The 130,936-nt window shown below is 39.8% G+C and overlaps 2 protein-coding genes across 2 annotated transcripts; one reads left to right on the top strand and one right to left on the bottom strand.

Annotated features, from left to right (window-relative positions):
- The first annotated feature begins 10,802 nt into the window (after positions 1-10,802).
- LOC148366395 (steroidogenic factor 1-like) lies at positions 10,803-42,540 on the top strand. Its single transcript, XM_088335219.1, has 7 exons — positions 10,803-10,975; positions 12,762-12,880; positions 13,383-13,524; positions 16,767-17,425; positions 30,382-30,501; positions 34,860-35,007; positions 41,556-42,540. The coding sequence occupies exons 1-7, from the start codon at positions 10,954-10,956 to the stop codon at positions 41,807-41,809; spliced, it is 1,464 nt and encodes a 487-aa protein (XP_088191345.1). The 5' UTR covers positions 10,803-10,953; the 3' UTR covers positions 41,810-42,540.
- Positions 42,541-52,226: 9,686 nt separating this feature from the next.
- On the bottom strand, positions 52,227-124,353 carry adgrd2 (adhesion G protein-coupled receptor D2). The gene is made up of 25 exons (XM_088336824.1): positions 124,018-124,353; positions 123,825-123,882; positions 123,501-123,740; positions 122,792-123,415; positions 119,732-119,854; positions 117,962-118,056; positions 116,329-116,616; positions 103,411-103,522; positions 99,901-100,035; positions 99,449-99,557; positions 94,823-94,928; positions 94,697-94,752; positions 92,277-92,403; positions 92,057-92,160; positions 91,290-91,392; positions 88,787-88,940; positions 85,232-85,365; positions 79,220-79,335; positions 76,007-76,127; positions 65,951-65,992; positions 65,789-65,842; positions 63,936-64,083; positions 61,370-61,428; positions 61,220-61,250; positions 52,227-57,585 (listed from the first exon to the last, which is right to left on the bottom strand). The coding sequence occupies exons 1-25, from the start codon at positions 124,060-124,062 to the stop codon at positions 57,578-57,580; spliced, it is 3,192 nt and encodes a 1,063-aa protein (XP_088192950.1). The 5' UTR covers positions 124,063-124,353; the 3' UTR covers positions 52,227-57,577.
- Between the last annotated feature and the right edge of the window lie 6,583 nt (positions 124,354-130,936).

Below are 130,936 nucleotides of genomic sequence, written 5' to 3'. Positions count from 1 at the left end.
TCAATAATAGCAAAATTTTTCAAAACATTATATTTTTAACTATAGATTTTATTTATTCCCTTTTCAACATTTTTTCGAGTATTTATTCTCTTGCTTTGAAACATACTTGTTAAAATCAAACGTTTTCTCTTAGAATAATTATAAAAATCTCGAGATATCAAACTCCAAAACCTTCAACATATGTTCATCGATATCAACAAGGAGGAACAATTTACCAGCAGGGGGCATATGTCCATCATGCATGCTTTGATTTATTGCCCCTGCAAAAGCGGCCAGTGCAGATCATTGTTTCAAAATGAAAAAGCAGAAAAAATATAAAACTGGGATTATTCTAAGTACTATTGCACGCTTTCTCTCGAAGCTAATGTGGGCTCTTCTACTTAACGTCCTTTTACCGAGTGAGTTATCGACGACGTTGAGGCCGCTCGGTCAAGGGCAAACTGTTTACCAAATCGAGAGCATTGAGTCATAACCGTCAACTGTTTGCGGGGTTCTGTGATTTGGATCAAGCCAAAAGGTAATTCTTGGGTCCTGATAATTTTTTTTTGTATGAATACATGGAAATATTTGACTTGTGTGCATCACTGTGCAAGATATTCCAGTTATAAATTGGGTCGTTGAAATGTGTAGCACTCTGGGTAAACTCATAGAATACTATTGACTAGAGGTAAGACAGGGCCTCAAAATTTCTAGCCCGACCCGACTCGTTCCCAGGGTATTATAGCCCGATCCAACCCGAGGAACCGAGCCCGAAATTTTATATTTTATCAGAAGGAGGGTGATTTGGGCCGACTCTGTCACCCCCTGAGAAGTCACAACTGATTTTTAGCCTGAAAATGTTTACTTGGGCTAAACGGTGTAGACGTTAACGAGTTGCTTTCATTGCGTTTAAATAGCAATTCAAAAAAGTAATATTCCGAATGCTACATCCATGGAAAACTGTGACGTGCTAACATAAGCTTATTATGCTGTTGTCGTTGTTGTCAATTATTTATTCCGAATATGCATCACAAGCAGTGCTGTTACAGCTCACTCATCATCCATTCCGAAGAAGAAATACGCTTCCTCTTCCTAGTTCGTCTATAAACATTCTATACTGTATCTCCAGTGCTCTAAGAACTTTGACATTTTTTTGTTTAATATCTTGTGCATCCCTTCAATATGGGTCGTGCAAAGTGTAAAGAAGAGGCGAGCCGTTTCTTTTGAAATGAAAGTGGAATAAGAAAGCTTGATGCGGTTGAGAAAATGGTCAAAACGCTTTTTTTCGGCCACTTTTTACCACAGAGAAGGACCTCTTAAAGCTTATTCTCCAAAAGTAAGTTAAACTCAACTTTATAGTCAAGGTATGTTTATTTGTATAGCCCTTAATCGCCATGAGTCTTTATGAAATGTTAATTTTTTAGTACAAAACAATACATGTTGCTTTTACAAGATGATTCGTAACACACTGTTCACGTTTGCCCCATTGATTTTATTTTTTTGTTGTGTAAATAAAGCTTTGGGTGCAAATACATACGGAAGGGAGAATATCGGCATATCAGTGAGGAGAAATTACGTGCTCTCGTACTTTGTGCTTGGAACGGCGCCAGTTGTATTTTGCAAGTAGTTATAAATTGACTGCAAACAGAGTTGTATGTTACTTTGTAAGCAGGATCAGTCACAGTATCAAAGACACAGTACGACGATACGTGCTAATAAAAAGGAGTGGAGTATTGCAGTTTAGTTACAAAATCTTATTCGTAACACTTTAATGTACTCATTACTGCCATCACTGCACATGATATACAAATCACAAAACGTTGCATCATATCTACTTTAAAGAGCGTGATTATTTTTTATCTAATTATCTTCAAATGGATAGAGAATCATTAGCAGGGTTAGGTAGGGTTACTTTAACTTGATTACTTTCAATTACTTTTGGATTACTCTAATAAAAGACAAAATAAACTGAATATGAATAAAATTACAAAATTTTGTGCAGGCTTGGGGAGTAACAGAATGCATGGAACGGCAAAAATGATGTTGGCGAGCTGTTTGGATTTATTTTCATTTTGTTTCTGTCGCATTTTATGTTAGTTTTCCCGGAGATCAAAGAGATCAAAGCCAGGAGAGACAGCTTACCACGTGTTGTGAGTCATCATTTTATTCATATTTAGTTTCTTTTGTCAAGTCAATTCAAGTCAAGTCATTTTTATTTGTATAGCCCTTAATCACAAAGAGTCTCTAAGGGCTTCACTGGTTATTACACAGACTATTTTTTTCAGACTATTATTACACCATCCCCTGATCTGAAACCAACATGAGGGCAAGGAAAAACACAAAAAACCTCAACATGAGGAAAATGAAAAAACCTTGAGAAGGGACCGCACATGTGGTATTCCCCTTCCAGGATTACCAGACAGCAAAAGATGTTCTTTTATTAGCATATTTGGTATTGGAGTAATCGACAAGTAATTGAAAGTAATCAAGTTAAAGTAACCCTATCCAACCCTGATCATTAGCATGTAGCTTTCACCTAGCGCGATAGCCGCCATTTGTCGTTTATGGGCAAGAGCTGAGCGCGGTTGGCGAGGGGGTGTCGCTCAAGAAAATACAAACCACAGAGTCAAAATAGGAGCCTCGCCTTATCCCTTCGCCTTTATTTTTTGTACAAATATATCTCGGAGACAGAGACAGAGCTTGTCTGATGCTGGGGCTCCGCCGACCTAGCCACAGCACACTCGCAAAACAAAATCACGCTCGGCACAAACAACAGATAGGCCATCATTCTCGGGCCCCGTGACAGAGGGCTCGACTTTGGCCCCTCTTCCCCTTTGAGAGACACCCTCCCACCACTTGTTTTTGGCCCTTGCTCCCGATCAGCCCTACTCTTGTGGTAGGTTTCAGGTAACACGCCCCCTGTCAACGGGTCGGAGGCCATCTGTCTCTTAAAACAACTTTAAAATACACTAAAAACGATAAAACGTAACATATTTTTTTTCCTCTTTTCTTGGTTTGCCTTGTTAGGTTTGCTTATCAATGAAAATATAGTTATTTTTTTTGTTTTTGAGGGTCTCTGGACCTACTTTCTGCCTGTATATCCGTCAATCAATAAACAAACAAACTGTAAAATACATTTTTACATGACTATTACTGAGTGGTATTACGATATCCGCTAAATCTTTTTTTATTATTTTATTATTACATATTTACTTCAGGAAAAAGGCAAAAAAAGGTTTCTTACAGCAGTAGTGTCAGAACCTGAACAGACGGAGGACCCAGACGCGTAACGTTTTTACACAAGCTTTATTTTACGGGAATGGGGCAGTCATGCGCGTGAACACAAACGCCAGTGATTCGGCGATTGTTGGGTGGAAGAAGTGAGAAAAAGATGTCAGGCGCGGAAAAACAGGAAGCCGGAGGCAGACGAGATAGAAACCGGACAGGACAGACGGGATCGATACCAAATACCAAACAGGATGGAACAGATGAGATCGATACCTGATACTGGATACACAAGCAAGATAACAGACAGGACGGGACGGACGGGATTGATACCGTATACAGGAGCAAGATACCAGACAGGACGGGACAGAGGGGATCGATACCGGATACTGGATACAACAGCAAGATACCGGACAAGACGGGACAGACAGGATGGATACCAGATACCGGACAGGACAGACAGAATCAATATCGGATACTGGATACATGAGCAAGATACCAGACAGGACGGGACAGACGGGATCGATGCCGGATACTGGAGCAAGATACCGTACAGGACGGGACAGACGGGATCGATACTGGATACTGGAACAAGATACCGGACAGGACGGTACAGACGGAATCGATACCAGATACTGGATAAAACAGCAAGATACCGGACAAAACGGGACGGACGGGATCTAAACCGTATACCGGACAGGACAGACAGAATCGATACCAGATACTGGATACTGGAGCAAGATACCGGACAGGGCAGGATAGACAGGATTGATACCGGATACTGGAGACTGGAGCAATGTACCGAACAGGACAAGACAGACGGTATCAATACCGGATACAGGAGCAAGATACCGGACAGGACGGGACGGACGCGATCAATACCGGATACTGGATACAACCGCAAGATACCGGACAGGACATGACAGACGGGATGGATACCGGATACTGGACAGTACAGACGGAGTCGATACCGGATACTGGATACTGGAGCAAGATACAGGACAGGGCAGGACAGACTTTCTCTGTTCTTCTCTCGCTCTCTTACTTTGTCTCTCTTTTTCTCTCTCTGTTGATCTCTTTTCCTCCCTCTCTCAATCTTTCTCTCTTTCTCTTAAACCTACTAGTCCGGCCCCGTGAGACTTTTTTCTTCTAGCAGGTGGCCTCCAGCTAAAACGAGTCTGACATCCCTGCACTAAAAATGTGATCTGGAGCTTTTTTTCACTGTGATTTTTTTTCTTTCATTTTTGCCTGCTAAAAATAAGAGATATGCACCTTACACTGTCTTGGAGATATAATTATATTGTTTTGTGCAGGTATACTGTCCCTGTGTTGACACATTTGGTTGCAGTTAGTTTTTAATAATCTTGTTTGAATAGCACGGTTAGGTCGGTGGTTCGCGCCCCGGCCGAGTCATTCCTAAGACTTAAAAAGTGGTCGGCGGCGCCCTCTGTTGGCTGCGGCTGCATCGGCTCGCTACAACGGGTCAGGTGCAATCGACATTTCGTTCTGTGTACATTGTTACACAGAATGACAATACAAGGAAATTATTATTATTATTATTATTATTAAAACCGACGATACAAATCTATAACAATTTCAGTCCGAGTATTTTATATCGTAGTGAAACTTTTTATCGGACTTTATTTTGTTGAACTCGGCATCAATGACAAAGTCAAGAAGTCTTGATGCAATTGACGAATGTATGTGGTTTTTGGATGCATTTCAAATCCATAACAGGTCAGTGACGACCCTAATAGGTTAAGCGGAGGTGCCAATCCAGACTAATCGAAGGCCTTGTTGTGACTCGGAGGGGGGGTTCAGGGGTCACCTGGATTGGAAAGATACAAATTCTCTCCCACCTCTGCTTTTGTGGAACTCCTGCTGGCCTTAATGTGTTTGTTTTTTTTGCGTATTGGCAAGGTGAGGGTGTTAGACATTTTTTTCTCTAAAGAATAATCTAATATATCATACCTTAAACACAAATTGACCAGCAATTTGAAAATGCAGTTTATAATCCAGTGCACCTTATATACAGAAAAAATACAATGGTTAAATGTATTTTCCATTACATGAGGCCAGTGTTCCCTCTAAGCTGCGCGCGTGCGCAATTGCGCACTGCTCGCACATTCTCAGCGCACAAGAAAATCTAGCCAGTGCACAAAAATCAGGGCTCAAAATTACTGATTAAAAAGCGACTTAAGTCAAAGTTACCGTGCATGAAGGTAAAAATACACGGGTTCCCCTGACGTGTCCTAAATGTGGTATTTTGAAGTCAATGTCGAACGAAGTTGAAAAGTAAAGTCAGCAGAGTTTGTCGAGAACCGGCTTCTTCGGCTCGGCTCACTAAAAGGAAACCGGCTCTTTCGGGTCCTAAACGGCTCTTCAGGTTGTTTTTGCTTCTTTAATCCCAACATGACCAAATATTATGGAAAAGTATGCACAAAATGACTTAAAGGAATGGGGGAATAGAACAAAAAAGAAAAAAAATACCAAAATGAAAAAGTAGTGAAAAGCTGAGAAAAAAGAAACAAAAGGAAGAGAGAAAAAGAAGGAAAAATTTAGAAAAAAAGCCAGAAAAAAAGAATAGAAAGAAATGTAGGAAAAAAGTAAATAGAGAACAAAAAGAAAAAAAGTAACAGCTTGGAAAAAATAAACACAATGAGATTTTTTTTTAAAGGAATTAAAAAAAAAAGAAAAAAACAGGGAAAAGAAGAAAAAGTTTGTGTTGCATTCAAATAATTTCCAATTATATCAAGTGAATCTTGTTGCCAACATTGTACTTCCACTCCAAAATGTGATTACGTACAGTTCTGTATCTTGCAACCGAAGAAATAAGCCCCCCAAAATATAAGTATTATGCGACAAAATATATCAGGAAAAAAAATAAATGGATTTCTTGTGAAAGAATTGTAAAAACAATAAAGAAAAATGTTGCATTTGTATCAAAGAAACTAAAGGATGCTGGTCTACTACTGATGCCAAGAGCTAAGAAGAAATTCACAGGTTCGAGAGCATTCTCCGTTTTTGAGTTTTTCCTTCCCCTTATGTAGGTTTTAGATCGGGGATGGTGTCATAATAGTCTGTAGTTTGCAATAATCTGTGGTCTGTGCAGCCCTTTGAGACTCCTTGTGATTAAGGACTGTACAAATAAACAGGACTTGATTTGACCTGCATTTTGGTCACTTTGAGTCTCTGTGGTTTGTATTCTTCTTTGTGCTTTAAAGCCCTTGTTTTCGGTTGGGCTACACCCTACAGTGACATCTAGTGGGCCAATAATGCGCACTGTACCTTGAATATTTGTAGCACAGCTTTACCAAACAAAAAAAGAAACAAAGAAAAAGAAACTTTGAAAACAAAACTAAAGCAAAAATAAATGTATGATAATAATAATAATAATGATAATAATACAATAATCCCTCGGTTATCGCAGTTAATGGGGACCAAAACCACCCGCGAAAAGTGAAAATCCGCGAAATAGCGACGCCCCTTCAAAAATGCTAAAAAAATTGTTTTTTTTGTTTTTAATTTAATTTATTTATTTTATTATTATTTTTTTAGACCCGCGAAGCTCTGAACTTGCGAACGTGGAACCGCGAAGTAGCGACGCCCCTTCAAAAATGCTTAAAAAAAAACAAAAAAAAAAAAACAAAACAAAAAAAAGTTTTTTTTAAATTATCTTATTTTATTTTATTTTTTTTTTAGACCCGCAAAGCTCTGAACCCGTGAACTTGGAACCGTGAAGTAGCGACGCCCCTTCAATTTTTTACTTTTTAAAAATTATTTTATTTTATTATTATTTTTTTTTAGACCCGCGAAGCTCTGAACCCGCGAATGTGGAACCGTGAAGTAGCGAGGTCCCACTGTAATAGCCCTGCGACTGGCTGGCAACCAGTTCAGGGTGTCCCCTGCCCGCTGCCCGAAGATAGCTGGGATGGGCTCCAGCACACCTGCGACCCTACTGAGGATAAGCGGTTCAGATAATGGATGGATGGATAATAATAATAATAATAATTGGGTTTTTTTGTTTCATTTTTGGGTATTTTTATTTTTTACATAAGATGAAGCTCATCTGGTAGCTGACATAATTATCCGCTATCTTGCTGCTACGAGTAACCCAAAAAAAATAAGTAAAATGGTTGATGATGGTCACTGAGTATTTGTAGACTGTATTCTTCCTTGTGCGCTATAGCACTCGTTTCCGATTGCACTACAGACAGTGACATCTACTGGGCCATTAATACACACTGTCCCTTTAATATTTGTTGCAACGTTTGAATTCTCCGCCGTGTTGTTGCTACCGGTACCCAAAAAGGGTGGCCCAAAAAAAAAATAAAAGGAAAATGGTGGATGTTGGTCACTTTGAGTATCTGTAGATTATATTCTTAATTATGATTTATAGCACTTGTTTTCTATTGCTCAACACCATACAACAAAGTCTAGTTTTCAAAACATGCACACTGTCCCTTTAAACTACAGAGACAAAATACATAAAATATAAGTGGCCCTTGTATCTTTCACTATTCTGGTTCAATTTTATAAGTAGCACTCGAGAAAACCACGTTACTGCTGCTATGACAACAGTACAACTTTTACATGGATTTATTGTCTAGGTCTTTAAAGAGAGTACCATATTTTCTCCAGTATAAAACCCACCAGATTATAGAGAACCCCCCCAAAATTGTGTTTTTGTATATAGTTTTCATATACAGTGAAGAAAATAAGTATTTGAACACCTTGCTATTTTGCTATTTCTCCCACATAGAAATCATGGAAGGGTCTGAAATTGTCATCATAGGTGCGTGTCCACTCTGAGAGAGATAAACTAAAAAGAAAAATTCTGAAATCAAAATGCATTTTTAACGTTTTTTGTGTGTGCTATAGCTGCAAATAAGCATCTGAACACCTGTGTATCACATTTAATTTTGACCCTGAAAGACTTGTTAGTCTGCCCATTAGAAGTCCACCTGCACTCCATGTATCATCTTGAATCAGATGCACCGTTTTTAGGTCGTTAGCTGCATAAAGACATCTGTCCATCCCCCACAATCAGTAATACTATAAATTGTAACTTGGCGAAGACCAAAGAGCTGTCCAAAGACACCAGAGACAAAACTGTACACCCCCACAAGGCTGGAAAGGGCTACGGAGCAATTGCCAAGCAGCTTGGTGAAAAAAGGTCCACTGTAGGAGCAATCATCAGAAAATGGAAGGAGCTAAACATGACGGTCAATCTCAATCGGAGTGGAGCCCCATGCAAAATATCACCTCGTGGGGTCTCAATGATTCTAAGAAAGGTGAGGAATCAGCCCGGACCTACACGACAGGAGTTGGTTAATGACCTGAAAAGAGCTGCGACCACTGTTTCCAGGGTTACTGTAGGTAATACACTAGGACGTCATGGTTTGAAATCATGCATGGCACAAAAATTTCCCTCGCTCAAACCAGCACATGTCAAGGCCCGTCTTAAGTTTGCATATGACCATTTGGGTGATACAGAGGAGTCATGGAAGAAAGTTTTGTGGTCAGACGAGACCAAAATAGAACATTTGGGTCATAATTTCATTTCAAGAGTACAATCTGAAGTACACTATTCCTACTGTAAAGCGTGGGGGTGAGAGCATCATGCTTTGTGTGTGTTTTTCTGCACATGGAACAGGACAAGTGCACTGCATTAAAGAGAGGATGACTGGGCCCGTGTATTGCGAGATTTTGGGGAACAGCACATTGAAGATGGGTCGTGGCTGAGTCTTCCAACACAACAATGACCCGAAGCATACGGCCAGGTAAAGCAAGAAGTAGCTCCATAAGAAGCATATCAAGGTTCTAGCATGGCCCAGCCAGTCTCCAGACCTAAACCCAATCGAAAATCGTTGGAGGGAGCTCAAACTCTGTGTTTCTCAGTGACAGCCCAGAAACCTGACTGATCTAGAGAAGATCTGTGTGGAGGAGTGGACCAATATCCCTTCTGCAGTGTGTGCAAACCTGGTGAAAAACTACAGGAAACGTTTTACCCCTGTAATAGCAAACAAAGGCTACTGTGCCCAACATTAACACTCATTTTTTCAGGCGTTCGAAAACGTATTTCCAGCTATAACACGCAATCAAATCATTTAATAAATCATGCATTGTGATTTCTGGATTTTTCTTTTTAGTTTATCTCTCTCACAATGGACACGTACCTACGATGAAAATTTCAGACCCCTTCATGATTTCTAATGGGGAGAAATATCAAAATAGCAGGGTGTTCAGGTACTTATTTTCTTCACTGTATAAGGTCCACTGAAAAAAAAACATGCGTGGAATTAAAACTACAGTAGGAGCTAGGGTTGTATAACAAAGAAATACATATATTTGAGATAAAATGATTAATTTCATGGAACATAAATCATTATTATGACATTTGCTTTACCTAAAAAATTAACAAGTTCATTCATAAATGGTTAGTGTGCTGTCTTCACTCCATAATTTTCCCCCTTTCGCTAGCTAGCTAGCTAGCTAGTTAGTGAAAGACGTGCAAAACCAAAAAAAGATTCCCAGTGAGCGGTCAAAGTTCTGTCATTTTCTTTTTCTCTCTCTGTGCAACAGGTTTTAAACAAGTTAACCAAAAGAGGGCGCTTCAGGGCCATTCTAAATGTTTCTCAAAGGCAGAACAGTGACCTCCCACCTGTACAAAAGATTATTTCTATCTATTCAATTAAAGATCATAATTATAAAAAAGTACCAAGATTTTGAAAAATTGACAAAACCCTAAAAAATTAATAGAGAATAAAGACAAACACTTTTGTTGTAATTTGGTTTATGATAAGAACCCTTTTTATCATTGGTTGAGATGTAAATAGGCTGTTTATACAATTAACTAACCACAAGAGGGCACTCAAAGACCACTCTAAATGTTTCTCAAAGGCAGAACAGTGACCTTCCCACCTGCACAAAAGATTATTTATATGTATTCGATTAAAATTCATAATTATAAAAAGAACAAAGCTTTCGAAAAATTCACCAAACCCTGAAAATTAAATAGAGACGATAGACAAATACTATTGTTGCAGTTTGGTTATTATAAGAACCCATTTTATCAGTGGTTGAGATGTAAACAGGCTGTTTGTACATTTAACTAACCACAAGAGGGCACTCAAAGACCACTCTAAAGGTTTCTCAAAGGCAGAACAGCTAGTAGGTGTGATAGCATTTAATTGCAACGATGCATTTCCAATTTGATCCACCATATTTCCCATGTATAAAGCTCTAACGAATTATAACACCAATTTTGTTTTTTTTTCAGTGCGCCTTACAGTTGAGAAAATACGGTAGACCCAATTTCTTCACTGGAAAGTGCGATGAATTTTCTGGGACTTATTTCCAGCGAAATAATAATAAAATCAAAAAGAGATAAGATAAATGTCATCACGCAATTTGTAGATTGAAGAAATCGCTTTGACGTGTGAGTATCTAAATCAATCCTGTCCAGGCATTTTCCAACTCAGCGACGGTCATGTGACTGCGTCCACCAATCAGAGCCTAGCAGCATAACTTTGCGATAAGGCAAAGACAGTAAAGGGCGAGGAGGCTGAGGGAGACACCCGAACCAATCCCGTTAAAGACCATTTTTTTCTTTATTTTTTTTTCTCCCTTTTTATAATCTTGGTCCCCTCCTGCTGTTGTCCTGCATATGCAAGGCTGCAGCAACGCCTCCGTTCGCATTTTCATAATCTGACAATCTTCAGCGACTGGCTGCAGCCTTCTCTTCAGATGCTGGGAGACAAGGCTCACGGTAAGGCTCTCTCTAATGACTTTCGTTTTTATTTCATTTATTTTATACTTCCAAATATCGATTTACGTCCACTTGTCCTATTGCGCACGAAAGAATGAAGGGGGCTTTTATTGCCGCAGCGCTTGCAGGAAATAAAACAGGATAGAAAAATAAAATACAGCAACAAAGTGCGTTATGATGTCACTATAATATACCGAACAATATATATCTTGCCAGTTTTATTAGAAAAGGGCACTACTTTTTGTGTACTTGTGTTACGATGCACTATTTTTCATTGCACTACTATTACGAAAGGAATCGCATGTCCATCTTAGGCCAGTCTCCAAGCAGTACCTCGTAATTATTTTTGCATATCTCATTTTTGCCCGTCAGTCTATATATTATGTGTTTATCCTGGAGTGCTATGTCTAATCTCGTTGCAAACAATCATAATTTCATAATTTCATGCCATAAGTGACACAATTTCATAATGGCAATAAATACGATATTATCCTCCTTTGGATTTCAGTCTATTCTATTCTATTCTATTCTATTCTATTCTATTCTATTCTATTCTATTCTATTCTCCTTTTCACCACCTGCTTTTAGCCTGCTGAAAATAATATCAAGACAAACCAAAATCACTAAAATGAATTGTATAGGTTGATGCATTTACATGCATTTGTATAGTTAATTAATGAAACATTAAATTAACTAAAACACGCTTGCTTTTTATTCAAAAACATTGATTTCTGGCGTCAAAACCGTCTCAAAATAGCATGCACGTATTCATGTTTGCAATACAAATGTAACGTTATGATTTTACCGTCATTTGCAAGAAGTCGGTGACATTCTATAAACCGGCTAATTATATGAAATGAATGTCAAATGTATGCAATTGTAAGTGTGACAAGAATTATCACCACAAACTAGAATTAACGTATTAATTTTGCAATAAAAAACAAAACGCTATGATATTTCCTTTATTCGTTAGAAGTCGGGTGAGATTGTAGTAACCAGCCAATTCTATGCAATAAATGTATATATTAATTCATATTGATGTAAGGACGTGGGTGACTTTTATTTATACAATCGTTTTTTGAATAACACACGTTTCCCACTATAATAAATACACAAATAGAATTCAATATAATATAATTTTCTTTATTAGCATTGATAACAACTAGGGTTAGGTAGGCTTACTTTAACTGGATTACTTTCAATTACTTTTGGATTACTCCAATACCAAATATGCCAATAAAAGACTAAAGAAACTAAATATGAATAAAATTATGACTCCCAACACGTGGTAAGCTTTCTCTCCTGGCTTTGATCTCTTTGATCTCCGGCAAAACTAATAAAATGCAACAGAAACAAAATGAAAATAAATCCAAACAGCTTGCCAACATCATTTTTGCCGTTCCATGTATTCCGTTACTCCCCAATCCTGCACAAAATTTAGTACTTGTATTCATATTTAGTTTCTTTTGTCTTTTATTAGCATATTTTTTATTGGAGTAATCCAAAAGTAATTGAAAGTAATCAAGTTAAAGTAACCCTACTACGTAACAACGTAGAGTAATTGTTCATTGCAACAAGATTAGACCTGACACTACAGGCAAAAACACACAATAAAGACTTAAAGATCGATATTGGATTTTTTTTACTATTTTAAATATACCCGACTTGATTATATGCATTAAAAAAATATAAAATAAATGAACTGGCCCCAGACATGCGCACAGAAAGGTTTGCTATCGTGCAGCCTTGATATTGCTCTCTAATACTGTGAATTGTGTGTGTGCAGCTGTGACTTTGAAGGTTATGGAATACACTTACGATGATGATCTGGAAGAATTGTGTCCTGTGTGTGGAGATAAAGTGTCCGGATATCACTACGGCTTGCTCACCTGTGAAAGCTGCAAGGTAAGCATGCGCACGAAATGTTGCACGTGAAATACAGCCGTCGTTTTTATACCGTTTCGATTGTCGTTAAAGGTTTCTTTTTAAACATGTTTTGTCGTTGGCTGTGTTCAATTTAATCCGAAAAGGGGAATGTTTGCAGTTTAGTCTTTAATAGAAGTCTATTTATTCACATTTTAGTCCATGCGTGTCATAATTGTATTTATTTTGGTATTTTATTCGTTATTATGTATTTTGTTTTCATTTTATTTTAATAAATGTGGGTTTCTGTGCATTTAGTGTTCCTGGTTATTGGGTGTGGGGAAAGAAGGAGATTTTATTTTCTTACTGTATACTGATTCTTTATACAGCACTTTGAGACATTTATATAAATTCCGGACTTCAAGCTGCTCCGTTTTTTGCTACATTATAAACACTGCGGCTTTAAATACGATGCGGCTTATCATTTTTACGGCGATGTTCTGAATTCATTGAAGCAAAACAAACTGGTGTTTTTTCCCCTCAGGGCTTCTTCAAAAGGACTGTGCAAAACAACAAGAGATACACGTGTGCCGAAAATCAGGAATGTAAAATTGACAAGACTCAGAGGAAGAGATGTCCTTTCTGTCGCTTTCAAAAATGTCTCAACGTCGGTATGCGGCTAGAAGGTAATCTTTTTTTCTTTATTTCATTGTAAAAATATAACGGATAAGTAGTTTATTATCTGAACAAAAAAATTGATTTAAATACGGTTTTATCCTCGTGTTGTTTTATTTTATTGTATTTTTATACACCTAATACGGAAATGTGAATAAAAACAGTATTTCGTTTTTTTTCTACTGTTGGGAATAATCTAAGAATAATCATACTATTTAAAGTTGAATAAAATATCATTTAAGGGATTTTTTTCTGGGTTTTAACAACATACAGGTTGGTAATTTGGGCCCACAGACAATAGAAGAAATATGGTTTTTAAGTAAAACGGATTATTGTATGATATTATCAAGCGTTATTTTTACTAAATTGCCTTTGTGTAATTAAATAAAAACCCTTAATTTAAAACATTTTGACTTATTGGCTTCTTCTCTGTCCTCACTTCCTATTCACATGCGTTCCAGACAGCCATGCAAGAAAGCACCTGCTTCCAAGATAGGAGTTAAAGAAAAAAAAGAGGAAAAAAAGGACACATTCTGGACTTACTGATAAAAGTATAGAGACTCCCGCGTGTTTTAAATCAAAAGCTCTATTTAGGCTACAAGGAGGAGGGAAAACTGAGGGGGAATCTTCTCAGCCCTAAAAGGGAAGAGAAAAATTCATGCGTTTGGAAATGGAGAATAGTAGCTGACACGTGATATTGTTTGTTTGAGGCTTTTTATTTATGCAGAGTGACAAAAAAACAACAACAATAACAGACAGTAGTTTACAAAAGAAAACAAAATACTGTTTGCACAAAAACAGCTGCACGTCATAATAATATAATACATAAACATGTGTCCAAAATTAGGAAGCTATAGTGCCTACCCCTATTCCATTTTGTCCTTGCAGGAAAAATATATCCGAAATCCAAATAAGATTATATAATTTTACCCTTAAATCAAGATTAGAAAACTAAGAAATGACATTTAAACGTATAATAGTATCACCGGTGACTCCTATAACCCCTAAAATTCGATGTATTCATATGCTTTATCTAAATACGTGTGGTTTATATTTGTTTAAATTGATATAAATGAGGGATATTTATATTTTATAATTGTCCATAAATTGATACCTTTTTAGCTTGGATCTCAAAATTATGCCTATAATGATGAAGGTTTTAGAAAAAACTGTTGAATATTTGTGGGTTGCTTACTCGCTTAGGGATTTAAGTTTCAAGACATCTTTAAATTGTAATATGTTGTATTTTATTAACAGTTATATGTTGTTTAAACTCAGTGTTATGCACATTCTTAATAGCTTTCTTCTTTAATTGAATAAGTTCTATATTGCTCATGTATGTCTTTCTCCAAATCTCTATGAAATTACGAATACTGCAGTTTTTTTGGTCAAATATGTGCTTAAATCTACTGATAATTGCTAATTAAGATTGTATGCGATTTAAAAGGGTTCTTCAGCTAATACCTTGGCTAAAAATCATTTTGAGAAACGTAAATGTGCTGTATGGAATTCAGAACCTTTCTATTCGTTGACGCCATCTTCTGGTTTAACTCATCATTGCAGGCTCTGTTGAGCTCCTTATGTTGCGCGTGGAAGTAGGTGCATTTCTCAGACGCACTCGAATAATCACTTCCTTGTTTTTTTATATTTTTGGGGGATTTTTTGGGGGGACTGTGTGTGAAACAGGCAATTTCTTAGTTTTACCATTTTATTGCTACACTAACAAAAAAAACTGCGATGACGAGTATGAAGTTACTCCCAGCTATTGACACGGGGTCCCCAGTTAATATCAGACCAATAATCACTGCGAGAATCTTAAACTCTAACTTTTTCTTTTTGAACCTTACCTATTTTTGTTTGTACTTCAATGTCTGTCATATGACATAACTGACATAATTGGTTTTCGAGAAAAAGGCTTCAAAATGTTGAATTTTAAAATTAATCTTATTTTTTAAATCACCAATTAATTTGTATGAATACAACATAATGAGTTCGTCAAAACAAACACTTATTACCGAATAAATAATTTAAACATTTTTCACAAACAATTGGGAAAATGTTTGGCATTCTATTCATTAACAGGTTTATTTTAACAGTTGGGAGGATGCAGTTTTATACCTGAACCAACTCACCACGCTATACAAATTTAAAGCTATGAAAAGGGAATATTTTGTTTGCATTTAATTAAAAGAAATAGTAACTTTTTATAGAAATGAGTATTTCAATGTCATCTTTTGACTTACTATATACTATACCAAATAACCTATTGAGAATATGGCATAACTCATATAACTGGTCTTCAAGAACAAGGCTACCAACTGGTACATTTTTAAAACAATAGTTGCATTTAATTAATCTTATTTGTTTATATCACCAATTACTTAGTATGGATAAACATGAATTAGTTTGTCGAAAGAATCGCTAGTCAATAAATAATTTAACATTTTTTTCACATTCATGCTAAACATTGGGAACATGTTTAGCATAATATTAAATAACAGGCTTATTTTAACAGTTGAGTGAAGGAAGTTTTATACCTGAACCAACTCACCATGCAATATACATTTAAATGATAGCTGTAAAAAGGGAATATTTGGTTTGCATTTATTTTTGAAACATCCTAACATTTTATAAAAATAAGTACTTCAATGTCCTTTTCAATTCTATAAATACCGTACCAAATAATCTCATGCGATTATGGCATTACTGACGAATTTAATTTTTTTTAGTTTTGAGAAAATGGCTACTAAATATACAATTTAAATGCAATAGTTGTATTTAATTAGCCATACTTTTTGAAATCACCAAATGTTTAGTATGGTTTTAACTTAACAAGTTTGTTAAAACGATCGTTAATTACCAAATAAATATTTTAAACATTTTTCATAAACAATTTGGAAAATGGTTGGCATTAAATCCATTACAGTTTTATTTTAACAGTTGAGTGAATGCAGTTTTATACCCGAACCAACTCACCTCGCTGCAAACATAAGTTCTAGCTATGAAAGGGGAATATTTGGTTTGTATTTATTTTTAAATAAATCCTAACATTTTATAGGATTGACCTAGAGACTGCTTCTCATTTTTACACATACAGAAATTGATGGCGGGCTCAGTTAAATCATCCAACAGGCTGTTTCCAGCCCACGGGCCGTGTGTTTAACATCCCGGTTTTAGATACTTTTAACGTTTGTTTGCATAAAAAAGTCTGTGTTTGATTATTTGGCTTATTCGTGCTTTGTTTTGGGGACAGCGGTGCGCGCAGATCGCATGCGCGGGGGGCGGAATAAATTCGGGCCCATGTACAAGAGGGACCGGGCCTTGAAGCAGCAGAAGAAGGCTTTGATACGATCCAACGGCTTCAAATTGGAAAGTGCCCCCCCACCATCCGCATCCCCTCTCCTCCACGCCGATTACGGCTTCGGCGGGGTTTTAAACGGCGTGCCGGCCCTGCCCAAAAACGTCCTCCCCTCCACCCCTACAGACTACGAACCCAACCTTTACGCCCCCCCGGCCTTGGGCGTGCAGCAGGCCCACGCGCCCCTCAGCGGCCAGTACCAGTACCCAGCGGGGGCTTTCTCCGGCCGGGTCATCAAAGCGGAGTGTCCCGATTACACCAGCACCAGCTCCCCGGAGTCCCTGGCCGGATACGCGTACCCCGAGATGTACCCGGCCTCCCCGCAACCCCCCAGCCTGCAGCCCCTGGTGATGGAGATGTTGCGCTGCGAACCAGACGAGCTCCTCGTGCGCAACAAGATTGTGGCGCATCTGCAGCAGGAGCAAAGCGGTGGAGGTGGACGAGGACGGCAGGACAAGGCCAGCGCCTTCGGGCTTATGTGTCGGATGGCGGATCAGACGCTCTTCTCCATCGTGGAATGGGCGAGAAGTTGCATCTACTTCAAGGAGCTCAGGGTGAGTCCGTTTGCTGCTTTTCTCTTATTTTCACGCGTGGAATTCCACGAATAAAAAACAGACACGAATCTGTTGGTCCAAAATAATCAATTAGCAATTCATATATCCCCATTGCGCAATTGGCTATTTACCAAAATCTATATTTTAAAATCCGATCTGCTGAAAAAAAAAACCCAAAACACCGCCAGAAAACAACTCCAATTAATAAAAATAAAAAATAGGCATAATAATAACAACATATAGCAGTAATAATGAGATACTACTAATGATGATACTCATACATTCTGTAACAGCGATGCTATTTATGCCTAACAAAACTATTTCTATACGATTGACTAATGACGATGATATCGAGGGTGGTGTGGTGATATTCATAATATAAATGATTATTTTACAATCCTATCTACTAAATAAAGCGCAATAAGAACGCCACTACACAATTAATATAAATATAATTATTAATAATATTAATAAATAATTTTAATGATAATAATAATAACGATAATGATAATAATGGCGCTAATAAAGTGTATTGATGACGCTAATGAAGTTAAAGATAACAATAATACTGCTTCAGCTTACGATGATGATGTCATGTTGCAGTTAATCATTATGACAATGTGAATGATAACGATGGAAATAATGATAATAGTAATGAGAACAACGTGGTCATGGATTAAAAAAAAATTGTGGATATATCAATGGTAATAACTCACTAAATTCATCACTGTAAAAAGAGCAAAGCATGACTCTTTTTGTATTCAAAAAAGAAAAAAAAAAATAGAATAATAATGTGAGCATTGCTGTGGTGTCCATTGTACCCAAAAGCAATAACAACAGCAATCGTAATAACACTACTACTACTATTAGTACTACGACTAGTATTTAAAATAATTATAACAATAATACTAATACTAATCCATCAACTACTACTACGAATAATGATGATAATAATAATACTAATAATAAAAAAGAAGAAAAAATAATAATACTATACTGATGAGCTGTGGATGATAATGCTGAAAGCGGCGTGATATCAACAATAGTTATGATACAGTGAAGTACAGTATAACGACAATGCTGCTGTTAATTTTTGAAACAATAATTGTAACAAAACAAAACGGACATGATCATTTGAAAAATCTTGAAGCTAAAAATGGTTATAACTCACTAAATTAAACACAGTAAAATGAGCATGGAACTGCAGTGGTACTCGTCTCTCTGTAATAAAAAAAACCCGAATGATTTTTAGCATTACTTTTATGTCCTTGGTAGCAAATGAAACAATAACAACAACAATAACAACATTACCAATAATAATAATAATAATAATACAAATAATAATAATAATAATAATAATATTTATTATCAGTAGGGTCGCGGGGTGCTGGAGCCCATCCAAGCTGTCTTCAGGCAGTGGGCACCCTGAACTGGTTGCCAGCCAGTGCACAAGGGACAGACTAATTCATTCACACCTAGGGACAATTTGGACTGGCCAATTAACCTGACATGCATGTTTTTGGAATGTGGGAGGAAACCGGAGTATCCATGGAAACCCACGCAAGCATGGGGAGAACATGCAAACTCCACACAGGAGGTTCGATCTCATGACCTCAGAACTGTGCCGCAAGCGCGCTAACCACTGCCCTGCCGTGCTGCCCCGTAACAACAATATTAAGAATAATTATTTAAGTAGTATATTTTTCTTTCTCTTTCTCTTTCTCTTTCTTTCTTTCTTTCTTTCTTTCTTTCTTTCTTTCTTTCTTTCTTTCTTTCTTTCTTTCTTTCTTTCTTTCTTTCTTTCTTTCTCTCTTTCTCTCTTTCTTTCTTTCTTTCTTTCTTTCTTTCTTTCTTTCGTTCTTTTTTCATTCATTTCTTTCTTGCATTAAATACAAATATAAAGAGTTACTTTGAAAAACGTTGTCAATGTCTTTGATACATTCATAAATACCTCATTAGCACGAACTTATCACTGTCAATTTTCCTTTGCGCTTGAAATTTCACACACCATGCTAAGTTACTAAATGCAAGCAGAAATAAAAAAAAAATAACATAACATTTTGGGACAGCACTCTAGAAAAATATGATTGTTTATATTTAATACCAATAAGGCCTCTTGTTGCTTCTGACTCCTTGACTTTTTATCATTTGTTGATTATTCTCATAGCCGAATTGCCATACATCACCCAAAAAGAAAATTAAATATAATTAAGATGTGCACAAAAATATTAACTACTTCAGCAAAAAGAGCAAACCCTACGTTGCCATTTCATCCTTCTGTGACAGTAATTCATGTTTTAATCTGTAAGGATTGGTCACTAACCATAAAACAGAATTGGCCGTATAAAAAAAAATATTTTCATTTGTCAAAATCGCAATAATCTAGCTTCTTTAATCCATATGGATGACAATAACGTATTGGATGGTAAATGCATATTGCTTTATAGCATGCATACAATGTACAACAGAAATGCAACAAGTCAAGTCATGTTTATTCGTATAGGCATTATTCACAAAGAGTCTCAAAGGGCTGCATAGACCACAGATTATTGCAAACCACAGACTATTATGACACAATCCCCTGATCTGAAACCTACATGAGAGCAAGGAAAAACTCAAAAACCTCAGCATGAGGAAAACGAAGAAGGTACTCATCCCCTTTCCAGGATGACCAGGCTGCAATGGATGTTGTAAAAACAAATAATACACAGATATTGTCAACATAAAATATAAGTTATTCATATGCTTTAGAATAGAAGTGTGAAGTCAACACAAAATGAATCAATCATTTTCCATCAAAACTAAAGTATTGCAGAACATAAACTGTGTTTTGTTTCTCTTCCGTGCCGATGTAACAATTTTCAGAGTGCCAGAATGCTCAAAAGGTCAGATGCCACTGATGTTTGTTCATTTCAGGAAGTCCTGAGGATGTTTTCTTGTGTTCAGAATAGGGCACAGTCAAGCCATTTCCACTCCAAATCCATTCAAGATGTTCAAAGAAAAGCAGTCCGAGAGTAGTTTAGTCCAATATTTTACTGGAAGATGAACCATTAAATGTTAGGGGGTTGCTACTGTTCGGCGCAGAGAGTTAGCATCAGCCAAGGCTTCTGTGTGGTGTTTGCAGGTTCTGGTATGTTAGCTTGCTAAGATTTTGTTTATAGAATAGAATAGAACTCAATATACCTTTATTGTCGTTGTTACAACATGGGATATATTGTGACAACGAAATTGGACGTGGCACTCCAGGTCCACATTTTACAGTGAGGATATAAGAAAAACAAAGAGATAAAGGAATAAAGAAGATGTTTGTACTGTCCTTGTTGTATAGGCTTTGTATTCCTCCGGGGGGTGTATGAGGGGGTGAGGGACAGACAGAGATGGGCGGATCCAACTTGATCGTTGATTGTTGATCTTACTGTACACAGTCCAGTCCAGTGTTTTTTTCCCTAATTGCTCAGTCCACGTATTGAATGGATTTGGGAAGTACAGTCCATAAACATGCCCGATCAAATTGCACTGGATCAGTGGTCTGCAACCTTTTGTGCACCACGGACCAGTAAAATGTCTGACAATTTTCTCGCGGCTCAACCTAATAGTAACATTAGCAATAATAACCAAAGTAATAATAATAATAATAAAACTAACCTTAAATCCAGTGTGTAATCACTAGACAACTAGGGTTCTAGACAGTATAGGTTGTTTCATCTGAACAATTTCCTATAACACTCTTTTACTACGTTGTACATTGTGGCACAATGAGTAAAAATAGTGTGATAATGATATAAAACCGAATGCCTTTTTCTTAGTGGTCTAGTGGTTAGGAATGGCGCTCCGATCGCTGCGATCTGGGTTCGATTCCCGTTGTATCCAATGCTGAGCGAATTTGGTCAGTGGTACTGGTCAATCATTGATCAAATATGATAGTCTGCTTTGATGCATCCTTGGTATGGTGCACAGACAAACTTTTGAGTTTTTTGGGAGTAATATAAAGCACGTAGTATACACAAAAAATACGGTATCAGCAAAAAATAAGGCAAGTACCGACCCAGGGCCGGTACAGGGCACTAGACTTCTCCCACATACACCCAATAAACTGATAAGGTTCAGGGGTGCACGGTCTTCTTGAGGAAATTAAACATGGAGGACAAAATATATATATATATATCTCCCTGTGCACAGAAAGACACAAGGAGGTGACAAAGCCCCTGCTTCTGTGCCTTCACCCAAACAATATTTTTTGAATATTTATTGAATAAGTGAATAGGATCAATCAGGCTTTCCAAGAAGTTAGAAAAAGAGGTCTGGAACTTCCCAGGCTTGTTTTATTAAAATGGGACTATTCTGTCCTTTATGAAGGATTGGGAGACACATTTGTTACAGACATGGACTCTCATTATAAATCACAATTGTGTCAGATGTTAGATGTAACCACTTGTCTCCAAAAATGTCTCGTCCTGATCAGGACAAGTCTCAGAATGAAGGTCTGGTTAAACCTTGACAGATCTTTGTGACTCTATTGTGTCTCCCCATTTGGTTCTGGAGAGTCTATATCACAAATGTTGGAATTATTTGTTTTGGATTTATATAAATGAGTTCTTCAGTGCCCTGCGATTGGCTGGCAACCAGTTCAGGGTGTCCCCTGCCCACTGCCCGATGATTGCTGGGATGGGCTGCAGCACCCCCGCGACCCTACTGAGGATAAGCGATGCAGCTAATGAGATGAGATGAGATTTCTTCAGTTGGGTTTTTTTCTAAGTGGATGCTACATTTTGAATGATCTCTCCTATGTGGGAAGCTGATTCTTGTGCCAAGTGATGGGCATGTCCTTATTTGTAGAGATGCCCAAAATGGACTCAAGCTTCCCCATTATCCAGTTTGCGTTGCTCAGTGCGAAATGTTGTTGCTTTGCTACTCTGCAGCTGTGACAACATACATAGTGGAAAACAGAAGCAATCCTCTTTGGGCTTCTGAGCCTCTGGATTGCAGATTTAGCAGTTTCCATTTCATAGGCTGCATGATTTCAACCTTTTTTATAACTTCTTACCCGTTGCATTGATCTTATATATTTGTGCTTCCTGTTTTTGGGGTTTTTATTTTTTCAACACAGAACCATCTTAAAAGGTTTCCATTTATACTGAAACCCAGATCTGTTTAACACTGGGGAACAATTCGGAACTGTCAGGACCAGAACGAAGACAGGAACCATTTGCGTGCGTTTCTCTTAGTTTTTTTGGGAAGAAGGGAAAGGATAGTACACATGATCCATAGATCGGGCGGGCACGGGGGAGCAAAAATCGTAATCAAATTCAGAAAATGGGTTGGAGATGGAATCAGAACAGGAGAGAGTCAGGGTCGAAACCCTTGCCTAGCGTAAGCTGAGGTTTGCAGACGGACTGACAAACGGTGACAAGAAGACGGGGGTTTCAAAAGTGACAAGCAGCCAATCAGCGTCCGAGGCAGTCGGCGTCAAAGGAGCAGACTTAGGTGCCTAGCATCAGTAATCATGACAGGAACCTCTATTTTCAGACAGCAATCAATATTCTTGGTACATCAAGTTCATTCCTATAAACTATCTTCTAGATAAACACATAAATGATTAAATGAGTTAATGCTGTAGTATAAGGATAACGGGAACTGTCTATATCTATAAGGTGCTTTATTTGTACTGTCACTATCAACAGTGGGCAGTTTGCAGCTCTCAAATGTCAAACCTAGACAATATCCGTTAGCAGATAGCTAGCATCGTTATAGATTCATCATGGGATTTTTGTCATACTTTAAAAGCTTTTAACTATTTTACATTTGTGTTTTTTATGTTCAAAACATTATTAAATATGTTTTTCCATGCTCAGTCGTTACACTCTCTCCCTTTTCTTTCTTATTTTTTTAAAGTGCTATGCCTCTTGTAAAAAAAAATGTCAGCATTTATAGGATTGCGTAAAAACAACTGACTTTATTTAGTGTATTAATACTTTTAAGAAAATACTTAGTAGTTTTAGTTTTTACCGTGTAGAAAACACAAAATAGTTATGATTAGTCACACAAAATCCATGTTAGTTTGTCAGGAAGGGGAAATAAGCATAATGCTACCAGTATATTAAAATGAAGAGTATAGTTTCTGTTTTATCTTAACTATACAGCTTGCAAATATATTTCATAATGTGCAAGTGAAGTGTGAAAAGGGCTTAACACCATAGAGGACGAAAAAAAGGTTAAATGGATGATAATAAATAAATAAATATATAAATAAATACATAAAACCGAGACCAAACATAATTTAAAAGTTATATTATTAAAAAAGAGTGTGTAATTGTAAATTAAATTGTAATCTGATAAAATGTATGATTTATAAATTTTTGCACTAATAAGTAGAGCTTTCAAAACGACATATAATTTTCAAACTAAAATCAAATGAATGGGATGAATGAAACACAATTTATTAATATGTGCAGTAAATAGATACATCATCTTGTTATTAGGCCAGTATGTTTTCAGGTTTATCTTTATTTTCTTTTTGCATTTATTTTCAGGTGTACATATATTTGTTTATGTTGCTAATTTTATGTCCTTTTTGTAGCATAACTGGGATTGTGAATTTGTTTTTATAACCATTCTTGACTGTTTATCCATCCATCCATCCATCCATCCATCTGTCCATCTGTCCATCTGTCCATCCATCCATCCATCCATCCATCCATCCATCCATCCATCATCCATCCATCCATCCATCCATCCATCCATCCATCCATCCATCCATCCATCCATCCATCCATCCATCCATCCATCCACCCACCCACCCACCTACCTACCTACCTACCTACCTACCTACCTACCTACCTACCTACCTACCTACCTACCTACCTACCTACCTACCTACCTACCTACCTACCTACCTACCTTCCTACCTACCTACCTACCTACCTACCTACCTACCTACCTACCTACCTACTTACCTACCTACCTACCTACCTACCTACCTACCTCTCTCTCTCTCTCTCTCTCTCTCTCTCTCTCTCTCTCTCTCTCTCTCTCTCTCTCTCTCTCTCTCTCTCTCTCTCTCTCTCTCTCTATTCATCAACCCATCCATCCATCTATCTATCTATCTATCTATCTATCTATCTATCTATCTATCTATCTATCTATCTATCTATCTATCTATCTATCTATCTATCTATCTATCTATCTATCTATCTATCCATATGCAACTGTAATGTTTATTTTTAATATTTAAAAAAACAACGGTAAATATTCCTTACTTGGAAACAATATAACTAAGGGTGTTCTTTCAATTAAATATTCACTACAAATAAAAAGAGGAAATATTTCTCTTACAATTAAAATCCAATGAAAAAAATCTCATGCCATGACCAGTTAAATTCTGAGGTCCTCAAAGATGTTTTATGTTTAAAAAAAAAAGCTTTTGATATCCCAACGTATATTAAAAACGCTGGGGATTCTGTTGAAACATGAAGCAAATCCTATTTATTTCGCCCTTCAACAGTAGTTTTTAATCTCGAAGTTCCCATTTGATATTAAGATTTGTGAATAATATTGATGATTCCACTTTAAACGTGTTACGTGGACACAAACAAGGCCTTTTGTCAATCCCGACAATTAATGGTGTGCGCAGGTGCAGAAGGAAGGCGAGTTTGTGATGTTTTCTATTGTGAAGGGCAAACTGTTATATGACCATTCGGCAGCCCGGCGTACACGCTCAGAACAAAGCTGCGAAGCAAGAGAGAACTGTTTCTCGCCGCTGGATAATTACATTCCGCGCCGACGATAACGGGGGAATGTCGGCCTTCCGCCGCGGCGATGCGCTCCACTCGGCTACATTGTTATGAAATTGCGAGCTATTGATTGCTGCCATGCCTCAAAGGTGGCCTTTGTCACGTCTCGGGTTTGACCTTCCATTCACCTGTTAAATGAAAGATGCTGCACCTCCAGCCAACACAATCAAAGTCGACCGGGGAGAGAAAATTTGCAACCAACACAGCCCAGACAATCTTCGGCAATTCGTCTACGGAAACAATTGGAACAGACATTGTTTCTGTTTATTTTCGCCTTATATAATTCTTTGTTACATAAGGTAACGTCTTATATATAAAACAGTAACACAATATCTCGGGTCGATTGCAATGTGGCAAATATTTCGAATATAGCAAAGGTAGGTTCGTGTAAATTTCAATCATTTTTCATTAGGAATTACTTGAAACACTTAAAACTGAAAAACTTAAAACACACTTCTACTCTATAGCATATGGATAACCTATACTTTTTGTGCACAATATCTCTGTATTATTTGTAATTGCAACATCCTTTGCCTGGTAATCCTGAAAGGGGGATACCACATGCGCGGTCCCTTCTCAAGGTTTCTTCATTTTCCTCATGTTGAGGTTTTTGAGTTTTTCCTTGCCCTCATGTTGTTTCCAGATCAGGGGATGGTGTCATAATAGTCTGAAATAATAGTCTGTGCAATAACCTGTGCAGCCCTTTGAGATTCTTTGTGATTAAGGGCTATACAAATAAAAATGACTTGACTTGATTTGAAACCCGTCTTTAAAGGGACAGTATATTGTCAAGACTAGAACAGAAACAGGACCCAATTGTGTTACGTTTCTCACAAGTTTTATCGAAGGAAAGAGGAAGGGTTGCGCCCAAGATCCGGTGTTCGCTGGGTGCCGGAAGCAAGTGGCTCTCATACTTGGATTGTGATCCGAACACGCAAGTGGATCTTCCGTAGCACGTGATGGTCAGGGTCGGAAATGAGTCGTAAGCCAGAACGGGAGAGTTGACGTAGTCGGGGACAAAAAGAGGTCGTAAGCCAGGACTGGAGAACAGACGTGGTCAGGATCAAAACGGGTCGTAGCCGGAGACAGACGGGAGCAAAAACTGGAAAGGTGGGAGTCAGGTTCGAAAAAGGCTTGCCCAGTATTCACTGAGGTTCGCAGACAGACTGACCACAGGGGATTGACAGGACTGGGTTCAAATAGTGACAGGGAGCCAATCAGAACCCGGAGCGGTTGGCGCCAAATGAGCGGCCACAGGTAATTCACATCGGTAATCATGACAGTATACAGTATACTGTTTGAGTACTAGATGTTGCTGTACTGTGTAGTGCAACCAAGAATAAATGCTACAAAGCACAAGGAAGACCACAAACTACACGGACTCAAAGTGACCAAACCACATACATCTCTTCGAATATTTTGGGCAGTCTTTCGTGAGGTTTTTGGGGATACCCTTAGCAGCAAGATGGATCATGTCAGTTGCCTCTGGGTCGGGGGTTTGCAATAAATGGCTATTTGGCGCTCCCTAGCGGCTCCTTTGCGCTTTTTCAAAAAGCTTTGATCATGGAAAATGATATGGTATCGAAAAGAGGACAAACATGACACAAACATTATTAATGTTTTCTAATAAATATATGTATACAGTATACAGTACCCAATATTAAAGTGGAATCATCAATATGTAATAACGTAATCGGGGACAAAAAGAGGTCGGAAGCCGGGACGTGAGAGCAGACGTGGTCAGGATCAAAAACGGGTCGAAGCCGGGGACAGACGGGAGCAAAACACGGGACAGCTGGGAGTCATGGTCAAATAAGGATTGCCTAGTGTTCACTGACTGACAAAAGGGGACAGACAGCACTGGGTTCAAATACTGATCGGCAGCCAATCAGAACCCGCGGCAGTTGGCGCCAAAAGAGCGGGCACAGCTGAGTCACATCAGTAATCATTACAACCAGTTTTCCTGTGCAGAGTTTGTATGTTCTCCCTGAGCTTCAATGAGTTTCTTCCGAGCACGCTAGTTTCCAAAAACATGCATGTCAGGTTAATTGGCCAGTTTGAATTGTTCCTACGTGTATATCAGCGACTGAGTTGTCTGTCTCTGTGTGCCCTGTCGTATATATATATATATAATATATATATATATATATATATATATATATATATATATATATATATATATATATATATATATATATATATATATATATATATATATATATATATATATATGTATAGGCAAAACAAGGGGACAGTTTGAGCTTTCAAGTGTTTACTTTTGGATTGAAAATATATTTAAAAAAATCTATATAATATAGACGAGTGTTAGACTCTTACTGGCCACACAAAATAATGTGGAGAGCCACATTTTGCCTGCGGGCCATGAGTTGGACACATGTCCTTTAAGGCAAAACAATTCATAATGAGACTTATTGCAATGCCGTGAAGTAAAAGCCACAATAAAGATGAATTGACCATAAAATGGTGAGAAAATGAATTAAATGGATGAGCTTGTCCAGTGCCATATTGAAAACCCACTAATAATCTATCTTTTCCCAGCATGCAAGGCGGCATGTGTGTTCAAGTGTGTTATTGTCTGCAAAGTGAAGGACACGCTGCAACCAGTAATTCCCCAGCCGCGGTTCTCAATAGACTCAGCCGCACATTCATCTGACACGAAGTTGACAGAATTACTGTCCGTTTAAATCAAACGGCAGATTAGTGGCGGAGAAGAGGGTCCAATCGGGTCCAATCTGGGCCATCGGGAATCGTAGCGCTGTGGGGGTGCTGACTTCAAGTGATAAAGGAAGGGGTTAAGGAAGTAAGAGGTCTCGGCGACCTCTTGCGCTTCCCCTGCGAGAGGAGTTTGACTCTCAACAACGGCCCAAAAACATGAGAAAAAATCCTGAAAACCCTTCTAACGTGCAGAATATAGAGCATTTCCTTAAATTGAGAGACGTTTATGTTAGAGTGTGTTTGTACATAGTCGAGTGTGTCCTTCTGCAGCAAGTATAGTTGATGTCAATATTTTAAAATCCAAGTGCAATGATCCCTCGTTTTTCGCTAGGGGTCGGTTCCCAAAAGTTCCCGCAATAGTCAAAATCTATTTACCCCTTCATACATTAAAACCATAGAACAAACCCTATTTACAGCTCAAGCATTAGTCTAACAAATACAAATACAGAACTTTATAAAGCTTTTTTTACAAATAACTTCTGTACTGTCAAATTATAATCAAAGATGTATAATTACTGACAAAATCAAAAAAAGTCAACAAATAATGTTTCAGCGCATTTTATTTCACCCTGTAACGTTTGATGATTTTAGCAAATTCAAAATCCTAATAATGCAAGAGCCTGTGTCTGATAGAAACAAATATCTCATTTAAAATGTGTCTCCATACCACAATAACACTGATGATGTCACAGTTGCCATGGCGCCCAATTGGCCCCGCCCATGTGGCGCCAGCTTAAGCTTGTTGACAGATTGGCTACCCCATTATTTAAACCCTGTCCTGTCCATTCCCGGTTGTCGGTCCGTCTGCGAATCTCTGTTTTTACACGGCAAGCCCTTTTTCGACCCTGACTCACGCCTAGACCGTTTTTTTGCTCCTGTTTGTCTCCCGCTACGACCTGTTTTGATCTCGACCCCGTCTGCTCTCCCGTCCCGAATAACGATCCCTTTTTTATCTCGACCACGTCTGCTCTCCCGTCCCGGCTTACGACTCGTTTCCGACCCCGACCACATCTTGCTCTACCAGTCCCGACCTGCTTCCCACGTCCAGCAATCCCCGGATAGTGGCTGCAACCCTTTCCCTTTCTTCTAATAAAACTTGTGAGAAACGTTACGCGAGTGGGTCCTGTTTCCGATCTGGTCCTGACAGCTGAGGTTTATTGTAACTGTTTTTTTTAAATGGTTTGTTAAACGGTTTTGGTTATCGGATATAGGTTCTTAAAGGTGGTGTCCGTATCGTCAAAATATTGTACTGGCTGATGCCATCTTCTGTCTGAAATCATCATTGCAGCTCCTTTTGTTGTGCGTGCAAGTATGTGAAATTCTTAGATTCTCGCAGATAAACTCTTTCTTTTGTTTTATGTTTTGGGGTTTGTCTTGGCATTTGGATTGTGTTTGAAACAGTCCACTTCTGACTTTCACCATTTTCATCGTAGAATAAAAGAAAACCGTCAGCACGCGCATAAAATCACTCTCCTCCTCCCCTTTTACCTCCTTTCCTTCAACGTAAAGCACTCTGTGGACGGGACACAGTGGGTAGAAAAGACGTGGTGGAAACAAAAATATAAAGACTCTTTGAACTCAGTTGGACATTGTCAACACATACTTAATAGAGAAAATATCTCATTTTAAATTTAGGGACACCTGAAACTACACTCAAACTCCCTTTTGCCTCCGTTTCTTCAGCATAATGCGCTCCGTGGACGGAACACAGAGGGTAGAAGAGATACAATAAGATAGACGCGGTGGAAACAAAATATAAAGGCTCTTTGAACTCAGTTGGACATTGTTAACACATACTTAATAGAGAAAATATCTCATTTTAAACTTAATAAGGACACCTGAAACTACTCTCAAACATTAGAATATTAAAGACTCAGTGTAAGATTATCAAACATATATTAAATAAGAGGGCAGCACGGCGGCGCAGTGGTTAGTGCTTGTGCGGCACAGTTCATGTCATGGGAACCTGTCGTGGGTTCAAATCCAGCTCCAGACTTCCTGTGCGGAGTTTGTATGTTCTCCCCGTGCTTGCGTGGGTTTCCTCCGGGCACTCCGGTTTCCTCCCACGTTCCAAAAACATGCATTTCAGGTGAATTGGCCGGTCCAAATTGTCCATAGGTGTGAATGAGCGAACGAGTTGTCTGTCCCTGTGTGCCCTGCGATTGGCTGGCAACCAGTTCAGGGTGTCCCCTGCCCACTGCCCGGAGATGGCTGGGATGGGCTCCAGCCCCCCCGCGACCCTAATGAGGATAAGCGGTACGGCTGATGAGATGAGATATTGAATAAGAAAGATGACAAGTATACATAATTTAAAAAAGGTTTTTGATCAGATTAAGTCAAATCTCATATGTCTGATTGTCTAATTTTTGGCACTGCATTGTTCTTTTGTGGTCTTTGTCTAACTGTGTGTTGGTCTGGTTTTTCCTGAAGGTGGGCGATCAAATGAAGCTGCTGCACAACTGCTGGTCTGAACTTTTGGTCCTGGATCACATTTTTAGACAAGTGCAACATGGAAAGGGAGACAGTATCCTGCTGGTGACTGGCCAGGAGGTAATGACTCCCCCACGCCGCTTCCTACCAGCGCATTATTTTAAAAAATGTGTCTGTGAACCTCTGCGCTTTCTTTCAAAAAGAACGCATGCTTGTGTACGTGACGATTCTCAACAATGTCTGAAATCAAAGGAATACCGTATAGTTTGAGGAAGAGGGGATCGGCGGGGCAGGTTGACCCACCACACATTCATGGGATGAACATTTTCAATTCTTTATGGAATAACAGTGTAATACAGTAGCCGCATGCTTAAACGAATTCACTTCTATCCCTTACATATTAGGGCTGGCACACACCTTGCTCAAACCGCATGGGAAAAATTTGGTGTTGATGCATTTAGCTGAAGAACGCCAAAACCACTGTTTTCAGCTGCGTCGTTTTCAGTGTTGCCCCGAGTTGTTTATGTCACGTGTTTTCGAAAATGGTGATTACAAAGAGCACATATTTAATACTCGGCTGACAGGAAACACAAATGACCAAAAATGTGAACCTAAAATTTACTACAGAGCCAGGGAAACCATACTCTGGAGAATGGTGCCAGATTGCAACACAGACATTGTGTTCTTGTCATTAGTGGTAGCTGCGGTACTGGACCAAATTGTATTCGATTGTTAAATTCAGAACTTGTGGGTGAAAAAAAATTAAATATCGTGAGTATGTAGTAAATATTGAATAAAGTACTAGCAAACCCCTGTTTTTCTTCTGTTATGTATTATATGGATAATTTGAGGAAAATAATTTCTCTCAAATCGCGTGGGACTGCACCTTTTAACACGATGCGCCCTGTATCGTGAAAATACTGTACCTGAAAACAGATGAATTCATTCCTGGCCTCCCAAAATCCTCCAAGTCTACCCTAAATAGATAAAAAAACACATAATCCTGATCACTAAAAACTCATTTAAATAAAATTGAATATAAAAATACAGTTATAAGCAATGTTCCCTCTAATTTTCCAGGAGTCTGAGCGTTCACACAAAGTCGGTGAGCAACGCTTGAAACAACAGTGAGCAACCATAATCCCAAGTGTGGCAAGATAATTCATTATCAAACATGTCCAAAACGTGACATCAAGTAACATTTTGCTGAGTTTCTGGCAATGCAAAATTATTTTTCTCTTTTGAATGAATTGACTCATGTACTATTGCAAAAGTTGTACGGCCTACAAACGTCGTTTGTTCTTACAATTCTTTCACAAGATATCCATTTCTTTTTATTTCCTGATATATTTTGTCACAAAATATTAACATTTTTGGGGGCTTATTTAGTCTGTTGTAAGATACAGAACTGTACTTAATCACATTTTTAGTGGAAGTACAATGTTGGCAACATGATTCACTTGATATAATTGAAAATTATTTGAATGCAACACAAACTTTTTCTTCTTTTTTCCGTGTTTTTTTCTACTTTTTTTTTCAAATTCCTTTAAAAAAAATCTCATTGTGTTTATTTTTTCCGAGCTGTTACTTTTTTCTTTTTGTTCTCTATTTACTTGTTTCCTACATTTCTTTCTTTTCTTTTTTTCTGGCTTTTTTCTAAATTTTTCCTTCTTTTTTTCCTCTTCCATTTGTTTCTTTTTTTCTCCGCTTTTTACTACTATTTCATTTCGGTATTTTTATTACTTTTTTGTTCTATTCCCCCCTTCCTTTAAGTCATTTTGTGCATAATTTTACTTAATATTTGGTCATGTTGGGATTAAAGAAGCAAAAACAACCTGAAGAGCAGTTTAGGACCCGAAAGAAGAAGCCGGTTCTCGACATACACTACTAACTTTACTCAACTTCGTTCGACTTCAAAATACCCCATTTAGGACACAACGTCAGGGGAACCCTTGTATTTTTACCTTCATGCACTGTAACGTTGACTTAAGTCGCTTCTTAATAAGTAATTTTGAGCCCTCATTTTTGTGCGCTGGCTAGATTTTCTTGTGCGCTGAGAATGTACGAGCAGTGCGCAATTGCGCACGCGCGCAGCTTAGAGGAAACGCTGGTTATAAGTTAAATAATTGGTTATTAACAGGATAAAATATAAGTTTGTTGTGAGCACTCAGCATGGAGAAAGTCGGTGCTTGCAAACGGAGGTGTATGCATGGAGGAGTGAGGGAGTACAAGAGACTGTGAAACACACAACACAAGTGCGCGGGATCAGGTCCGTATGGCTGAAAACCCACGTACTAACTGGGACCCTGGAGGAAACTGATGCTGGCATAGAGTGGTTTCGAGCTGTGAGCCCTCTTCGTGGTAGCATCTGAGAATTTTTTATTTTGCCTTGTATGTTGGGCAAGATTATTGCTCGAAAGACATCTCATATGTCCAATTTTTATGTAAAGGGGCCACCGGACTGTAACATGTAAAAGGAGTGACAGTTGAAATCATTCCCAACCTTTTGTAGTGTTCTTTAGTGATTTTATTCCATAAACTATGTTGTAGATCTTAGTTTACAATTAATAATGCGAATGTAGTCAAATATATTTTTTTTCTAAAACTTTAGGCACAACTCATCGTTGATTGATCAGATCAACAGCTTTCCTTTTTACTTACTCTTACACTTAGTTGAGTGCTCTGATTTAAACAAATCATCACTCTGATGCTATTCAATAATCCACTTCAGTCGCTGTTTATTTGCTCATGTTGGGGTTTTTCCTTGCCCTCACGTAGGTTTTAGATCAGGGGATGGTGTCATAATAGTTTGTGGTTTGCAATAATCTGTGGACTGTGCAGCCCTTTGAGACTCCTTGTGATTAAGGCTGTCACCAATGAATATGACTTGACTTGATTTCCTTAAATACTCTAAGTTTGCTCCCTTACTTCCTTGTGTCGCTGCAGAAATTTAGGCCCAATCCCATTCCTCTCACTTGGCCCTGAGAACCCTCCAGTGAGGTCCCTCCATAGGGAAGTCCCCTCAGTGAGTGGAGTGCAAAGTGAAGATTGTCCCCTAAGAAATTGGACGGGACTTGAAAGACTGAACCGTGATTTCCTGCACAGTTTCCCTACTCTACAGTTTGGAGTCTGAAGATTTATTTATTTTTTGCGGCTCCCTCGGTAGATTCGTGCACTTTGTAAAGTAGCGATTTTGCAATGTTCATGTTTTAACGCGAAAATGCGGTTTTCTATTGCATTTATGTCTAACCAAGATATCTCAATATATTTTGTTGCAAATACATGCGTAGTTGTGGAAAACTACTTAAATTTGTGCGGTTCCTTTCCAGCCATGTTTGTTGATATTGAGAATTCGCAAAGCCTTCTGGGTAGTCACTTCGCTCCAAGTGAGGTACCGACCTCCCTCAATCTGAAGTGGTTATGTCATGGATTGAGGGCACTTCTCCCTCGGTCTTGAGAGTATTGGGACACATCCCATTTTCACGTGACTAGGGCAAATAGCGAGTGAAAGTGAGAAGAATGGGACGCAGCCTTAATCTAAAGTTGGATGAATGGGCGGTTTAAAAAAACCTCCTGGATTAAGGTGATAATGAAATGAAAATCATCCATAACTATTATAATAACTGAAATGACTAAACATTATTTTAGGATACAATGTATTATAATAATATAACAAAACAGAAACAACAGTTTCGTTGATGCATAACACACTTAATGTCAATTTTCTACATCTGAATATTGAATTTTTTGTGTAACGACCCTCAATCACGCACGACACAAGGGTTCACAGTCACTCGGTTTATTGCCTTCAGCACGAGGCGACATAGCCGAAGGTACGGCAAGCGCAGAAGCCCATAAAGTGCCAAACGATTAAGACTGTCGCACTATGACTGACTGTGGCTTAACAAATGAATGCAGTACCAGAGTTCTAACAGTAATGCAACAAAAACACAGATTTTGTGAGGTTTAAAAATAACTCAAAACAGTTGAATTTCAACTCTGTTACACATGCCCTAGCTAAGAATGTCTCAACTGTGCAGGTACATGTTCCTGTTCATGGACCTGCTGAATTTTAGTACTCAATAATAATCATCTTAGAACATTGTGATAAAGTTCTTTATTTATGTATTGCACTTTAAAAAAAAATCATATATTATTGACTCATTGCAAATCAATCTTATATTGTTTTAACATTAATGATTATGCGGAAAACGCAATTATCCCATTTCGAAATATTAGAAAATTATGAAAAAGTATACTAATAGGCTCTGAGTGTAAGACATAATCGGCAAGATTTAAATAAAAAAGGCTCGTAATATTAGATTTGTGATGAATGCTAAATATATGACATTAAGTTTTTTAAATTGTGTTTTAGAAAATAAACACTTTTATCATAATATTCAAATTTTTTGAGACAGTTCGCTATATTTTTATCATTCAAACTGACGGTGGATTAATCAATACCCTTTGTTTTTCAGATTGAGTTGTCTTCTGTTCTGTCTCAAAGTGAGGCAAATTTGTCAAGTTTGATCCAAAGAGGACAGGACTTGGCTGTAAGGTTGAGGGTCCTGCAGGTGGACCGCAGAGAGATTGCCTGTCTGAAATTCCTGCTCCTTTTCAACCCCAGTGAGTCTATTTCTTTGTTATGCAAAACCATAGAAATCCTGTACGCATAAATCTCCAGTGAGTATGGTAGCCAGCCACTTATGTTAGCCCATGTTAGCCGATAAAGAGTCTCAATCCAATAACTTATGCTTAGGGAAAATATACATTTCTATGAATAAATATACATGCGGGCATTTAATGTACATATTATATTTCATCAAATATACGTTTATTATGGACCGTTTCATCAAGTAGGTTTTGAAACACTCAGAATGAAGGCAAAGTCACTCGTCTTTACACAACAGGTATTACGAGCGAGCGATGGCGGTGTCAAGGACGGAAAAACAGGTCGATAGCAGGGACAAGGGAGCAGACGTGGTTAGGATCAAAAACGGGTCGTAACCAGAGACAGACGGGAGCAAAACTGGGACAGGTGGGAGTCAGGGTTGAAAAATGCTTGCCTAGTATACACTGAGGTTCCCATACGGACTGACAAAAGGGGACAGTCAGGGGTGGGTTTGAATAGGGACAGGGAGCCAATCAGGTGAATCATATCAGTAATCATGACATTATTATGAATATTATTAATGAAAAATAGTAACCTATTACTGGGATGAGCCTCTGCAGATGTAGAGTGAGCCACGCAATTCTTTGCCTCACGGCAGAGGGCGATCATGAGGCCAGGGTTTCTGATTTGGTGCATAACTGAGCCCCAACCAATGGAATCAGGGATAGTATTAGTAAGTCAAGCCATTTAGTATTTATTTTTCATAACTGAAGATTACCTATCTAATTATTCTTTTATTTAAAAAGAGCAGTATGCTATGTAATACTGCACTGAGCATCTGCAGATGTAGAGTGAGGCAAGCGATGCTTTTACCTCACTGCAGAGGGCGATAGTGAGACTAAGGATTCGGCGAGCACCTCAGCCCTAAACCATAAAATTAGTTTTGGCAAGCTAAAAGCAAGTCAAGTCATCCAGTATTTTTTTCCTAACTGAATGGAATTTCTTTTTTCTTAATAAAGAATTATCGTTCTTGTCATGATTACCGATGTGATGCACCCGTGCCCGCTCCTTTGGCGCCAACTGCCTCGGACTCCGATTGGCTCCCTGTTACTATTTAAAGCCACGTCTATCTGTCACCTGTTGTCAGTCTGTCTGCGAACCTCAGTTTACTCTAAGCAAACTTTTTTAACCCTGACTCACTCCTGTTTTTGCTCCGGTCTGTTCCCTGGCTTCAACCCGTTTTTTGATCCTTACCACGTCTACTCTCCTCTCCTGGCTTTCGACTTGTTTCTGATCCCGACCACATTTTTTGCTCTCCTGTCCCGGCTACTGTCCCGTTTTTTCCGTTCCCGACACCGCCATCGCTCGCCACGGAAGTCCCACTTCCGTGTTCAGAGGGACCTGGTTCGCGCAACCAGCGATCACCGCATCGTGGGTGCAATCCTTTCCTTACTTCCCAATAAAACTGAGAGAAACGTAACGCAAGTGGGTCCTGTCTCCGTTCTGGTCCTGACAGTACATAGCACATAGAGACATACAGCTATTTTCAAGTAAAACAGTAGTTTATATAGTCTATATATTACTTTCTTGCTCTGCCAGTCAAATGATGAATAAGATGTAGATTCATTTATTTTTAAATCGGATTGTGACTCAACAGACACTTACCGCAACACACGTCACTATGACATCTTGACATTTTTTCTGTCAATTCTCCGATTATCTAACCGCACAATTGTTGGTTTGATTGGTTGCAGTAGTTCATACGTCTCCTGAAATATGTTTTCCTTTTTTTAATTTGTGTTTTTTTTACCGTAGGCAGCGCCACCAAATAACATTTTAAGCAACAATCTTCACGCCATACATAAAGCTCTATCGGAAAGCCTTTAAATTGTAACGTTTCTATTGTCTGAAATATTGCCACATCTGTTGACAAGGCGCAGTACATGAGGTTTTCACAACTGTCCATTTACCTGGAACAGATTCACTTAATTAAAAACCCGTTTTGTAGAAAAGCGATTGTTAACAAAGACAACCTCTTCCATTGTGCACTAATGGCATTCTAAAAAGCGAGTAATGGCTCTATCATGGGATGGAAGGGTCCACATTCATGTAGCGGCTTGCGCAGATGGAAAGAGCATAGATGGCGTGCCCGGATTCCCACAAGTGTTTGCTGTTTTGCGCTAGCAAGACGGTAACAAAGAGCGATTGAATGGGGAGAGCACTTGTCATAGGCAGAAAATATTTGCTCTTTACTGGCTGCCGGCTTCTTTGCGCACACTCTCCTCCTCCTCATCCTTAGAGTCAGGTTTGTCAGGGGTAATTTAATTGCCCCCAAGCAGTTTGAAAGGATGATTCATAACATTGATTCAAAACATTTAATTACTGCGTGAATGGGTTCTAGAAGATGGGCTCAGCTGATGCTGAATGGAGGGCTTCACTATTCTCTGTCCTGATCTCCCTCCCCCGCTCACATGCACGCACACAAACACTATCAACAGATATTTTTTTTTGCATGCAGTTGAAGAAAAAATAATTATAGAACGCTACACTCTGCGTCAGGTCACGAGACAGCTGATCGAAACTGGATGTCGTATGTGTTTTTATCTATACATAAGAAAGTCCTTCCATCCATCTATACATCAATCTGTTATCTTGTGTACATGAATGTACTGTAATTTTCAGACTACAAGGCACACAAGAAATTCTAAAGTGCGCCTTAAAATCCAATGTGTCTTGTAGACCTGAAAACATGGTGAATAAAACTGTAAATGCATAATTACAATGAAATGCTACTATATACAGCAACCATTTATGAATAGAGTGATACTGTCACAAGCCGGAAACGGAGACAGAACCCAATAGCGTTTGTTTTACTCAGTTTGATTGAGAAAGAGAGAAGTGCTTGTTTCCACAATCCGTCGGTCAGCGGGAAAACAGGTCGATGGCCGGGACGGAGGAGCAAGGGCAGTAATGAGTCCAGAAAAGAGGTCGGCAACAGGTCTCAGGCAGGAAACAGGGCGAAACGGGTCGATGACCGGGACGGAGGAGCAAGGCAGAAACGGGTCCAGAAACAGGTCTGCAACAGGTATCAGGCAGGAGAAAACAGGGGAGGAGAATGTCGGATAATACAGAGCTTGCCTAGCTGAAAGCATAGGTTCGCAGACAGTCCGACAGCTTCCTTTTGGAAGACGGGGGTTTAAAAAGAGTCAGGGAACCAATCAGCGATCAGGGCTGTTGGCGCCAACGGGGCAGTCGCAGGTTCCCCGAATCAGCAATCATGACAGATACCTCATTTATCGAGGGGTTTAGGTAACAGAATGAACACGTGCTTTGCGAAAACCGTTAAGTAGAAACCTTTATTTTTTACGATTAAATACTAGAATGCAATTAAATCAAAACAAAAAAACCTTTTTACAGGTCCACACATGCAAACATGTGTTTGTTGATGTCAAATAGCTACAATCTTGAGGACTGATTAGCCAATAAGAATGCAGAACACAATGCATAATCCAAATTTGTGAAATAAAGGATATTTCTCACCATGGCCACCACCTCTTTGAACTGCCCTCTGGTAGGGGCTCAGGGTCCCTAAGCCAAGGATAAAAGGGCGGCTTTGCTGCCTCAGGAAGCGGACAAGTTGTTGTGGTTGACGAAATAATGAATGCGGGTGTTTACCTGAAAATCCTGAAGGAGAACGTCCGGCCATTAGTTGGTGCCCTCAAGCACTCTTGGATCATGCAGCAGGACAACGATCCAAAACACACAAGCAGGTCCACCTGTCAATGGCCTCAAACACCCAAAATAAAGGTTCTGGAGTGGCCAGGTCAAAGTCTGCATTTAAATACAGTGGAACCTCGGTTCTCGACCAAAATCCGTTCCAGAACCCTGTTCGAAAAGCGATTTGTTCGAACACTGAAATCATTTTTCCCATTAAAAATAATGTAAATCGTTTTAATCCGTTCCAACACCCTGAATGTTTACCTTTGTTTACCTTTAAGAAGCAAATAACATAAACATAAATGTAACCCAGGCTAATCGCGTTATCGTAATCTTCCGTACGAAAGATTACGTTAAAATGAACGTGTAAAAATAATAAAAAGGATAAAGAAAATAATTATGAATAGGATTTTTTACCTTTGTGGTGGTCAGCAGAAGGCGCAGGTGGACGGTGGAGACGGATGCAGGAGGAAGGAAAATTATTGTTTGGAAGGAGAGTCCCCTTCCATAAAAACTTCGGGAGCTCTTCTGTCTGAGGGGTGCTCACACGTTCAAATCTCTTTGCTACAGATGACTCGGCTACAGGATGTTCTTTTCTCTTAAAATATCTATCCAATGACACTTGCTTCTGCCTTCTATTTAGCACTTTTCGGAAGTGGTTCATGACAGTGTCATTAAAGTCATTGATGACTCTGGTGGCTGCAGCTTCATCGGGGTGGTGGAGTTCGACGAAATTCTTTAACTCGGCCCATTTGCTACACATTTGTTTGATCTCGGTCCCTAGTGTATTGGAGGTGCAATTGCACCTGAGAAAATTAAAAGGAGTAAAAAAAATGTGATGTGAAACATCCACCCGTAGACGGTACCACATAGCTGTCGTACCAGCGTTCGAACTCCGATTTTTGTTCGAACTACGAATTAAAAATTTCTCAAATTTTTTGTTCGGACTCCGATTTGTTCAAACTGTGAGTCGTTCGAAAACCGAGGTTCCACTGTACAATTAAAATGCTGTGGTGTGACCTTAGATAGGAAGTTTATGCTAGAACATACTCCGATATGAAAAATTTGAAACCATTTTGCACAACAGAATTGTAAAAGACTCATTATCGATTATTGTAAACATTTGATTTCTGTTTTTGCTGTCAGGGTAGCCCAACTTGCGATTAGGTTCAGGAGGCAATTACTTTTTCATAGGACCAAATAGGTTTTGATTTTTTGGTGCCTTAATAAATCTATCTATCTACCCTGGTCATATCCCTCGAGAGGGGTGACCGACAGCAAGAAAACACATACAAAAATAAAGAAAATAAAGAAAATAAAAAAATAAAAAGGGAAAAAGTAGCCCAAAAAAACCACACACAAAAACTTTTGGACCATTGTCAACCCAAATGCCCAAACACCCAAACAAAGTTAAACACCTCGGCATCCAAGTTGGTCATGTTTTCGTCCCTCCAGATGAAACAGGACACAAGAAAGCGACCATGTCACTTGGGTCAGGGTGATACAACACACTCTTCTGTTCAACAGCAGGGCCTGACAGCTTTCACTGGTTTACCCCTGCCGTATCATACTGGTGCCCTGCCCATGCCTTAGAACGCATCCAAACATCCCACTATCCTTTTACAACACCTCTCCACTCATTCCTATCACTTTAATAAATTGAATCGATATTTTAAAATTGCATTTTTATTTCCTTAGGTGGTCCCTGTGTGATATCATATTGTTTTGATTACCGTATTTTCCGCACTATAAGGCGCACCGGGTTATAGGGCGCACCCCCAAAAAATAGCTTTTGGTCCTATATTTTCCATACATAAGGTGCACCGGATTATAAGGCGCTATAATGGGAACGTCGACAAATCAGTCAGATAGTTCAGTCAAACTTATTACCCCCTTAACATTCCCAAAGCTTGCAAAGAAGCAAATACGTGTCTCAGACATGTACGAAAACAGTGTCTGTACGATGTCACCAATCACTCAAACGCATCGTTCCAAATATCATTCGGAAGGTTAAAGTCTTGGGATTCAAGAAATGCTAAACATTTCTTAGTTTCCATTTTATTTTTTGCTGGCAACTGTGTGGACAGCAAAGTAAGAATTTTATTGTGCAGGGAAATAGGGTTCTTTACCGCGCATATGACAATAAACCCTTTGAATTGAAACATCAAGATCGTTCTAAAACAAGATACCGGGAAAATACAAAGCCGCATAGCTCACCTAAGTTCTCTTGCAGCCATCACGTTCAATAATGATACGTAACCATGGTCCTCTTACAACCGTGAGTGTAGTAAATCCAGGAGAGTAAAATATTTACAAATACAGAATAGTAAAAAATATTTTCTCTATGCCGTAGTGCAACCCAACGTGTGATTCACGTTCATCTTTTTCTGCCAATTGCAGGCTTTGATTCGCCCCTTTAGCCTATGCGAGCCTGTAAATGATGAAAAGGATCAGCCTCCTTTACCCCCGAATAACTTTAGCCAATAGTGACTGATTCACATGATGATTGACACGTTGGTTAGGAAATAAAACGCTGGTGTATATATATCCCAACATACACCGCGGACGACTTCGCCTTCGGGGGAAAATCTAGTCGGCGGCTGCTTGCCTTAGTTGCAAGACTTTGCGACTTAATATTGATCCATATATAAGGCGCACTGTATTATAAGGCGCACGGTCAGCTTTTGAAAAAAATAAAGGCTTTTAGGTGCACCTCATAGTGCGGAAAATACGGTATCTGAAAGCTTTGTGAGTGATAAATATGCAAAAAAGGGGGCAATGTATCTATAAAAACCTACCCTGTAAGGACTCCCCTTTTAACCTTACTTCATGTTTCCGTCTGCAGATGTGAAGCTATTGGAGAACCAGGCCTTTGTGGAGAGCGTCCAGGAGCAAGTAAACGGAGCCCTGCTGGAGTACACCCTGAGCACCTACCCTCAATTCCAGGAGAAGTTCAGCCAGTTGGTGATGCGTTTGCCGGAGTTACGTTCCCTCAGCACGCAGGCTGAGGACTATTTGTGCTACATGCATTTGAGCGGCGCCGTGCCCTGCAACAACCTGCTGATCGAGATGCTCCACGCCAAGCGAGCGTGCGTGTGAGGAAGAAGGACGACGGGTCGCTCTAAAGACGACGTGCCGGATCCCAAAAAGCCGGCGGCGAAAGTGGACTACTTGCCAGCTCGTCTTTGTGAGCATTTCTCTAGCCGGAGAGGTTCTTGTGAGTTTCGATCCAGCCCTGTGTTCTGCATTGTTTTTGCGCACCTGACCTACCGTATTTAGTCGTGTATAACATGCACTTTTTGTAACCAAAGCAGAACTCCGACATTTTCTGGCAAAAGATTACCGAATTTGAACAATGATTGACCAGTCGAATAATTTTATTGACCATATTTGCACAACATTTGATGCAACGGCATACAAACCCAGATCACAACAGTGAAAGCATCAGTCCTTTTCCACCAGACACGTGTTATAGATGACATAAGAAAAGGCTTGGACTTTTATCCCGTCATCACGCAAATGTTTACGGTACCATGTTGTCAGGGTTGGGTAGGGTTACTTTAACTGGATTACTTTCAATTACTTTTGGATTACTCCAATACCAAATATGCTAATAAAAGACAAAAGAAACTAAATATGAATAAAATTACTAAATTTTGTGCAGGCTTGGGGAGTAACCGAATACATGGAACGGCAAAAATGATGTTGGCAAGCTGTTTGGATTTATTTTCATTTTGTTTCTGTCGCATTTTATGTTCGTTTTTCCGGAGATCAAAGAGATCAAAGCCAGGAGAGAAAGCTTACCACGTGTTGTGAGTCATAATTGTTTTCATATTTAGGTTCTTTTGTCTTTTATTAGCATATTTGGTATTGGAGTAATCCAAAAGTAATTGAAAGTAATCCAGTTAAAAGTAACCCTACCCAACCCTGCATGTTGTTGAATACACGGAGCCATTATTAAAATCATTTATTGACAGCGTAAACTCTGAACACAATACCTACATCAAATGTACAATGTATTTATTTAATGCCTTTCAATGTACAATTAAGCAAAAATATATGCAATGTGGTTAAGTAAAAATAGTGTCGCGATGAGATAAAATCTACTGCCATTTCCTATGTCATCACCCTTTGTGTTTCAGTAGTAAAGATGCGGCGTCCTCTTCGCCGGGATCCCGGTTCGAATCTCTTTGCGATAGTTCTCGACATGTTTGTGACACGATTTTATCCAGATTTTTTATCCAAAATTAGGAGTGCACGTTATACACAAGTGAATATGGTAATTGTTTGTATATTTATGTGACCTCTTTAAGTTGGATCAGAACAAATTTGAAAGAAACTTAGCGGCTAGTCCGCTCTCGACGTATAAAAGTTTGCCGTGTTGGGGGTGCGACACATAGTCAGCCAAGAGCAGGGGTGGGCAAACTATGGCCTGCGGGCTAAACGTAGCATGTCAGGCTTTTTTATTCCGACCCGCCGAGTGAAAATCATAAAAATATCAAGGGAATATATATATATATATATATATATATATATATATATATATATATATATATATATATATATATATATATATATATATATATATATATATATATATAAAATAGTAAATAAGGTACCAGCTTTGTGCCTAGTGTGCCGGTGTGTGTCTACTCCAAAAAATCCACTACAGAAAACTACTTGAAAAATACTAAAAAAAAACTAACTATCAAATTTAGTGCTTAAAAACAGACCCACTTTTTTATTTAATTATTTAAATATTTGATTCTGGAAAAAAATACTGCAGAAATTTTACAAAAGTACTACGACAGTAATACGGTAATACAAAAATACCACTAGAGAAATACTACAACATTATCACAAAACTAACGGTTCAATATAGTACTTTAAAACAAAGACATAGTATATTATTTTGATTTAATTCTGAAAAGAAAGAAAAACACTACACCAATTAAAAAAACTACAACAGTAATATAAAAATGCAAAAATGCCCCTATAGAAATACTACAAAATAACTAAATACCAAATTAAGTGCTTCATAACAGCAACCAAATATATTGTTTTGCTTTAATTCTGAAAATAAAAAAGAAACACTAAGACAAATATACAACTAAAGTAATACTATAATGCAAAAATCCTACTACAGAAATTCTATGAAAACAAAATATAGAGTTTAAAAACCGGGGCATAGTATATGGTTTTGCTATAATTCTAAAAAGACCAACTACAGAAATTCTACAAGAATACTGCTACAGTAATGCTACAAAACTACTACAGCAAAAATACTAGCACAGAAGCACTACAGATATATTTCAGAAACGCTCGTACAGAAATTCTAAAAAAATACAAATGCAGTAACACTACAAAATACTACACGAATGCTACAAATATACCACAAAAAACTCTACTAAAGAAATCCTTCAAACATAAAGCTTCAGGTGTACTACAAGCTACTTCAAAAATATTACAAAATCTTATTTTGTAAATATAATAAGATACTACTGCAGATATACTACAAACATGCTACTACAGTAACACAGTTGTACCTCTACTTATACATTTAATTGGTTCCAGCAGTAACATTGTATAATGAAACTTTTGTAAATCGAAACACGTTATCTAATTGAAATGAATTGAAACGGGATTAATCCGTTCCAAGTGCAACGTTAAATCAACTGCAACTGCCCTGAAGGTATGCTAATGTTCAGTAAAGGGTCACACATATACACAAATAAATAAACCTGAATTAATATAATAGAATATAACTTCATAAATGTAAATGAGAAAAACTGGATGTGTCCCCAGGCCCGTGACGCCAAAAGTTTGCCCACCCCTGGCCTAGGACCATTTTTTTGGATGATGGACTGGTGATTAATTGCACTTTTTATGACAGATTTTTTAGGCTCTTTCTAAGAAGCAGAATGTTGGCAAAATTTTCAGCTGTTTTTAGGTGATGATGAAATAAGTCAATATATTCTCTATAGAGCGTGCCGTCTCGTTTGGTCTCATGTTCCAGTCAGCATAGTTCCATTCCACTCCATTTAGTTATTAATATATCGATACGACAAAATTGACCCGTAAAGATCAATTACAAATAAAAACTCAAAAAAATGAGATGCTATCTTCCAATCATTTTTTTAAAGATAGTGAATTGTGACTCCTTTATCACGCCACACGCCTTTGGTAGTAGCCTATGGAGAACCGATCGTGCTATAAGTAGAAATACATGTATAAATAATTTGATACTTACAAATTGTATTTTGCTGTACTTTGTCGTTGTATATCGTCATCATTGTATTTTGTCGTTGCTGGGTTTTGTAGTATTTTGTCGGTGTAGTATTTGATTGTATTTTCGTGTCATTTGCATTTTGTCATCATTGTAATTTTTGTCGTTGTCGTATTTAATCTTAGTATTTTGTCACAGCAAAAATGTTACATAAATGCTCAACTGCAAAGTCGTCCTTGGTTGCTTGAGGAAACCAATAGGTGAAAAGGATAGCCAGTTTGATTCGCTCACTCATTTCAAACAACATTTTGCCATGATATAATATGATGAAATTCAATGATTACAAAAAACAACGACGACAAAATAAAATAATGACAAAATACAGCGAGACATTTCTACAATGACGAAATACAAAAGCAAAATACAACAATGACAAAATACAATGATGGCAAAATGCCCCAAATACAAAATCCAATGACGAAAATTTTTTAGTAAGACAAAAAACGCAAATTACCACATCGGAAGAAATTAACAGCGAAAAAATACAGCAATGACAAAAAGCAACATCGACAAAATGCTACGATGACAAAATAGACTGACGACACGATACAACAACGACAAAATCAACAACATCAAAATGTTACATCCGATAAAATAGGGCAAATAACATCAACGAAAGAATTCGACACCGACAGAATACAATGATGACAAAATACAACAAGGACACGTTGCGACAATGAGAAAACACAAGGGCAAAATACAATGACGACACAATTCAACGACAAAATACAATGACACCATACAACAACGAGAAAATACAATGACGACAAAACGTAATTACGACAAAATTCGGCAAATTACAACAACGTAAGAGTTTAACAGCGAGAAAATACGCTGACAAAATACAACAACACAATACAACAACGACAAAACACAAAGGACAAAATGCCCCAACTCCAAAATACAACGACAAAAAAATGTTACTACGACAAAATATGGCCAATTACAACAACGGAACAATTTAACAGCGACAAAATACAACAATGACAAAAAATAATAACGACAAAATTCTACAATGACAAAACACAACGACAAAATAGAATGACGACGCTATACAACGACGACAAAATAAAACAACGACAAAATATTACGTCCAAAGAAATACGGCAAATTACAACAACAAAATAAATCAAAACACCAAAAGAATACAACAATGATAAAATACAACAATTACACATTGGTACAATGAAAAAACACAAGGACAAAATACCATGACTACAAAATACAATGACGAAAAATGCGAAAAAAAAAATACGGCAAATTGCAACAACGGAAACATTTAACAGCGAGAAAACACAACAATGATAAAAACAAACAACGACCAAATGCTACAATGACGAAATACAAGGACAAAATAGAATGGCGACAAAATACAATGACAAAAAAACGCGACAATACAAAATACAATGACAAAAAATTGTTAGTAAGACAAACTACGGCCAATTACAACAATGGAAGAATTTAACATCGACAAAATACAACAATGACAAAAAACAATAATGGCAAAATGCCACAATGACAAAATACAACGACAAAATACAATGGCGAAAAATGCGACAAAACAAAATACTACGAAACATTTTTACTACGACAAAATACGGCAAATTGCAACAACGGAAACATTTAACAGCGAGAAAACACAACAATGATAAAAAGAAACAACGACCAAATGCTACAATGACGAAATACAACGACAAAATAGAATGGCGACAAAATACAATGACAAAAAACGCGACAATACAAAATACATCGACAAGAAATTGTTAGTACGACAAAATACGGCCAATTACAACAGCGGAAGAATTAAACAGCTACACAATACAACAATGACAAAAAACAATAATGGAAAAATGCTACAATGACAAAATACAACGACAAAATAGAATGACGACGCAATACAACGACGACAAAATGCAACAAAGACAAAATATAATGACGGAAATGCGACAATACAAAATACAATGACAAAAAATTGTTAGTATGACAAAATACGTCCAATTACAACAACGGAAGAATTAAACAGCTACACAATACAACAATGACAAAAAACGATATTGGCAAAATGCTACAATGACAAAATACAACGACAAAATAGAATGACGACGCAATACAACGACGACAAAATGCAACAAAGACAAAATATAATGACGGAAATGCGACAATACAAAATACAATGACAAAAAATTGTTACTACGACAAAATACAGCAAATTGCAACGGAAACACTTAACAGCGAGAAAATACAACAATGACAAAAATCAACGTCAAAATGCTACGACAACAAAATAAAACGAATGAAATACAACAACTAAATAAAACGCCGTAAGACTATTTATTTCTATTCATGCAAAGATCAGTCCTCCAAATGGCCACACTTACCAGGATAGTGACAAGAAAACATCAAAAGCGAGCAAATTGACGTTAACTCTTTTCTGTGTCAGCTATCATCTTCTCAAGGCTGTTTCCTTTCGAAAGGAAAACAATTAGAAAATCAATATTTCGTTATTAGCTTTCGTTTTTCGTTCGAAATTGCTCGGAACTGTCTTACAAACCGTTTGCTCGATTTCATCACAAATGCAGAATTCGTCCATTCTCTCAGCTTTTCTGTGATCACGTAATTCGTATTTACACGGAACCCGACTATCGTACGGATGGAAAATGTTCCCTTTTTAAAAATGGTGCTGAAAACAGTAGCTCCCATGTTACTTGTTTTGTCTGTTGCAGACTATGAGCCGTCTTGCTGCTTACATACTTTTTGGCATCTTTGTAAGTATTTACATTCAACAACCGAACACGTAAAAACGAGTGTCCGGTGTTACCGTTTACTTACCAAATTCATTTGTTCTGAAATCAACTTTCTAAAATGGAAAATTTGAGAAGTACAAAAGTCAATTCCATTGAAGTTGGGAAAAAGTTTAAAATGTCAGTAAAATTAGAATAGAATGACTTGCAAACCTTTTCTAACCCATATTTAAATGAATACACCACAAAGACAAGATTATCCATGTTCAAACTCATAAACTTTATTTCCATAAGCAAATAATGATAAACTTAGAATTTTATAATTGCAACAAGTGCCAAAGTAGTTGGGAAAGGGGCTTCTTCACCATTGTGTTACATCACCTTTCCTTTTAATAACACTCAATAAACGTTTAGGAAGTGAGGAGACTAGTTGTTGAATCGTTGATAGTGGAATCCTTTCCCATTCTTGCTTTATGTACAGCTTCAGCTGTTCAACAGTCCGGGGTCTCCTTTGTCTTATTCTGCGCTTTATAATGCGCCACACATTTTCAATGGGAGACAGGTCAGGACTGCAGGCAGGCCAGTCAAGCACCCGCACCCTCTTACTACGAAGCCACGCTGTCGTGAGACGTGCAGTGTGTGGCTTGGCATTATCCTGCTGGAAGAAGCAAGGGCGCCCATGGTAAAGATTCTGTTTGGATGGCAACATACTTTGTTCCAAAACCTGAATGTACTTTTCTGCATTAATGGTGCCTTCACAGATGTGCAGGTTACCCATTCCTTGGCCACTCATGCACCCCCATACCATCACAGATGCTGGCTTTTGCACTTTGCGTGCATAACAGTCTGGGTGGTTCTGTTCTTCTTTGGACCGGAGGACACGACGTCCACAATTTCCAAACACAATTTGGAAAACTGACTCATCAGACCACAGAACACTTTTCCACTTTGTATCAGTCCATTTTAGATGGGCTCGGGCCCAGAGAACCCTGCGGCGTTTCTGGATGTTGTTGATGAATGGCTTACGCTTTGCAACATAAAGTTTTAACCCACACTTACGGATATAGCGTCGAACTGTATTGACTGACAGTGGTTTTCCAAAGTGTTCCTGAGCCCATGTGGTGATGTCCTTTACACATTGATGTCGGTTCTTAATGCAGTACCGCTTGAGGGCTCGGAGGTCACGGGCATTCAATAATGGTTTACGGCCATGCCGTTTACGCACAGTGATTTCTCCAGATTCCCTGAACCTTTTCACAATATTATGGACTGTAGATGATGATATCCCTAAATTCCTTGCAATTGTACTTTGAGGAATGTTGTTTTTAAACTGTTCAACAATTTGCCCACGCAGTTGTTCACAAAGAGGTGAACCTCGCCCCATCCTTGCATGTGAATGACTTAGCTTGTTCGGGTCTCCCTTTTTTATACCCAGTAACAACTCTCACCTGTTGCTAATTCATCTGTTCACCTGCAAATAGTTGGTTGATTTCCATTCATCCACTTTCTGAGTAGTTATTGACACCTGTCCCAACTATTTTGGCACGTGTTGCTGTCATCAAATTACAGAGTTGATGATTTTCTCCCAAAACAATAAAGTTTATGAGTGAAGACAATAAATATGTTGTCTTTGCTGTGCATTCATTTAAATATGGGTTGAAAAGAATTTGCAATTTACTTGGATCAATTTTTATTTGCAATTAACACACTTTCCCAACTTCATTGGAATTGAGTTTTGTATAAGTACATTATACCTTATGAAAGGTTTACTGGCTCCAAGGTATGGAAGCTCAAAAGTACCAAAATTATTTTAGACAACATTTTAAAAAAAAGTGAGAAAAGAGGAAATCGTGCAAATTGTCATTCGTAAAATATGGTGTCATAAGAAACATGGACTCAAAATCTTTTAAAGGGACAGTGTGTATAATTTGACCCCAAGATGTCTTTGTATTGTGTAGTGCAACCGAAAAAAAGCACAAAAAAGTACAATACAAATAAATACAAACTACAGAGAGTCAAAGTGCCCAAAAAGCACTATTGACTTCTAATTTTTGTATCATATCTGCTCCCTCTAGGTGACGCTCATGTTATGGAAAATAAATGCATATTTCTCAACCTACTCGAGTATTTTCAAAACTCCGCCTTTATATGATATTATCTTATTTTATATGATATTTCATGTATATTAATATTATATTATATTATATTATTATGTTCTCCCCGTGCTTGCGTGGGTTTCCTCCGGGCACTCCGGTTTCCTCCCACATTCCAAAAACATGCATTTCAGGTGAATTGGCCTGTCCAAATTGTCCCTAGGTGTGACTGAGCGAGTGGGTTGTCTGTCCCCGTGTGCCCTGCGATTGGCTGGCAACCAGTTCAGGGTGTCCCCTGCCCACTGCCCGATGAATGCTGGGATGGGCTCCAGCACCCCCGCGACCCTACTGAGGATAAGCGGTGTAGCTAATGAGATGAGATATTATATTATATTATATTATATTGCATCATATATAATACACACTGTCCGTTTAAACCTTTAATTCAAAATATTCTCATTAAACATTTTTTTGAATATAATTATAACAACCAAACTTCACACAACCATGTATTTTGATTTAATTTTCCTGGTTTATTTAAAAGAAAAAATATTATTTTTAAATATCTGCATTTATATCAAACACCCTTTTTCACAATGGCTTTTTTATTCCACAAATCTGTTTTGCAGAAGAATTACCTTATAGTAGGGATCGGGATCCTATGGCTCTTTAAATGAGAACAAATACTGTAGCTCAGAGATAAAACAGGACGTTTTTTTTTTGGTTTGAACAATTTTATTGACACTAGTAAATTGTGAACATGCTTAATTGCTGTTAAGATTGTCGAGAAAAATTGTTCAAACCTCACATAAAACAGGACATGTGCAAATTTTAGATTGCTAACTGCTTAGCTAATCAACATACGTGGAATAGTCGAGGAATTTGGTCCAGTATAAATTTGACACAATTTTAACTCCAGTTTACAGTCAGGGTGTCACACCAGCAGTCCCCGTTTTGGCTGTAAATTGCTAAAAATACTTTATAAGGAAGCTGATTAAACAGTTTCACTATCGAAACATTTTTTGATAGAAACCCACAGAAAAAACTTTAACCCAAAACAAACGTTTTACCCAGAAGCTGTAGCAAAGCACCTCAAACAATTTGATTGGGTAAGTGTTAAGAATAGGCGGAACTATAAACAGGACCAGACATGCGCACTTTTACACCATTGCCCAGCGCCTGTGCTAAAAGTAAATACGCAAGTATCTTCATTTTTAGTAATTTTTGACATTTTCCCAAAATAACTTTGCTTGCACCAGGTTTTAAATCAATAATTTAAGACAAAATGACAGACAAAATAAGCCTCAGCACTCATAAGTAACGGCGGGAGTTGAATTTTAAGTCCTATATCTCTATTGATATGGAACCCTCAAACGTCGCACAGTGAAATTAAATTCGCTGAAGAATTAGCTTTTGTCTGGGGAAAGGGTTTGGCAGTTTGGTTGAATTTTTCGGAAAATATATAACCTGGCACAAAAAAAAATATATAACCTGGCTTTTTCGGTTAAAAAGGTTTCCAACCCCTGCTTTATAGTAACGCCAATGTATTTCAAAAAAGAATACTATATCCAACCATCCATCCATTATTTGCGCCGCTTATCCTCATAAGGGTCACATGGGATCTGGAGCCCATCCCAGCAATCTCCGAGCAATGGACAGGGAACACCCTGAACTGGAACCTGTTCCCAGCCAGTCGCAGGGCACACACAGAAAACCACTCACTCGCTCGCTCATACCTAGGGCCAATTTGGAGTCACCAATTAACTTGCCATGTTTTTGGAATGTGGGGGAGAGCTCCCGGATGAAACGCACAAAGGCACAGGGAGAACATGCAAACTCCGCACATGAAGGCTAGTATCTGGGCCATATTATATAAATTTGTAAAGCATTTTTCCTTGTCCGGGTCGTTTTATTTATTGCATATTGGCATGCTTGGACTTCCATACCAGGGCGCCTAAAGTCAAACAGAAACAGGAAGTCACTCAGCTCACACACCGCTTTCAAAATAAGACAAAGGAGCCAACAAGTATGTTTCCGTTCCTGAGCTGCAAAAAGGCACCATATTTCGAAATTTGTTACCCTCTCACATGTAATGTTGCTCGCATATGGATAAAACCTTTTCTCGGATGAGGCCTTTCTTCGCAAGAGAAATTTTGTCTTATAGTTTTGTTGGTTTCTACAGAAATTCAACTCAAAAATGAGTCCAGGGTAATAGGATCTGCTCTTGTTTCTTCACCGATGTGACGATTTTAGGCACATTCAGAAAAAGACAAAAGTTAAACAAAATGGAGTTTAAAACTTTAAACATTTAAGACCTTTCCTTCGATGTCCGGAATGTTCAAATATTATCGACAATCGTTACGTCTGCCTTAATGTGAATGTCACCCACGATGTATATTTTTTATCCGTTGTGAAATGACAAAATGAAAATTCATTTCACTCGAGAAAAGTTCTCAGATTCTTTCTTCGGACCTACTTGCTGCTGTTGTGAAACAGATTCTCTCGATATTGCTTTTTTTCTGTTTTTGTCTCACATTTCTACAGTATTTTCCCTTTCTGTAGGTTGACAGTCCGTCCCCTGTTAAAGTGTTTTTCCCCTACCAAAAGAAATAATGACTGACCAAAGTATTTTGTTTTGTTTCAATTTTATTGTAATAGTATCACACCAATAAAAGGCAAAGAAATAAAGCTGCGCTTGTGAGTTTGCTTTTTGTCTGTTTTTCCGAAGCGCTGACCTTCCCTGTTATTTCCAGCTATTCCAGCAATTGTGGTGAGGCTGTTTTTACCCTTGTCTAATGATTTACAATATATAACAAATCATCATCTCTTCTTCTAAAACAGTAATGCTCAGCACAATACAAAACCAAAATACATAGACACGTTGTGATGATGACACCAATTTCATTCGACTCTGCTAACACATACGGGACTTTTATACACATATTTTACATCAGCGATGACAATCACTGTTAAGTCAAAGAAGACTTCCATCCAGTAAAAACGCAAATGCTAATTACTGTGTAACCGTGTGGCGAATTAGATAGGATGACATCATTGTCTCAAAAAGAGAAACTTCTATGACTGAAACCAAAAAGATTTCAGAAACATGTTTAAATGATAGCGCTTGGGAGGTATTAGCAAAAGCACACATCTTAAGTCTAAGGCTCAATCCCATTACTTCCTCTTTTCTCCTACCTACCTACATCCAGGGTTGGGTAGGGTTACTTTAACTGGATTACTTTCAATTACCTTTGGATTACTCCCATACCAAATATGCTAATAAAAGACAAAAGAAACTAAATATGAATAGAATTACTAAATTTTGTGGAGGCTTGGGGACTAACGGAATACATGGAACGGCAAAAATGATGTTGGCAAGCTGTTTGGGTTTATTTTCATTTCGTTTCTGTCACATTTTATGTTCGTTTTGCCGGAGATCAAAGAGATCAAAGCCAGGAGAGAAAGCTTACCACGTGTTGTGAGTCATCATTTTATTCATATTTAGTTTCTTTTGTCTTTTGTTAGCATAATGGTATTGGAGTAATCCAAAAGTAATTAAAAGTAATCCAGTTAAAGTACCCTGCCTACATCTTGTTTATCTTTCTCCTCACCCTTTCACTTCTCTCGTCAGGACTAGGTAGAAATTCCTGCAGGAATTAGCATTGCACTTCCTGCTTATTACTTTGAGCTTCTTTTCTAAGCCACATCTGTACATTTTTTAAAATGTGTTTATCTTTTGATTTCACTCACTTGAAATACTCAAACGAGAACAGATTATGACAATAAACTGTCGTGTTTAATTTGCAAAAGATACACATATGCCATCAGACGAGTACAGAGACCCCTCTCTAGTACGTGCTTCGGTTATCACTGGTTTACTTCTTTGCGTTTTTTTTATTAAATTGAATTGTCTTTATTGTCATTGATATCAATGTATCGTGAATTGTGTTTCTAATAGATAGCAGACAGCGAAGGAGAGATTAAGGAGGGCGCTCTGTGTGGGGTGGGTGTGACTGTCTGTGTGTACAACTGTGATAGGCTTCTGTATGCTGTCAGTCAAACAGCTTAGGCATACGCAGTCGACGTCTCCAAATCGAAACAAAATGGGAAGGTTAGCAGCCGCTAGCTTTTAGCGGCTTGTTACATCGAAAAGAAACTCATCAATTAAACCGGACTCTTACGAAAGTCAGGAGAATGCAAAGACATGCTGATCACCAGCGGGTGCTGCGTGGATTGCTTCCGGAAATTGACTGAGGCGGCATTGGAAGGCAAGTAATACCTTGGCTGCAGGTCCAGCCTACTGCTCGGCTACGCTAACACCCGATGCAAGCACGCCACTAACCAGTATCTCTCTCTATGTCGTTTTAATTTTGTATAATCACAATAAAACCATTCATTCAACTATAATTATTCGATGTGTGTTGTTATTTTTTGATCTGTCGTTGTTATTTTATTCAAGTCATATACAGTGGAACCTCGGTTTTTCGAACGCCTCTCAGTTCGAACAAATCGGTTCTCGACCAAAAACTTCGAGGAATTCTTGCTTCGCTTTTCGTTCAAAAAATCGGAGTTCGAACGCCGGTACGCTAGGGGCGATGCTGAGCGGCGTACGGGTGTAGATTTCCCCCACCCCTCGTGAAGAACTGTTGTCACGTGACCGCGCACTTCTTTTTGCTTTCGTTTTGAATATCGGTGAACGGAGTGTTTTAACCCCTAATTATGCCTCGGAAGAAGGGCGGTGCAACAACAAAGTTGCTACAGGTGAAAAAAGAAGAGTAGTGCGTACAACTATTGCATTTAAGAAAGAAATAATAGCAAAATATGAAGAAGATGTGCGAGTTTCCCATCTTTCGAGGGAATAGAGCATGGCTTCTGCAGACCACCACAAAGGTAAGAAATACTATTCATAAATCTTTTCTTTATCATTTAACCGCTCACCACTTGTTGTGGGGACCCTGGTGCTACATGACGTGTAAACGACCTGATTTTTTTATTTTTACACGTTCATGTTAGCGTAATCTTTCGTACGGAAGATTATGCTAACGCGAACCTACGATTAGCCTTGGTTAGCTTCATGTTTACGTTCATGGTAAGCCTTCAAGGATTTGGAACGGATTAAAATGATTTTACTTTACTTTTAATGGCAAAAACGATTATCGGTGATCGACCAAATCGGTTTTGGAACAGGGTCCTGGAACGGATTATGGTTGAGAACCGAGGTTCCACTGTACTCTCATTGAGGTAAGTTTGCCCATTAGAGGCTTTTATGAAGGTGCAAAGCTACTTCGCTGATTTTCACTTTTTGCAGGTGGATCTGGTCCCAATTAAAAAACCAAGGGATCTCTGTACTGCGCTAGACTCTTGTTTATTCTTCCTCGTTTTTGCCAAAATCACTTGTTTTGCGCATCTGTGCTTTTCCTTGTCTCGCAACACCCTCTGCAGAAATTTGTTTCATAATACAACACATAAACAAATGTTAAGGGTTCATTACATCCCGTGATTGGTCGGAACAGCAGAGGGGGTGTGGCTACAGAGAGGCTAGGTCCCTTCTGACCTGACTTTATAAAACAGGGCCTTTGAGACTCACTCTCTCAGCCTACTCTACAATTTCCGGAGCATTCTGACTGTGTTACCCTCATTGTGAACACTCTTTGTTTGAGTAAGGGATAAAATCTAGAGAAAGGGGGAGTAATGAGATTGAGCCTGAATCTTATGACTTGTATTTTTATGTTTTGTTCATTTTTTACTTTCACAGCAATGCTCAGCTAGATTTATATATCAGGTTTAACGCACAGAAGAATTGTATGCATTTGTATTTTTCCTTTTAGTAAAAACGAAATGTGTGACATCATTTTCCTTACATAACAAACCGAACACACTATACAGATGCTTTCCTCCCTTTCATATTCTCTGCCAGTGTGCAACACATACAAACGTGTCTCCAGCTTGCAATTCTTATGACCCTTGAAATCATAAATCATTTGTCGGGATTTACATCGAGGCAGAAAATAAACGTAATACAGTGGGACCTCGGTTATCACGGTTAATGGGGACCAAAACCACCCGCAAAAAGTGAAAATCTGCGAAGTAGCGACGCCCCTTCAAAAAAAAACAACCTTTACAGTACACCCCCCCTGTATACAGTACAATACAGTACACCATATGGAATACGGTTAGAGAGAGAGATTCTTCTTAAACAATCAAACAATAAAATAAAATTTAACTTAACTCTTAGAATAAATTATTTTAACCTCAGATTAGGTTTGCATCCAGGCTGATTTTCTTCGCCCTACAATCGTGGATCCAAATAACCAGTGCATTTTCCATTCGCACCATGGTCTTATTCTGGGTGTTTACAACCCTTTTGGCATCTTTCGTGAAATATATTGCAGCAGTTTTTCTGATGTTCTTCTCTTTCTTCTTTATGTACCATACAGTGGATTAATTCAGGCCATATTGTCGGGCTATAGCTATTTCCTCCTTTCAACTTGTCCAATAAACTCACTTTTTCGTTAATCGTTAATATTTTTCGCTTTTTCTTCGGTTCACTAGACGCACCAAGGGATAAAGAGCGTTTGGGAGGCATCACGAAGGGCTTCAAAAAACTTTTAGACTTAAGAATTCACCACGGGAAAAAAAGGTAACTAGCTGCGAGCTAAGGCGAGAAGCTTACAGTACTGTATACGAGGTAAGCGTGGTTTACTGTAGTGAATGGGCCAATGGGGAGTCGAGTGTTCAGCCAGTGCTGGCCAATGAGCTTGCGTTTATGGCCGTGACGCTTAGCGTATACGTGCAGTTCTTTGTGTTTTAAAATTTTGTAAAATGATGTAATTACTAATTTTAACCGGCAAAAAGCTTATCTCCAGAGGCGAGCCGTTTTGGCCTGGCTAAAATGAAATGCACGGTTGGTGGCCCACATAAAATGAACTGCACTGTTTTGGCTGTAATCCTTTATCCCCAGTCAACAACTGCTAAAATTAGGGTCTTCTAATGCGTGGCTGCCATTTTTTCTGACTAGAACGAACAGCACCCAACCGGCCGCAGTCCATTATCACTGGTTGACTGTAGTCAAAAATGGATGAAAGGGGGAGGCTACTAAGTGGATTTTGGGGTTTCCTGGACCCCATTTACAGCGAGAAATTAAGGATAACAGTTCACATGTTCCATTCGTTCTAATCTGGGCTCTTTGTGTGACATTCAAGGGCCTTTTCCAAGTTATCCTAAAGTGACTTTTATATTTAGACAGTGTGGTTGTTGTCTTGCTGTAAAATGATGTAATTACTAATTTTAATGTAATATTTTCCATTATTATTCATGTTTATTTTTTTTAAAATTGATATTATTTATGTATAATGATTTTTTTTTAACTATTACCCGCCACGAAGCTCTTAAGCCGCGAACGTCGAAGCGCCAAGTAGCGAGGTCCCACTGTACTTTATGTTGACATTTTACGACGGCAATTATTTATCACAGCCCACACATAATGTAACATTAATGAACTTCCACAAATAAAATATCGTTTAAGATTTCACATTATCGTATGCAATAACAAGTCAGGGCTTTGTGAATCAAAGAGAAGCGAAAGCGGAGCATTTTATCCAATAACTTGAATTTCATCCACAGCAGCAAAACCTGCGGACTTGTGTGTAGACGCCGCACACTCGAGTCGTGTGTCCAGTTGTGCCCTCTTTCAGCGTGGTCCAAGGTTACGATGTATTGAGTATCAGAGAGGGATTCCACTTTCATTTCAACAACCTGCGATGAAAAAGCAAGAAGGGCATTAGCCACGACTAAATCAGAATACCGTGTTTTGGTGTGTTTGCATACAAAAGGCCGATTGAAAAAGCCGGGTGAGAGAGAGAGCAGGTGTTGGAGTGGTTAATGGCCAATACCGTGAATAGCCCAACATGGCCGCCGCTGATTAGTGCAATGAACTTCTTCTTTGTCTCATGAGTACACAATGAACATCCAGGAGCACTCCAGCATCCAGCAGGCGTTTTTCACAGGCGCAAAAACATTTAATGAATCTATTTCCAACTTGGCCCTTCTCGCTGATGGGCAGATCGGTGTTATTGAAGATGACTTAACCCGATGCACCATCTGTTAACTGTGTCTTGTACAATGGAACACAAACCTACACGCTTAGTTTCACACAATCTTAATGATGTGCACTACAAAGGTAAAAGAGATACAGAAGTATATTTGTATCGAATTTCAAATGTGGTCTTTGATATTTCAGCCTTGGGCTACTAATTATATATATATATATATATATATATATATATATATATATATATATATATATATATTATATATATATATATATATATATATATATATATATATATAATATCTCATCTCATTAGCTGCACCGCTTATCCTCAGTAGGGTCGCGGGGGTGCTGGAGCCCATCCCAGCAATCATCGGGCAGTGGACACCCTGAACTGGTTGCTAACCAATCACAGGGCACACAAGGACAGACAACTCGCTCATTCACACCTAGGGACAATTTGGACCAGCCAATCCACCTGGAATGCATGTCTTTGGAATGTAGGAGGAAACCGGAGTGCCCGGAGGAAACCCACGCAAGCACGGGGAGAACATACAAACTCCGCACAGGAAGTCCGGTAGCTGGTTTTGACCCCACACAGGAGGTTCCCAAGACCTTAGAACTGTGCCGCACACGGACTAACCACTGCGCCGCCGTGCTGCCCATATATATATACCGATTGGAATCACCTGTGCCCGCTTATTTCGCGTCAGCCGCTGCGGGCTTTCTGATTGGCTGCCTGTCACTATTTGAATCCGGCCCTGTCAGTCCCCTGTTGTCAGTCCGTCTGCAAATATCTGTTTTTACAAAGCAAGCCCTTTTTCGACCCTGACTCATGCCTGTCCCGTTTTTTGTTCCTGTGTCCCGCTACGACCTGTTTCCATCTGGACCACGTCTGCTCTCCCGTCCTGAATTACGATTCGCTTTTGATTCCGACCACGTCTGCTCTCCCGTCTCGGCTTACTACCCGTTTCCAACCCCGACCACGTCTTGCTCTTTCAGTTCCGGCTACTGACCAGTTTTCTGCCCCTGACACCGCCATCGCTCACTACGGAAGATCCACTTCCATGTTAGGATCACTAGCCAAGTACGAGAGCGAACACTGGATCGTGGGCGCAATCCTTCCTCGTTCCTTCAATAAAACCTGTGGTAAACATTACGCGAGTGGGTCCTGTTTCCGTTCTGGTCCTGACAATATATATATATATATATATATATATATATATATATATATATATCCCTGATCATAAATTGCTGCAACCGGGGACCGGCAGTATACCCTTTTGTCAGGCAGCTCTTTTCTGCCGTTACTGTTTTTCTGCCTGAACTGAACCCGTGCGGCTGCAATTCCATTAATCACAATCCCATAAATCTGAGAGCAAGAACCGGCAAAACGCTTATCTCCAGAGGCGAGCCGTTTAGGCCTGGCTAAAATGAAATGCACGGTTGGTGGCCCACATAAAATGAACTGCACTGTTTTGGCTGTAATCTTTTATCCCCAGTCAACAACTGCTAAAATTAGGGGCTGAGGGAGCCCATTTTTGTAATGCGTGGCTGCCATTTTTTCTGACTAGAATGAACAGCAACCAACCGGCCGCAATCCATTATCACTGGTTGACTATAGTCAAAAATGGATGAAAGGGGGAGGCTACTAAGTGGCTTTTGGGGCTTCGCATGGAGTTCTGGACCCCATTAACAGCGAGAAATTAAGGATAACAGTTCACATGTTTCATTCGTTCTAATCTGGGCTCTTTGCGTGCCATTCAAGGGCATTTTCCAAGTGTTCCTAAAGTGACTTTTATATTTAGACAGTGTGGTTGTTGTCTTGCTGTAAAATGAATTGGGTCAAAACTGCTCTTGAAGTTTCATTCCAGCAAATTTCTGACCTATTTTGTCTTAAATGCAAAAGAGTGTTCTGGCGCAAGCACATTGGATGCATTTTGCTATCTCTCCATCCTTGAATATCATCTAGTAAGTAACTACCGTAAATTCCGGACTATAAGCCGCTACTTTTTTCCCGAACTTTCAACCCTGCGGCTTATTCAGTGATGCGGCCAATTCATGTAATTTTTCTAACGGCCGCTAGCGGCGCTTGAGTGTTGCTACCATTAACTGCCCTGTCAAAGCTATATTATTATTATCAAAGCTTTGAAAACTCTCTCGGTGTACCGTCTTTCTTTGTAAATATGTGTAACCCATGTATAATATGTTTTTGCAACTGTATATTTTTGTAATGTATTTATTTGTATTTATTTTAGACACTTATTCTGATACGTTTTGCACATGTGAACAAAAAATGAGGGGCGGAACAAACGCGGGGTGCCGAGTTTAAGTGGGGACTGCTAAAGGTGAGGGACAGACAAGGAAAGAAGAGGGGGTAAAAAGTTGGTTAAAGAAAAAGGAGTTGCGTGAGTAAATGTGTTCATCTGATATATTTTTCCCACCCTTATCTTTGGAAATATACACTTTTTTCCCTTGGATTACTTTCAACGGGACCCGGACTCTGCAGGTCTGCATCAAACCTTATGTACCGGTATCATTTTCCGTTCATTTTGCCAGCTGTGATTTTTGGACTGTGGACTTTGATGAAGGACATTTAGTTTCAATCGCGGGACTTGAAGTCGGGTTTGGGTAATTTTTGTGTTTGTGTTACATGTTTAAATGTGGGCGCATGCGGCTTATATTCAGGGGCGGCTTGTGTATGTACAAAATTGTTTTTTCTCTCAAGATGTGGTGGGTGCGGCTTATCATCAGGGGCACTCAATAGTCCGGAATTTACAGTAGTAAGAAACTAGTTTACATTGCTAAGGTTTTTGAGTTCTACCTTGCCTTCACGTAGGTTTTAGATCAGCGTATTGTGTAATAATTGTAATAGTAGTCTGTAAAGCGCTTTGAGACTTTTCGAGTTTAGGTGTATTCAAATAAACTTGACTCGACTTAAAGCTAGTTCCTCATCAAAATGGGCATTGGTTCAAGAGGAAGATATAAAAGAAAACTTTTTGAAATGACAAATTTGAAAGAAAAGTTGCCAAATTTCTAAAAAGCAAGCTTAATTTCGAGAGGGAACAAAACGTAGAAGTAATCCGATTTAGAATAAAAAAATATTTGGCAAATGATGGGTTAGCACTTATAAATTATAACTTATAAAAAAATGTGAATTTCCCTTCGGGGATGAATAAAGTATCTATCTATCTATCCATCTATCTATCTATCTATCTATCTATCTAAAGATATTATTACTCTCGACAAAAAAATTCATAACCATGTAACACCAATGCAAGGCCAATTTTCCCACATAAAAATAAATACATTCATTTAAAATGGTTGAAAAAATCTTACCTGATGGTTTGAACGCAGTGAGTTGCACTACCTAAAATCAAAGTAATACAAATAATTAGAAAAAGCAGAGAAGGACAAAAAACAAACAAACTGAACAACTAAACTACACAGACAACAACATTTGAACAAAAATACATAGAGTTTCCTTACCTGATTTCCTGGTGCAGGGTTCAATGAGAAACTCACAAAACTTTCTTTTCTGAAACTCTCTAGAAGACAAAACAATTCATTTTTTCAAAATTTAATTTCAAAGTTTTTAAAGTTTTCTGGATTATAAGGCGCACCAAACCCCCCAATTAGGACTGAAAGTTAAAAGTGCGCCCTATAACCAAATATACCTTTTTTTACTGCAGAATAAGGTGGATGAGATTGGAAGTGCTAGAGTAAATATACCGTAAATTCCGGACTATAAGCCGCTACTTTTCCCCCAAACTTTCAGCCCTGCGGCTTATTCAGTGATGCGGCCAATTTATATAATTTATATCATTATTATTAAAGCTTTGAAAACTCTCTCGGCGTACCGTCTTTCTTTGTAAATACGTGTAACCATGTATAATATGTATTTGCAACTGTATATTTTTGTAATGTACTTATTTGTATTTATTTTGGACACTTATTCTGATATGTTTTGGACAGGCAAATTAAAAAGAACGGGTGTAACAAACGCGGGCTGACGGGAAGTGGGGACCGGTAAAGGTGAGTGTTTGTGGACACGGCGGACAATAGTGAATATATATTTTTCCCACGCTTACCTTTGGAAATATACACTTTTTTCCCTTGGATTACTTTCAACGGGTACTCTGCAGGTCTGCATCACACCTTAAGTACCGGTATCATTTTCTGTCCATTTTTCCAGCTGTGATTTTCGGACTGTGTATTTTAATGAAGGATATTCAGTTACAATCGTGGGACTTACAGTCGGGTCTGGGTTAATTTTGTGTTTGTGTTCCATTTTTTTATGTGGGCGCATGCGGCTTATATACAGGTGCGGCTTGTGTAAGTACAAAATCGCTTTTCCTCTTAAAATGTGGTGGGTGCGGCTTATAATCGGGTGCGCTCTATAGTCCGGAATTTATGGTAGGTATGCATTACCAAACACATTTTTACGGGCTAAGCAATTACTTGTCTGGATTGATCAAATCGATAAACATCTCCGACCTAAAACACAAAAGATTGTGTGCAACAGAAATTTAACCTGTGTAATGTCGTTGCGTGTGCCGCCACTTTACCACTGACCACCAGTGGTACAGATGACAAACGTGAAGGCATTAGCACTCTGTCACGACCAGGACGGAATCAGGACCCAATTGCTTAACCTTAAACACAAGTTTTATTGAAAGAAAGAGGAAGGGCTGCACCCACGATCCAGTGCTCGCTGGACACGGGAAGCTCTTGTGATCCGAATACGGAAGTGGATCTTCCATAGCGGGCGATGGCGGTGTCAGGGACGGCAAAACAGGTCGATAGACGGGACAGGAGAGCAAAAACGTGGTCGGGGTCAGAAACGGGTCGTAAGCCGGGACGGGAGAGTAGACGTGGTCAGGATCAAAAACAGTTCGTAGCCGGAGACAAACGGGGAGATCAGGAACGGGCAGGTGGAAAAACGGGTGCAAAAACAGGACAGGCGGGAGTCAGGGTCAAAAATGACTGCCTTGTAACAACAGAGGTTCGCAGACGGACTGACAAAAGGAGAGTGACAGGACTGGGCTTAAAAAGGGACAGCCAATCACATATTCCGCATTAGGCACAGGTGTTCCAAATTGGTAATCATGACACGCTCATCTCTTTATCACACTATTTTCATCCACTGTGCCAGGAACACTGATTTGCGTAGTGAATTCTGATAGGTCAAACCGTCTCTACACTTTCTTTTTTAACCAAGGAATGTTAGATAATGGAGAAAACAGAAAGTCTTTCAACAAAATGTGATACACGGTCTTTATCTAGGTATGCATTAAACCAAAATGTTATTGATACACATGTGAAAAGTGGAGAGACTATTTAAACTTTTAGAATGCACTATGCAAATCACTGTTTCTGGCACCGTGAGTAAAAAAGGTTGATAATTAGGTGAGCTCTAATTCCTTTTTATAATCTATATGTACCAATGGTGGTCTAGTGGTAAAGTGTCTGTGTTCTCACTGCCACTACTTGGGTTCGATTCCGGTTACATACAATCTTTGTCGATGAAATCAGCGATACTTGAAGAATGATCGATCATTGTATTAATATATATCGTAAGTTTATGGGCTCATTTATACATAAATACAGTGCAGTTTCAATTTCATGCAACTTATAGTCCGGTGCGCCTTATGGATGAAAAATATTTGTTAACATACTATTTTTGGGGTGTGCGCCGTGTCGTGCGGAAATACGGTACGTATGGTAATAGAGTTTTATAACTGCATGGAGTTTTTGTCGAATCCGCCACTAGAATACAAATTCTTTTGTTGCAAAGAACAGAAAGATGTCATCAGATGTCGTAAAAGGGGTTTTCAAATTAAAAAAAAGTCAAAAACGAAACGCTTTACAGCAGGGGTGTCAAACAGGCGGCCCGCGGGCCGGATGAGGCCCGCTAAGGGATTGAATCTGGCCCGCGAGACAACGCTGAGGGAAGCGCAAGAGAAAAAGGACCTGCAGTTTGAAATATTTCCACTTGAAATTGCCAAAGCCAGGTGCCACTTATAAATGCTGTACATTTCAGAGTTCTTCTCACCGTTTTTAATAACGAGTGAAGCGGAACTAGAACTTGGAGGTCCATACGTCTCACTAGTTTCAGGACTGGAAGCTCTTGGAGGGCAGCGGTCCCAAGACTTTTTAGGAGCTCGCTGAGAAGCGATAAAGGTGGTCGGCTGGGAACAATTCTGCCATGACACACAAAAAAAAAAAAAAAACTCATCTCACTTCAAATTGATACAATTAAGGTACAGTGTTCGAAACCAATTTGTTCAATCACCGAAATCATTTTTCCCATTAAAAATAATGTAAATCGTTTTAATCCGTTCCAACACCCTGAATGTTTACCATGAATGTTTAACGTATACTTAAAGCTAACCCAGGCTAATCGTACGTCCGCGTTATCGTAATCCTCCGTACGAAAGATTACGCTAACATGAACGTGTAAAAATTAAAAAATCAGGTCGTTTACAAGTCATTTAGCACCCGGGTTTCCACAACAAGTGGTAAGCGGTTCATTGGAAAGGGGGCTCCGTTCCAACACCCTCAATGTTGGGCTCCGTTCCAACACCCTAAATGTTTAACGTAAACTTAAAGCTAACCCAGGCTAATCGTACGTTCGCGTTATCGTAATTGTAAAGTTGGCCGTTTTGGATATGTGCATTTCTCAGAATTCAATGCAATGAAAATAACTTGTTTTTATATTCCTAAATATAAAAACAATCTTTCTCACACACACACCCATAAAGTAACGTTTCAATCATCAGTCTAATTACATCTTTTATACTTTTATCAATCTTATATTCTTTTATTGTGAAGTCGTGCTCATGTGTGTGTTCCTTTTCCTGTTTTCTACTGGCGAATAATAAACCACGCCTACGGAGTGGTAGTTGCAGTCCGCCAGGGGCACAGCCGTGGGAGCATGTTGTTAGCAGGGCTGCAGCTACCACGAAGTAGTTTTAAACCAAAATAGGTGTTTTTTACTTGGGTAATAGTCTTTATAATGTTTAACTTTAACAGTAATCTTCCGTACGAAAGATTACGCTAACATGAACGTGTAAAAATTAAAAAAAAAGGATAAAGAAAAGAATTATGAATAGGATTTCTTACCTTTGTGGTGGTCAGCAGAAGGCGCAGGTGGACGGTGGGGAGGAAAATTATTGTTTGGAAGGATGTTCTTTTGTCTTGAAATACTGATCTAATGACACTTGCTTCTGCCTTCTTTTTAGCACTTTTCTAAAGTGACTCATGACAGGCATAATTAGGGGCTAAAACACTTCGTACACCTATATTAAGCGATAACAGTTGGTCACGACGCTCAGCAAACCCTAGCGTACGCAGTCACGCATTACCGGCGTTCGAACTCCGATTTTCTGACCGAACAGCGAAGCAAGAATTTCTCAACATTTTTGGTCGGACTCCGATTTTTTCGAACTGAGAGGCGTTCGAAAACCGAGGTTCCACTGTATTAAGAAAATAATAATAATAATAATAATAATAATTTCCTTTGTATTGTCATTCTTTGTAACAATGTACACAGAACGAAATGTCGATACACCTGACCCGTTGTAGCGAGCCGATGCAGCCGCAGCCAACAGAGGGCGCCGCCATTTTACCAATGTTATAAGTCTTAGGTATGACTCGGCCGAGGCGCGAACCAGCGACCTCCCAGTCTCAAAGCGGGCGCCGTACCATCTAGGCTAAAATGAGTAGATCATGACTCGTATGTATTTCAAAAACAGTTTGTCAACATAATGAACAAAACATGTTTACATGTATTGCAATCACTATCATCGAAAACACCGTGGTCCCTCTTATCCCGATTAGCAATTGTAAATATGATTATGCAATTCTGACATAACAACCCGTAGAAACAACATTTCAGACACTTACTGTAAAAGATAAAGCTTTTCTCTTTTCCTTGATCCTCTTTATGGCATTCCTCACCTACATTAAAAAAAAAGAATTACTTGAAGGCTAACCAACATAAAGCAAACTAATAAATTTGCTGAAGCAACTGACAGTGAAAGTATAATGACTTGACTGTCCACCTACCTCACTGTTGTAAACAGCATATACGAGGAAAATGTACAGGCCCTGTAGAGATGAAATAAACAATTAGGAAAGCCAAACAAAAAATATAATATAATATAATCCATCCATCATCTGCATCTTGGAGCAGTGGGCAGGGGACACCCTGAACTGGTTGCCAGCCAGTCGCAGGGCACACAGACAGACAACTCACTCGCTCATTCACACTTAGGAACAATTTGGACTGGCCAATTAACTTGACATGCATGTTTTTGGAAACCAGTGTGCCCGGAGGAAACCCACACAAGTACAGGGAGAACATGCAAACTCCACACAGGATTGTTCAATCTCATGACCTCAGAACTGTGCCACCGACTCCCTAAACCACTCAGCCGCCGTGTGCCAATATAATATAATATAACATGATATGATATGATATGAGATGGCACGGTGACGCAGTGGTTAGCGCATGTGCGGCACCGTTCATGTCTTGGGAACCTCCTGCGTGGGTTCAAATCCAGCTCCAGACCTCCTGTGCGGAGTTTGTATGTTCTCCCCGTGCTTGCGTGGGTTTCCTCCGGGCACTCCGGTTTCCTCCCACATTCCAAAAACATGCATTTCAGGTGAATTGGCCGGTCCAAATTGTCCCTAGGTATGAATGAGCGAATGAGTTGTCTGTCCCCATGTGCCCTGCGACTGGCTGGCAACCAGTTCAGGGTGTCCCCTGCCCACTGCCCGAAGATGGCTGGGATGGGCTCCAGCCCCCCCGCGACCCTAATGAGGATAAACGGTACGGCTAATGAGATGAGATGAGATGAGATAACATGATATGATATGAGATAGCGCGGTGACGCAGTGGTTAGCGCATGTGCGGCACCGTTCATGTCTTGGGAACCTCCTGCGTGGGTTCAAATCCAGCTCCAGACTTCCTGTGCGGAGTTTGTATGTTCTCCCCGTGCTTGCGTGGGTTTCCTCCGGGCACTCCGGTTTCTTCCCACATTCCAAAAACATGCATTTCAGGTGAATTGGCCGGTCCAAATTGGCCCTAGGTGTGAATGAGTGAGTGAGATGTCTGTCCCCGTGTGCCCTGCGATTGGCTGCCCACTGCCCAATGATTGCTGGGATGGGCTCCAGCCCCCCCGCGACCCTACTGAAGATAAGCGGTATAGCTAATGAGATGAGAATGAGATGATATGATATGATTTCATATGATATAATATACCGTAAATTCCGGACTATAGAGCGCACCTGATTATAAGCCGCATCCACCACATTTTAAGAGGTAAACCGATTTTGTACATACATGAGCCGCACCTGTATATAAGCCGCATGCGCCCACATTTAAACATGTAACACAAACACAAAATTAACCCAAACCCAACTTCAAGTCCGTGATTGAAACTAAATGTCCTTCATTAAAGTCCACAGTCCAAAAATCACAGCCGGCAAAATGAACGGAAAATGATACCGGTACTTAAGGTTTGATGCAGACCTGCAGAGTCCGGGTCCCGTTGAAAGTAATCCAAGGAAAAAAGTGTATATTTCCAAAGGTAAGGGTGGGAAAAATATATCAGATGAACACATTTACTCACGCAACTCCTTTTTCTTTAACCAACTTTTTACCCCCTCTTCTTTCTTTGTCTGTCCCTCACCTTTAGCGGTCCCCACTTAAACTCGGCACCCCGCGTTTGTTCCGCCCCTCATTTTTCGGTCACTCGTGCAAAACATATCAGAATCAGTGTCTAAAATAAATACAAATAAATACATTACAAAAATATACAGTTGCAAATACATATTATACATGGGTTACACATATTTACAAAGAAAGACGGTACACCGAGAGAGTTTTCAAAGCTTTAATAATAATAACATAGCTTTGAGAGGGCAGTTAATGGTAGCAACACTCGAGCGCCGCTGGCGGCCGTTAGAAAACTTACATAAATTGGCCGCATCACTGAATAAGCTGCAGGGTTGAAAGTTAGGGAAAAAAGTAGCGGCTTATAGTGCGGAACTTACGGTAATATAATATGATGCTATCTTAAAAAGATCCCCATTTTTGGAATTGTATTGTTTTTCACTTTTCGATGTAAACAATCCATCCCTGCCAAAAATACAAAATGACAGAAAAGTTCTTGATGGGAATTGCAGGGACAATGCAATATTTATTACATATGAAAAAGGATATTTTATATCATTTATTTCTTATTTTTGTAGTAAATATTTAATTTTTGATTTTGAATAATCTAGTCGCCTAACTTTTTATTAATACAATTTTTATTTATGTATTTATTAATTTAGATACATATTTTGAAAATAGATACAAAATAATACAAAACACAAAGTCCTGGCGTGGAAAGACAGGAAGCCAGAGACCAACGAGATCAACAACAATTTTCCGTCCAGCTATCGGACAGATGGGGTCGATACCGGACAGGAAGGGACAGACAGGATTGATATTGAAACAGGATATCGAAATCAAACAGGTGAAACTAGACGGGAACGAAAACTGGAGAGAATAATAAACAGGACAAAAATAGACGGGGACGAAACTGGAAACCGATATTGAACAGGACAAAATAAACGGGAACAATTCTGGACAGGAAATACCAACAGGAAACAGGACAGAGTCAGAACCCACGTCGAGGCAGAGGTTCGTTGACGGACTGACAAAGGAAGAGGGAGAGCACTGAGCTTAAATAGACAGAAAGCCAATCCGTCAACGAGCCGCACGTGGCGCCACACGGGCGGGGCCAATTGGGCTCCATGGCAACCGTGACACAAAGAGCCTTAAATATGTTACAAATGCTAAGTTAGTGCCACAAAGTATGTTTTCCAACAAAAAAATCTAAAAGCCAAATGTTGCAGTGCGGAACAAGAGCTTTCCCGCAGAGATGTAGTATCTGGTATCATCTCTGAGAAGCGGGAGAAGGTTTTACACCAAAATCAATGGCATACAGATGACGAAGGTGCTGTATCTGAGTCAGATCAGGAAGCTTCTCCTGCTCAGGGTTGGGTAGGGTTACTTTAACTTGATTACTTTCAATTACTTTTGGATTACTCCAATACCTACCCTGCATACTGAATGTAAGAATGATCTCTTTGTTGGGGTAAAAAAAGGAGTGATGGCAACAATGTACTTATCCAACCACAAGTACTTAACAGGCATAATGTATATGTGCGTGAATGCGTGGGACATTCTACTCAACTCGTATCACATCAAGCTTTATAGTTTTCCTCCCCGCTTACGTAGCGATTATTTCCCTTCTCTTTTCACTCTTTTTTTTTTCCTTCATCTTCGGAACCCCCATTTTGCTTTTACTTGCACAGTCACTGTCTTGTTTTTTTTTTTTTTGTGACCTCAAGTATCAGTCCACCCACCCTTGTCTGATCTTTAATTAATCAAAAGCTGGCCCCTACATGACCCCCAGAGAGCTGCTTGTTAATTTAGATTTATGACACATGTCCAGCTGGGGGCCCGTAACAAGACAGTAGGAGTTCTTCCTCGTGTCCGCAGGAGGAGGATGCTAAACTAGTCTGTATTTTCTTTGGATCAAAAAACGTTTTCCCAAAAAAAGGGAAAAAATAGAATTAGGTCAGTACTAGAAAGTTGTCCTCCATATTAGACGTCAAATAATAATTGCTGCTCTCACTATCACATCCTAGTGCAGGGGTGTCAAAGTCATTTTAACTCGGGGGCCACATGATAGAACAAACATTCTGTCGGGGGCCAGACTAATAGATTAAAGAGAAAGAAAAAGAGATAAAGAAATAAGAGAAAGAAGGAGGGAAAAGGAGAGAGGGCGGGACAAAGAAAAAAAAGAGAGAGGGCCAGAGCGTGAGAAACAGAAGATAAAAAGTCGTGAGAGATGGGGAAAAGAAAGGGAGAGAAGAAGAAATCCAAAGAGAAATTGAAAGACAGAAGGAGAGAAAAGAGAAAAGAAAGCACGAAGGGTATGGAGAGAGAAAGAGAAGAGAGAAAAGGAAAAGAGGAAGGTGGAGCAAAAGAGGTTAAAAGACAGAGAGAAAGAGACAAAGAGCAACAAAGGAAGAGAAAAAGAGAGACACGGAGAGTGAAAGAGACGGAGTGGGAGGAAAGGGGTGAAAAATAAAGAGAGAGAAAGAGAGAGAGAGAGAGAGAAGCTACAAGTCCAGTGTAATTGTGAGAGGCACCTGACTTTAGCAACATCAAGTTGACATATTTCAACCTGCAGCTTGTTTTTCTCTTGCGCTTCTCTGAGTGTTGTCTCGCGGGCCAACTACCCAACCTTGCTCATAACTATAGTCATCCAAATGGGAAGTCCAGTAAACTTGGGAATAGATGAGCATATATATATATATATATATATATATATATATATACAGGGAGTGCAGAATTATTAGGCAAGTTGTATTTTTGAGGATTAATTTTATTATTGAACAACAACCATGTTCTTAATGAACCCAAAAGTCTCATTAATATCAAAGCTGAATATTTTGGAAGTTGGAGTGGGGCTTTTTTAGTTTTAGCTATTTTAGGAGGATATCTGTGTGTGCAGGTGACTATTACTGTGCATAATTATTAGGCAACTTAACAAAAAACAAATGTATACCCATTTCAATTATTTATTTTCATCAGGGAAACCAATATAACAGCTCAACATTCACAAATATACATTTCTGACATTCAAAAACAAAACAAAAACAAATCAGTGACCAATATAGCCACCTTTCTTTGCAAGGACACTCAAAAGCCTGCCATCCATGGATTCTGTCAGTGCTTTGATCTGTTCACGATCAACATTGCGTGCAGCAGCAACCACAGCCTCCCAGACACTGTTCAGAGAGGTGTACTGTTTTCCCTCCTTGTAAATCTCACATTTGATGAGGGACCACAGGTTCTCTATGGGGTTCAGATCAGGTGAACAAGGAGGCCATGTCATTAGTTTTTCTTCTTTTAGACCCTTTCTTGCCAGCCACGCTGTGGAGTACTTGGATGCGTGTGATGGAGCGTTGTCCTGCATGAAAATCATGTTTTTCTTGAAGGATGCGGACTTCTTCCTGTACCACTGCTTGAAGAAGGTGTCTTCCAGAAACTGGCAGTAGGACTGGGAGTTGAGCTTGAGTCCATCCTCAACCCGAAAAGGCCCCACAAGCTCATCTTTGATGATACCAGCCCATACCAGTACCCCACCTCCACCTTGCTGGCGTCTGAGGCGGACTGGAGCTCTCTGCCCTTTAACGATCCAGCCACGGGCCCATCCATCTGGCCCATCAAGACTCACTCTCATTTCATCAGTCCATAAAACCTTGGAAAAATCCAACTTGAGATTTTTCTTGGCCCAGTCTTGACGTTTCAGCTTGTGTGTCTTGTTCAGTGGTGGTCGTTTTTCAGCCTTTCTTACCTTGGCCATGTCTCTGAGTATTGCACACCTTGTGCTTTTGGGCACTCCAGTGATGTTGCAGCTCTGAAATATGGCAAAACTGGTGGCAAGTGGCATCTTGGCAGCTGTACGCTTGACTTTTCTCAGTTCACGGGCAGTTATTTTGCGCCTTGGTTTTTCTACACGCTTCTTGCGACCCTGTTGACTATTTTGAATGTAACGCTTGATTGTTCGATGATCACGCTTCAGAAGCTTGGCAATTTTAAGAGTGCTGCATCCCTCTGCAAGATATCTCACTATTTTTGACTTTTCAGAGCCTGTCAAGTCCCTCTTCTGACCCATTTTGCCAAAGGAAAGGAAGTAGCCTAATAATTATGCACACCTGATATAGGGTGTTGATGTCATTAGACCACACCCCTTCTCATTACAGAGATGCACATCACCTGATATGCTTAATTGGTAGTAGGCTTTCGAGCCTATACAGCTTGGAGTAAGACAACATGCATAAAGAGGATGATGTGGTCAAAATACTCATTTGCCTAATAATTCTGCACTCCCTGTATATATATATATATACCACAGCCATATCCCCCTAGTGGGAGGTGGCTAGAGTCATTTCTGACTCTTTTTGGGAGATTGATTCAGAGGAGGGGATTCCCAGCCCCCTCGCTCAACCCAACTGAGGTGTTGGGAGTCATTAGGTGACCAAACCCCTTAATTCCAACCCTCAATGCAGAGCGGGGAGGCAATGAGTACCAATGTTGTAAGTCTTAGGTATGACTCGGCCGAGGCTTGAACCAGCGACTTCCCAGTCTTGGAGCAGGCGCCCTACCATCTAGGCTACCGAGCTGGTGAGATGGTGAGATGAGCATCATAAAAGGATACTTCAGGAATCTTGCTCAACAACCACTAAGGTTTGAACTCAAGAGTTCAGAACAGCATGGACTGACATCATCACCGCTTCTTGTTAATGTGAACGTCATCCCAACATCGGATTATATGGATGTGCTATAACTCTTTTCCCGCTAGCCCAACTCAATTGACCGTATTTCACAGCTTTTTTTTTTTTTTTTAACAGCGCTGCGTTTGACTACCTGGGCAAGTGATCCTCCCTTCCAAGAATTCCATTCAATTGCTTGCACCACGTATTCTCACTTTTGGTCATGGACAATGTTCCCTGTAATTTTCCACGGGTCTGAGCGTTCACACAAAGTCGGTGAGCAACGCTGGAAACAACAGTGAGCAACCGTAATCCCAAGTGTGGCAAGATAATGAATTATCAAACATGTCCAAAACTTGACATCAAGTTACATTTTGCTGAGTTTCCGGCAATGCAAAATTATTTTACTGTTTTGAATGAATTGACTCATGTACTATTGCAAAGCTTGTACAACCTACAAACGTCGTTTGTTCTTATAATTCTTTCACAAGATATCCATTTGTTTTTAGTTCCTGATATATTTTGTCGCATAATATTAACATTTTTGGGGGCTTATTTAGTCGGTTGTAAGATACAGAACTGTATTTAATCACATTTTTTTAGTGGAAGTAAAATGCTGGCAACAAGATTGACTTGATATAATTGGAAATTATTTTAATGCAACACAAACTTTTTCTCATTTTTTCCGTGTTTTTTTTCTACTTTTTTTTAAAATTCCTTTAAAAAAGTCTCATTGTGTTTATTTTTTTCCGAGCTGTTACTTTTTTCTTTTTGTTCCCTATTTACTTTTTTCCTACGTTTCTTTCTTTTCTTTTTTTTCTGGCTTTTTTCTAAATGTTTCCTTCTTTTTTTCTCTTCCTTTTGTTTTTGTTTTTTTTTCCACAGCTTTTCACTACTTTTTCATTTTGGTATTTTTTTCTTTTTTGTTCTATTCCCCCCTTTTTTTAAGTCATTTTGTGCATAATTTTAATTAATATTTGGTCATGTTGGGATTAAAGAAGCAAAAACAACCTGAAGAGCCGCTTACGACCCGAAAGAGCAGGTTCCTTTTAGTGAGCCGAGCCGAAGAAGCCGGTTCTCGACAGACTTTACTAACTTTACTCAACTTCGTTCTTCTTTGACTCGACTTCAAAATACCGCCCTTAGGACACAACGTCAGGGGAACCCGTTTATTTTTACCTTCATGCACTGTAACTTTGACTTAAGTCGCTTCTTAATTAGTAATTTTGAGCCCTGATTTTTGTGCGCTGGCTAGATTTTTTTGTGTGCTGAGACTGTACGAGCAGTGCGCAATTGCGCATGCGCGCAGCTTAGAGGGAACACTGGTCATGGACATGTTGGAATTGAATTAGAGCAATTAGAGTTGAATTAGAGCAAGAGTTGCGTTTACACCAAAAGCAAATAAAGAAACAGTAAAAACAATAATTCACTAGAAAAGACAAATTGATTGATTCATGTTTAGCTGAAGAGCCCAAAGCCCCCCACACTTCCAGCTTTGCTCTCTGCTCATAAATGATAGCATCATGATCCTCTTTTCACTCCAGGAGTTTGATTGATGTATTTTTCAAAAATTTCACACTATCTCCAATCATGTTCTGCCTCTTAACGACTGGGACAGCAAAGAGAACTCCAAATAATCAAAAAAATGGTCAGTGTCAAGTCAAAAAAAATCTTTCTTTTTAATGTTCAAAAATCCATTATGGGTTCTTTACATCGTAAACACGATTTGTTTACGAACCCTTATTTTTATTATTGCATTATTTGACCACTGGATGTCGTTGCATCGTTTAGTCTAACCAAATAACAGTGTCACATAGCTCAAGGAAGATTATACTTTTAAATTTTACACCAATGAGCTGTCAGAACCTGAACAGACGGTGGACCCAGACGCGTAACGTTTTCACACAAGCTTTGTTGTATGGGAACACAAACGCCAGTGATTCGGCGATCGCTGGGCAGAAGAGATCGAAACCGGACAGGAGGGATGAGATCGATACCGGATACTGGAACAAGATACCGGACAGGACGGGACAGACGGGATCGATGCCGCATACTGGATACATGAGCAAGATACCAGATAGGGCAGGACAGACAGAATCGATACCGGATACTGGATGCTGGAGTAAGATGTCGGACAGGATGAGACAGACGGAATCAATACCAGATACTGGAGCAAGACACCGGACAGGACAGGCAGGATCAATACCGGATGCTAGAGCAAGATAACAGACAGGACGAGACAGACGGGATCAATACCGGATACTGGAGCAAGATACCGGACAGGACGAGACAGGTACGACCGATACCGGATACAGGATAATGGAGAAAGATACCGGACAGGACGAGACAGACGTGATTAATACCGGATACTGGAGACTGGAGCAAGATACCAGACAGGGCGAGACAGACGGAATCGATACCAGATACTGGAGACTGGAGCAAGATACCGGACAGGACGAGACAGGCGGGATCGATACCGGATACTGGATACACGAGCTGGATACCGGACAGAGTCAAAATACAAGTTTCTTTCTGCCACAGGGGAGGAAGTCGCCTAACTCTTGATGCTCATTTTCCAAAAGTACGTTAAAGTCAACTTTACTTATCTTTAAAGAGCATATTATTTTATGAAATGTTAATTTTTTAGTACAAACCAATACATGTTACTCATACAAGCCTTACACATACTTATATAAACCTTAAACATACATTCCATATAAAATAAAACACTGAAGTAACTTACGAACAAATTCAACTTACGAACGATCGTCCGGAATGTACTGTATCTCGTTCGTGAGTAGGGCAGCGTTTGTAGCAGACCTGGGCACTCCGGTCCTGGAGGGTCATATGTTCTGCATGATTTTTGAGGTTTCTCTGATCCAATACAGGTGATTCCAATCACCAGTATCGTTAACGAGCACTTGCCAGCTTGCTAACAAGGTTATAATTTGTATCACCTGAGTTAAAGAAGAGCAAACTTCAAAATCTGGCAGGACGTATGGCCCTCCAGGACCGGAGTGCCCAGGTCTGGTTTGTAGTATGTTTTTTTTATGCTACAGGTAATATATTGTTTTCTTTCTCTGCTGGATAAATGATGAACAAGATGTAAGTCACACTTGTTAAGTCTCCCGATTTGGTTGGGAGACTACCGTTTTGGCTACGATTCTCCTGCCCACCGATCTGAGAGCAAAATCTACCGATTTCAAAGTTTTGCCGATTAAAATGTAGCCGAATTATCCATAGTCTTTATCATCGTCTTTTTCGCCGTTCTGCACCGGAAAACGCTTTGATCGAGACTCGGCAATCATAATCCCGAACTCCACGTGATCTCATTCCTTCGAGAGCAGCAGACGAATAAGAGTACTACATATGACTATGTTAAAGAACACCAGAACATTTGGAATAATTAATATGTAATGTAATCATCACATGTAAACATAAAATAACAATAAAGTAGATTGAAAAACGAATTTTATTGTCGTCTTTTCAAAGAATAATAATAATAATCGCATTGGAAAAAAAAATCCCCCGATTTCCCATTTCTGAAACTTAACATCTATGGTAAGTTCATTTGTTTGTACTTTGCCTCACCAGAAACAAATCTCACTGCATTTCACTCATGTGCTAACAATAGAACCATTTGACATACTACCTTAATACATGAATACCAGTCATTGTATCCAAAAAGGAAATTATAATCGTTCTATGAATTTTTCATATTTCAAATGAGGGAGATATTAATTAGTATGTTAAAGATTAAAAAAAAATCTCTATTCTTACTTGAAAGGCATTGAGAGCACTGAAGATGTATGCAATTACAACCGATAGGTGGACCAGGACTCCGCATAACCAGGTTAGGCCCAAGACTGGCAGGAGGATGAGAACAGGTCGAGTCACAGCCCTGGAAAGAAAAAAAAATGTTGTTTTTTAATGAACTTAAAGCAGGTCGAAGATAATTAAAGAACTTTAACACTCCGTAACACTATTTCTGTGTACGATTTATGGCCCATTTATTGAAACTGAGGGATATCGAAGTTTTCTCATCACATCTTACTTTAAACCGTCAGGCTATTTTTTGAACCTATGTTCATGCCCTGGTCCCAACATTTCTTTTGCAATCAGTTTTTCAATAACTGGCGCTTATACATCCCCTAACCCTTTTTAAGGGATGAGGCAAAAACGCTTTCTTTTGTTCATGGCACAATTCTTGTCATGCTGCTGCACCTGAGGAAAAGATTGAGTTTTCAGCGAGCGCTGTATCTGCAAGGACAAAGCCAGAACTCACTTAACTCTCTTTTATGTTCAAAATCCGTTTCCATCTCCAGAGTGCGCATAACACTCTAGCACTGGCACAGACTTTTAGCCTGTTTGTGAAGGAATGAAGAGACACAATAATGGTGGGGATGGCGTCTTCGTATGTTGGCTGAGCTGAAGGACATTTGGATGAAGGCGAAAACAGATTATAATGTCTCCGCACCCATCGGAATTAGCAATAGATAATATATTCAAAAGAATTACGGTCATATTCTGGCCTTTTTGGTATGCTGAGATTAAAGATTTCACTGATCAAAACGGCTTCCCAAAACAAGTTAAAAATATAGTATAGATAGATAGATAGATAGATACTTTATTCATCCCCGTAGGGAAATTCACACTATAAGGCCTTTGAATCGAGCCCACCAAGCCAAAATGGTAAAAATATAATGATAATATTTGGCAAATGGTGAATGGGCTGCAAAGCACGTTACAATACACTTCACACTTTACCCATTCACACACCGATAACAAAGTCAACCATGCAACTACCTGCATATGGGAGGCATTATGCAGGTACCTATACATGCAAATATATATATATATATATATATATATATAGAGAGAGAGAGAGAGAGAGAGAGAGAGAGAGAGAGAGAGAGAGAGAGAGAGAGAGAGAGAGAGAGAGAGAGAGAGAGAGAGAGAGAGAGAGAGAGAGAGAGAGAGAGAGATACAGCGGTTGTACTGGGGCCAGAGCGGTTGCAGTGAACCTAATGCCTCTGATATGCAGGTAGTTGAGTGGCTGACTCTGCTATATGTGTATATATATATATATATATATATATATATATATATATATATATATATATATATATATATATATGTATGTATAAATATAGAAAGTGAAGATTATAAGTATTTAAACACCCTGCAATTTTACTGTTTTTCTCACTTTTTCTTTTTAGTTTATCTCTCTCACGGTGGACATGCACCTACCATGAAATCAAATCAATCCGTTTACATTCTAGTATTTTGGTTATTCATTTTAATTTTTTAATCTTCTATTTAAAAAACACTATCAAAATAGTTTATTGGTAATACATAACAACAATTTGATCATACCCAAATTGTGGGTCTTTTTCCCCTACCACAACCCCCCGAATTTAGCGCCAGGATCTTTTATTTACAGAAACCTAAAAAAAATGAGTAATTTTGCTTAAATGAAAACACCAATTTATCTTTCTGTTTAAATTATGTAATTGATTATTATTATTTCTAGTATACCTGTTACAATAAATGCCGGTTAGAGGTGGGGGAAGGGGAGTTAACCTCCAAAATCACAAAACAGAGGTTGAGAGCCACTGGTATTTACCAGCTCTACTTTAGTCATACTTAATATAGTTTTTGTATAATTTTGATTCAATATCACCTCAAGACAAAAGTTAACATACTAAAACAAGCTTCTGTCCACGAATCCAGAACTTTTTTAAAACCAATTTTTTAAAACGTTTCTTTAAATGACTGAAATTAAGAATTATTTAAAAACAAAAATGCTTAATTTGTTAAAATTTGCATTAAAAAGCTACTACATTAACGGTGTGGTGCATGGTTTGAGGTGTCTCTAGGTTCCGAATTAAATGTTCTCTATAAAGTATGAGTTAACAATGCCCAACTAAGTTTAAAGAGCCTTTATATTTTTTTTACCACCGCACCTATCTGCTTTTATCTTATTTTACCCTCAGTGTTTTGGCCACGGGCCCATTACGCTGGAGGAAAGGGGGCGGGGTGATAAAGGAGGATGTGCTACTATGAAAATGGTGAAAGTAAGAAGGGGACTGTTTCAAATACAGTCCAAATGCCAACCAAAACCCCCCAAAAATATTACAAAGAAAAAGTTTATTTTATTGGATCTAATAAGCTCGGTGGCCTTGAGGGTATGGCGCCCACCCCGAGACTGGGAGGTTGTGGTTCAAGCCTCGGCCGAGTCATACCTAAGACTTAAACATTGGCGTTCAGCATTAGGGGTTGGAATTGGGGGGTTTGGTCACCTAATGACTCCCAACACCTCAGTTGGGTTGAGCGAGGGGGCTGGGAATCCCCTCCTCTAAATCAATCTCCCAAAAAGAGTCAGAAATGACTCCAGCCACCTCCCACTAGGGGGATATGGCTGTGGTATATATATATATATATATATATATATATATATATATATATATATATATATATATATAATATATAATATAATAATTTCACATACTTGCAAGCAATGATAATTTCAGCCAGAAGATGGCGTCAGGCAGTACAATATTTAGAAGTTACGGACACCAGCTTTAGGAGGAAAAAAAGCAACACTCAGCAGAAAATTCCGAGGATGAATTGACCTCTCTATTGACTTCTCACCCCATAACTAAGAAGCAAAACAATGTTCGTGTGTATCTGGTTTGTTCTTATATAAATAATACAGTTAGCGGTAATCGCTATACACAAAGACTATGTTGTGCTGGGACCAGGTGCTAAACTGATAAGACCGAACAACTCCCACAGAAGACTCCTCAACCGCAAATCATAATCTCTCCACTGTCTCTATTGAACATAGTTTGCTTCAACAACAAGAACGTTTTTTGTTTTGTTTTGTTTCATGTGTAAGGTTTAGCGCTCGACTCAAAGAGACGCATCATCTCCGCACGCGCGGGGAGTAAAACAAACACGAAGGACGAATGCATTTCCATCCCGACTTACCATGTGAGGTCAAAGGTCGGCAGTTTTGACGCCGAGCTTGGGCTGAGCATCTTCGCGCGACGACGGGCGCTGGAAACAGTTACCATGACGACCCGACACAACACAACCGAATTGACCTGGAAAAGGAAAACGGCGTTTTGAATTAACACCACTCGGCACACGCCTCACATTGAGAGGCACGGGCAGGTTTGACTTCTCTGGAAATCATTTTTTTACAGGGGGTTTGCAACACTTAAACAGTCATTGAGTATTATTTAGTGCCTCCTGGTGGTGAGAAAAAACTTCAATATAAAAAACAAAAACATTAGAGATTCAAAATGAGGGCTTTGAGAATCACTAGGTGGTTTTCACAGATCATTTATACACACCTTTATCTCATCTCATCTCATTAGCCGTATCGCTTATCCTCATTAGGGTCGCGGGGGGGCTGGAGCCAATCCCAGCAATCATCGGGCAGTGGGCAGGGGACACCCTGAACTGGTTGCCAGCCAATTGCAGGGCACACAGGGACAGACAACTCATTCGCTCATTCACACCTAGGGACAATTTGGACCGGCCAATTCTCCTTTTTTGGAACGTGGGAGGAAACCAGAGTGCCCGGAGGAAACCCACGCAAGCACGGGGAGAACATACAAACTCCGCACAGGAAGTCTGGAGATGGATTTGAACCCACGACAGGTTCCCATGACATGAACTGTGCCGCACAAGCGCTAACCACTGCGCCGCCGTGCTGCCCTCACCTATATCTATATATGGTTTATTAAGTTCTCATCTCATCTCATCTAATCAGCTGCACCGCTTATCCTCAGTAGGGTCGCGGGGGTGCTGGAGCCCATCCCAGCAATCATTGGGCAGGGTTTATTAAGTTATATTTATTTATTATCAGTAGCATTATTTTTTTTTATAACTTTTTATTTCTCACACACACTTTGACAGAGGGTTGGGTCATCCAACATACAGCAACACAAACAGAAAATATATACAATTGACATACCAATAAATAACAAAAGAAACAACAACAAAAAATGTTAATAAAAGAAATAAGATGTTTGAGATGTTTAAAAATTGTGTGATAAGCTTCCATCTTTTCTCAAATTGATCTCGTTTCAGTTGAAAGTCTTGCAGTGATTTTTTCCATAATGTACATTTGCTTTAATTTTTCTCTCCATTGTTTTATGTCAGGAGGTTGCAGTTTCAGCCAGGAAACTGTAATCATTTTCTTTGCTACCAGAAGCATAACCCTTAGTACATATTTATGTTGACCAGTGAATACCGTAAATTCCGGACTATAAGCCGCTACTTTTCCCCCAAACTTTCAACCCTGCGGCTTATTGAGTGATGCGGCCAATTTATGTAATTTTTCTAACGGCCGCCAGCGGCGCTCGAGTACAAAAGGTAAGATTTAGACCGGTGGAATATATGCGCCGAGGAAGTCTGCAACTTCTTAGCTTGTGCACAAATTAAATTAGCGTAGACATATCCTCATCATGCAAATTGCAAAAAGAAAGGCACATGACACAACTTTCAAGCTAAACGCAATCGGGCAGTCCGATAGGGAAGGAGACAGAGCTACTGCATGTAAACGTTGCTAGCGTGTTTTTGGATAAGGGAGCATGGGACGACGTCTATATGACGAAGTCTCTTTCCCATACTGAAGGAAGACGACTTTGATGATGTCAGTTATAAGGAGGAAGATGAAGACCGTGGTTTCTACATGTACGATATGTTTTTTTTAACATGACGCGAGCGTGTTGCTAGTAGCGTTTTGCTACCCTTCACAGGCACGGTTTGGGATGAAAGTAATAATATTATTATTAAAGCTTTGAAAACTCTCTCGGTGTACCGTCTTTCTTTGTAAATATGTGTAACCATGTATAATATGGAATTGCAACTGTATATTTTTGTAATGTATTTATTTTAGAAACTCATTCTGATATGTTTTGCACGAGCAAATGAGAAAGAAGGGGCGGGGCAAAACGCGGGCTGACGGGAAGTGGAGTAAAGGTGAAAGGTGTTTGTGGACGCGGCCGACAATAGTGGATATATATTTTTCCCACACTTACCTTTGGAAATATACACTTTTTTCCTTGGATTACTTTCAACGGGCACCCGGACTCTGCAAGTCTGAATTAAATCTTAAGTACCGGTATCATTTTCTGTTCATTTTGCCGGCTGTGTTTTTAGGACTATATCGGGTATGGGTTAATTTCGTGTTTGTATTACGTTTTTTTAATGTGGGCGCATGCGGGTGATATACAGGTGCGGCTTGTGTATGTACAAAATCGGTCTTCCTCCCGAAATGTGGTGGGTGCGGCTTATAATCAGGTGCGCTCTATAGTAATTCCTAATACATAGGTCACTGGGTCCAACCGCAAATCCCAACAAGTAATTAATTTTATTTCTGTCTGAATACTTCTCCAGAAATGTAATATTACAGGGCAATTCCAGAAAATATGCGAGAAATCTCCGACCCTCCCACAGTTACGCCAACATAGATTGGAGGTATTTTTATATTTTGAAGGGATAGAGGGTGTATCGAAGAATCGCATTTTTACTTTCCATTCAAACTCCCTCCATGTCGGACTGCTGGTTATTTTGTGTCCCTCTATCAAAGTTTTTTCCCATTTGTTGTCTTTGATCACTACATTAGCTTCTTGTTCCCATTTTTCCTTAACCACCATCTCATCATTACTGAGATCCATTCGCAGAGCTTTATACAATTTTGAGATAACCCCCTGTATTAGTTCTCCTTTTGAGTATGATATTAATAATTCCTCAACTTTAGTTGGCTCCTTACATATTTTCCCCCATTCATCATGTTTTCGGAGGTAATGCCTTAGTTGCAAATATTTGTATAAATCATTTCTAGGTAAGTCAAAATCTTGTTGGAGTTGTCGAATGATTTCAATGCCTGTCCTCCGAACACTTGGGTAATCAGCATCAATCCTATTTGGGACCCTATTTTTATCTCCCTTTTGTCTCGTATACAAACCTACGTAAATATGTATATTCATGAGGTGGTTTGGTATATGTAGATACTCAGAAGATCTAGCTGTGGGACACTATTAATGAAAGTCAAAGGGTAGGATTAACTGATGCGAGTCACCTGTGCCCGCTCCTTTGGCGCCAACTGCCTCGGACTCCGATTGGCTTCCGGTCACTATTTAAACCCTCGTCTATCCGTCACCTGTTGTCAGTCCGTCTGCGAACCTCAGTTTACTCTAGGCAAGCTTTTTGACCCTGACTCACTCCTGTTTTGGCTCCCGTCTGTTTCCCGGCTTCCGATTTTGATCTCGACCACGTCTACTCTCCTTTTCTGGCTTTCGACTTGTTGCTGATCTCGACCACGTTTTCTGCTCTCCTGTCCCGGCTACTGACCTGTTTTTTTTTTCTCCCGACACCGCCATCGCTCGCCACGGAAGAGCCACTTTGGCGTTCAGAGCGACCTGCTTCCCGCGACCAGCGATCACAGGATCGTGTGTGTAATCTTTTCCCTTCTTCCCAATAAAACTAAGAGAAACATACGCAAGTGGGTACTGTCTCTGTTCTGGTCCTGACAATTCGGACATGTTACATTAACATTGTTTTTGTTTTTAACATTTTTTTTTGTTTGTTTGTTTTTCGTTTTTTCTCGTGTTGGAAATATGTATTCATGAATTCATTCAATCATTCATTCGTTGGTTTTTTGACATGAGAGGCTACTCTGAAACATAGTTTTTCTTCTTCTTTTATTTCTTTGGAAATAATTCTTGTTATTTTTCTTCAAGAAAAAAAAATATAATCAGAAAATATTTAGAATGTAGTAAAAAAAATCGCCCCAATGTAAGTTCATTTTTGCTCATGTTGAGTATTATTTTGGTTTACCTTGCTCTTCTTTTTCATTTTACGTTTGTTCTTGTATATCTTTCTTTCCCATTTTCTTCATTTTATCCGGCTTTTTTTCTCTGTCCCTTTTTATATTTTTCTTTCTTTTTCCCATTAGCTCTCTTTTCTTTTTTTCCTTTTTGTTTTTTTTCTTTTGGTGAGTACGGCCGAACCGACTACTTGCCTGTTTGACCTGCTTCCGGGTTCGCTGATTAAAAGGTCTTTTTGGGGTCTAAATATTATAAACATATCACTCTCCTCAGGATTAGTTCCAGTGGCTTTTAAGTCCGTTGTTATTAAACCTACACTTTAACAACCCAACCTTGACCCAGAAAGCTTATGTAATTACAGACCGGTGTCAAACCTACCGTTTCTTTCGAAAGTACTTGAAAAAGTTGTGGCACAGCAGTGGAATGATTTTGTATCTGAAAATAATCTTTTTAAATATATGCCTTTAGGATTCAGTGCTACTCACTCTACTGAGACAGCCCTGGTTAAGGTAACCAATGATCTACTACTGGCAATGGACTCCTGCGCCTCATCACTCTTGCTGATGCTGGACCTTAGTACTGCCTTTGAAACTGTGGACCGTAATATCTTACTAGAACGGTTGGAAAAATGTATTGGTCTCTCAGGAACCGTCCTCTTATGGTTCAGATCCTGCCTCTCAGATGGGACGCACTATGTTAAATATGATGAAATGACATCTGAGCCCTTTAGTGTTACCTTTTGTGTTCCGCGGGGTTCAGTACTTGGCCCCCTTCTTTTCAGCATTTACATGCTTCCATTAGGTGATATTAATAGCGAGTATAATATCAGTTTCCATTGCTATGCAGATGACACTCAACTATAAAAGAATGGATGTCACTCAACTTCTTGCTCCTTAACTCTGAAAAGACCAAAATGCTAGTTATCGGTCCATCTAAATGCCGTGACCTGTTCTCAAAAAACATCTCTGAACATTGACAAATGTAATATCACCCAGAGTGACTCAGTCAAAAATTTAGGTGTTATGTTTGACCCCGATCTGTCCTTTCAAACACACGTTAAGAATATTACTAGAACAGCTTTTTTCCATCTTCGCAATATTGCGAAAATTCGCCCTATGCTGTCTCAGTCGGATGCGGAGATTATAATTCATGCGTTTGTTACCTCCCGTCTCAATGACTGTAATGCACTACTCTCCGGTCTCCCGAAGTCCAAAATCAAGAGCCTGCAGCTGGTACAAAATGCTGCAGCGAGGTTTTCAACTAAAACAAGAAAGTTTGGTCACATTACCCTGATTTTAGCCAACCGGCCTTGGCTCCCTGTTAGTTTAAGATGGGATTTTAAGGTTCTGTGGGTAGTATACAAAATCATGCATGGACCTGCTCCTTCATATCTTTCAGATTTAAGCTGAATGATTTTATACCCGAGAACAATCTTTGTGAATTAATGCAATCAGGATTCAGGGTTCACCACTTTACTGAGACAGCCCTGGTTAAGGTAACCAATGATCTACTACTGGCAATGGACTCCGGCGGTTCATCACTGTTGCTGCTGGTGGACCTTAGTGCTGCCTTTGACACTGTGGACCATAAACTCTTACTTTCTTTTAAGACATGTTCTTGTTTAAATAATTTTGCATATTGTGAACTATTTTTATTACAGTGTCTATTTTTTTGGGACATTATTTAAATGCTCTTTATTCCACACGTTATATTGGGTATTTTTGTATTCTGTATCTCTTATTTTATTTATTAACTCAAGGATACTGCTGGAAATGTGAATTTCCCTACTGGGTTGAATGAAGTATCTATCTATCCATCTATCCATCTATCCATCTATCTAGACACCCATCTATCCATCTACATATCTAGACATCTATCTAGACATCTATTTAGACACCCATCCATCTATCTATCTATCTAGACACCCATCTCTCTCTCTCTCTCTCTCTCTCTCTCTCTCTCTCTCTCTCTCTCTCTCTCTCTCTCTCTCTCTCTCTCTCTCTCTCTCTATCTATCTATCTATCCAGCAATCCATCCAGCAATCCATCCATCCATCCAGCAATCCATCTAGCAATCTATCTATCTCTTAAAAACACAACACGCACGCACACACATAGACATACGCATATGTTCTAAGGAATTAAATTCAAGCACATACCGCCAAGACAAATATGACAGGTCCCACAAAAGACCAGATTGTGCCCGTCTTCAGATTGAGCCAGCAGTGACCGTCGGCCTTGTACTCATTGACAGTGGCTGCCAGTGTTACGATAACTATGAGAACAGGCAGTCCTGCAAAACATTTCCACAAAAGCATTTGAAACACAGCGTTAGAATAAAATATGCAACATATTCAAAGACATATTTACAGAACAGCGACTGCTTCTGCATCTCACGATCGGACTATTTAGTCTGTTCACCGTCGCCCGGCTTATTTTGTCTAACGCTCCGCACATCTGCACGGAGCATTTCAGGAGACACCGCGATATTGTTGTTTTAATTCACATTCTGTTCTCAGCTCCGTATGCGATATAACACATGGCGACACAATTAAGGGACATGAACATGGACGGCTGCAGGATGTTTTATAATTGCGACAGACTGGGTTAAGGTTAAATCAAAATATATTAACACAATACCCGGTACGCTATATTTGCTTTGTGCATGTGTGAGTCTGTGTAAGCACTACCAAAGCCAAAACCACGTCTTTATCTCTAATTGTGTAGCCTAATGCAGACTTTTGTGTCTCGGACCTCCTCAGGCTTTTCTCGGTGTGAAAGAGTAACTCTGTGGTGAATGATCAAGGTCCTCACATTATCTGGTTGGTGCTGCGAAGGAAACTATTTTCCAAGACTTCAACTTACGGGGCATTTAAAGTCAAGCGTGAACAATCTTGTCCTAAAAAAGTTAAACATTTTGCTCTGTTGCATTGGGTGTATTACTTGTACCCGTGAGGCTCTACATAACAAAATACTGAAAAGCCTTCCACATAGCTCCAAGTTCTCCACGTTGAGTTTTTGGGGGGCACAAGCAGGGTTGGGTAGGGTTACTTTAACTGGATTACTTTCAATTACCTTTGGATTACTCCAATACCAAATATGCTAATAAAGGACAAAAGAAACTAAATATGAATAAAATGACGACATTTTGTGCAGGCTTGGGGAGTAACGGAATACATGGAACGGCAAAAATGATGTTGGCAAGCTGTTTGGATTTATTTTCATTTTGTTTCTGTCGCATTTTATGTTAGTTTGCCGGAGATCAAAGAGATCAAAGCCAGGAGAGAAAGCTTACCACGTGTTGTGAGTCATAATTTTATTCATATTTAGTTTCTTTTGTCTTTTATTAGCATATTTGGTATTGGAGTGATCTAAAAGTAATTGAAAGTAATCCAGTTAAAGTAACCCTACCCAACCCTGGGCACAAGCAGTTTCTTCATGACTGTGTCCAGCCACGAAGGACTGTCTATATAAATGATTAGATTAAATGTTGTAGAGAATCATTTGACCTGCCCCTTGTCTCATTTAAATACGTGTACATGGATGCACTTAAAGTTTGTGTAAAACCTTTCCATGGGATTTCATCAGTGCCAAAAATTTGCAATCACCATAGCCAAAAAGTCGTACTTGCTTACCAGTATGTTCTGGAGGGACAAGAGCATAGCAGTTAAAGCAAAGATCAGACTCATGCAAGCGTTGTTCACTCCTATCTTCCTCTATTCTTGCAAGACGTGGACTCTCATAGCAGAGCTGGAATGGAATATTCAGACCATGGAGCTGGGACTCTACAGGTAATCATTGCCCATGTGACAAAGGAAACGGTTCGCAACACCATTAGAGTGCACATCGGACTCTACAAAGAACTGTTCTCAACTGTGCGCAGATGAAGACTTCAGTGGTATGGTCACGTCACAAGATCACCGGGACTGACCAAGATAATTCCCAAGGGCACAGTCCAAGGGGGCAGGAGGAGAGCAGAACTGAAAAAAGAACTGGGCCAACGACTACAAGGAATGTGCTGGTGCCAACTTTGCCACAACCCAAAAACAGACCAGGAACCGTCAAGTGAAGAAAGCTGTCTGGAGTTGCATACTCAGTAAAGCCCGACCAAGTGTTTAAGGGATTCGGGAACTGTGATCGTTTACACGCAGGGAATCATCAGATTAAGAGGAGAATATTGCCAATTTGGGGGTTTTAGAAGGCCACGTAAACAGCTAATAGTATAATATATTTTTTGTCTTTTAATGCAAAAAAATTATCATTCAGGTAAATTTATAATGTTTAGATAAAACCTCATATATGGAAACAAATCACATACGGTGACCCTGGCTCAACAGGCTTGTTATGAAAATTATGATTTATTCGCTATATTTTTAATTTACTATCTGTCACAATGGCGAAAATGCCACAGTTGTATCTATAGAACTGAACACAGCAACAAAGAACCCTTTTGAAGTAACGAGTTAGGGATTCCGGTAATCAGTTGACTGGGAGAGTGACAGAAATATGATAGTCTTTTATTTAAGACTTAAATTCCTAATTACGGTTCAATGGCGTAACGGCACAGATAGAACTTGTCACTTGTCATGAAAACATGTTCTTCAGATTGATAAAAAAAAATCAGATCTTAATCTGAATATTCCTTTCTTTAAATATACAACGTTAATTGGCATGGCGTATAAGATATGGATTTATACCAGCTGTACCTGAAAACTGTATTTTGAGAATACTTTCAAATCAATACTACACTCTCAATCTTCAACTGCTTTTCAGCAATTGAATATCAACATTTTTATCATCACGCAGTAATGTCATAAAAATGTAAGTTATTTTCTTTATCAGGGTTCTCCAACGCGGTAGTAATAACATAGTAACAACATAGTAATAACATAAGTTAGCACCAGCCCTTCGCACCAGTAAGTAACAAAATGTAGATCTCAGCTTCAAAAGAGTTGGTGACCCCCAGTCTAGATTTTCTTTTTTTTGTGTTTCCGTTTTGAAGAATATTATACCAGTGTGTGGTTGTTGATTAATCGTGTCTTTAAGCATGTACAGTCTTGATATTAGAACAAAAATGAAACAAGAGTTGATTGATAAGCAATGTAATGAGAGCTTTGCATTCCAATTTACTGTCCCAGTAACAGCTCACATGAAGCCTCGAGCCCAAAACATTGATTTATGTCATGATTACTCATTGCACTCACCTCGTTTGGCGCCAGCTGCTCCTAGTTGCCTGAATGATTCCCCTACTATATATACCCAGTACTCCAGTCACTCCTGGTCAGTCTGTCAGCAAACCTCTGCATACGCAAGGCAAGCACTTTGACTCTGGCTCCCGTCGGTCCTGTTTTCATCCGTATACCACTCGTCTGTTCCTGATTCCCCGTTTGTCTCAGGCTATCGACTCATTTTGTCCATTTGACCACGCTCTGATCTCCCGCTCCGGCTATCGACCTGTTTTTGCCCCTGACCGTCCCGGCGAATCACTTCCGCATTCCGATCTAGCTCCGATCCCGTGAGCTGCTTGCTCCTCCTGTCCAGCGATCACCGGATCGCTGGCGTTTGTTTCCTCGAGTTCCCAATAAACTCTTGTGTGAAACGTTACGCGATTGGGTCTACCATTTGTTCTGGTTCTGACAGATTTACCCTGATTTTCTGACATTTTCAAATTTGGTTTTTGATGTAGGTGGACCGTGCGATAAATATGATCTTACCCCAGCCGATAAGGTAGTACAACTTCATTCTGCGGTCCTCACTGATGTTGACAGACACAACTTTGCTCCACAACAGCAAACCTTCAACCAGCATCCAAGAAAAAGTTGCCATGAAGAAGAGATGGAGCAGAGCAGTCACCACGAAGCAGGCAGCCTGCAGTAATCAAAGTGAAAGGGAGAAGAATGTACTGTAAATTCCGGACTATAAGCCGCTACTTTTTCCCCGAACTTTCAACCCTGCGGCTTATTCAGTGATGCGGCCAATTTATGTAATTTTTCTAACGGCCGCCAGCGGCGCTCGAGTACAAAAGGTAAGATTTAGACCGCTGGAATGTATGCGCCGAGGAAGACTGCAACTTCACTAAAACTGGCAGCATGCGAAAGGCAACTTTTTCGCAAGTCTGCCATTGGATCCTGACAGCGTGGGGCAGCATAAAAAAATCCACCATCACCAATGGGTTCCGAAAAGCTGGTCTGCTGCGTGACGGAGAGGAGGGCACAGAATCGGGAGTGGATTAACGGGAAGTGGGGTAAAATGGGTACCCGGACTCTGCAGGTCTGCATCAAACCTTAAGTACCGGTATCATTTTCCGTTCATTTTGCCGCCTGTGATTTTTGGACTGTGTACTTCAATGAAAGACATCTAGTTTCAATCGCGGGACTTGAAGTTGGGTTTGGATTAATTTTGTGTTTGTGGCTTGCAGCTTATATACAGGTGCAGCTTGTGTATGTACAAAATCGGTTTTCCTCTTAAAATGTGGTGGGTGCGGCTTATAATCAGGTGCGGAATTTACGGTATAGTCCGGAATTTACAGTAATAAACTTGGATTTCATTTTTGTCTTTAGCAGCATGAAACAAAAAAAGTACTTGAAGCTGTATAATTTTAAGTGTGCACTGTACGTCGAACTATTTTCTCATGTTCGAGCTTTAAGTAATACAGCTCGACCTTGATTGAATGAAAGAGAGCTTTTAAGAAAATAAACTTTTCTTAAAAGCTCTCTTAAAAGCTCTCTTTGCTCATGTACTTTGATTGCCAACATTTGCGAGTTCTGTAATCGGACGCCAAAAAATGTTGGCGCAATCAGCAAAGACTGACATCCGTGTGTACGTCTGAGATGTGATGCTGTTGTCGCCAGTATTGGGAATAAGGTCGTTATATATAACGCCACATAACATAACGTAATGACATTATTTTTTTAAGTAACGAGGTAATGTAACTAATTAATATTTTCCCCATTACAACACTGTTACTGTCCAAGCCAGGGATCTCGAAGTCATTTTAGCCCAGAGGCCATGTGGTAGAAAAAACACTCTCATGGGTTCTGGACTAGTGAAGTAATAGCATAAAAAGTGTGCCTCCGCTATAGGACGGGGATTTTTTGGAGGCTCACATTTAAACTGGCATTATGATTCAGGGGTGTAAGATTTGCTTGAAGAATAGAATAGAATAGAATAGAATAGAATAGAATAGAATAGAATAGAATAGAATAGAATAGAATAGGGGCAGCACGGCGGCGCAGTGGTTAGCGCTTGTGCGGCACAGTTCATGTCATGGGAACCTGTCGTGGGTTCAAATCCAGCTCCAGACTTTCTGTGCGGAGTTTCTATGTTCTCCCCGTGCTTGCGTGGGTTTCCTCCGGGCACTCCGGTTTCCTCCCACATTCCAAAGACATGCATTTCAGGTGAACTGGCCGGTCCAAATTGTCCCTAGGTGTGAATGAGCGAATGAGTTGTCTGTCCCTGTGTGCCCTGCGATTAGCTGGCAACCAGTTCAGGGTGTCCCCTGCCCACTGCCCGATGATTGCTGGGATGGGCTCCAGCCCCCCGCGACCCTACTGAGGATAAGCGGTACGGCTAATGAGATGAGATGAGAATAGAATAGATTTTGTCATGATTACCATTTGGAATCACCTGCGCCCACTCATTTGGGACCAGCCGCTGTGTTGCAGTCTGATTGGCTCCCTGTCCCTATTAAAACCCTGGCCTGTCACTCTCCTCTTGTCAGCCTGTCTGCGAACCTCTGTTGATACAAGGCAGGCCTTTCTGACCCTGACTCCCGCCTGTCCAGTTTTTACACCCGTTTTTCCACCTGCCCGTACCTCATCTCCCCGTTTGTCTCCAGCTAGGACCCGTTTTTGATCCCGATCAGGTCTGCTCTCCCGACCCAGCTTACGATCTGTTTCTGACCCTGACCACGTTTTTGCTCTCCTGTCCCGGCTATCAACCTGTTTTTCCGTCCCTGACACCGCCATCACCCGCTACGGAAGATCCACTTCCGCGTTCAGATCACAATCACACACACAATCAAACACTAATAGCAGAGTCAGCCATGCAAGGCGCCTTCCTGCATATCAGTGGCATTAGTGGTTCTGTGTCTTGCCGAAGCACACTTTGACATTTAACTTGGAGGAGCTGGGAATCAAACTGTTTAACGATCAAAAAACATAAACGGGGAAAACATATACAATTGAATTTTCTAGAAGAATCATGCTGGATTCTTACCTCATTGGCTGACGCCCAGTCACTGCACATTAACAGAACTTCCGCAATGCTGAGAGCGACGATCAGATTCTTATGGACAGTTGTGCGATCTGATTTAGGGACCCTAAATCAAGGAAAACAAATAATTATCATCAATGGAAATCAATATTATAGTCATGATTACTGATGCGAATCACCTGTGCCCTGTACCCATTTCTGTCTGTCGTCTTCTGTCAGTCCGTCTGCGAACCTCAGTTAACACTAGGCAAGCCTTTTTTTCAACCCTGACTCCGAACCTGTTTTTTACTCCTGTCTGTCCCCCGGCTTCAACCTGTTTTTGATGCTGACCAAGTCTACTCTCCCGTCCCGGCTTACGACTCGCTCCCGACCCCGACCACGTTTTTGCTTTCCTGTCCTGGCTACTGACCCGTTTTCCGTTCCCGACACCCCCCATCGCTTGTCACGGAAAATCCAATTCCGCGTTCAGAGCGACCTGCTTCCACGTCCAGCAATCGCCGGATCGTGGGCGCAACCTTTTCTCTTCCCTCAATAAAACTTGGGATAAACGTAACGCAATTGGGTCCTGTTTCCGTTCTTGTCCTGACAACTATTTTGAGACTAGATAAACCTAACATTTATTGGTAAGTTGAGTATTTTAAAAGGAATTTTTCTGAAGCTCTTCAACAGACCTATTTTTTTTTCCTGATGTGAATCTGGTCTGTTTTTTTTTTAAATGCTTTTCAACCTGAGCGCTTTAAAGGCTTTGCTCTGTGATATTTGTGACTCACCCTACAGCAATGAAGAGGATGAAGGTGAAGAGGAGGCCACACAGAGACACTCCACAGCCAATGAACGTCAGCACCTGCAATGCTTTTTTGTTTTCTGGGCTGGGCTGCCGAACACACAAACACACGCATCCACCACATGCAGTAAATGACGAACCTATGAGCCGTAAATAGCAAAAACTACACCTACAAAAGCCTGTGAGAACATTTGAATGAGCGTTACCTGAGATTCGTAGACCTGAAGAAGCAGTGCAAAATTGGTGGTGTGATTGCAGTAGCACACAGTGTAGCCGTATTGTTTGGAAATGACCTCGCACCCCTTGGTATTCCACCACCCGCCGTTCTCTGGGCTATATAGACACACAAATGCATTTATCTTAACTGATACAAGAATGCAGAGACTTGGAGCTTGAACGCAGATTTGAGAAGGAAACTACCGCAAATTCCGGACTATAAGCCGCTATTTTTTTCCCAAACTTTCAACCCTGCCGCTTATTCAGTGATGCGGACAATTTATGTAATTATTCTAACGGCCGCCAGCGGCGCTCGAGTACAAAAGGTAAGATTTAGACCGCTGGAATATATGCGCCGAGGAAGACTGCAACTTCTTAGCTTGTGCACGAATTAAATTAGCGTAGACATATCCTCATCAAATTGCAAAAAGAAAGGCACATGACGCAACTTTCAAGCTAAACCCAATCGAGCAGTCCGATATAGAAGGAAACAGAGCTACCGCACACAAACTTTCCTTTGCGAGCGTGATGCTAGCGTGTTTCTGAATAAGGGAGCGTGGGACGACGTCTATATGATAAATCCCGTTTCCCATACTGAAGGAAGACGACTATGATGACGTCAGTTATAAGGAGGAAGATAAGGACGGTTTACCGTGCTTACTACAAGAATGGTATGTCTTTTTAACAGAGCTGATTACTGTGTTGCGAGTGTGTTGCTAGTAGCGTTTTGCTACCCTTCACAGGCACGGATTTGGGATGAAAGTTATAATATTATTGTTAAAGCTTTGAAAACTCTCTCGGTGTACCGTGTTTCTTTGTAAATATGTGTAACCATGTATAATATGTATTTGCAACTGTATATTTTTGTAATGTATTTATTTTAGAAACTTATTCTGATATGTTTTGTACGAGCAAATGAGAAAGAAGGGGCGGGGCCAACGCAGGCTGACGGGAAGTGTAGTAAAGGTGAGTTTTTGTGGACGCGGCCAACAATAGTGAGTATATATTTTTCCCACCCTTACCTTTGGAAATATACACTTTTTTCCTTGGATTACTTTCAACGGGCACCCAGACTCTGCAGGTCTGCATTAAATTTTATGTACCGGTATCATTTCCGTTTATACAACAGGCTGTGTTTATTGGACTGTACCGGGTATGGGTTAATTTCGTGTTTGTATTGCGTTTCCAATGTGGGCGCATGCGGCTAATATACAGGTGCGCTCTATAGTCCGGAATTTACGGTAAATGTTTTTTAGATTAAAAGTTTGAGGAGTATGTTAGGAGTGACAAGATTGGATAGATTGAGAAATGAAATTGTGAGGGACAGAACTGGAGTAGTAGTGGATCTGAGCAAGGGTGTGGGTAAGGGAGTACTCGGTTGGTTTGGATACATGGAGAGGATGGATGGGGAGCGAATGTTGAAGAGGATCGACAGAGCAGAAGTAAATGGAAGGAGACCAGGAGGAAGGCCGCGATTGACATGGATGGATGGTGTTATGAGTGCACAGCAGGAAAGAGGTCTAAAACTAGTGGAATCTAGGGCTCTTGTTGGTGATAGGAATGAGTGGAGAGGAGTTCTATGATGTTCTAAATGATATTGGGATGATCAGACGCGTTCTAAGGGATGGGCAAGGCACCAGTATGATACGGCAGGGGTAAACCAGTGAAAGCTGTCGGGCCCTGCTGTTGAATAAAAGAGTGTGTTGTGTCACCCTGACCCGAGTGACATGGCCGCTTTCTTGTGTCCCGTTTCATCTGGAGGGACGAAAGCATGACCGACTTGGGTGCCGTGGTGCTTAACTTGTTTGGGTTTTTGGGCATTGGGGTTGGCCATGGTCCACAAAAAAGTTGTGTGTGTTTTTTGCTGTTTTTTCTGTTTTTTATTTTCTTTGTTTTTGGATGTGTTTGCCTTGCTGTCGATCACCCCTTTCGAGGGATATGACCAGGGTGGGTGGATGGATGGATGGATGGATGGATGGATAGATGGATAGATAGATAGATAGATAGATAGATAGATAGATAGATAGATAGATAGATAGATAGATAGATAGATAGATAGATAGATAGATAGATAGATAGATAGACAGATAGACAGATAGACAGACAGACAGACAGACAGACAGACAGACAGACAGACAGACAGACAGACAGACAGACAGACAGACAGACAGACAGACAGACAGACAGACAGACAGACAGACAGACAGACAGACAGATAGATAGATAGATAGAGAGAGAGAGAGAGAGAGAGAGAGAGAGAGAGAGAGAGAGAGAGAGAGAGAGAGAGAGAGAGATAGATAGATAGATAGATAGATAGATAGATGGATACAAGAATGGGAAGAACGGAAATATTCTAAAATCTGGAAAAAAAAAGAATAACATTGGCATTAGAAAGGAATCTTGTTCTTACGTGAGATTAAAATCCCAGAACGCACACACTGGATCGTAGACGGTACCAATTGGATTCTGTGAGATACATACAGCCAAGAGATTAAATGTAATGACTCAACCAACAATGATGTATTGTGCCTCTCACCTGTACTTTATGACGGAGTTGAAAGTGGACTGCTGTGCTGATGTGCTGGTTGTCTCCTAGCACTGTGGTGGAGATAACAGACGAGCCAAGGATTGTACCTAAATACCTAAAACGCATATACTCGTTTTAGCATTCCCATTATTGTCTTAAAATTGTAGTTAAAGGTTATAAAAATCACATTTTTGTTATACATACACAGCGAAAAGAAAGTGAGCCATTAGTAGAGAATTGTGCTCATTTTTAATCATATTTTTTAATCTTTTAAAAATGTTTTACATTGTTTCTTGAATAAAAAAAAGGATATATAATCCTTAACAGAAATCATTTTGATCATTTGAAGGACTAAATTCCATCGGGATTGAAATCCTTCCACATAAATTTATCAAAAAGTTCTCCTGTCTGCTAAAAGAGTCAGTAATGTTTATGTAAGTGTGATGTGATGCACCTTTGGGCCCAACTGCCTCGGACTCTGATTGGCTTCCTGTCACTATTTGAACCCATGCCTATCTGTCACCTGTTGTCAGTCCGTCTGCGAACCTCAGTGTACTCTAGGCAAGCTACTTCAAACCTGACACCCACCCGTTTTTTGATCCTGACCACGTCTACTCTCCTCTCCTGGCTTTCGACTTGTTTCCGATCCAAACCACGCTTTTTGCTCGCCTGTCCCAGCTACTGACCCAGTTTTTCCGTTCCCGACACCGCCTTCGCTCGCCACGGAAGTCCCACTTCCGCGTTCAGAGCAGCCTGCTTCCCGCGTCTATCGATCACCTGATCGTGGGTGCAACCCTTTCCTTTCTTCCAATAAAACTGAGGGAAACGCTCCCTGTCAGTATTTAAACTCTGTCCTGTCAATCCCCTTTGATCGGTCCGTCTGCAAATCTCTGTTTTTACACGGCAAGCCCTTTTTGGCCTGGCCCGGTTTTTGCTCCTGTTTGTCTCCCGTTATGATCTGTTTTGATCCCGACCACGTCTGTTCTCCCGTCCCGAATTACGATCCGTTTATGATCTTGACCACGTCTACTCTCCTCTCCTGGCTTTCGACTTTCGATCCCGGTCACGTTTTTGCTCTTCCATCCCGGCTACTGACCCGTTTTTTCCGTTCCGACACCGCCAACGCTCAGAGCGACCTGCTTCCCGCGTCCAGCAATTTAACCAAAAAACCTTACGCAAGTGGGTCCTGTCTCCGTCCTGGTCTTGACAAGTTGTATATTTTTATTTATTTTACAAGATTTAATCTTGATTTTCCAGTAAAACTTTAACATTTAAAAAAAGAGTTAAAATAAAAAACATTTTCAGCCAATTAAAGGAGTATTCGTTTTTTTTGCAGCAAACTCGTCACATACTGCAAAAATACATTTTACTTCCAATTGCACAAATGTTAGCAAAATTTCCATTTTGAGATATTATTTTTGACCTGTTTCATACCTAAAAAGAGAAAAAGTGTCTCATCTAGCACATATCGTATCGTTTTCCACAGTTTGATTTAGTTTCTAACCTTGAGATATTCTTTGCAATTTTAAAAATGATCTAATATCTGTTAGATAAGCTTATTTTTCTTATTTTCGATTTTTTTTCTAGTACACAGACTACATGAAATATCTTGAAATCAAAAATCACATTTAATACTAGCAATGTTTCGACCAATGGGGTAAGTGTCATGACCAGAACAGAGACAGGACCCACTCGCGTAACGTTTCTCACAGTTTTATCGGGAAGAAAGGAAAGGTGGACACACACGATCCGGAGATCACCGGTCGCGGGGAGTAAGTTGCTCAGACGCGGAAGTGGGACCTTCGTGGCTAGCGATGGCGGTATCGGGAATGAAAAAAACGGGTCAGTAGCCAGGAAAGAAGAACAAAAACGCGATCGGGATCGGAAACAAGTCGAAAGCCAGGAGAGGAGAGTAGACGTGGTCGATATAAAAAAAAAACGATCGTTATTCGGGGCGGGAGAACAGACGTGGTCGAGATCAAAACAGATCATAATGGGAGACTAACCGGAGCTAAAAACAGGACAGGCAAAAAAGGCTTACCGTGTAAAAACAGAGATTCGCAGACGGACCGACAAAAGGGGACTGACAGGAGAGTTTAAATACTGACAGGGAGGCAATCTATCAACAAGTTGCAGCTAGCGCCACACAGGCGGGGCCAATTCGGCGCCATGGCAACCGTGACACATGAGCGGGGCCAATTGGGTGCCATGGCAACCGTGACACATGAGCGGGGCCAATTGGGTGCCATGACACCGTGGAAGTAAGAATTGAAGTTTTGTCATGAAGAAATTCCTGATCTTTTTACTTCTTTTATTATTTTTTTCTTGTTTTGTGGTACTTTATCTTGTCTCTTAAAGAAAAGAATACATCTTCAACATGTGCTAAATTTTATCTATCAGATTGTGCGTACTATCGGTAAATATAAGAGCTTTTCTTCCAAGAACAAAAAAAAGGTTTAAATGAGAAAAACGGTTTCTTACTGTTTGTTAGAAAAGATTATTTTGCTTATTTTTGGCATAAATGTACATATTTTCCGATCAAAAATCTAATATATAGTTAAGGTTGAAAAATACCTATGAAAAGGGTAATTAGTTGTCACAATCTGTTAATGTGACACACTCACAAGTCAAAATCGACTTCATTTGGTGGGAAATTCGAAACCTTGCAATTGATTCAAAGCCCCAGTTTAGGGCCGATACCATTACTCCTACATCCCTAAAAATAGCAAATAACAAACCCTGACCCCCTAGCCCAAGCTCCAAAACAAACCCTAACCCTCGTAGAGCCCTAAACCAAGCTCCAACACCCTAACTCTATAATTTGTACCGGTTTTCTCCACAGCTCTGTGTATAAGGCCCACACTTTATGAGTTGAGCTACCAGTGATATGGACTGCTTTAAAGGCCAAATCAGCTTGAATGGGTTATTCAAAGCTTGAAATTACTTTAAAACTAGAAAACCAAACTCTGTAACCCCAACCAAAAAAATACAATACGATTTGTTCTTACTCAACCTAGGACAGAACCTACAACACACTGTTGATGGCAATTGCATTTTACCAGTTGATGTTTTTGGTGATTTAACATGGAGAAATGTGAAAATTGTGTAGTTATTTGGTGGGAAATTCAAAACCCCAAAAATACCTTTTTGGGCCGACACCATAACCCCCTAACTCTAAATCCAACCAAAACCCTAACCCTGTAACTGCAGCTCCAACCAAACCCTTACCAAACATCTTAACTCCATGCCTAGCTCCAAACCTAAGACTAGCTCCAGTTAAAACACTAACCTCAGAGACAGTTTCTTCCCCACAGCCATTACCACCCTAAACAGACACCGCACAAAAAACTGAAAACTCTTGCAAAAAACTACCTCACACGAATGTAAAATGGTACTCACGTACATGCTGACTGCACTATGTTTGTTCACTGCTCAAAACAGACACCGCACAAAAAAACTGAAAACTCTTGCCAACACTACCTCATACGAACATAATGGTACTCATGTCTATGTTCTTGCACATGTCGACTGCACTATGTTTACTGCTCACCTTGCACAATGTCTGACCATTTCTTTTTTTTCTGCACTATGATGACTATGTTTGCACCGATGCTTATGCTGACTATTCTTTTGCACTATGATGACTTTTGCACCAAGTTCAAAGCGGCGCTGCCACGAGCGGCTGCCTTTTCCAGCAGCTGCCCTATTGTTTTATTGTCTGCTCCTATCTTCGGTGTTTTTTCTTCCCGTTTTGACAACTACACTATGGATTACTTCTATCCTATGGGACATGGGTTTTAGCGCACAAAAAATGCGTGTAGTCAAGGAATTTCAACTCCTTGCCCTGAAGAATTCTTGTGCCGGCGTGATGAAGGGGCCTATCGTGGAAGAAGAGCCGGAGCTAGCGAAGCGGCTAGCGGCGTTATAAGTCTTCGGTACCATCCGTAATCATGGTAAATGCGAACTCACGACCAAATAAGATCATCGAGTGCTGGTGGAAAACATCGAAGCGCACAGGGAGCGCAGTTGCTGTGTTTTGCGGAAACGTGGCTCACGTTTAGCATTCCGGACGCTAACGTGTAGCCACCCGGAGCTACCCGGAGCTATCCGGCTTCAACGCCGCTAAACAGAGACACGAAAGCCGGGGGGAATCGGAGAGGAGGCGGACTTGCTAACACGAGGTGGTGTATCCCTGGATTTTCACAAAGAACAGTTTTCCATCTGCCGCAGGGATGTCGAACTTTTGGACTGGCGTGACGTCATCCACTCCGCTACAAGCAGCCCTAGGGCATCATGTTCATCTGTTAATAAACAACGGGGTAGACTCCAATTTCGTTGTCACAATATGTTAACCCATTTTGTGACAATGACAATAAAGGTATATTCTATATTCTATATTCTAACCCCCTAAATCAAGCTCCAATTCAACCCTTAACCAAGCCCCAAACAAAACGCAAACCCCAGCTCCAAACCCTAACGCTAGCTCCAACCAAAACCGTAAACCTCAGCTTCAACCCTAACCATAGCCCCAACCAACACTTTCAAATATACAGTGTCTTCAAATATATATCTTGAAATATATCTTTAGGGTCAAACTACACAAATAATGACAGATTTACAATCCTTGTTGAATACCTTTGGCTGCCATCGGTGACGGTCGGAACCATGCTGATGTTCTCTTCAGGATTGAAAAGAGGTCGCAGAGATCCATACCACGTGTTAAGCAGCGTCAATTTATTGAATCCTGCGCATTAGGCACAATAACAGATTGAAAATCCAGCTTTTCCTACCACACAAATAAACAAAACTGGACAAAGTGTTAATTTAGGATGCTATATTCTCAGAAGAAAGATGGTGGCGAAACCCAACAGTGCGTGAACACTATTGCTCGGCCTTGGGAAGAAGAAACCTGAATGCGTACTACACAATCTTGAGTCTGTTCAGAGACCATGCATTCACCTTTGTAACTGAATGTGGCCCCTTAGCAACCAAAGCCATGTGACCGCTTTGTGACAAATACCGCAAGTCTGAATATGCAATTGACTTAAGTGAATGAAGAGGATTGGATCTTGGAGTGTTCGGTCTACCTTTGTTAAGGAGATCCTGGATCTTTTGATGTGGGACTGAAATGCAGTCTGAGTTGGAGAGTTCAGTCTCAGGTCCACAGAAACTGGTTCCTTTGGATGATGATTCTTGAAGCCTTTGCTGTTGCACTGATAATTCTGTAAATCGCAAGTGAGGTACCCACAATTTAAGGAGGACATTGCTTAAGGGACATTGTGTATTGTTTGATCAACATAAGTCAATGTATGGTGTAGTGCAATTAAAAACAATTGCAACAAAGCATAAGGAAGAATACAAACTTCTGAGACTCTAGTGACCAATGTTCCCTCTAATTTTCCATGGGTCTGAGCGTTCACAAAAAGTCGGTGAGCAGCGCTTGAAACAACGGTGAGCAACCATAATCCCAAGTGTGGCAAGATAATTCATTATCAAACATGTCCAAAACTTGACATTAAGTTACATTTTGCTGAGTTTCCGGCAATGCAAAATTATTTTTCTCTTTTGAATGAATTGACTCATGTACTATTGTAAAGGTTGTACAGCCTACACACGTCGTTTGTTCTTACAATTCTTTCACAAGATATCCGTTTCTTTTTATTTCCTGATATATTTTGTCGCATAATATTAACATTTTTTGGGGGCTTATTTAGTCGGTTGTAAGATACAGAGCTGTGATTAATCACATTTTTAGTGGAAGTACAATGCTGACAACAAGATTCACTTGATATAATTGGACATTTTTTGAATGCAACACAAACCTTTTCTTCTTTTTTTTTCTACTTTTTTTTAAATTCCTTTAAAAAATCTCATTGTGTTTATTTTTTCCGAGCTGTTACTTTTTTCTTTTTGTTCTCTATTTACTTTTTTCCTACATTTCTTTCTTTCCTTTTTTTCTGGCTTTTTTCTAAATGTTTCCTTCTTTTTTCTTTTCCTTTTGTTTCTCTTTTTCTCAGCTTTTCACTACTTTTTCATTTCGGTATTTTTTTTTTTTTTTTTCTATTCCCCCCTTCCTTTAAGTCATTTTGTGCATAATTTTACATAGCATTTGGAAATGTTGGGATTAAAGAAGCCAAAACAACCCAAAGAGCCGTTTAGGATCCGAAAGAGCCGGTTCCTTTTAGTGAGCCGAGCCGAAGAAGCCGGTTCCCCGACAAACTCTACTAACTTTACTCAACTTCGTTCTGCTTCGACTCGAATTCAAAATACCGCATTTAGGACACAACATCAGGGGAACCCGTGTATTTTTACCTTCATGTACTGTAACTTTGACGTCAATTGCTTCTTAATGAGTAATTTTGATACCTCATTTTTGTGCGCTGGCTAGATTTTCTTGTGCGCTGAGAATGTGCGAGCAGTGCGCAATTGCGCACGCGCGCAGCTTAGAGGGAACACTGCTAGTGACCAAAACGTACCATTTGCCAGAGAGGGCGCTTTTGTTAGGCCTCAATTATGATTTCTTTGTATTTTTTTTTTTAGAAAAAATAAAGAAGATAAAAGTACAGTCCATCAAATGAAGAGTTGTAATAATTCGTAATGAAGCCATTTTTCTTCGGCCCGATTTTGATTTGAAGTACTGCGTTCAACTGTGTGCAGACAGAAACTTCAGTGGTATGGTCACGTCACAAGAGCATCGAGATTTGCCAATATAATTCTCCAGGGCAGTCCCAGGGGGCAGGAGAAGATGAAAACCAAAAAAGAACTGGTCTGACAACATTAAGGAATGGACTGGTGCCAACTTTGCCAAGACCCAAGAACAAGTCAGGGACCGTCAACAGTTGCGTCCTCAATGGTGCCACCACGACCTATGCGGTAAAGGGAACCATGAACCGCAATTAAAATGGCCATTCAGCAAATAATTATGTTTTACCCGATCAGAAGACCATGTCTCTAATTTTAATTATAAATAATCTGACTATTCTGCGATTAATTTACAATTTGATCTTCTTTCTGTCACGGTTGCTCATGGCACAAAATGGACCCTGCCCGTTTGGCGCCAGCTGCGGCTCGTTGACTGATTGGCTTCCCTCCTATTTAAGCTCAGTACTCTCACTCACCCTTTGTCAGTCTTTCAACAAACCTCTGCACCCGCAAGACGTCGGTTTTGACTCTGTCCGGTTCCCTGCTTGTGTTTCCTGTCCGGTATTGTTCCCGTCTATTTTGTCCTGTTTAATATCGATCTCCAGTTTTGTTCCCGGCTATTTTGGTCTGTTTTTTTTATCGATTTCGAGTGTCTGGTATCGTTTCCATCTATCTAGTCCTGCTTGTTATTGGACTCCAGTCTCCAGTGCCTGATATCAATGCTGTCTGTCCTGTCCCGTCCGGTATCAACCCCATCTGTCCGATATCTACTCATGCAATTGGTATCGATCTCGTTGGCCTCTGGCTTCCTTTCATTTCACGCCAGACAGCTGCCTTACGTCTTCTGCCCAACGATCGCTGAATCACAGGCGTTTTTCATGACTGCCCAAAATCTCGTAAACTAAAGCTTGTGCGAGAAACGTCACGCATCTGGGTCCTCTTCCTGTTCCGGTTCTTGACACTTTCTTGAATATAATAGTAAAAAAACATCTTCAAATGAAGAAAAGTTGTTATAGCTGGTAGATAGGTCTGCTGACTTTCAACCAAGATTAAAAAACAAATTAAACAACCCACCATTTTCACCATCCGACAATTTTGCTATTTTAAGTATACATGGTCTTATGGGGCGGCAGTAGCTCAGGAGGTAGAGCGCTCGTCTTGGGATCAAGGGATCCTAGTTCGAATCCCGGCTCGTCTGTGTTACATGTCGAAGTGTCCTTGGGTAAGACACTGAACCCCTAATACCCTCAATAAGCAGGTTAGCGCCTTACATGGCTGCAAGGCCGCTATTGGGAAAATGTGGAGCACATTGTAAAGCGCTTTGGGAAGTCATTGACTTGAAAAGCGCTATATAAATGCAGATCATTTCATTTCTTATGCCCCTAAAAAAACATTAGAAATAACATGATTAAATATCTTTAAAACAAGAAATATTATACTCAAATTGAGAAAAGTCTTCTACCAGTTGGGTAATACTTTATTTTTTTGCCATGCAGTGTAACATAATCCCTCGCATCGTCCCGCCTCGGTGCATTGCGGGTCGAAAAATATTCAAGTCTTAATGCCTGTATCTTTGATGCATGATCACAAAACATTTGTTTCGTTTCGGGGCGCTGAGTTGTGCATAAAATAAACTGTTTTGGCTGCTATTTATTATCCCCAGTTGACAATTACTGAAGGAGCTGAGAGAGCAAATGAATACCACCTCTGTGGGCCATGATCCATTATCCACAGTTGACTATTGCTGTGAGCGGAGCACATGTTACAAATGGGGGGGCTACTTTGATCATTTTTGAATATCACGAAGGTTCTGATTCCAATTAATCATGATAAAAACTGGATTGCAGTAGATTACTTTTTCAGGAGAGTTCAAAGCAGATTTCCTGAAACTTTTTTTTACCATTAAATTACATTTCAGGCTAAAAATATGACTGATTCAAGTTAGGGACACTTACTGATGTTGGGGCTTTGAAAAGTCACGTGATCCTTCTCCGTCATCAACCTGGGGCTCAAGCTGGTCACCATGCGGTCGATACTTTTCACCACATCCATAGGACCATTCACCACCTATGGAACATGCAAATTAGCATTGGTAGCAAACAAACTCCCTTTGAGATTATCATGAGCTACTGAGCTATACAAAAGTACAGATATACAAAATAATTTTACAAAAGTTCCTAGTCATGGAATTGTTTTTAGTGTCATTGAAAACAACTTAGTGAACATTGTCTACAATGAGTAAATATGTGGCAGTCCTGCATAAAGATGTAATAAAAGACTTAAAAGAGAAATATAAGATATAATAGAATGTTAGGAGATATTGTCACGACCAGAATGGAATCAGGACCCAAATGCGTAACGTTAAACACAAATTTTTTGATAGAAAAAGGAAGCGCAGCACCCGCGATCCAGTGATAGCTGGACGCGGGAAGCAAGCCGCTCACACAATCGGATCGTGATCCGAATACGGAAGTGGATCTTCCCGAGCGGGAGATGACGGTGTCAAGCACGGAAAAAATCAGGTCGGTAGCCGGAAAAGGAGAGCAAAAACGTGGTCGGGATCTAAAACGGGTTGAAGCCCGGGACGGGAGAGCAAATGTAGTCAGGGTCAAAAATAGGTCGAAGCCGGAGACAACCGGGGAGATCAGGAACGGACAGGTGGAAAAACGGGTGCAAGAAGCGGGACCGACGGGAGTCAGAGTCAAAATGCTTGCCTTGTAGAAACAGAGGTTCGCTGACGGACTGACAACAGGTGAGTGAAAGGACTGGGCTTAAAAAGGACAGGGAACCAATCAGGTAGCCCGCAGTGGCTGGCGTCGAATGAGCGGGGACAGGTGATCCAAATCAGCAATCATGACAGATATGGTAAAACATATTTTCTAGGTAGTGCTTGGAGATTGACCTAAGTAGTAAGTCCAAACAAAAGTCCAAAGACATCAGCAGCAAAATATTTCCAAAAATGTAAAAGCTCATTATCCTATACATAGGCAAGATACGTATTTTTTTTCAAAGCCTGTGTGCTTGTTTAGGGTGGTAATGGCCCTGGGGAAGAAGCTGTCTCTGAACCTGTTATTCCTTTGTTTAGGGGAACTAAAGAATCTGTCAGATGGAAGTAAGTCAAAGATATGGTGGTCAGGTGAGATGATTCATGCATAATGTTGTTGACTCTATTGCAGTACTGCTAGCTGGCAATGTTCTCCAGACTCAGCGAGGAAGTCGATTTTCTTCTGGGATGTGTTGATGACCTTCTGTAATCCATTGCATTCTGATTTCCTTAACAGTCTCCCTGCTTAATACTATTTGAATGTACAGTCATAAATAGTAAAAGAATAAATGAATATAAACTTGACAAAGTAATTCAATCTGTTAAACTAACGTTTGAATCTGTAAAAAATGTGGGTGATTTGGTTTTGTGTATAATAGAGTCTTTAATTGTACAACAGTTGTAAAAAATGAGGATTTGTACTACCGTATTTTCCGCACCACAAGGCGCACCGGGTTAGAGGGCGCACCCCCAAAAAATAGTTTTTGGTCCTATATTTTTCATACATAAGGCGCACCGGATTATAAGGCGCTACAATGGGAACTCCGACAAAACAGTCAGATAGTTCAGTCAAACTTATTACCCCCTTAACATTCCGAAAGCTTGCAAAGAAGCAAATACGTGTCTCAGACATGTACGGAAACAGTGTCTGTACGATGTCACCAATCACTCAAACGCATCGTTCCGAATATCATTCGGAAGGTTAAAGTCTTGGGATTCAAGAAATGCCAACCATTTCTTAGTTTCCATTTTATATTTTGCTGGCAACTGTGTGGACAGCAAAGTAAGAATTTTACTGTGCAGGGAAAAGGGGTTCTTTACTGTGCATATGACAATAAACACTTTGATTTGAATTTAGTTTAAAAATAGACTCATCACAGAAACATCAAGATCGTTCTAAAACAAGATACCGGGAAAATATAAAGCCGCATAGCTCACCTAAGTTCTCTTGCAGCCATCACGTTCAATAATGATAGGTAACCATGGTCTTCTTACAACCGTGAGTGTAGTAAATCCAGGAGAGTAAAATATTTACAAATACAGAATAGTAAAAAATATTTTCTCTATGCTGTAGTGCAACCCAACGTGTGATTCACTTTCATCTTTTTCGGCCAATTGCAGGCTTTGTTTCGCCCCTTTAGCCTATGCGAGCCTGTAAATGATAAAAAGGATCCGGCCCCTTTACCTCCGAATAACTATAAATAACACATTGGTTAGGAAATGAAACGCCGGTATATAAATCCCAGCATACACCGCGGACTACTTCGCCTTCGGAGGAAAATCTAGTCGGCGGCTGCTTGCCTTAGTTGCAAGACTTTGCGACTTAATATTGATCCATATATAAGGCGCACTGTATTATAAGGCGCATGGTCAGCTTTTGAAAAAAATAAAGGCTTTTAGGTGCGCCTTATAGTGCGGAAAATACAGTAATTGAATTTTGCCTTTCACTGGTTCTTTTTGGAAAGTAACTCCTGTGAAAAAAACAGGTATTTCTGTGAGGTTTTTTTTCCGTTAGTTGTTTGTTGGTCTTAAAATTTAATCATCTTCTGCACTAAAATGTACATTCCACGATGATGATCACTCATCTTTGCATAGAACAGATTGATTTAATAATACATGTATATTTTTGGGGATGCCAATCCCGTGTAAAGCTGGAATATTTTTCACATTTTCCGCAACATTGGTTGCTTTCAGAGCCTAAACACACTTTGGCCGAAAACTACTCACAATACCCAATAGCAAAGTTTCTATAAATGGTGCTTTTTCCGTTGTGAGCGTTGAAACCTCTGGCTCTGAACACAATGTTCACGAGAGCTGAACCTTGGTTACAAGTAGGGCCAGTGTGGCAAGGAGGCGGTTGCAGGAAGAGCACGGCACACTTTGTCAAAGAGATGCTCGCCCATTGAATCTGGGCTGCGATGACCTTGGAGTGTCGAGAGGCCAGTGGGAAGGGAAGCGAGCGTTCATACCAACGCCACATTTACTGTCAGTTGCCTCCATATGGACCACGGCAATAGCAGAGAGCAACAAACAATTACATTGTTACAAAAACTCTAATAATCACTACTGAAACTGTATTATTATTTGAATTCTGATCTATTTTTCCCGTCAGCCTCAGATTTTCAGTGAATTTGGAGGTTATATGTTCTCGCTTCTCCTCAGGTTCTCCTTAGGTTCTTTTGCTGTCCTACCACTTGCCATGTGTATTTAGTAATACACTACAGTTACGTACTAATGTGAGCACGTTAAATATATAAAAATAACAAAAAACAGATGACAGACAGGTATCAGTACATACATTTTTGCTTTTATTGCACTTGCAAATGCTTGAAGGGACATTGTGTATTATGTTCCACCTCAAAGTCATTCATGAAAATATGTTTATTCTGTTTTAATATTGGACACCTGCAAAGGAGATTGCATAGGATGTCAGTTCTTTATTTGGACTGTTATTCGGTTAACGTAAGATTTTGATATGGATGCTCATTCTAGGGAGAAGATGGTCATCGCTGTTGAACTGAAGCTTAAAGGACAGCAGCAGCACCTCGCAAATAACTTTCGTTGGACAAGTGTGGTAAATATGTTTTATGCGCTTGGCCATGGTCGTGTAACTTGGTCACCTGGTGTTTGCTGAGGGAGTTAGGACTGACCCAGAGAAGATCAGTAAAGTAAAGTAACGTCCATGACCCACCAACCAAAGAAAGTGCTACAATTGCTTGGTTTGGTGGGACAATGCAGCCGGTATGTGCTAAGGTACTCTGTCAAGAAAGTAACAAGGGGAAGGAAAATGACAGAACATTAAACAACTTTTTTGTGGATTGATGATTGTGAAAAGGCTTTCTTTTCCCTAAATTAAGAGTTAGTGACAGTGCCAGTGTTAAGATACCCAAATTACAATGTCCCATTTGAGCTGCAAACTGATGCATCGGGGGGAGGGCTTGGAGAAGTCCTGGTGCAAGTACAAGATGGGACGGAAGGGGTCATTGTTTATGCAAGCAGAGACTTGAGCCCACCCGAGACAAGGTATGCGGGGCACAAATTCGAGTAAAATGGGCAGTGACAGGTTCTATGACCACCTCTATGACTGAAAACTCTGTCCAAAGAGATCATAACCCTCCCAATGTTTTGATGTCCTCTGCAAAATAGGATGCCACTGGCCCACAATGGGTGTCACTCCTGTACAGTTTTGATGTTGATATCACGTTCAAGAGAGGGCAAAGTAATTCAAATGCTGATGCTCCTTCTCGCCTATCCAACCAAGAAGTCGTTGCAGATGTGTCCTCAAGTCACAGGTGGTGTACAGACACAAAATGAACAGCGGGCCACACCAATATCTTTATGTTCTCCGGGTGAAAGTGCAATGAATCTTGAGGTTCTGATTTTATATGCTGAAGTGGTCACATATTCACTCCCAGCCATGGCAAATCAGGAAGTTTGTGCAGAGCAAAAGGGAGATCCTGTGCTTGGTCCAGTGTCACACTTCAAAAGTCAGAACTAGAAGACAATTCATTGTAGACAGCCTGGCCCAGGACATTCAGAGGGGATGTTGGAACAGCTGGTGCTGCCAGAGACAATGCATACATCAGTAAATAACACAGAAAAATATATGGGAGTGGTCCTCCTGGCCGAGAATGTTCCACGACATTAAGGGAGGGTATGAACAGTGTGAGAGACGTTGCCTTAAGATGACACCCATGGCAAGCAATAGGGCCCCACTGATCAGCATACACAACAGTGGACCAATAGAACGTTTATGTGTGGACTTCTTGACACTGTAAAAGTCAAGGGGAGGCATTGAAAAGTTCATCGTCACTGACAATTTATTTCGTTATGCAAAAGCCTACCCGACCAGAAATCAAAAAGCCAACACAATAGCACGAGTGTTGTGGAGGAATTTCTTTTCTCAATTTGTATTCCCGGGAAAATTGCATCCAGACCAAGGCCACAATCTTGAAAGTGCTGTATTGAAAGAGCTTTGCAAGTATACTGGCGTTACCAATACTCATAAAACACCGTACTACCCTGAGGGTATTGGGACGATTGAAAGGTTCAATAGGTCCATCATGAACCTGTGGGGAACCCTCTAGCCCTACTTGAAATTGGCATGGATATTTGGACTCCATGACACACGCTTACAAATATATACAACATGACTCCACTGGTTGTCATGTCTCATGTTTTGCAGGCATTCCTGGCTCTCCATCGACCTCTTCTTTGGGCATAACTCCACCACCAGGCCCTGTGGGTACGGTGACTATGTACAAACTCTGCTGATAGTTTGTCCCAGGCCTATATTCTGGCCAATAAGATCTCCAAACATGCTAAGGGTCAGCAAAAAAGGACAGAAAGGCAAAGAACCAAACCTTTGTACCTGCGGTATGCCATGTTGGGGGAAAGCAGAAGCCAGGGGACTGATAGTTGCCACATCCGTACAACGTGGTGAATAAGAACCAAAATTACCTGTATACATCACACCGCAACCTTCTCACTCAATGTATGTTCCTTCCAGTGCAAAATGAAGCATGGGCAGTGTGTGCCGAGCCACATCAGTTTTGAAGAGGTTCTTTGACAGGTTCTGACAGAAGATGGAAACAGTCGTTCTGGAGATTCAATGGACCAACAGTATGGAAATACAAGTATGGAGGAGCTCGACATGGAGAAGAGCCAAAACGATATGGAGGAGAATGGAAATTCTGATAGGACACCAGCTATTCCTCAAGCTCCACAGAGAAACCCAATAGATTATCTTTTGGTGCCCAGGCCATAGAGATGAATGCTGACCAGACAAAGCTGGACAAGGGAAGGCAGCTGTGGCAGAGGGTCAAAACAAGAAGAGCAGTGACTTGTGTGACCGAATTTTGTTTTGTTTTTATTGCTTTTTATCAGTCTGTTGTAATGTCATCAGTAGTTCACTTCATGTAAAATGTTATTGTACTAACTGCAAAATGTATTTGGTTTTGATGGCAAGGACGCCATCACTTCAAGATAGGGTGGATGTAGGGCAGTTTGTAAAAAGTGTCACTAGGGAGTGCGCTTCCACTTTCTGTCTTTAGTGTTCTTGCCATTAAAGCAGGTGGTTTTATTATGTCCATTTAAATAAATCTTATCCTATCTACATCTTCCTATGGCGCCATTTTAATGGTAAGTGTTTCTTTTGGTTTGATAAGGAAAGGGCGTCTTTCTTTCTTGTCTTTGTAAAATATAGTTTTTAGTTGCTGTGTATGCAATTAATGTTAATAATTTTAGTGTGCATTTCAGGTGGATTGGCCGGTCCAAATTGTCCCTAGGTGTGAATGAGCGAATGAGTTGTCAGTCCCTGTGTGCCCTGTGATTGGCTGGCAACCAGTTCAGGGTGTCCCCTGCCCACTGCCCGGAGATGGCTGGGATGGGCTCCAGCCCCCCCGCGACCCTAATGAGGATAAGCGGTACGGCTAATGAGATGAGATGAATTTTAGTGTGTTAACATGTTCACGTGTTTTGTAGTGTAAGTTAAGTTTAGAACGTTAGGTGTTTCATATATGTATATATATATATATATATATATATATATATATATATATATATATATATATATATATATATATATATATATATATATATATATATATTTTTTTTTTTTTTTAATATTAGTCAAAAATGTTACTAGTGTTTCTTTTGGTTTGATAAGGAAGTCAAGGTGAACGTCTCAGCCACATTTCAACCTCTGTCCCTGTTTTCTCCACACTACCAAAGTCAACCCAGAACGCAACGCAGACTGTACCACGAAAAAGGGATATATATCTACGTACACATATTTGTATATATTTAGATATACATACAAACATGCATTTTTTTCCATCCATCCATTATCTGCAGCGCTTATCCTCAGTAGGGTCACGGGGGTGCTGGAGCACATCCCAGGTATCTTTGGGGATTGGGCAGGGGACACCCTGAACTGGTTGCCAGCCAATCCCAGGGTACAACAGAGACAGACAACTTACTTGCTCATTCATACCTAGGGACAATTTGGACCGCTCGATTAACCTGACATGCATGGTTTTTGGAATGAGGAGGAAACCGGAGTGCCTGGAGGAAACACACATAAGCACGGGGAGAACATGCAAACTCCACACAGGAATGTTTGATCTCACGACCTCAGAACTGTGCCTCACACGCACTCACCATTGCGCTGCTGTGCTGCCTTGCATGTTTTTCAATACTCATAATTTAAACAATTTGTATTTATTTGACATAACTTGAGGCTCAACTCGAGTGAGCCGACATGACCGCCCGCCATCTTGTTGCAAAAAAACAAAAACCTTGTGAAAGGCCGATCAAAAATGGTGCGGTTTGGATCTACATAATTTGTCATCTTCATTGTGCTCTGTGGCATTTCTTTTCGGTTGCAATAACAAATACAGTGACATCTAGTGGTTGAATATTACACAATGTCCCGTTGAGCAAGGGTCTGTCTTCATTCCTCCTGTCAGTCTTTCTGAATGTCAGCGTTATTTTGAAATACATACAATTTCTTAGCTGTAGTTTTCTTCTATTTTTTCCTCATGACTAATATTTTTCTTAGTTCAGAAATACAAAGATATATAAGGAAAATGTTGAGATTGTACTATTCACTTGTCCCTGATAACCTCACAATACATCAATCTATGGAAAAAAACACATTGCCCTCTGGTGGTAAAAAGGTGGAGCTGCCTATATTTATATGATAGTACAATTTAGTACAGTATTGTGTGAATATTAATAATTAAAATATAAATATCTCAATGTGCAAATTGTGTGGGAAGGTTGGCAATAAAAAAATACGATATTGTGGACAACATAAACGTCTCATATTAAATGTTAATTAATTTATATTATTTCAACATTTGAATGCTACAGTTACATTAACTTTGACGTATATCAACGACTTGAAATGGTTGTTACAATTTACATTTGGACGACTATTTGCAACACAATAGCAGTCATTGCAAAAATCATCGTATAAAATTGAGGAAATACATGTAATAAAATAGTTTTAATAATAATTAAGTAAAATGTTCTATTTTTATCTAATGATTTGTAATCACCCCTTTGGTTCAATAGGAAAATATTATGTAGTACAATTGCCAATTTTAAGTAATGCTTGTTTTTAGCAAATGTATTTTTCTCCTAAAAAATATCTGCTAAGGAATATAAATATACACTGAACATATGACGTGTTTTTTTTTTCTTTTTTTTTTTTTTTTTTTTAGAAAAGTTGGGTTCCCCTCCCCTTTGATACACAAAACGTAATTTTCCATTAACATAAACATTTGCAAAATCACCTGCCCAAACCCATACATTTACATACTCTAATGGATGTAAATATTTGTTTTTATTATTTTTGGGGAGTTGTGTTTTACTCCCCTACGAACAGGGTTGGGTAGGGTTACTTTAACCGGATTACTTTCAATTACATTTGGATTACTCCAATACCAAATATGCTAATAAAAGACAAAATAAACTAAATATGGACAAAATGATGACTCACAACACGTGGTAAGCTTTGTCTCCTGGCTTTGATCTCTTTGATCTCCGGCAAAACTAACATAAAATGCGACAGAAACAAAATAAATAAAATAAATAAAATATCCCCTGCCCACTGCCCGAAGATGGCTGGGATGGGCTCCAGCCCCCCCGCGACCCTAATGAGGATAAGCGGTACGGCTAATGAGATGAGATGGGAAATAAAATAAATCCAAACAGCTTGCAAACATCATTTTTGCTGTTCCATGTATTCTGTTACTCCCCAAGCCTGCACAAAATTTAGTAAATTTAGTAATTGTTTTCATATTTAGTTTCTTTTGTGTTTTATTAGCATATTTGGTATTGGAGTAATCCAAAAGTAATTGAAAGTAATCCAGTTAAAGTAACCCTACCCAACCCTGCCTATGAAGAGAAGTGTGTTTCTTAAACACAGGTGGCCAAAACATACCCAAATCAAATTAAACTTAGTGAAGAAACTAACCACTAGAGTCCGCTACTTTTAATCTGTTGACATGAGTGCAAAAAAAGAAGAAGAAAAAGAAACAAAAATGAATAAACCTGACATTGGTATTTCAAGACTCAAGAGATTTAAGATTCATGATTGTCTTTATTGTCAATATATAACATAAAAATATCAATAATCTTGGCAACCCCTATGTACAATGTTGCTAAAAATAAGTTTAGAAACTAGAATGCAATATTAATAAATCAAACATGTATATACATAAAGGAAAATACTTTGTAAATATATTCTGTGTTGTATATGTGTAAAAAGTCAGTTGTGCTGTGGCTCATGACCTATAATTTATTGTGTTGCAGTTAGCGGCAATGATATTGTACCAGAATCTAAAGCATAAATAATCCAATTCTGCACAAAAAAAATGCATTGGTATCTATTCTTTAGTTGAAATGTTGGTTATATATTGCTCATGATCATCTATTTTTCCTGTGCTAGGGCAGTGGCAGAAGCTCAATATTAATAATCTATTACTTGAAGGGCACTTGCAACCAGGGTTGGGTAGGGTTACTTTAACTTGATTACTTTCAATTACTTTTGGATTACTCCAATACCAAATATGCTAATAAAAGACAAAAGAAACTAAATATGAATGAAATTACTAAATTTTGTGCAGGCTTGGGGAGTAACGGAATACATGGAACGGAAAAAATGATGTTGGCAAGCTGTTTGGATTTATTTTCATTTTGTTTCTGTCACATTTTTTGTTAGTTTTGCCGGAGATCAAAGAGATCAAAGCCAGGAGAGAAAGCTTACCACGTGTTGTGAGTCATCATTTTATTCATATTTAGTTTATTTTGTCTTTTATTTGCATATTTGGTATTGGAGTAATCCAAAAGTAATTGAAAGTAATCCAGTTAAAGTAACCCTACCCAATCCTGCTTGTAACCCCCGTTGAAGAATAGGCTGGAATATAATTAGCGAAAAATGATTGTTAGTCCCTGTTTCGACAAAGTTTTGTAAGAAAAGACATCAGAGCCATTGTAGACATCATTAACAAGAACCGGTATGTCATGATTACTCATTAGTTTCACCTGTGCCCGCTCATTTGGCGCCAGCCGCTGCGGGCTACCTGATTGGTCCCCCGTACTTTTTAAGCTAAGTCCTTTCACTCGACTATTGTCAGTTCGTCAGCGAACCTCTGTCTCTACAAGGCAAGCACTTTGACTCTGACTCCCGTCCATTCCTGATCTGCCCGTTTGTCTCCGACTACAACCTGTTTTTTGACCCCGACCACGTTTGCTCTCCTGTCCCGGCTTACGACCCGTTTTTGATCCCAACCACGTTTTGCTCTCCTGTCCCGGCTATCGACCTGTTTTTTCCTTCCTCGACACCACGATCTCCCGCTCCAGAAGATCCACTTCTGTATTTCGGAACACGTTCCGGTTCTGTGGGTGGCTTGCTTCCCGCGTCCTGCGTTTCCTCTTTATCTCAATAAACTTGTGGTTAACGTTACGTGATTGGGTCTACCGTAAGTTCTGGCTGTGACACGGTAGCATTTCTTTTGTCATTGCTCGCTGAGGGCAGAGCAGGCAGGAAAGGGTAGACAACGGATAGGACCTGAGATTATTTATAGCAATCGTTAATAGGACATTGTATGGCAAAAACTCAACTCTACCTGTGATTCGCAATGGACGAAAAAGCTGAACTAGACAAGTTTTGGTGAGTTTTGTTTCTGTTTCTTTTTGATGTATTTAAACGTTGCTTTGATGCACTAAGAAAACATTGCTTGTGGTATTAATAAATAATGTCTCTGTTGATTGTATGTTTAAATTGCTAGTTGTCTTGACTAATTTCTGTGTAAATTTACAAATTATTGTAACTAGCTTGGGCTAAGCATAGTCGTCCCTCTCATGTTTCTTGGCACATATCCGAATAGGCCTTGATGTTGTCAAAGTTCAATCTTTAACAGAAGGTTAGTTGTTTGGATCCCTTAACTGCTCAGGTTGTGGGGACACCATTTTCTGTGGTGTGCCTTGGGAAAGTACAACCTGGTGGCACCCATCCCTCTCGAACCAGGGACCTTTCTCCTATTAGAGGAATGTGCTCACAACTGCTCTACAGAAACTCTTTTAACAAAAGACTTAATATTATTCTTTTGTTGGCCATTTTTCAAAGGCCGGTTATTTTTCACATCCAGGAAAATTCCTCGATTCTTTGGACGAGTGGAAATCACTGTGATCCGAGTGGCGAGCTACCCAGACCAGGAATCCATCCAGGATCTGATTCATCATAGAGCCCAGCTTTAAGGTAGCGATAGGAATTGGATACTTCTTTTGATCTTGACTGAAGACACGTGAACTTTGAGAAATCAGCGGTAGCCATTTATTGGGGATTTTGTTTTCTTTGTTTAATTGATGACACTTCTTGTTTTTCTCTTTCTATTTGATGAACCTTCTTGTCCTCCTACTCCATTTTTTTGATGAAACATGAACTGGGTTATTATGTGACGTTATGAATAACCATCCATCCATCCATCCATTATCTGTACCGCTTATCTTCATTAGGGTCGCGGGGCATATGAATAACCTATAGTTTATATTGATAATATCTGTGTACCTGTGTATTATTTGCCCTCATGCAGGTTTTAGATCAGGGGATGGTGTCATAATAGTCTGTGGTTTGCAATAATCTGTGGTCTGTACAGCCCTTCTTGACTCTTTGTGATTAAAGGCTATAAAAATAAACTTGACTTGAAATTTACATTTATGCGTACTGACAGATAGGACAAACTGAAATTAGAGTAGATGACAAGATCAACCGACCGGGTCATCCAATACCTTGAACTAAATATACCGTAAATTCCAGACTATAAGCCGCTACTTTTTTCCCTAACTTTCAACCTTGCGGCTTATTCAGTGATGCGGCCAATTTATGTAATTTTTCTAACGGCTGCCAGCGGCGCTCGAGTGTTGCTACCATTAACTGCCCTGTCAAAGCTATATTATTATTATCAAAGCTTTGAAAACTCTCTCGGTTGTAAATATGTGTAACCCATGTATAATATGTATTTGCAACTGTATATTTTTGTAATGTATTTTTTTGAATTTATCTTAGACACTTATTCTGATATGTTTTGCACGGGTAAACGAAAAATGAGGGGCAGAACAAACGCGGGGTGCCGAGTTTAAGTGGGGACCGCTAAAGGTGAGGGACAGACAAGGAAAGAAGAGGGGGTTAAAAGTTGGTTGAAGAAAAAGGAGTTGTGTGAGTAAATGTGTTCATCTGATATATTTTTCCCACCCTTACCTTTGGAAATATACACTTTTTTTCTTGGATTACTTTCAACGGGACCCGGACTCTGCAGGTCTGCATCAAACTTTAAGTACCGGTATCGTTTTCCGTTCATTTTGCCGGCTGTGACTTTTGGACTGTGGACTTTGATGAAGGACTTTTAGTTTCAATCGCGGGACTTGAAGTCGGGTTTGGGTTAATTTTGTGTTTGTGTTACATGTTTAAATGTGGGCGCATGAGGCTTGTGTATGTACAAAATCGGTTTTCCTCTCAAAATGTGGCGGGTGCGGGCTTATAATCAGGTGCGCTCTATAGTCCGGAATTTACGGTAAGTGTTCTTTTACTATCACTTGTGTTAAAGTTTGTCCATTGTCTTGTTCATTGTTCATTAAATTGCCCGTTTTTGTTCAAATTAATTTTGACTCCGGTGTTTCCTTCATTCATTTTAACACTCATCAAACCTAGAACTAGTCCAGTAGCTTTTTCTTCGCTTGACCTAACAGAGTAGGTGCGACACACTAGTGAAGAGACAGACGACATAAAGGTGCAAAAGCTCCTCAGGCCCATGCATGTTACCTCTTTGATGGCCTGCCATTTGTATGCATTGTCCTGGCTGATGATGCTGTCGGCCACACTGATGAAGTTCTGGCTCAGTTCCCTGGCGCTCTCCTTGCTGTGGTCGGTAGAATTAGAAGGCTGTGGGGAGACATCGGCGGCCAGAGACAGCAGCTGGATGAGGGAAAGCATGTCTGTTGGCTGAAGTCCCTCCTGCTTTGTGTCCTGCACTGCCTGGAAGGACGCGTCCAGCAGGGAGGAAGCTTCGGCCAAGGTGCTCAGTGCCAACGACTGCTGTCCTGCAAAAGCCTGGGAGAGCAGAAACAGAGCTGCTGCTATATTTTTGGGCTTATTTCAAAACAGTATTTCCAGCAAAGGAAACTTAAAAGATTGGGTCTGGGATAATGGTATGTCTGATAGATTTACAAACACAAATGATTTTTATTGGACTTAGTTGTGAAAAAAACTCAACCTTCACCCTGACCTTAAAATAGCTAATCACAACACTTCTTCGATGAGCCAACTCTCCTGTGAATGATCTGAATGAGTATTTTTAAGCTAGTCATTTTTCTTCTCTGGTCTGCCACCTTTGATTGAATAACATCACCAAAATCAATATGAATTAATAAGTCCAAAGGTGTGAAAATTCTCATCTCATCTCATTAGCTGCACCGCTTATCCTCAGTAGGGTCGCGGGGGTGCTGGAGCCCATCCCAGCAATCATCGGGCAGTGGGCAGGGGACACCCTGAACTGGTTGCCAGCCAATCGCCAGGGGACAGAGAATTCGCTCACTCATTCACACCTAGGGACAATTTGGACGGCACCTGAAAATGCATGTCTTTGGAACGTGGGAGGAAACCGGAGTGCCCGGAGGAAACCCACACAAACACGGGGAGAACATACAAACTCCGCACAGTAAGTCCGATAGCTGGATTTGAACCCACACAGGAGGTTCCCAAGACCTTAGAACTGCGCCGCCGTGCTTGAGTGAAAATTATCAAACTAAAAAATACCTTTATTTGTAAAATACTTTACATTCCAACAAAATTTCAAAGTGCTATCTACACTGGAAACAAAAATCGAAATGATAAAACTGAGTTTAAAAGAAGCAGTCCAACTCTAACATATCACAACATATAAAACAACAATTTAAAAATATGGAAATACACAAGTAGACAGGGGCAGCACGGCGGCGCAGTAATTGGCGCATGTGCGGCACAGTTCGAGTCATGGGGACCTCCTGCGTGGGTTAAAATCCAGCTCCAGACTTCCTGTGCGGAGTTTGTATGTTCTCCTTGCGTGGGTTTCCTCCGGGCACTCCGGTTTCCTCCCACATTCCAAAAACATGCATTTCAGGTGAATTGGCCTGTCCAAATTTTCCCCAGGTGTGAATGAGCGAGTGAGTTGTCTGTCCCCGTGTGCCCTGCGATTGGCTGGCAACCAGTTCAGGGTGTCCCCTCCCCACTGCCCGATGATTGCTGGGATGGGCTCCAGCACCCCCGCGACCCTACTGAGGATAAGCGGTGCAGCTAATGAGATGAGATGAGACAAGTAGACAGACAGACAGACAGATAAATAGATAGATAGATAGGCTTTTTAAAGGGTTCCACTTGTAACATTGTTGGAATTGATGAAAATATAAGCGTGGTCTACCTGGCTGTTATTAGAAAGCTTCATCAGATGATTCATAAAGGCAGTGGGCTGAGCGCTTTGGGAGTCACTGATCTGTTTCATCTTCAGGTAGCGTTCTGAGTTAGACACCAACAAGATATACAACACATTTGTTTAGCTACATGCTGAGTAAATAATGCCATTTTTCACGCAATTGTTGACTTAGGTTACAGAACAGAAACTGGAGTCAAAACTGAAATACAAAGCATTTATTGGCTTACTATACATCACTAGGCCAACTTAAAAATACAAATTATATTTGTTTCAAGGGCATTTTATGTAGATGAGTGTATCTTGAATGGGGTTAGTTATACCTTAGGCAGGGTTGGGTAGGATTACTTTAACTTGATTACTTTCAATTACTTTTGGATTACTCCAATACCAAATATGCTAATAAAAGACAAAAGAAACTAAATAGGAATAAAATTACTAAATTTTGTGCAGGCTTGGGGAGTAACGGAATACATGTAATGGCAAAAATGATGTTAGCAAGCTGTTTGGATTTATTTTCATTTTGTTTCTGTCACATTTTATGTTCGTTTTGCCGGAGATCAAAGAGATCAAAGCCAGGAGAGAAAGCTTACCACCTGTTGTGAGTCATAATTTTATTCATATTTAGGTTTTTTTGTCTTTTATTAGCATAATTGGTATTGAAGTAATCCAAAAGTAATTGAAAGTAATCAAGTTAAAGTAACCTTACCCAACCCTGACCTTAGGGTACATGAAGGCAATCCCAGGGGGTATGTGAGATATTCTACAAAACCATTCATAAGAAATATATTAAAGGTGGGGTGTGTTGTTTGAGGTGTCCTTAATACAAAAAAAATTAAAATACTTTCTCTGTTTAGTATGTGTTAACAATGCCCAAATGTGTTCGAAGATTGCTTATGGTTTATTTTACTCTGCGCCTATCTGATGTTATCTTACTTTCATTAGAGCTGTTTGGGGCTGACTACATTAAGTTGGGGAATGGGGGCTGCTGGGAGTGCTGGAGAGTGACGTTATGCTTGTCCCCACAGATTTTTTTTCAAATTCTATTTTCATCAACTGAAAATGGTGAAAGTAGGAAAACGCCTGCTTCTAGTAGAGTCCCAACGCCAACACAAACCCCAAAAGATAAAAAAACAAGAGTTTATTTGAGTGCGTATATGAAATGCATGTACTTGCATGAGCATCATGATTGAGCGGACTGAGGCTGCGATCATAACTTTAAGCCAGACGATGGCAGCAGAGGGCAACAGAGTGTAAAATTCAGTGCAGCTCCTTAAATTAGATAACAAGTGCTGTTTTTTAGTTTTTGTTATGTTTTTTAATCAAAGACGATATGAACGAATTGTCACGTTTTTCAATGCAGCCTTACACTGCCCCCTAGTGTAGTGAAGGTTTGATTAGACTTAAATTAAAAAAAAAATCCCAGATGTCAAACACCCCCTCGCATCTCTTGACGGAGCTAACCATGTCGACTGTTCATTGGCACAGACATTTGACTTTGAGCAATTGTCTAAGACATTTTCACCCCAAAAAATGGCTTTTGCAAGTAATTCATGGTGTTTTGCTCTTTGTTCACTGTGTTTTGAGAAATGGCATACTGTCCCGAGAATGTTTAATCTGATCTGAGAAACGTACTAAAGGAATTAAGAAAAACTATAATGCTTCAGTGAATAAATTACAACCCTTATTAGACCATTAAGACGGAAAATGTATGAATTGATAGTCTTTTTTGACTTTGTAATGGGAAAATAGGAGACGCACCTATGCTACTCATGCAGATAAATGGCTGTGGCTCAGTGCAGTCTTGCAAACTGATGAGTGGATGCTGATCTGACTGGAGCTGCAACGTTCTGCAGCCTTGTAGCGCCATCTGCTGCTGTTTTCCTGCTCACACGTCACACAGAGAAAACAAGCGAGACAAAACAGGGACATTGACAGCGTTCACTAGAAACATGAACATCTGGTTGCAAAAAACCCCACACAAAAACAAACAAAAAGCGAACTAGATTTCTTGAAAATACACTCATGAATTGCAAGTAAAAGAAGAAAAACAGGATTTATTTGCATTATTAATTCTATTCATTCTCATCCCTCTAAATATTATTTCACCATCATTCAATTAACATAAAGATATTTCCAAATATACAGACGATACATTTTGGTAGTCTCTGAAGGCCTTGACATCGGTAGCGGCCGGTTGATGAATAGGTTTATGAGAAAATGAGCGGTCGAGGACTGAAGAGTGCTTTGGAAATCATAATGGTGTTTAAGCTCAATACATTGACCATCTATTTTATTTGCGATCATTTTCCCACCCACGCTCGGACAAAAATTACCTAAGACCTGAATATTGGATGTCTCAAAAGTATTATCTCCGGTATATGCTTTGGAACAGGTCAAGGTCTCTTAAATTTGAAACCTGACCCGGTCTAATCACCAAATCCGAAGCGAGATGGAGCTTGCACTGCTACATGACCTCTCAAATCAACGAACAATTGTTCAAATTGAATGCAGAATGTGACACGTCTTACAGTCACCGTTTACAGGTGAAGACTTTATAACATAGTTATATTGATAAATTAACTCCATTATATTATAGATGTCTGCAAAAACGGTGCAAAGTGCTGAACGGTTTTTAGGCCTGTTTGCGGATTTTGGTGTCTAGTGCTCACTCATTGTCTCTCCTCATACCTGACTGGCAGATGTTTTAGTGCCCCTGCTTATCACCATATTATACAAACCTAGAAACCTGTTTTAGGTGTGCCCCAGGGCTTTATTGTGGGACCCATTTTGTTATTGATGTGTTGTTCCTCCTGGTGTCTAGGTACTAGCTATTTTTAGCTAGTTTTTCGACTACCACTACTCAGTAGTAAATATACATTTTTTATTAACTATAGGTTCAATTGCCACTCAGGGGCTATGCCAATGTGAAAAATGGACAAATGGATGACACCTCCTGGACGAATTACTGTCACCTATCACACTTAACTCAGTAGGTCTCTAAGTAATAAAAACAAATAATTTCCAGTGACGCACAGAGAGGTTTGTGTTTGTTGAGGCACAGTCCAATCTCCAAATAAATAAACATACTGCACAGCTGATTCATCCTTTCGTTGACAAAAATAAACATCTTTTGTTGATAAGGACAAACAACATTTTTCCATGACTACATACAAAGCTAAGCATAGAAAAACTAACTTTTAAAATTGTATTGTCTTGCCCTTACTTGAAAGCCATGCAGCACTCATTTTGAATAAAATCTCATATATTTACTTCCCTGGTATCTTGCTTTGATTTAAAGTCCAATTGTGAAAACTTCAATTTTGAGAAGTAATCCTCCATTTTTGAGATAAATGCCACATGAGATCAGTAAAAACATCAGCAAAATAGGAATCACTGGTCATGGTCTCATTACCGCCCTATCGTCAGACAAGTGACTCTCTGCTGCTGCTCGCTCTTAATATTTGAATGGTAAAATTAAAATTATTCCAATTAAAAGATTAAGTATGAGAGAAATTGAACAGTCAATAGATATACCGTAAATTCCGGACTATTAGCCGCTACTTTTTTCCCAAACTTTCAACCCTGCGGCTTATTCAGTGCTGCGGCCAATTTATGTAATTTTTCTAACAGCTCCCAGCGGCGCTCGAGTACAAAAGGTAAGATTTAGACTGCAACTTTTTAGCTTGTGCACAAATTAAATTAGCGTAGACATATCCTCATCATGCTCATTGCAACAAAAAAGGCACATGACGCATCCTTCACATTAAACGCAATCGAGCAGTCCGCTATTGAAGGAAAGTTTACTTTGCGAGCATGAAGCAATCGTGTTTTTTAATTAGAGAGCGTGGGACAAAATCTCTTTCCCATACTGAAGGAAGACGACTTTGATGACGTCGGTTATAAAGAGGAAGATAAGGACAGTTTACCGTTCTTATTTCAAGCATGGTATGTTTTTTTAACAGAGCTGTTTACTGTGTTGAGAGCGTGTTCCTAGTAGCGTGTTGCTACCCTTCACAGGCAGGGTTTGGGATGAAAGTTATAATATTATTATTAAAGCTTTGAAAACTCTCTCAGTGTACCGTCTTTCTTTGTAAATATGTGTAACCATGTATAATATGTATTTGCAACTGTATATTTTTGTAATGTATTTATTTTAGAAACTTATTCTGATATGTTTTGGACAAGCAAATGAGAAAGAAGGGGTGGAGCAAACGCGGGCTGACGGGAAGTGGAGTAAAGGTGAGACGTGTTTGTGGACGCGGCCGACAATAGTGGATATATATTTTTCCACCCTTACCTTTGGAAATATACACTTTTTTCCTTGGATTACTTTCAATGGGCACCTGGACTCTGCAGGTCTGCATTAAATTTTAAGTACCGGTATCATTTTCCGTTCAATTTGCCGGCTGTGTTTTTTGAACTTAATCGGGTATTGGTTAATTTCGTGTTTGAACTGCGCTTTTCCAATGTGGGCGCATGCGGCTAATATACAGGTGCGGCTTGTGTATGTCCAAAAATCGGTTTTCCTCCCGAAATGTGGTGGGTGAGGCTTATAATCAGGTGCGCTCTATAGTCCGGAATTTACGGTAACCATTTATTGTATTTTTTATTATATTTTTCTATGATGCCTCACCTGCTTATACTGACTGCACGTCACCATCACTTTTTGAATATTAAATGTTTGGACAATTTTCAGATAGTTTTGTTTTCCAAAACTTCAGATAGAGAGATGTTATATTTAAAAAGTATTCAATGTGTCAATGTGACTAATCTTAGTAGTTGATCAAGACTACTAGTTCGTTTGAAATGTGGTCATACCTGGACAAAAAAGAGAAGCCTGGACTTCCTTTACGGCCGGGTGATTGACCAGATGGTCAAGGTTCCATCTGAAAAGCGTGACGTGATTCATGGCTGAACATCCATTCAAAGCACGGATGTGACGGCTTTCCAGAGATATATTCCAAACATTTAGGTCAGTGATATTTCCAAAAAAAGGCTCAGTGAAATTCCCTCCAAATGAGTCTTGGTCCTGCCCCAGAATAAGGATCCCATCAGCGTGGATATCTCTGGAAGCACCGGAATCTGTTCCCATGTCTTTCCTTTCACCATCCACATAGATTTCCCAGAGACTTCTGCTCCACGTGACACAGATGTGATGCCATTCCCCGTCATTAGGAAAATATGCTTTATATGGAAGATGTTTCCCATGGACAATGAGTGCCAAGAGGACCCGCCCCTGCGTGTCACCTTGACCTCGTAGTAGGAATTCATTTGTAAACACGCGGGCAGCATAGGAGAATATGGTGGACACTTCGTTCCAGTCGAGATCCCATTGAACACGAACACATACGCTGACTGAGGAAAGGGCAGGAAAGGGCCTATTGATGCGGGCAAAGCCTTCGTTTGAAGTTTTGGGGAAGTTTAGAGCCGAGAACTTTGAATCTACAGAGAGGCACACAGCAACACTGATTCAGTTTTACGGTTTTGGACAATTTGGTAAGTGGAGTGAACCACTGTGCTCACTTACACTGCTTGGAAAGAGGCAATGGCCTGGTTGGTAATCTGGAGGGATTGCTGATCCAGACACGTGTCTGGTGTCCGGCCTGACGGAGTAACTCCAACGCTCCTTCCCGGACCTCCAAGTGGTCCAAGGTGGCAAGTGAGCCGAACTGACTTCTGCAGGAGCTTTCAGCCTTGGAAAAGTCGAACGAGTCATTGAATAGGACTAAGGCCCAGTAGGAGGATAAGTGAACCAATCTGGACTGTCCTGTTGAGTCAGATTTTTTTTATTTATTAATACGTATGGAGAAAGTTCAAAAGAATGGAGGGTGGTCAAAAAACATAGTCTTACCATGTGAATCGCTCACTCTGTCACTCCCAACATGTGTTGGCTCACTCTCACAGACTACCTACAGGAAAAGACTCAATGTTACTTGTAAATAATGCTTTGCCATCACTTCTTATTGGGAAAATTCATGAAATTCAAAACAATAAGAGAACCATATATTTTTCATAAATGTGTACAACAAACAGAAGCTTATTACCACAACAGAAAACAGTATCAGTCCAGCATGCAAGGTTCCAGTCATCTCTATAAAGGTGTCAAGGTTCAGTTCTAACAAAATCCTTGCCCAACTTGCTCCAGATTTACAAGAGTTGAAGAAAAAAGACTGAATCAAACCAAACAGCAACAAGTTGCTTTAAAGATATCAGGTCCAAGAAAATAAGGCTTGAACCCGTGTTATTCAGCAAAAACTGCCGAATGTCATTCCCTAAGTAATTTGGAAGCAAAATCCACACGTATAAGACAGCTGAAGGTAAATCCATCCAGACTTGTCATCAAGAACCTCTGCCTCTACGTCCAACATATCCAGCAGAGGTCTCACGACTGGACGACAGGAACCAGCAAATCCTGCCGTCTCTAAAGGAGGGACATCTATTCTACCTCGTCCCTCCTTTCTCCTTCCTCACTCCAGACAGCATACCCCTCCTTCTCTTGTACCCTGAAGCCATCTAGCTTTGTTATGCAAATGCATTCATTTTCCCCCCTTCAAAGAACCCTACTTGCGCAAGCAGTGTCAAGCATTTGGCAAAGAGAGTTCATCAAGAACGGCAGGGTAGCGGACATTTTTACCGCATAGCTCCTATTTATTTCTTCTACAGGATTCAAATCAAACACTAAGAACTACTTTTGAGCTTCCTGTTATGGAGATTACTTTTTTTCAGATTGGTATTGATCTGTCAATTGATAATGGATAAATCCCACTGAAAACTTAGTTTTGAAACAGTTTTCTAGAAAGAAAGAAGAAAAAAAAGGAAAGCCTCACCCACCACATTTTAAGAGGATAACCGCTTTTGTACTTACACAAGGCGCACCTGTATATAAGCCGCATGCGCCCACATTAAAACCTCTAACACAATCACAAATATAACCCAAACGCGACTTTGAGTCCCGCGATTGTAACTGAATATGAAGTACACAGTCCAAAAATCACAGCCGTCAAAATGAACGGAAAATGATACCGGTACTTAAGGTTTGATGCAGGCCTGCAGAGTCCGGGTCCTGTTGAAAATAATCCAAGGAAAAAAAATGTATATTTCCAAAGGTAGGGGTGGGAAAAATATATATCCACTTTTGTCCGCTGCGTCCACAAACATGTCTCACCTTTACTCCACTTCCCGTCAGCCCTCATTGTTTTTGCCCCTTCTTTTTGATTCGCCCGTGGAAAACATATCAGAATAAGTCTCTAAAATAAATACATTAAGAAAATATACAGTTGTAAATACATATTACACATGGTTACACATATTTACAAAGAAAGACGGCACACCGAGAGAGTTTTCAAAGCTTTAATAATAATATCATAACTTTCATCCCAAACCGTGCCTGTGAAGGGTAGCAAAACGCTACTAGCAACATGTTCGCAATACAGTAAACGGCTCTATTAAAAAAACATACCGTGCTTGTAGTAATCACTGTAAACTGTCCTCATCTTCCTCCTTATAACTGACATCATCAAAGTCATCTTCCCCAGTATGGGAAAAACGACTATGTCATATAGATGTCGTCCCACGCTCCCTTATCCAAAAACACGCTAGCAACACGCTCGCGAAGTAAAGTTTACGTGCAGTAGCTCTGTTTCCTTCTTTATCGGACTGCTCGGTTGCATTTAGCTTGAAAGCTGCGCCATGTGCCTTTCTTTTTGCAATTTGCATGGTGAGGATATTTCTACGCTAATTTAATTTGTGCACAAGCTAAGAAGTTGCAGTCTTCCTCGGCGCATATATTCCAGCGGTCTAAATCTTACCTTTTGTACTCGAGCGCCGCTGGCGGCTGTTAGAAAAATTACATAAATTGGCCGCATCACTGAATAAGCCGCAGGGTTGAACGTTTGGGAAAAAAGTAGCGGCTTATAGTCCGGAATTTACGGTATATGGTCTACAAATAATGTTTTTCCATTTTTGTTAGTAATTTAGGAGACACCGCTAAAGGGACAGTGTATCAATTCTACTGCTAGCTCTGTTTAATTAGCCTAAGTTGTTCTTGCAGCTTGTGTTGAACCCAATTGTTAGAGTGCCACTAACATTAGACAGTTGCAGATGGTCAATGCAGAGTCCTGTACTCTGCTTCCTTACCTGTTTTGTTAGATAGTCTACCTAACTCATATTTGCAGGAATACTCTCTGGCTCGCTCAATACATTGTCAAGTCAAGTCAAGTCAAGTCAAGTCATGTTTATTTTTATAGCCCTTAATCACAAAGAGTATCAAAGGGCTGCACAGATCAAAGACTATTGCAAACTACAGACTATTTTGACACCATCCCCTTATATTGTCACCATAAAATATAGGTTATTCATATCTTATAGAATAGAAGTTTGTTTTAAGCTTCAATTTCAACATTTCCACTGAGGTTGGAGATCGAATCTCAGCATTCTACAGCACCGGGGCCTGAATGGAGAACGCTCTCGAACCTGCGGATCTCTTCTTGGCTATTGGGATCACGAGTAGACCAGCATTTTCAAAGTGCTGGTTCCTGACCGGAACATAGGGGAAAATTAAATCTGAAACATACGAGGGAGCAAGTCCATGCAGGATTTTGTATACTACCAACAGAACCTTAAAATCACATCTTAAGCTAACAGGGAGCCAATGCAGGTTAGCTAAAATCGGGGTAATGTGGTCAAACTTTCTTGTCTTAGTTAAAAGCCTTGCTGCAGCATTTTGTACTAGCTCAAGGCTCTTGATTTTGGACTTCGGGAGACCGGAGAGTAGTGCATAACAGTTATCGAGACGGGAAGTAACAAACGCGCCATATTCACCACCTGTTTAAGATTATCAAGTGACAGATCACTAAATCGGGAAAAAGTCCCTGGACAGCCACGATGTCACGTGTCTCTAGATTTCAGATCTTTAGTAAGTGATGGGCGGGAGTAGCTCAGGAGGTAGAGCGCTCGTCTTGGGTTAAAGGGATCCCAGTTCGAATCCCGGCTTGTCCGTGTTACATGTCGAAGTGTCCTTGGGTAAGACACTGAACCCCTAATACCCCCAATAAGCAGGTTAGCGCCTTACATGGCTGCAAGGCCGCTGTTGGGAAATGTGGAGCACATTGTAAAGCGCTTTGGGAAGTCATTGACTTGAAAAGCGCTATATAAATGCAGATCATTTCATTTCATTTCATGATGGATTAACATTGTCTTTAGAAATTTCTTCCCGTATGCGTTGAATCTTCTTATTAAAGAAGACCATAAAGTCACGGGCTTAATGGGTAGAACTATCTTAAATAATCTGTTGCCTCTTTAGCGATATTACAGTGTCGAAAAGGATTTGGGGGTTATTCTTTTGTGCCGCAATCACCTTCGAAAAATAGGCTGATTTTGCAGAGGCATTGCACTTTGGGTTTCTACTGTTGCCTGCAGGCAATATGTTTGTGCCCTTTAAAGGTTATTCATAGTTTGGTGGCACCCCTAGAAAAATCACTTTTTTTTTAATCATTGCGGCTGCAACTCCTAGTGGACACCGGATGTGACGAATTAGCATCCATTAAATTTAATTTAAAGTGATTTCATAACTTGTTATCACATTGTACATTGGCTACTACACATGGTTTGATCTAAATACGAATGTATGCAACCTTTGTGACTATGTTGGTACTGTTACACCTGGAAATCTTTATACCAATCTCCTCAGTTTGTGATGCAACAGTCCAAATGAAGCTACCCTGGCTAATATATCAAAAAGGAATCATCTTAAAAGTTGCATTCCCACAATGTTTAAGTAGGCGTGATAAAAACGTTATTCGAAAAAAGTGATGCACTTTAAAGTGATTGTTGTGACAATGTCAATGTAAATTTATTCAATGGTGTTAAAGGCTGACGTGAGGCACGGACCGATTTAAATAAAACTAACCATTAGTATTCCATCTAGTAACCACTTGAAGTTTAAGAAACTAAACAGGGCCCCAGCTCTTTTCTGGCTCATTGAATGCTGGCTCCTTCTTGCACCTCACACTTGGAATGAAACACTTTCTCATTCGGTGCCAAGAATTTCAGGCAGGGGAGAAACAAGCGACTCTAATACTTTCTTTGGAGTGATTCAAAGTCAGTGAAACTATTTCAACGAAAAAACACGCTCAGAAACACTAACTACTAATATGATGGCACTTACTGCATATGTTTACAGGGCAATGCTGTACCAATGTAATTGAAAGGACAGTTTGCACTGTTTGACCACTAGATTTAGATGTATGGTGCAATGCAATCAAAAACGAATGCTAAAAAGCACAAGGAAGAGCAAAAACTACTGAGACTCAAAGTGACCAAAACATTGCTAATTAGAATAAATAGCCCTCATTGTTTCATGCCTGTCAACTTATCCGTTTCCCAGTATTTTATACATTTTTTAATTATTTTGAATTGTGTATATCCATCCATCCATTGTCTTCCGCTTATCCGGGGGCCGGTCGTGGGGGCAGCAGCCTTAACAGGGAGACCCAGACGTCCCTATCCCCAACCACTTGTTCCAGCTCATCCGACGGGATCCCGAGGCGTTCCCAGGCCAGCCTAGACATAGTCTCTCCACCGTGTCCTGGGTCGCCGAGCCGACAGCAAGACAAAACACATACAATAACAAAGAAAATAAAAAGGGAAAAAAATAGCAAAAGTACACACAAACATTTTTGGATCATGGCCAACCCAAATGCCCAAATACCCAAACAAATTAGGCACCTCGGCACCTAAGTTGGTCATGCTTTCGTCCCTCCAGATGAAACGGGACACAAGAAAGCGGCCGTGTCATTCGGGTCAGGGTGACACAACACACTATTTTGTTCAACAGCAGGGCCCGACAGCTTTCACTGGTTTACCCCTGCCGCATCATACAGGTGCCCCGCCCATCCCTTAGAACGCGTCCACACATGCCACTATCCTTTTACAACACCTCCCCACTCATTCCAACGAGAGCTCTAGCTTCCACTAGATTTAGACCTCCTTCCTGCAGTGCACTCATAACACCATCCATCCACGTCAATCGCGGCCTTCCTCTTGGTCTCCTTCCATTTACTTCTGCAATCATTGATAAGGGGAGTAATTGGCCTAGGTTGACAGGTATGTAATACCATCATTTGTGACACCATGGCCAGAGTAATCAAATCCAGAAGCAAACATGCACACTTATAGGTTTTGCATCACCTTAATCATGTACAACACAGGCTATTTTCCGGAGCATTTTATCATCAGCAATAAAACTATCATGATACGTGATACTGCAATCACTCAAAAATAAGAGATTTTGAAATAATTTGCCCACGTTTTTTTTAACTCCAAAATCTCTTGAAAGGTCCATCTTAAAAATCGCCTTGAAAGTATATATGTGACCAACTCTATCTCTTCCCCTTCAGCTTCGTTAACATTTTAAACATGTCACATTTTTAAAATTTAAAATACAGGCAGGTGATACATTTGATTTTTTATTCGGTTAAACTGCAAATCGATGCCTCTGCTTAGGTTCGGTGAGCATCCAATCATAGCAGTTGTCCATTTTTCTTTCAACATAGGCCTTCTCGCTGGCCTTTCTGAAGCCAACTCGAGAGCTGATTGGCTCTTGCAACTATATTTGCCATTTTCTTACAGTGCACTTTTGATTCTAAAGGCTTAGGGCAGGCTACACATGCTAGCTCAATTAAAATCTGATGAAAACTCAGACTTCAAAGTACAACACCGGAAGATGCGTAACCAAATAGATAGAACAGAACTTAAGGCGAATGGAGTATTAAGAATAGGTATATAGATGATATATACATATACACATATACTGGGGAGATCATTTCTTCCTCATGTCATAAGGCTCTTTAACTCCACCCGTGGGAGAAAAAAAAGAGTAAAAGCCCACATTAAACTCCACCCCCACATTTTCACATGACCCTATTTTTATTACAGTGTGTATTTTCCGTAGCACTATTTAAATACTCTATAGCAAACCGTTAAGTTGGGTATTTTTGTATTCTATATCCTTATTTTATCCTTTTATTTTTCAACTCAAGGATACTGCTGGAAGTGTGAATTTCCCTATGGAGATGAATAAAGTATCTATCTATCTATCTGCTATACAGTATGACTCACACTTACCCATTCACACACACTCTCACACACTGATAGCGGCGTCAGCCAGGCAAAGCGCCTACTTGCTTATCAGGGTAATATATTTAGGAAAAATATATTCAAATTGATATTAATCTTATTATGATTTATGGTAATAATGTCTGGTTATGGGCAGCACGGCGACTGAGTGGTTAACACGTCCGTGGCACAGTTCTGAGGTGATGGGATCAAATCCAGTTACCAGCCTTCCTGTGTGGAGTTTGCATGTTCTCCCTGTGCTTGTGTGGGTTTCCTCCAGGCACTCTGGTTTCCTCTCACATTCCAAAAACATGCATGTCAGGTTAATTGGCCAGTCCAAATTGTCCCTAGGTGTGAATGGGCGAGTTTGTTGTCTGTGTCTGTGTGCCCTGCCACTGGCTGGCAACCAGTTCATGGTGTCCACTGCCCACTGCCCGAGGATAGCGAGGAAGGGCTTCCGCACCCCCGCGGCCCTACTGAGGATAAGCGGTGCGGTTTTAATGATAATTGGCATTCAAAATTGGCAAAAAATGCTGATTATGTGTTCTTTAAGGTTCTATGTTACAAACTGTAAACAAATAATTTGACTCACAACACCTGTCTAAAAAGATCATGATACATTCTTGCACTTTTTCCTTTTGAGCTCATATCGGGAGTGTCTTCACCAATTCAGACCACTTTCACCTTCCTTAAATTTGTACTCTTGTTTCAGCCCACTTAAGTCCAGCAGATCTATTGCCTTCAACAGTCGTTAGATTAGGGCAGAGGACGGCTCACAACACTTAGTGAAGTCACATAAATCTACTAACTTGAAACCCATGTGTTTTACCACATGCAAGCGTTTTTAAC

Source organism: Urocampus carinirostris, chromosome 5, assembly GCF_059441175.1.
Source record: "Urocampus carinirostris isolate Australia breed hairy pipefish chromosome 5, RoL_Ucar_1.0, whole genome shotgun sequence".
In the NCBI taxonomy this organism is placed as follows: domain Eukaryota; kingdom Metazoa; phylum Chordata; class Actinopteri; order Syngnathiformes; family Syngnathidae; genus Urocampus; species Urocampus carinirostris.
Note: the sequence above shows the minus strand (reverse complement) of the source record. Positions and strands in the feature narration are given on the sequence as shown.

What these genes read in the sequence shown, in the direction of transcription:
- LOC148366395 (XM_088335219.1), top strand. Translation starts at nt 10,954, where the DNA reads ATGCTGGGAGACAAGGCTCACG. An exon ending in TCACCTGTGAAAGCTGCAAG is followed by an intron (nt 12,881 to 13,382) that starts GTAAGCATGCGC and finishes TTTTCCCCTCAG; the next exon opens with GGCTTCTTCAAAAGGACTGT. An exon ending in CCTGCTCCTTTTCAACCCCA is followed by an intron (nt 35,008 to 41,555) that starts GTGAGTCTATTT and finishes TTCCGTCTGCAG; the next exon opens with ATGTGAAGCTATTGGAGAAC.
- adgrd2 (XM_088336824.1), bottom strand. Translation starts at nt 124,062, where the DNA reads ATGACTGGAACCTTGCATGCTGGACTGATACTGTTTTCTGTTGTG. An exon ending in CCAGGATCTCCTTAACAAAG is followed by an intron (nt 99,558 to 99,900) that starts GTAGACCGAACA and finishes CCTAATGCGCAG; the next exon opens with GATTCAATAAATTGACGCTG. An exon ending in TTCACTCGTTATTAAAAACG is followed by an intron (nt 61,429 to 63,935) that starts GTGAGAAGAACT and finishes TTTGTCTTCTAG; the next exon opens with AGAGTTTCAGAAAAGAAAGT.